The sequence below is a fragment of the Manis javanica genome, chromosome 16 (genome assembly GCF_040802235.1).
Source record: "Manis javanica isolate MJ-LG chromosome 16, MJ_LKY, whole genome shotgun sequence".
Taxonomy (NCBI): domain Eukaryota; kingdom Metazoa; phylum Chordata; class Mammalia; order Pholidota; family Manidae; genus Manis; species Manis javanica.
In genome coordinates, this window is record NC_133171.1 from 44,651,032 (window position 1) to 44,778,417 (window position 127,386).

The 127,386-nt window shown below is 51.6% G+C and overlaps 9 protein-coding genes and 1 long non-coding RNA gene across 28 annotated transcripts; 4 read left to right on the forward strand and 6 right to left on the reverse strand.

Annotated features, from left to right (window-relative positions):
* Positions 1 to 3,355: 3,355 nt before the first annotated feature.
* Positions 3,356 to 9,383, reverse strand: LOC140846897 (uncharacterized). Its single transcript, XR_012126404.1, has 2 exons — positions 9,246 to 9,383; positions 3,356 to 3,726 (listed from the first exon to the last, which is right to left on the reverse strand). It is a non-coding gene; the product is annotated as an uncharacterized lncRNA (long non-coding RNA).
* AARS2 (alanyl-tRNA synthetase 2, mitochondrial) lies at positions 9,252 to 21,989 on the forward strand. Of its 8 annotated transcripts, XM_017676286.3 has the most exons (22): positions 9,252 to 9,533; positions 10,392 to 10,583; positions 11,104 to 11,249; positions 11,469 to 11,636; positions 12,172 to 12,316; positions 14,339 to 14,484; positions 14,704 to 14,812; positions 15,198 to 15,236; positions 15,335 to 15,446; positions 15,864 to 15,997; positions 16,448 to 16,592; positions 16,826 to 16,998; positions 17,128 to 17,241; positions 17,339 to 17,479; positions 18,625 to 18,762; positions 18,848 to 18,957; positions 19,104 to 19,212; positions 19,499 to 19,621; positions 19,849 to 19,959; positions 20,517 to 20,600; positions 20,697 to 20,807; positions 21,251 to 21,989. In XM_017676286.3, exons 1-22 carry the CDS (start codon positions 9,291 to 9,293, stop codon positions 21,413 to 21,415), a joined length of 2,958 nt encoding a protein of 985 aa, XP_017531775.3. In that variant the 5' UTR covers positions 9,252 to 9,290; the 3' UTR covers positions 21,416 to 21,989. The 8 variants fall into 8 exon arrangements, 3 of the variants coding, with proteins under 3 accessions (XP_017531775.3, XP_073081188.1, XP_073081189.1); XR_012126399.1 differs by lacking the exon at positions 21,251 to 21,989 and having other exon boundaries at positions 20,161 to 20,600; positions 20,697 to 20,799; XR_012126400.1 differs by lacking the exon at positions 21,251 to 21,989 and having other exon boundaries at positions 20,171 to 20,600; positions 20,697 to 20,799.
* A 178-nt stretch (positions 21,990 to 22,167) lies between these two features.
* Positions 22,168 to 37,024, forward strand: DRC5 (dynein regulatory complex subunit 5). Of its 4 annotated transcripts, none has more exons than XM_073225089.1 (5): positions 22,168 to 27,138; positions 30,472 to 30,851; positions 31,797 to 32,365; positions 34,410 to 34,952; positions 36,319 to 37,024. In XM_073225089.1, the coding sequence occupies exons 2-5, from the start codon at positions 30,557 to 30,559 to the stop codon at positions 36,526 to 36,528; spliced, it is 1,617 nt and encodes a 538-aa protein (XP_073081190.1). In that variant the 5' UTR covers positions 22,168 to 27,138; positions 30,472 to 30,556; the 3' UTR covers positions 36,529 to 37,024. The 4 variants fall into 4 exon arrangements, with proteins under 4 accessions (XP_073081190.1, XP_073081191.1, XP_017531778.2 ...); XM_073225090.1 differs by having other exon boundaries at positions 34,410 to 34,859; XM_017676289.3 differs by having other exon boundaries at positions 22,168 to 23,627.
* Positions 37,025 to 37,156: 132 nt separating this feature from the next.
* On the reverse strand, positions 37,157 to 45,284 carry TMEM151B (transmembrane protein 151B). 2 transcript variants are annotated; one of them, XM_037014819.2, is made up of 3 exons: positions 44,912 to 45,284; positions 42,324 to 42,764; positions 37,157 to 41,160 (listed from the first exon to the last, which is right to left on the reverse strand). In XM_037014819.2, the coding sequence occupies exons 1-3, from the start codon at positions 45,035 to 45,037 to the stop codon at positions 40,015 to 40,017; spliced, it is 1,713 nt and encodes a 570-aa protein (XP_036870714.2). In that variant the 5' UTR covers positions 45,038 to 45,284; the 3' UTR covers positions 37,157 to 40,014. The 2 variants fall into 2 exon arrangements, with proteins under 2 accessions (XP_036870714.2, XP_036870766.2); XM_037014871.2 differs by having other exon boundaries at positions 37,157 to 41,142; positions 44,912 to 45,270.
* A 4,241-nt stretch (positions 45,285 to 49,525) lies between these two features.
* Positions 49,526 to 56,819, forward strand: NFKBIE (NFKB inhibitor epsilon). Its single transcript, XM_017676293.3, has 6 exons — positions 49,526 to 50,141; positions 52,481 to 52,583; positions 53,289 to 53,511; positions 54,519 to 54,607; positions 54,768 to 55,007; positions 55,793 to 56,819. The coding sequence occupies exons 1-6, from the start codon at positions 49,774 to 49,776 to the stop codon at positions 55,856 to 55,858; spliced, it is 1,089 nt and encodes a 362-aa protein (XP_017531782.1). The 5' UTR covers positions 49,526 to 49,773; the 3' UTR covers positions 55,859 to 56,819.
* Positions 56,820 to 57,496: 677 nt separating this feature from the next.
* SLC35B2 (solute carrier family 35 member B2) lies at positions 57,497 to 60,950 on the forward strand. 3 transcript variants are annotated; one of them, XM_017676276.3, is made up of 4 exons: positions 57,497 to 57,639; positions 58,154 to 58,347; positions 58,538 to 58,692; positions 59,416 to 60,950. In XM_017676276.3, the coding sequence occupies exons 1-4, from the start codon at positions 57,629 to 57,631 to the stop codon at positions 60,349 to 60,351; spliced, it is 1,296 nt and encodes a 431-aa protein (XP_017531765.1). In that variant the 5' UTR covers positions 57,497 to 57,628; the 3' UTR covers positions 60,352 to 60,950. The 3 variants fall into 3 exon arrangements, with proteins under 3 accessions (XP_017531765.1, XP_017531767.1, XP_017531763.1); XM_017676278.3 differs by lacking the exon at positions 57,497 to 57,639 and adding an exon at positions 57,745 to 57,763; XM_017676274.3 differs by lacking the exon at positions 57,497 to 57,639 and having other exon boundaries at positions 57,950 to 58,347.
* A 217-nt stretch (positions 60,951 to 61,167) lies between these two features.
* HSP90AB1 (heat shock protein 90 alpha family class B member 1) lies at positions 61,168 to 66,836 on the reverse strand. The gene is made up of 12 exons (XM_017676273.3): positions 66,697 to 66,836; positions 65,150 to 65,296; positions 64,628 to 64,834; positions 64,384 to 64,543; positions 64,108 to 64,241; positions 63,695 to 64,003; positions 63,128 to 63,293; positions 62,844 to 63,034; positions 62,584 to 62,731; positions 62,189 to 62,457; positions 61,649 to 61,982; positions 61,168 to 61,530 (listed from the first exon to the last, which is right to left on the reverse strand). Exons 2-12 carry the CDS (start codon positions 65,294 to 65,296, stop codon positions 61,421 to 61,423), a joined length of 2,175 nt encoding a protein of 724 aa, XP_017531762.1. The 5' UTR covers positions 66,697 to 66,836; the 3' UTR covers positions 61,168 to 61,420.
* A 9,259-nt stretch (positions 66,837 to 76,095) lies between these two features.
* SLC29A1 (solute carrier family 29 member 1 (Augustine blood group)) lies at positions 76,096 to 88,768 on the reverse strand. 5 transcript variants are annotated; one of them, XM_073224653.1, is made up of 14 exons: positions 88,748 to 88,768; positions 83,644 to 83,750; positions 82,391 to 82,473; positions 80,450 to 80,531; positions 80,132 to 80,334; positions 79,892 to 80,031; positions 79,434 to 79,568; positions 79,246 to 79,343; positions 79,017 to 79,095; positions 78,500 to 78,603; positions 78,147 to 78,255; positions 77,833 to 77,918; positions 77,216 to 77,415; positions 76,096 to 76,828 (listed from the first exon to the last, which is right to left on the reverse strand). In XM_073224653.1, the coding sequence occupies exons 3-14, from the start codon at positions 82,417 to 82,419 to the stop codon at positions 76,717 to 76,719; spliced, it is 1,377 nt and encodes a 458-aa protein (XP_073080754.1). In that variant the 5' UTR covers positions 82,420 to 82,473; positions 83,644 to 83,750; positions 88,748 to 88,768; the 3' UTR covers positions 76,096 to 76,716. The 5 variants fall into 5 exon arrangements, with proteins under 5 accessions (XP_073080754.1, XP_073080755.1, XP_073080757.1 ...); XM_073224654.1 differs by lacking the exon at positions 88,748 to 88,768 and adding an exon at positions 87,898 to 88,078; XM_073224656.1 differs by lacking the exon at positions 88,748 to 88,768 and adding an exon at positions 85,763 to 85,867.
* A 215-nt stretch (positions 88,769 to 88,983) lies between these two features.
* Positions 88,984 to 90,373, reverse strand: MYMX (myomixer, myoblast fusion factor). Of its 2 annotated transcripts, none has more exons than XM_017676261.3 (2): positions 90,229 to 90,373; positions 88,984 to 89,747 (listed from the first exon to the last, which is right to left on the reverse strand). In XM_017676261.3, the coding sequence occupies exon 2, from the start codon at positions 89,732 to 89,734 to the stop codon at positions 89,480 to 89,482; it is 255 nt and encodes an 84-aa protein (XP_017531750.1). In that variant the 5' UTR covers positions 89,735 to 89,747; positions 90,229 to 90,373; the 3' UTR covers positions 88,984 to 89,479. The 2 variants fall into 2 exon arrangements, with proteins under 2 accessions (XP_017531750.1, XP_073080758.1); XM_073224657.1 differs by lacking the exon at positions 90,229 to 90,373 and adding an exon at positions 90,093 to 90,178.
* Positions 90,374 to 109,787: 19,414 nt separating this feature from the next.
* Positions 109,788 to 120,502, reverse strand: CAPN11 (calpain 11). Its single transcript, XM_037010885.2, is given in 21 exon segments — positions 109,788 to 110,124; positions 110,222 to 110,276; positions 110,601 to 110,717; positions 110,810 to 110,870; positions 111,293 to 111,354; positions 111,615 to 111,735; positions 111,841 to 111,860; positions 111,933 to 111,996; positions 112,090 to 112,129; positions 112,421 to 112,632; positions 112,900 to 112,911; positions 114,167 to 114,336; positions 114,527 to 114,687; positions 114,844 to 114,918; positions 115,160 to 115,245; positions 115,349 to 115,435; positions 116,619 to 116,787; positions 116,969 to 117,102; positions 117,859 to 117,973; positions 119,841 to 119,916; positions 120,277 to 120,502. Coding segments are annotated over 21 exon segments (2,094 nt in total). The 3' UTR covers positions 109,788 to 110,093.
* Positions 120,503 to 127,386: the final 6,884 nt, after the last annotated feature.

The window sequence follows — 127,386 nt, forward strand, 5'->3', positions numbered from 1 at the left end:
CGTGGCTTTTGGGTCCAGTCTTGCACTCACCCCGCAATGACATAGGTGGTTATTACCTTGGTCAGAGCTGTTCCAGCAATGGGCTCTGTAGCCAGCAAGGCATGGTACACAGCAGCCAGTTGCTTCTCTGTCAAAGTGTACCAAACCTCTGCTCCTTTCCATAGTTGTGACCAGAATCCAAAAGGTTGGCATGTCTGTTCAAGCTGCTGCCAAAGACCCCATCCATAACCATCTTGGTTACATGAACATCTAGTTCACAGGGCCTTGATGAGTCCATTACATTCAAGGCCTGTACGGCCTTGACTACCTGCTTGGCAGCAGTAAAAGCAGCTGCACACGTCTCATCCCAGTCCCACCTGATGCTCTTCCGTACCAACCAGTATAAGGGCTTCAGAATTTGTGCCAAGTGCAGGATAAACACTCTCTAGTAGCCCAAAAGACCCAAAAACTCTTGTTATACTGCCACAGTGGTAGGGGTGGGGAAAGCCTGGACCTTGTCTATAACTGCTTCAGGAACAACTTCGTTTCATCAGACCAGACAACAGCCCCAGAATTCAGACAAACCAGGTCCCTGAACCTCCTTGGTGCTATTCACAACCCATTCTTTTTCCTGTAGATGTTGCAACAGTCTAGGAAATGCCTTCTAAATCTGAAAGAGAATCAGATGTGAACATAATGTCATTAATGTAGTGATACAATTGCCTCGTCCCCACCATTTCCCCCAAGGTGGGGACTTTGACCCCCTCCTCAGTCGCAAATCAACCCACATTTGGGTCCTCAAGACCTTCAGGGGGCCTTTTGTACTTCTCCTTTCAGTCATGGCCCGTACTTCCCTCCATGCCCTTACTGTTTGAACCTCCCCCAGATTTGCCCAAGTACAAGTAGCCTCATTTATGGGTTGCCCTAGGTGGGGGGCAAGAGTATTCACCAGGGACCCAAAGAGAGATGTGGGAGCTGTATGTAGCACCAGATATCTCATCCCTATAGTGAACACCTCATCAGGTCCCTGGGGGTCCATATTATAGATGATACTTTTCATACCCAATTCCCACAATATCTGTTGGAGCTCTGCATACATTTTCCAACTACTGGGAAAATATGGTAAATCACCCTGATTAGGCCAGACTACCCTGATGGCAGCTGTCAACCATTCCAGGTGTGTCTGATTCCCTGAGGCATGACAGACATTTTGCAACCACTGCCTGAGGGAAGGGTGAGTCTTCAGGGAAGCCATTCTACTCATCTCAGCAACCGATACAACAATGTTTCCACCCCCATATCCCAGGACATAAAAGCCATGTAGGCAGAGATTCCGATGGCCTTTGCCTATACCAGACGCTCATGTCCACCAGCTCATCCTGGGCATAGGAGCGGAGCATGGAGTGCTACACAACCTGGGGAGGGGGCTGCTCCTCCCCCTGAGGAGCCTGTCTTTTGTTTTTATTTTCTTAATTACAGCTGGGTGGGCCTTTAAAACAGGAGAAGATGGTACCCCCTGCAGTGGCCTGGACAGCAGATCTGCCAATGACCCTGCCTCCTCCTCTTCTCCCTTGGGCTTCTCCACCAACGGCTCCTGCCCCACCATTTCCGGGGCTGAAAGCACTACTCTTTCCTCCCCCTCCTCCATGGCCTCCTGCAACAGGGCTTTTCCTGCCGTCTTCCCCCTCCCTGTTGCTAAGGAGTCTTTAGCAGCGTGACCTGTCTTTTCAGTAACGATCTCTTCTTAAATAGCATCCCATAGGCTATGGCCCAGCTCCTCCAAGCGAAGCTGAAGTGTGTCTCTCTCCCGTCTAGGTCCCTCTCTCTCCTGGCTAACCATCTCGATAATTCTCTCTTTCTCCTGTATAACATTTTCCACTATCCCGATGAAAAGAGACCCTACAATGCCAGCCGCTACACAGCCCTGTAAGGTCTCCAAGCAGTCTTCCAACTCACACAGGGCTAATTCTGCAGCTTCCGGTGTTCCCACCCTTCCCCAGTTTTGGGGAAGGGCCCACGCCTCTAGGAGGTACTTTACCCTAGACCAACTCCCCAGTAGGGGTTCCCAAATTGGAAGCCCCACAGCTGGGGGGGATAACAACAGGTGAAGTGGCACCCTCTGCCGCTGTATCCGCTGGGGCCTCCCCACCATCCACAGGAGCAGCCCTCCCAAAGGTCGCCCCCATTATGACAGATTTTGTGTTCAGAGAAATCCTGCCAAATGCCGCCAGATATAAGTCCGGGGAGAGGAAATCCCAGGGCAAAATACCTCTAAAAACCTAAATCAGTCAAAGGTAGAAATAAAGTTTAAAACCCGTTTCTTGCTTACAAACTGCAGTCCAGGGCCATCTCTTCCCTCCTCTGCTCAGGAAGAAACCAGCAAATAAGCCAGCCCTCTCCCTTTAACCTCTCTGGTTCAGACGCGCCCTTGGTTGCGCAGGTAATTACCCACCGACATGGAGATGAACTTCTCCTCCCCTGAGGATATGCAAATGAACCAAAGCCAGGTGAGATATCCTGGAAATGTTACAATTTTACCCACAATGTGTAAGATTCACTTTAGCATGCTAAAAGGCCTAGGGCCTAGGCTTATATGCTGTCTTCCCTCCTGATGAGATGATTTGCAAACTGGGCAACTAATTTGGCATGCAGGCCCAGACATAAACAACATAGTAAAAGGCATGAAAGATTCCACCTTAAAGATAAGACTGCATTTTAATACCCAGAAAGTTAAGAAGCAGGATTCTTAACTTACTCTTTAGCAAACAATACCTCAGCCCACCTTGGGGGCTGGGCAGGCAGCCTTGTTTCCTTTGCTCCCAGACCAAGACCCTGGTATCCCAGGGAGAAATTAGAGCGGTAATTTCTTGTGTTAAGCTTATTTTTAATATTCAGGGACCACTTGACAAGTCCACACCCCTAAGCCTTTTATCCGGTTCCCCAAAATCCTCAACTACCTATAAAACCCCTAGACAACGCACTACTACCGGCTCTCCTGTGGAGCTGTCATCTCACTGTATCGCAATAAAAGCCTCTCCCTGGCTTCCCTACCTTGGGTGTTTGCTAAATTCATTCTTCGACTCTGCAAACAAGAACACAGGCATCAATAGTTCATTCTCTCACAGTGGAATGATGTTTCAAAACCATAAACCAGATTATGTCACTTCCCTGCCTACAATGGTCGAATGGAACATTTTACCTGTAAATATTTATTTTCCCTATCAGTCCTCTAGAAAAGCCTTGAAATAATGACCAGCCCAATGGCATTGTGCATCCCTAGCTGTCCCGGCCCGCGGGACGAACGTGGAGTGTGCCGGAGTAGCCTGCAGAAATGAGACAAGCAAGAGACACAAAGAATGACCAGCAAGACAGGATGTCTGATCAAGCTGGCGAAGTTTATTGTTTACAGGCTCAATTTATACAAGTAGCAAGTAAGGGGTGGGTCAGGAGATAATTGGACCTTAGGTGGCGCTGGCGGGGAGGTGTTTTCACACATCCTCAAGGTCTCCCTATTTTCAGAGTGAGGAGTCTTGGCTCATCTTCAAGGACAAGATATGTTTTTGTGAGCAGATAACTTCCAAGGACTGCACCGGTTGCTCTCAAGCTTGTGCTTTCCCATGCTGCGTTCAGACGTGGGGGAAGGGACATAGCCCCGGCTCCCAACACCTAGCACCCAGTTTGTAGTTTTGAATCTGTACCATTTCCCACTAAACGTAACCAGGACTTCTGAAGAGGCTGATTCGAAGTCTGGGGAAAGAAATGTACAAAATGAGCCAGAAGTATCTTGTCATAACAGAAAGCAAGAAGCCTACCAATGACTACCATGGTTACGTTAAAAGGACTCATAAGCCAAATCAAATTGGTCCCCGGTGACCAAACATGGGACAATTTGAGTTTTAACAGAGATGATAATAATTGCAATGGATTGAAACCGCAAATATGCTGCACCCATGAGTTCATAATGATACTCAAAAACATAAGAAAAGGTCACCTTTAAAGGGTGGGAGGAAACGAATTCATTATCTTAAACACTGATAACTAGAAGAGGAAAATCAAATACTTATCCTGCCTTTTCTACACTAACTGTATGTTAGAAAACAGCATAAAACCTAAATGTGATTTATTCCCACCAGGAGGTTTAAAACATTTTAACGGTAGGGTATTAACAAAGGGCCACGTGGTGGAAGCTGCTCAGGCTGAGAGTGGGGGTGGGACTTGATAAGGGCCTGGCTATACCTGTTTGAGTTTTTTAAAACTACCAATAAGATTAAGACAAAGTAACGGAAAGATATAACTGGCTTAGGCGACGTCCGGGAAAGAATGTGAACCCTGTAGTACTCAGCCAATGAGGAACCAGGGGAGGGACTCGTGCACTAGGAGATAAATTACTGGTGCCAAACTCCTCAGGCGTCCCTGCTCACCAGACACCCGATCTTGCTATATCGTCATTAAAGCCTTGCTCCGCTGTTCTCTTTGTCTCCGTATCCACTTACTGAATATTGACCAGTGAGTGTGTTTCTCACACTGTACCACTGGTAACAAACAATACATTAGAGGAATTGTCTCTGTGCAGAAAGATTCCAACAAGTGAAAAACATGAATTAGAGTGTCACCCTATTGTACCCTCTAGTAAATTAATAGTTATAGGCATCATGTATACGTGGCTGCTAAGATCATAGAAAACACAACCAGACATCAATGTGCCTTCTGGTGAAAGAACACCCTCCCATCTAAAGTCTTGCCAAAAAGATCCAAACCTGTGTCTCGTCAAGATGATTTCTAGATCCAGGTACTAATTTGCATGAAATAGGACAGAGAAAAACACATTGCACGTGAACTGAATCCTGAATTCTCAGTCAGCATAAACTTAAAAGACTGTGGGAAACTCGATAGATCAAACATCCCAGGCTCTGCAATAGACACACTGTAAGGGAAAAAGGGGATTATGACGGAATCTACAGATTAAAAGATTTAAAACGCGTATCAGCAAAGCTTTCTAAAATAACAGACAAGACTATAACATCTAAGGACGTATAAGTGGGTGATAAAACTATAAAGGCACGCAAAGTAGTGATTACTATGGAAGGGTAGTGAGTGGTACCTGTGGAAGGAGGAAGGTCGTTGGGGTGGAGGCAGAGGCCATGGAGTACTAGGGTGGCTACAAAATTCTATTTCTCCACTCGGATGGTGTTACAAAGATGTTTTGCCCACTAATAATTAACTATACATTTGGTTTGGGTGACTTTTCTACACATCTTTCTGAAAATTAAAAAAAAAAAATTTCTTTAAACCTCTAATACAGGGGTTGGCAAACTTTTTCAACGGGCCAGATAGTGTTTCGGACTATCATGTAGGCTCTTGCATAACCATTTAAAAATTCATAAGGACAAATAGGAACCTTGTGACCCTCGAGGGTGCGCTAATCCTTGAATTCCCGATCTCAGGGGGCACCCACGTCTGGAGCCCCACCATCCGCGCCCTGATGTGGGTGCCGGGTTCCCGCGAGCGCAGTTCCCCCCCGCCAGCCCCAACCCCGGTCCGGCGTCTCTTAGCAACAGGAGGACGCCACCGCCACCCTCGCTGGAGCCTAGGGTGCGCGGAGTGGAGCGAGCACGCATGCGCACGACCAGCAAGGAGCCGCCAACCCGCTCCGGGAGAAGAGCAGCGCCGCGGGGTACGCCAGCCCTAGGGCGGGTATCAAGGAAAAGTCTGGGCCCCGACTCTTCCCACTAGTCCTCTGCCATTCTCCTGTCCCTACGTACGGTCTAGTTAACTAGGGAAGCACCAGCATTGCCTGGGAGCCTGCTACAAATACAGAATTTCGACCTCACCCCTGACCTACCGCATCAGTGTCCCGACTTTTTAACGAGATCCCAGGAGATACCTACGTATTAACGTTTGACCAACTTGCTTTCACAATCCAAGAAAGGCAAAGCCATAAATAAATAAATGCGTCAAACTGGGAACACCTCTTACACGCTGAACGTTTAACCTAGACAGTAAAAAACAGCTGTTACGATTTTATAGAAGTTTCCAAAGCTGAGTTCCCTAGCTCAGTAAGGGGGGAAATTCCCTCCTGTCTCTTCTCACTATCAGTCCAGGACAGAATGCATCACTAACCTCAGGGTTCTGCTCTCAGAGCCAATGGGAGAATTAAGAAAGGAGAATTTCCATTCCCACAGTAAGGGTGTAGCTTCTGAAGAATTAGGTGGAAAAGACAGGGCTCAGAGAATGGGTGCCAAGATAAGTTAAACAGCAACAAAAGGGCAATCCCAGACCTACAGAAGGCAGCACCAAAACTCGGCTGCAGGGCTCCCAGAAAACAGAATCCATTTGCATTTTAAACTCCAAAATGAAAATCTTATGAATACTAAAACAGTGGATGAGTGAGTACTACTGAGAGAAGTTCCCAGGTCAGAAACTTCCCAGTCTGATGAGTTCTCTCCATAGCTTTCTATCTTGGGAAACTGCAGACCTTAAGTTTAACTTCCTCATTCGATGACATGGCAAATCAAAACAGACACATCCCAGTCCTATAAAAGCCACTTTGCTTCACCAGGAAGAAAAAAAGAGACTGACTTATCAGAGAACACGAGATATTAAGTTTCATTTAAGAAAAGAAAATGATCATTTTTTAAATGGCAAAGACAAAATAATGAGAGAAAAAGGCTTTCTTCAAACACAAAACAGTTCAAAAAATGCATTTCTAAAAATTCATGTCACATACAACACGGATCAACCTTGAAACATTATGCTAAGTGAAAGAAGTCAGTCACAAAGGACCATATATTGTATGTTTCCATTTATATGAAGTGTTCAGAATAGGCAGATCTATACAGACAGAAGTAGACTAGTGATAGGGTAGGCCTGGGAAGGACAGGAGGTGTGGGGGCTATTAGCTAAAGGGTATGAGGTTTCTTTTGGAGGCAATGAATATGTTCTAAACACGATTATGCTGATGGATGACAACTCTGTGAATGTACTAAAAGCCATTGATTGTAGGCTTTAAATGGGTGAACTGTATAGTATGTGAATTATATTCAACAAAGGTACTTAAAAAAAAAAAAAACAACCATGACTCCACCCAAGATCTGCATTAGTCTAAAAACACTGAGTTTCTACTTAAGGCAAGGATTTCCTGGGCAAAATCTGGAGGAAAAAAGAGTTGATGTTAGTACTGTGTAGAGACCCCAACTAGATTTCTCTTGCAAAACACTCCCATCTCAGTTTGGGGAAGAATTTCAGTCTTATCTCAAGATCACCAATCTCAGAAATTCCCATCTGGCTTAACTTGAAACACTTGAAAAACCAAAACAGGCAAAACACATTTTCAAAACAACACCTTTAATCTACATGGCAAGAAAAGAAACAAAGGACCATAGGATAGATGCTTTGGGCTCTGTCAGAATACAAACTTGAGAATTCACTATCACTATAGAAACTAAAATCCAAAAAAAGACTGGACATTTCCCAAGGAAACTGTGTTTTAAAAGTCCCTAAATAACACAACTCACAAAGAATGTGGCCAAAAGAACCTAGCGGGATGGCTGAGGCTCAGTAAGTGACCGCACTGATCTCAGCTCTGCTGCCCCACGGGGCTTAAACTTTGGCAAATTCTCTTCTCGACCCATTTAATTTCCCAAACCAAGAGCAAAGGGTATCATGCGAAGTCCCATGAGCACTTTGCACCCACAAGGGCTTACATTGGCCTCATGGTCACAGCTGTCACTATGGAGAGAAAGAAGAGGAGGGAAGTAGAACAGGTATCTCTCTTACCCTACAGCAAAACACACGAAACCGGGCAGCATTGGGCGGCTTAGAGAGAGAGAAACCTCTGCAGCTATAGGCCAACAGCTTCCTCCTGCCCTGATGATCTGGATGCCATCTAATCCCCAGACAAATTAAGAGACCAAATGTTATTTAGCAATTAGTAATGGAGCAGATGCTGTTTGCTAGACTCCTGCTCTGAAGGGTCTGTTTCAGTTGTTAAAAACAAAACGGTCATTTCCAATGTCAAACACAAAAGGAACTGGAAAGTGCCTGGCACATAGTAGGTATTCAGTAAATATTTGTTGAGCGCCTCTTGAATGAATGCAGACATTACTCCCCTTGGCACTCTCTGCCTTCCTCCCTAAGCCTGGAAACACACACACACACACACACACACACACACACACACACACACGGCACTCTCTGCCTTCCTCCCTAAGCCTGGAAGCACACACACACACACACACACACACACACACACACACGGCACTCTCTGCCTTCCTCCCTAAGCCTGGAAGCACACGGCACTCTCTGCCTTCCTCCCTAAGCCTGGAAGCACACACACACACACACACACACACACACACACACACACACACACACACACGGCACTCTCTGCCTTCCTCCCTAAGCCTGGAAGCACACACACACACACACACACACACACACACACACACACACACACGGCACTCTCTGCCTTCCTCCCTAAGCCTGGAAGCACACGGCACTCTCTGCCTTCCTCCCTAAGCCTGGAAGCACACACACACACACACACACACACACACACACACGGCACTCTCTGCCTTCCTCCCTAAGCCTGGAAGCACACACACACACACACACACACACACACACACACACACACACACGGCACTCTCTGCCTTCCTCCCTAAGCCTGGAAGCACACGGCACTCTCTGCCTTCCTCCCTAAGCCTGGAAGCACACACACACACACACACACACACACACACACACACACACACACACACACACACACACACGGCACTCTCTGCCTTCCCCTCTAAGCCTGGAAGGACACACACACACACACACACACACACACACACACGGCACTCTCTGCCTTCCTCCCTAAGCCTGGAAACACACACACACACACACACACACAAAAAAAAAAAAAAAAAAAAAAAAAAAAAAAAACTAAATCCAGGCCTGTTCACTGCAACTCCAATTGGAACCTTGCAGAATTCTTAAAACAATTACTGCTACAATATAGATTTCTAGAGGTCAAAGATTTTTGTTACTAATGTATCTTAAGCGCCTAAAACAATGCCTGGCACATAGTAGTCTCTCAATGAATATCTGTTTAATGCAGAATGAATTAAGGGCCTACTATGTGCCACGCTGGGGCGCCCACTCACACAGACTTTCCTCTTTCTGATCACTTCCAGTCAGGCAGCAGAGGCTGCCGTGAGTCCTCCCATCGCTAGGGCCGCTGTCGGAAACGCACAGTTTCCTTCTCACGTCACCTTCCATACCCGAGGTGCCTTTTGACCCCATGAAGTTCGCTGCCCCAAGTAAAGATGGCTGCGTCGGTGGGCGCTGCTGCCGGGCGACTGCGGCGGGTCATCTGCAGGATGCCCCCGGGGCGAGATCCCAGCCGTAGACCGCTCTCATCCGAGCCCCGTCCAGCCCGGGCCACGGCCGTGCGGCAGGCCTTCTTGAGCTTTTTTCGGGATCGCCATGGCCACCGACTAGTGCCGTCCGCTTCCGTGCGGCCCCGCGGCGACCCCAGTTTGCTTTTCGTCAACGCGGGGATGAACCAGGTGGGCTGAGCCAGACAGATTGGGAGCGGAGTTTGTGATTTTTTTTCCAGAGAGAAAAGCGCTGTGGGATTGGGCAAAAGAAGCGAGGGAGGAGCTCATAGCTTTCGGGAAAGACTGCGGTGCGTGGTTGGGCAAGGGAGTGGGGTGTGCAGATTGGGGTTTGGGGAACGCTTGACCTGGGTTGGGACTGAGTTTTAGGCCCAGAAGTGGTGCATGTGGAGTTCTATGGGGGCCGATTGGGGGTGGGGGGGTAGGGGGAAGTTTGGCTTCATTTCTTCATTCTTTAAATAAAAGTAATTCACTCGTTAAATAAGTGATTATTGAGCACATATTTTGTGCTAGCCTATGTTCTGTAAGCTTTTGACTTTGAACACGACTTACCCTTTCAAAGCCTCATTGTTTTCATCTGTAAAATGGGCGTGGAGGGGAATAATAGGTGAACCTAGCTTAGATGCTGTCCAAGATTCCTACTAAATACTGACATTGTGAGGTGTGTCCAGTACCCTGTGGTCTCAGTTTTATACCCTGAATTTACTGGGTGTGGTTCTTAACTGAGTTGGAGGATGCAGCCATTCATTGCCCTGTTTTCAAGCACCAGCATATTCCTCCTCCTTTTATCTTGCCTATTTTACTAGCAGAGGGTCTCTATTTTATGATTTACATACCTTTATTTGCCTCACATACACCAGAGATGAGCACCTCCAGGCTCCCAGGTTGCGCCTTTGGCCAGGACCACACTGTACTCTCACGGACATGGTCAGGCTTCAGTCTGAGCAGCCATCTCTGTTCCCACTCCCCACCTTTCCCCTCTACTGAAGGACTGAGATACCCCTCTTCCCCTTCTTCGTGTGTTTCCAGTTCAAACCAATCTTCTTGGGTACTGTGGATCCAAGAAGCGAGATGGCAGGCTTCCGACGTGTGGCCAACAGCCAGAAGTGTGTGAGGGCTGGAGGACGCCACAGTGACCTAGAGGATGTGGGCCAAGACCTTTCCCATCATACCTTCTTTGAGATGCTTGGCAATTGGGCTTTTGGAGGTGAATACTTTAAGGTGAGTCTCTAGGAAGTCCTGGAATTAACAGAGTCAGTGGTCAGCCAAGAAAAGTCAAGATTAGTCCTGTCTCTCTCTACTCCTAGAGTTTGCTAAGGCAGGGCCTCACACCAGAGCTAAAGTGCTAGATGAGTATGTATAATAGGTGTGTGTGTCACAGCCCTAGTTGGATCATAAAGCTCCCTCAGGGCCAGAACTGTACCTCCTGCCTAATAGCTGGTCAGTAATTGTATGAATAAATAGTCAGACAGTAATGCTGAAATGCAGGAGTTAGAAATTACCCCAGGCTATGATAGAGGATTTCATAGAGAAGGTGGAACTTGAAAGAGTAGGATTTAGAAGAGGGAGGAAGCTTTCTGAGCAGGAAAAAACTCAGAAGCAGAAATGATCATGGCTTATTCTGGAAACACGGTGGGCAGTGAAATTTTGTCTTAAACTCATGTGGCTTGATTGACCCTTCATTGGGGGCCTTCTTCTCACCCATCTTCCTCTTCCCACTTCATGTGGGTTTCCATTGCAGGAGGAAGCTTGCAGCATGGCCTGGGAACTGCTGACTCAGGTCTACGGGGTCCCTGAGGACAGGCTCTGGGTCTCCTACTTTGGTGGTGACCCCAAAGCAGGACTGGGTCCAGACCTAGAGAGTAGGGACATCTGGCTGAGCTTAGGGTAAGTCCACCCCCTGTTATGTGCACTCCTGGAGGCCAAGGGAACTGGGAAATAAAGCCTATCAGCACCAGTCCTCAGAGTCTCAGCATATTCCAGGATATGGTGGGGTCAGCCCTCTTCTTCCTCTTGCTGAGCTTGATGGGGGTGCCGTCATGGCAGAGACGGTCCCAACTTCTGGGTGTGCCTGTCTCCCCACCACCCACCTGTCTTTCTTCCCAGGGTGCCTGCCAGCCGTGTGCTTTCCTTTGGACCACAAGAGAACTTTTGGGAGATGGGGGATACTGGCCCTTGTGGACCCTGTACCGAGATCCACTATGACCTGGCTGGTGGGGTGGGAGCCCCCCAGCTGGTGGAGCTTTGGAATCTGGTCTTCATGCAGTACAACAGGTAATGGGGTGCTGAAACAGGAGAATCCCTGGCTGGAAGTGAAAAAGGTGGCAGTCAGGAGACTTTGACCCATTTCTTATAAAAATAAACACTTCAGTACTGCCTACTATGTGCCAGGCACATTTCTAAACTCTTGTCAGATAATAACTGATTTAGTTCTAATTTTTGCCCATGACAGTTTAAACTAGTCACTGGTGCTCTCTGGCCTCTGCTATTTTATTATATGATGGAGTTGAACTTGATGATCTCTAAGATTTCCTTCCAGCCTTGACAAGTTTCTTTCTAAGGGCAAAGAATTCTGTCCCAGAAAGGAAATGTATGTGTGTAAGCAAGGGCCCCAGAAGGGATTAAGGTGGGGGTAACCCTTTATAGGCACACAGCCATCATGGTCTGTGTTTCAGGATGGGGGAAATGGTACTACCGTCTGGTTCCTCCCACTGTCAACCCCTTTGGACCCCTGCTCATTCCTCACTCCTCCATCTGCTTCATACCTGTAATCCCATGTGGAGCCTCACCTTGCTCACCTTCTTGCCAGAGAAGCAGATAGAAGCCTGCAGCCCCTGCCCCGGAAGCATGTGGACACAGGAATGGGCCTGGAAAGGCTGGTGGCTGTGCTACAAGGCAGATGCTCCACCTACGACACTGACCTCTTCTCCCCACTGCTCAGTGCCATACACCAGGTGAGCCTGCCTCTTCCCTCCCAGAAGTCTGCAGGTTGCCAGTGCTTGCCACTATTACCTTGTGTCTTTTGAGAACTCATATATTCCCACATGTGGGGCAGTGACCAGCCAAGGATACCAGGGTGTCAAACATGAGGCTAGGATTCACATTTATTACCTAACTCCTTACTCTTTCCTTCCTTCATTTATTCAAAAACTAGGTGTTGCGTGCCTACTTGTATTAAGTTCATTGTGCTTGGTACAGGAGATACAACACTAAAAGAGATCATGGAGACCACAATCTGACCAAAAAGGTAGATAAAAAACTAAATGTTTTAACGAAGAAAATAGCAGCTTACAGACTGTGAACAGATAGTAAACATAGGTGATAATAATTAGGAAGGAGGGTAGGTACAGAGGAATCTTAAATGAAGTGTTTGGGGAAGGCTTGCCAAGAAGATGATCTCTGAGCCGAACCGTGGGAGAGGAGGAGTCAGCCACAGGAAGCTCATTCCAGGCAGAGAAGACAGTAGGTGCCAAGGCCCTCAGGCTGGAAAGGAACAAAAAGATGGCCAGCCAGCTAAAGTAGAATCACATGGAATGTATTCAGACAGTCTGTTAGTTAACTTTTCTGTAAAACAAAACTACTTAATACTTTGTAACTTCAACAACCATTTATTTAGCATATGAGTCTGATTTAGCAGTGTAGGCTGGGCTTAGCTTGGTCATTCTCTGGTCTCATATAAGCTCACTCATACATCTGGGGTCAGCTGCTAGGCAGCTCTACTCCTGGGGGCTGGCCAGCTGTCAGCCGGGGGCAGTGGGGTACTGGGCTGTGTGTCTGTCATCCAGCACACTGGCTTGTGTTTGTTCACATCACAGCTTGGCAGGTTCCAAGAAGGAAAGCAGAGCGCATGAGGCCTCTTGAGGCTTAGGCCCAGAGCAGTGTCATTCCCTCCACATTCTGTTGGCCAAAGTAAGTCACAAGGCTAGCGCACATTCAAGGGATGGAGAAGTAGGTGCTATCCCTTGATGGGAAGCAGTCACATTGCAAAATGGCATGCACACAGGAAAGGGAATGGTTATGGCCATTTTTATAGACAATCCTCCACAGAGAGGGAGATAGGAATCAAATCCGTGGGCCCTTAAAATCCAAAGCAGGCCTTTATTCCAAGTGTGGTGAGAAAGGCTGTACGTGGGGAGGGACATGATCTGCTTGACACTTTTCAAAGGCCAGTCCTTTTGCTGTGTGAAGGATAGGCTGAAAGGAAATAAGAGTAGAAGTTGAGAAACCAATTGAGAGGCTATTTAGTAATTCAGGGAAGAGACAATAGGGCATAGCTTAGGCTGGTAGCAGTGCAAGTGGAGAGAAGTAGATTGATTTGCAAAATCTAACGGACGTAGAAGCAAAAGGACCCGCTGTTGGGTTGGATGGGGAGGGAAGTTAAGGCTGGCTCTCAGTTTTTTCCTTGAGTACTGCAGTGAATGGCAGAACTGTTTATTGAGGGGGAAGCTTGGGGACAGATGGCTTTGGGGCTGGATGAATTATGGACTCCGCCTGGGAGCAGCTACATGCACACACAGCCTACCCCCTCGCCCTGCCCCGCATAAAGGCTGTAGAGGCAGGTGTGGGGAATAAGGAGCCCCTGGAGTCCAACATGCCTGGTTTGATTGGCTCCAGATGAGTTCTGTGGCTTTGTGGCACTTAGCTCCTCTGAGCCTCAGTCTCCTCTTCGGGAGCAAGGATAGTAATACCTCCTGGAGTAGGATGTTTTGGGTATTAGATATCGTATCATTCAGTCACCAACCCAGTTCTGATAGAAATTCGGTAAGTGATCATAGCTGTGATCATTGTCGGTGCTAAACATGGGCCTCTTGAAGGCAGGGACTGGCCCCATTCACCTTTGAAGTGTCTCCCACCAGCCCATTCTGAATATAGCCAGCTTTCAGGGTGAGGGTAGGAGCTCTAGGGGAGATGAAAAGCATCCCACCTGGGTCAGGTCAGGCAGAGGCAGCAGCCATGTTCCCTTTCCTACTTTCCAGGGTTGCGGGGCACCCCCTTACTTGGGCCGGGTGGGGGCAGCTGATGAGGGGCGCACAGACACAGCGTACCGCGTGGTGGCCGATCACATCCGTACACTCAGTGTCTGCATTGCCGATGGTGTCTGCCCTGGAATGTCAGGAGCCCCGTGAGTCTGGGAAGGCTATAGAGGGGGCAGGGGCTGCTGGGGGGGTGCAGGGAAAAGGAAGGAAGGAAGTGAAGTGGGTTGGGATGAGATGGCAGGAGAAGCAGGGGAAAGGAGCCGCTTTGGGGTGGGAGCACACACTCTCGTCCTTGTCCTCCTCGCTCCCCATAGTGCTGCACAGGGGATGCTGGGAGTTCATATCTGGACTCTGAACCCCTCTAGGCTGGTTCTTCGTCAGATTCTCCGCCGAGCTGTACGGTTCTCTGCAGAGGTGTTGCGGGCACCCCCTGGCTTCCTAGGCAGCCTGGTGCCTGTAGTGGTGGAGACACTGGTAAGGGCAGAGCTTCCTCACTCCTCTGGACCTCCCAGCGCACTCAAGGAGCCTGCTGCTGAGCCCAGGCAGTAACCCCCGCCTGAGTTCCCCTCTAAATATCCAGCCCACAGTCCTGTCAAAAGGCTTAGAAAGCTGGAATTACTTACAAAAAGCAGGGAACCTTCAGGAAAACTCCTTGCCTGGGCTGCTGAGCCTTTGACCTTAGGACCACCCTCTGCCTATATCCCTTACCCCACAAGAAAATGGATTTCCCGTTTGGGCCCCTCTCCTGCCCATGAGCCCATCTGAGCCTCCAGGGTAGGCGTCCTTAGGGAGGCCCAGGGTAGGGAGGTGGAGAGAGGGCTGCTGCCTTCCCCACCTCAGCCCTTTCCATCGTTTTCAGGGGGACACTTACCCAGAACTACAGAAGAACTCTGCCCAGGTACTGGGTTTGGGTGGGGGAGGGAAGGGCTGACAAGATTGTGGGGAGAGGCTTTCCCTCCATGGAGGCTCAGCTCCACCCGCCCCGCCCTGGTGCAGATAGCCAACCTGGTGTCAGAGGATGAGGCAGCCTTCCTGGCCTGCCTGCAGCGGGGTCGGCGGGTCATCGATCGGACTTTGAGGCACCTGGGGCCTTCGGACATGTTCCCTGGTGAGGGGTGCCTCGCTAATGCTTGAGGGCCTTACTTCAGGCAAGGGAAGGCGCTCTAGGCCAGGCTTGTGCCTCGTAGCCACCCCCTCCTCCTGCTACCCCTTCCCTGTTTTCCGTCTAACACCCAGACCTCTCTGTGGCAGGAACACCACCCTGCTTCTCCCCACTTCCCCAGTACCCGGCTGGCCCTGCCCCTGGTCTCTGCTTTCTAAGGCTGGCTTCATACCTAGAATGAGCTTCCCTTCTGTAAAGTGATGCATGCATGCCAGGGGAGTATCCCAGGCCTACCCAGTGGGGAGGGCCTGTGCTTGGCTACTGTGTGGTTAGGAAAACCCAGGCCCTTGCTTCTCCCTCACCTCATCCCCCTCCCTGTACTGCCCCTCCTTGCTCAACATCCCTTATCTTCTTTCCTCAAAGCCGACGTGGCCTGGTCCCTGTCACTGTCGGGGAATGTGGGGCTCCCCCTGGACCTGTTGGAGCTGATGCTGGAAGAGAAAGGGGTGCAGCTGGACTCTGCTGGGCTGGCACGGCTGGCCCAGGAGGAGGCCCAGGTACAGGCCAGGACATCCCACCTAGGGTTCTGTTGGGACCCTGGAGCCCTTTCCCCAGCCCTGAGTTCTAGAGAAGAACCTGCAGCTTCTGAGGGAAACAGGAGGCTGAGGTGGGGTCTGTCCGCTCATCCCAGGCCCCACCCAGCCCAACAGTAGAGAAAGATCAGTGCAGTGGGCTAAATAGGGAGCAGGATGAAAGAGGCTGGCAGTGTCCTAGAGAGGGACCTGCAGGGGCAGTGGTGGGTGAGGGGGGCCCGAGCCCAAGGCCCTGCATGATGGGTGGTTCACCGGCCAGCCCAGGATCTCTCGCAGCCAGCCAAGCCCAGAGGGCTTATTCCAGTGGGGAATGCAGGGTCCACACAGCCATGTGGCAGAGATAGGTCTTTGCAGAGGCTGACATCCCATTGCACTTTCTGTGCCCCCTTCCGTATTCACGTGCCCATCCTGCAGCATCAGGCACGGCAGGCTGAGCCAGTGCAGGAACAAGGACTGCGGCTTGACATCCATGCGCTGGGGGAGCTGCAACGCCGAGGGGTGCCCCCAACCGATGACAGCCCTAAGTACAACTACTCCCTGCAACCCAGTGGGGGTTATGGTGAGAGCCTGAACTGAGGCGGGTGGCCACAGGCTTGCCTGACCCTAATGGGGAGGGACAGTCAGAGATGGTTGCCACCAGCCCTATGCATTCCCCAGGGTAGCCAACAGGGGTCACAGCAGCCCCCAGCTGGAAGTGACCCCCAGCCACATGCCTGTTGGCTTCAAGTAAGGCACAGACTCACATCTCTTGTCCCAAACCCCAGCACTGATAACCATTCTTCACCCTGGCAGAGTTCCACACCTGTGAGGCCCAGGTGCTCCAGTTGTATACAGAAGATGGATCAGCCGTGGCCTCTGTGGGAGAAGGCCGGCACTGTGGCCTCCTCTTAGACAAAACCAACTTCTACGCTGAACAGGGGGGTCAGGCTTCAGACCGAGGCTACCTGGTACGAGTGGGACAGCAGGTAAGCACCCCCGCCACACGCACACAGAGGCTGACTTCTGCAGCAGGCAGATCTAAGCTGGGAAGGGACCCAAGGGGAAGGAAGGACTTCAAGCAGGCCTTCCAGTCCGTGGCCCCTGCCCTTCCCCAGGACGTGCTATTCCCAGTGGTCCAGGCCCAGGTCTGTGGAGGCTTCATTCTGCATGAGGCAGTGGCCCCTGAGTGCCTGAAGGTGGGGGAGCAGGTACAGCTGCATGTGGATAAGGTAACGGTCCCACTCTGCTGTTTTCATATTCTGTAGCCCCTTAACTCTCCCCACCCCTAACTCTCACCCAGGACCCTGGGTGACAAAAGTGTTTCAGGCCTGGCGTCTGGGCTGCATGGAGAAGCACACAGCCACCCACCTACTAAACTGGGCTCTGCGGCAGGCCCTGGGCCCTGGCACTGAGCAGCGAGGTTCCCATCTCAATCCTGAGCGGCTGCGCCTCGATGTGGCCACCAAGGTGAGCAGCACAGAAAGACAGGATTCAGGGGAGGCAGTCTGGGGGTAAGGGGAGTCTGAAGGCCTGGGCGATCTTTGGTGGCTGTAGTAAGGGGAGTCCAAAGTTACTATGGTATCTTGGGCGGGTGTCTTCCCGACAGGCTCCTCCCACGCCATCGAGGGGTCAGGCTAGACAGTGTGTGGGGCCTCTTGAGCCACCCAGCTTCCTTGTTCATGCTGTCACCCAAGCCATCGTGCTCAAACTGAGCTGCCCTCTCCCTTCTCAGCCACCCTGTCTCCCCTATAGGCTCAAATCCTTCCTTCAGGAAACACTCACTGACTACATCCCAATCCACCTGGTAACTCCTTGCTCGGGCATCTCTCCCATCTTATATTTCTCTTCCTTTGGGCTGTCCCTTGTAAGCTCCCTGAGTACAGAACCCCCATTTTCTGTTTCTTCATTGACTTTTTTTTTTTTGAGAGGGCATCTCTCATATTTATTGATCAAATGGTTGTTAACAACAATAAAATTCTGTATAGGGGGGTCAATGCTCAATGCACAATCATTAATCCATCTCAAGCCTAATTCTCGTCAGTCTCCAGTCTTCTGAAGCATAACGAACAAGTTCTTACATGGTGAACGAATTCTTACATAGTGAATAAATTCTTACATGGTGAACAGTACAAGGGCATTCATCACAGAAACTTTCGGTTTTGATCACACATTATGAACTATAAACAATCAGGTCAAATATGAATATTCGTTTTATTTTTATACTTGATTTATACGTGGATCCCCCATTTCTCCCTTTATTATTATTATTATTTTTATTTTTAATAAAATGCTGAAGTGGTAGGTAGATGCAAGATAAAGGTAGAAAACATAGTTTAGTGCTGTAAGAGGGCAAATGTAGATGATCAGGTGTGTGCCTATGGACTAAGTATTATTCATTGACTTTTAATGCCTAATGAAAGGCTTCAGCTTCCAATAGGCCCAACTCCCAGGTAGCTTTCTAAGGAAAAGAATTAAGTGCTCCATCAAAGTTTATTGAGCACCTGTTATGTGTTACCTGGGGAGAGTTCAGTAAACAATGACTGCTTCTTAATGCTTCAGATACAGTCCAGGTGCTGACTGCCTGTCTGTCCATTTCCCCTCCACCCCACCAGGCTCCAATGACCCCAGAGCAGCTCCGGGCTGTGGAGGGCACTGTGCAGGAGGCCGTGGGGCAGGATAAGGCCGTGTACATGGAGGAGGTGGCCCTGGCACGTACCGCCCATGTCCCGGGGCTGCGCTTTCTGGATGAAGTGAGTTGTGAGAGCCCCCTTGGGAGAGATCGCCTGTCCCCCTGCCACCAGGCCAGTTAACAGACCTATGCCCTCTCCCTGTCAGGTATACCCAGACCCTGTGCGGGTGGTGTCAGTGGGGGTGCCTGTAGCCCAGGCACTGGGCCCAGGCTCCCAAGCTGCGCTGCAGACCTCTGTGGAGCTGTGCTGTGGGACGTGAGTTCCCCCTACCTGCCCTGCTTCTGGGGCCCTGGAACCTCACCCTTCCTTGGTCTTTGGAGCCACCACCCCCTTGTTTGGAACTCAGGCTCTTTTCTCTCCCATCAGCCCTCTGACATCGTCCTTCCTCCCTCTGCCCACAGGCACCTGCTACGCACAGGGACAATAGGGGATATGGTCATCATCGGGGAGCGCCAGCTCACCAAGGGCATCACTCGCCTGCTGGCCATCACTGGGGAGCAGGCCCAGCAGGTCAGCCAGCCAGCAGGCCCAGGAGGCTGCTAGGCATGGATGGGGGCCGGGGGGGCACATTCAGGCTGGGGGGTGCCCAGCAGCAGACCCAGTATTCACACGGTGCTCTGATGTGGCCATCTGTACCAGCTGCTGGCAGCTGGCATCTGTGATGATTATTTGGTGCCTTGATTGGTCCTGATTATTAAATATTTCTCTCTGGACCCCGACCAGCAATGGGTTGAGAGCCCATTTGGGGAGTAAAAGTTAAGCCAAGCAGCTCTGACATCCTTTTCCTTCTTGGCAGGCCCGAGAGCTAGGCCAGAGCCTGGCCCAGGAGGTAGAAGCAGCTGCAGAGCGGCTGAGTCAGGGCAGCTGGGAGCTGGTGGAGGCGCAGCGACTGTCCAAGGACATTGGGCGACTCACTGATGTAAGGGCCACTCCCACCTCTGTTTTCCCTGTTTCCTTCCCCATGCCTTCCCAGACCCATCCAGTCTCTCCCCAGCTTTCCTGTTGGACTCCAGCTTGCCCAGATGTTTGTTGTTTGTCTGCAGGGCTGAATGTGGTAGACGGGCTCGTCTGCTGGCCTTGCTGGGCCCGGCCTCAGAGGCTGTGGCTCAGGGAGGAGCAAGAACGATGTGCTGCTTCTGCCCGTAGGTCTTGGATAACGCCATGATGCCCCAATGGCAGCGGCGAGAGCTTCAGGCCACACTGAAGACAATGCAGCGGCGTGCCAACACTGCCATCCGGAAGCTGGAGATGGGACAGGTAAGAGGAGGTTCAGCTGCACCCCTGGGGGCAGATGCCAGGCACACCCAGCAAGGGTCAGGGACACTCCAGCATGAGCACTAAGAAGCCTCAAGGCCTGGCGTGGGGGTGGGTGGCAGCTCCTCCCTCTCCCGCCAGCTGGTGCCATTACTGAGCCGTTCCCCCACTTCTCTCTCAAACTGTCTCTCCCCTAACTCCCAGTCTGGCTCAGACTCTCCCTCCAGGAAGCAGAACGACCTGATTGGCCATTCAACCTGAATTGTTCCTTGGTGTGGCTCTTTCCTCCCACCCCTGCTTCTCCATCTGTGCTCCGGCCTTCATCCCTTCACCATCAGCGGCCTATCTGTGGGGGCCTGGAGCTATGATGAAAGGGAAGAGTGGAGTGAGGAGTTGAAGAACCCAAAAGGAGCCATTCCAGGCAGAACCCTTGGCAACCTGCTCAAAGCTGAAGGCCTTTGCTGGGGGAGGGGATTTCTGCATTGGGGCTCAGGTCAGAAATGAGGGACCAGTTGCCTCCCAGCCTGACCCTTTTGCTGTCCTTCTTTCCTGCCCAATAGGCTGCACAGAAAACCCAGGAGCTGCTACGGCAGCACTCAGGGGCGCCTCTGATTGTGGACACAGTGTCCACTGAGTCCCTCTCAGTGAGTTGGCATGGAGTCTGAGAAGGGGACATCCTGGCAGGGGGTGGCTGGGAACCCAGGGAGCCGGGGGCTCACCATCTGTGCCCCTTTGCCCAGGTGCTGGTGAAGGTGGTGCGGCAGCTGTGTAAGCAGGCACCCCACACATCCGTGCTCCTCCTCAGCCCCCAGCCCCTGGGGCATGTGTTGTGTGCCTGTCAGGTGGCCCAGGTGAGGAGAGTGGGGGAGCAGCCCCACCCCGCCAACCTCAGTTCAGCTCTCTGATTCCATGCCTTTATTCTCCCAAACAAGGGAACTGGGGCTGGGCAGGGCCATCTGGACAATACCACAGGATGGGAGTGGGGTCATCTCCTTGTCCCTAGCCACTCCGTCACAACGTGTAGCAGAGAAAAGACCATGATTCCCCAGTTACCGCCCCCCACCCCCCACCCGTCCAGTCCAGCCCTTGCAAACAACTAATAGACACTCATCAACCTCCACTCACATTCCTAGCCTAAACCTCTCCTGTTTCCTCACCCGATGCCCCAGCCATGTGCCTGGCCAGGAGCTGGTAGGGGTGCCAGTCGCCCTGACTGCACTCTCGAGGGTACATTAAGTAAATGATGGCAGGGAGAGCTGTTCTGCATCACTGCCCCTTCTGTTTCTGTCCCCAGAGTGCTACAGCAGCCTTCACAGCAGAGGCCTGGGCGCTGGCTGTATGCAGCCACATGGGGGGCAAGGCCTGGGGCTCTCAGGTCGTGGCCCAGGGCACCGGAAATGCTGCTGACCTGGAAGCTGCCCTCAGTACAGCCCGAGCCTATGCCCTCAACCAGCTCTGACCCAGGCCTGCCCAGGGAATGCTGTGGACTAAAGAGACAGGCCAGTGCCAGGAACCCTGAGGAGCCCGCAGAACCTCCCCTGAGGTGGGAACAGAGGACTAGAGTCTGCAGGCCAAGCAACTGAGCCAAAGAGGACTGCCTTGGCCTGGGCCCTGTGTGGACACAAGATTTGGGCTGCAGAAGGCAGAAGGGGACCCAGAGACACAACCCTACTAGGGGGATGTGAAGACATGGGCTCTTCTGGCCGTGACTGCTCATTAAAAAGTATTTCACAGAGGACAGGAAGCTCCAGAAGGCCTTTTAAAAAGAGCAGCCTTTCCCCATCTTGGCAACCTGGCATGGGTGCCCCATCACCCGTCTGACCCCTCACACTGGGCTGAATCCCACCCAGCAGCCACGTCAGAACTGTCTCATCGCCACAAGTGCTCAGACAGGCTGGCTGTACCAGCCTGTTTTGGGCGCCTGCAAAGGCCTCCCTGGCCACCAAGATCCAGAACTGTCATGTGAAAGTCATGACAGCTGGGCAGATCCTCTCTGGTGTCACTTCGTTAACAATGACCTCGTTTTAACGAAGGCCCTAGTGAGTTGTTGGTAAAGAGAATAACGGATAACTGATCAGTTGTTGGGAAAGCGGTGAGAACCAAGGGGACAAAACTCCCTGCCCGGTTGGTTGGGAAACAGGCAGTGAAGAGAGAGAGGAGGGTGTCAGGTGGTGATAAGGTCTGTGAAGAAAGAATGGGACCAGGGACTGGGGGTGGGGGTGGCCTTACTGCGTCACTGAGAGGTGGCATCTGAGGGGAGGGTGTGGGCCACGTGGCTATCTGAGGGAACAGCCAGTGCAAAGGCCCTGAGGGGGAGGTAACCAGGCACAATGAGCTGGGAGAATAGCAGGTGATTGGGTCAGAAGAGCTGGGGCCAGAAAGCCCACTCAAAACGAATTGTCCAGCAGCCGCCCCGAGCCTGAGCTGAAGCTGAACATGGGCAGCTCGGAGCAGGGGGCGGTTGAGAGGTGGAGAGCAGCCCTCCTTCCCTACCACTGTGAATTTGTACAGGACCCAGTCAAAAGCTGGAGCCCCACCTCTGTTCCCAATCTCTGTTGCTGGATGAAGGAAAGGACCTCCAGGGACTCAAGTCAAAGGCTCCCTGGCTACGAAGTTCTAGAACCGTTAAAATTATTAGAGCAGGCCCCACTGGTGTTGTCTCCTGCACAACTACTCACTCTCATTGAGGCACCCCTGGAAGGGCCCAAATCCCGAGTGCCTGGACTCTGCCCACTCGCTCAGGCCTGCAGGGTGGCAGAGCTTTTCTTACCTCGGCATCTTGGCAACTGCATCAGCAGCTACCGTTCAGTGGTGTCACAGAATGCCCAGCCCCTTTTACACGTGGCCATATGAGTTTTGTGCCCCTGATTTATCTGAGCTCCTGAGGTATTAACTTATACAGTGACCAACTAGTAATCTTCAGCAGAGCTGAAATTAAAGCTAAACTCCACATTCTTATGCAACGTCTCCTGAAGGACAGTTTCTTACTAACCAACCCGCGAAAGTTGGCCATTTCTGCCTCTCAAGCTTAGGGCTTAATGAAGGAACTCTGAGGAGGCCTGGAACCTTCTGCCAGGTGGCAGACATCAGCCCTGTTTACATCCTGGAGGAAGGTGGCAGGCGCCTCTGCAGGGATGGGCAGCCCACAGCTCTCCTGTAGGCTTAGATCAACGGGAGGCCTCGGCAGTCCCAGGTGCCCTTTGGCCTTCATCTTCCAGCAAAGGATGACTGCTTGCTGATGTCTTCGTGGACTTCTTTCCACTCACCCCCTCCAGCCCCAGTGCCACACAGAGGTGCCAAGGAGGAACAGCACTGTAGTCTACGAGCCCTGCCCTAGACCCCGACTCCACCTTCCCCCAGAAAAGCCCACCCATTCCTAAACCTACCCCAGAAACAAAGCATGCCACGAGGTTCCCACCCCGCACGGCAGCCCCCCGCAGCACACGAGAAACGTCTGTGCATCAGCCCCAAGTCAAGGCGCGAAGCGACAACCATCTCAGGACAGCGCTGCGAGCTTGCGCAGCCCCCCGCGGAGACCCTGTGCACGCGCAGGCGGTGTCGCTCTCAGGCGCTCGGACCCCGGACCCGCCCCTGACGACACGGGGCGTCCCTAACGACAGCCACGGCGCTGGGGGACTGCGGGAAGGTGAGCGCCCAGGCACCGGGAGCGGGTGAGGCGACCTCCGGGGCTCCTTTCGGGCTGAACTCTCCCTGGCCCCACTCCCGCCCGCAGGGCCCGGAAGCCCCTTCAGCGCCCTCAGTTCGCAGGTGGCTACAGCCCTCGCTCCCACGTGTGGTGGGGAAAGGCGGTCTGGTCTGTACCAACAGGAGGCCGCCAAACCCCCACCCATTTGAGACGGAACCTGTGCCTCCTCACCCTCTACAGCCACTGTCTGCAAACTGCCCCCAGAGGCTTAGGGTCTTCGAGGAAGGGAAGGGGGACAGTGAGGAGGAGGAAAGGGGAGAGTGGGGCATCGGATTGGTCACGGAAGACAAGTCTTGAGCCCCGGAGGCTCCATCCTTCTCAGGAAGTCTGATCCCCGTCCGCAGCTCCTGCAGGCAGCTATCCCTCCTGCAGATCCAGAAGCTTCTGCACCTCCCTCCCTCCCTCTGCAGGGCCGGTTTCGCTTGGTCACCAAGGAGACTCCAGGGTGGCTTCACCCCAGGGGGTTGGGGGAGGGACTCCACTGGCCTTTGGAGCTGAGCTCCTTTGCTGGAGTGTCTGAAGTAAAGGTAGGGATAAGGGGTGGGGAGTGAAGTGGGGCTCCTGGAGTCCTTTGTAAGACAAGTGACCTAAGGGGGCAGAAGTTAGGCCCAGGGGGGTGTTAAGTGTGCTGTTTCACCGTGCCAAAAACCAAATATACTGGTCTTGGGCTCCGTGAGAGAAACATTTTGCCCCTCTTTTGTGATTCCACAAACAGGATTCCCAAATGGGAATTTGGGAGTAACTTGGCCTGAGATAGGGTCTGACATGTGGGCATGAAGAGAAAAGGAGAAATGTAGACAATAGCCCAGGGCCCTGAGAACAGATGCCTGGGAGGGCTCTCCTGCAGGGATCCTGGGACAAGGAGAAGCTGGCTGAGAAGGCAGAGACAGCACAGAGAAGTGGGTGGACAATAGGGGGATATTGGGGGGCAACTGTGTTGGCATCTCATCAAAGCCAAGCCAGCCCAGAGTGTACAGGGGCACAGAGGTGCTCATGAGTCTACAGAGGGCCAAGCACTTCAGCTTTTCAGTTAAGAGGAAGGGAGGTGAGGGCACCTGGGGACCAGGGATGTGACGAACAGGAAGGGAGAGGCCCCCCACCACCTTCAACTTTCCCGTTTGGGCAGGTGGGAAGAGCTGCTGCCCACAGTTTAGATTTAGCTGTGCAGGATGGAGAAGGTCTGAGACCTCAGAGGAGAATGTGCTGGAGATTCAAGCATTGAATCCTAGATCTACGAGAAACATTGACGGAGTGAGCCTCGGGGCAGGAGGGCACAGCTCTGCAGTATGCTCTTGGGTGTCCCTGGAGTCCCAAGCCGAAGGATTTAGGTGACAGTCCAGTTTTGCAGAAGGATCCCATGCTTGGCAGCTGTCTGGCAGGTGGGGGAGCCTGGGCTGTTTAGTCCAGCCCCAAAGACTCACTGATTCTGGAACAATTTAGGAAGCCACCCCAATGTATTCTTTTCCTATGCTTCTGTGTATGGAAGACAGGGAAGGCTTTGGACAGATAACAACTAGACCTGGGCTTCACCATTTACTAACCATGTGACAAATTACTTAAGCTTTCTAAGCTTCTGTTTCCTCATTTGTGAAGCAGGGGTAATAGTGTTATAATAACAGTAACAATCCTCAATCATAAATTCAAGGATTTAGTAAACTTATGTAGATAAAGTTTATCTTCATCATAATATCTAACCCATATCTTGAATGTTAGCTCTGGGCCAGCATTATATGAAATGTTTCACACACATTAGCTCCTTTATTCCTCTGAATCATCTTATCAAGTGGATAACATTAATTACCAGCCCCAGTTTATGGATAAAGAAATGGAGGCTTCTCGGGGTTAAATGACTTGCCCGGGGTCTCAGATGTTAGGGGCAGAGCAGATTTGTATGTTGGAGTTAATTTGTATGCCTCCTGAGTCCTTGGGAAGCTGCTATGCTGCCTCCTGCTGTGCATATGCTATTGAGAGCCCAGAACTCCATAAATTGTAGCTATAGGCAAGGATATGGGTCCCAGAACACTTGTCCACCAGAAACAATCCATCAAATATGAGGACAATTCTGGCCAAACTGGGGCATCCTGCTACTTTAAATTACTTCATGTGTGGGCATGTAAAGAGCAGACCTTAACACCTGACCCTTTGAGTTATGGCCTGCCTGTGATTTCAGGACGCTCATCCTAAGGACACAGAGTGGGGACCTGGGGGAGGAGGATAGGCCTTTCCCCAGGGATTGTGGTCCTGGGCTGGGTTAGGCTGTTGGAGACACAGCAGGTGGAGCCCAACAGGCCCATGAGACAGGCATCAGGAGATGAAAGGTCACTGGGCATGTCCTCACTTTCTCCTTCTGAGGGCAGGGTGTGCCCTTAGATGGTGACACCAGGTTGTGGCACAAGAGGCACCCACTCCCGATGGCCCCAACCTTGTCTCAGGAATGTCAGAGAGTATTCCTGCCCCAGAGAAGGGCTGGAGGCCTTGAACATGCTTCCAGTCTTCAAACTCTGGGATTCTCTGATGGCCCTATCGGTTCCCCCAAGGACAGAAGGCTCTAGAAGGAAAGGTGACTGCTCTGCCACTTCTAGGGCTGCCCTCTATAGGCCCCTGGATTGTCTGGATGCTCCTGGGTCCCTTGGCTAATGGGTATCTACTCATTCCCCCAGACTTCCCAGGAAGGTAGTGGCACTTACTGCCACCCTCAGCTGCAGATTGGTGATGCCCAGGCTTGATCAAGGCCACCCTGTGAGGTAGCTGGAGTTATCTCAGGTCTCCTGCCTTCTAATCCTGCGAGCCCTCCCCACCTTCTGCCCACTCAGTGGTACATTTTTCTTGCCCCTTTCCTAGCTTTGCTTTTTGGATCTGAAACTCATTCACACTGAGGTGTGGATGACTAATAAGAGGGGATATATATATATATATATATAATTTCTGTATGCTTAAACTGTAAGAATATATCACATGACTTCTACATTTTTTAAAAGTTTGCTACTTTAGTGTCAGTGTATATTTCATAATTTACTATGCTTTTATTTTATCTAAAATGAGATGCATTTTAAAAAAAATAGTTCAAAGTTAAAATATGGGTATATAAGCACACACATGAATGTAATATTAAGATTTCATTTCTTTGGGGGGAAGCTGCATTTTAATGTAACTGGGATGAAAACCTTATGTTAGGATCCTGAGATTCCCATAGTAGGGGGCCAAGGCTTGGGTGCTCTCCTAGCCTGGGGAGGCCTTCCTTGACAGGCTCTCTCAGCATAACAGTAGGACCCCTGCTTCCCTAGGGACAGGCTTTCTTCTTTCCAGGTGGAGGGCAGAAAAGTGTGGGGAGGGGACACATCATGTGACTGTGGAAGAGCTGTGCACTATGGCTGGAGGCAAGAGACTACCCTCGGGCCCTGGCTGCAGCCTTCCTAGACGCCAGAGGACCACACTGGATGGCAGATGGCTGCTGGGAAGCTGAAGCTGGGATCCAGGTGGGCAGTGAGTGAGGCCCTCAGCTAAGACTGCAGCACGAAGGGAGAACAGGGGCTGCTGGGGTGGGATGCAGAACTGAGCGGACGCAGCGGTAACCATCTGTGGGGGCCCGAAGGAGAGACGTGATTCCCCAACTTCTGGTTCAGGCACCTGGATGGCCAGGGGAGGGCACCCTGAGTTCTCCTGCGGGGCTGACTGAGTTTGGGGGTGCTGGGAAGCCACGCACCTGAGCCTGGAGCTCAGAGGAGGGGTGAGAGCTGCAGCCACCAGCAGGTGTGAGGCTGGGCGGCCATGGCAGGCCCCTAAGAAATGCAGCATGTGAGGGGTGGGCAGGGTGAGAGGAGCCTGTGATGAAGAGAGAATGATCGGAGAGGCAGAAGGCCAGCCCAGTGAGTGGCCACCGTGCAGTGGCTGAGAAAGGCAGGGGTCAAGCGCACGACCTGCCAGAGGGGCCACACACTTTATATCATCTTTATAACAAACAAGGGGGCAAGGAGTCTGTCTTCCTCATTATCCTTTTAAATATCCTTTGTCTTAATATTTTATCAGTTTTTAAAAATTGACTTAAAATAAACATTTGGAACTAAAATCCTCCTTGGAAGAATCCTCTGTCTGGTAATAACTGGCTTGCCAAAAATATTTTTGTGATATCTATATTTTTAAATAAAAAAGTGGTTAAGTGAAAACTGTCAACTCTGACCTTATTATAAGGTTAAGGGTTCCACCATTTGCCCTAAAAATGACATCAGGCCTGGTTACGGAGGTTTCTGTAAACGTTGGAAGACACCAGGGGCTCTTTTTAAACCAGCCATTCACTCAGAGCCCATGGAGGGGACCTTGGTCGGTGCCTTTCTTCTGAGGAGGCTGCTCCGGCTCAGACCGCCCCAGAACGGATCCTGCAGTGTCACGCCCAGAGGCAGGCTGCAGGCGGCGCTTGGACCAGGCCCTGGGAAACGCTGCTGGGTCCTAAGGCAGTGAGACCACAGCCACCCTGGGCCATAGGGCGCCCTGCCCAGCCCCAGGTGACAGGAGAGGGAACCCTACCAGAACGGTGAGGCCAGGATCCAGGGCAACACCCACAAGTAGCCTGCCCCCTCCATCCCTGGCTACCTTGGGTGTGGCCCACCTAGTGTCCTGTTTGGAGGGAGCCCCAGGAATGCAGATACAGAGCTGGCAGGAGCTGGACTGGCCTGTTGTCTCTTTCCTCCTCCTCTTGCTCAGTCAGCCAGGTCCCTCCATCCTTCTCTCCAGCTGTTAATACCACCTTTCCTACTTTGCCCTTCACATCTCTTTCACCCAAAGACACCATCTCAGGTCAGCACTCAAGAAGCAGGCCTCCAGGGTATCCTCCAGTCAAGACCCCGTCCTTCATAGCCTTCATCCTCCACACACCCCTCTAGAACTCTTTCCAAATATTATCAATAGTAGTGAAATATTATCTCAGAGGAATCTCCACAACAATCTGCACAGGACAATATTATTATCCCATTTTACAGATAAGGAAACAGCAGTTCAGACAGGTTAAGTAACTTAGCCCAGGTCACACAGCAAGTCATTGGCAAAGCCAGAAATGCAAAGTCATCTGGCACCTCTAAGCAGCAGCCCCTCCCTGCCACACCCTCTGAGGGCCATTAGTCAAAAAACATCATCTGGTTATTCCATAATTCTGGACACAAACTGTTGGTGAATTTGCATTTGCTTTCCATAAGTGTGTCACAAATACATAGATATCTTCCTTATAGTGACTCCTCGTGCTCCTCTTCTAACACACACACACACACACACACACACACAGAGAGGCTCTTCCTCCTTGAGATGCCTGGAGGGCCAGGGCGTACCATCTGGTACCTTCCATCTGCCAAGGACACCTTTGCTAGTTCAGAGTGTTTTTCCCACTGGCTACTATACAGTGCATCAAATCAGGGAGCAAATCTCAGGGGAAACTGTCTAGATGTGGAGCTGCGTGTGGAGCAGCCCCATTTCCACCAGTACCGTCAGGGCAGGGGCACATACAGCAAGGGGGCAGGAATGGACAAATGGGGCGGCAGGTCCCCAGCTCCAGCCCCAGATACATCCTCTGTCTTCTATCTTCAGCCCCAGATTTAGCTGCCTCTTTGCCTCCCACGCCTTCCTGCGGCTGTCTGGAGTGCTGGGAGGCTGGGAGAACCAGGAAGAGTGGGATGGGAGATTGAAGGGAGGGGGCTTGGAGCCAGAGCGCTCAGAGGAGAAGAGAATCTGCTGGCGGCCTGGTCAGGGCATGGGTCTGGCCCCCGCTTCTTCCTCTCAGCCTACACGCTCCAAAACAGCTGCCGTTTGCCACATGTGGCTATTGAGCCATCAGATTTTGACAGCTCAGTATGAAAAAAAAAAAAAAAATATATATATATATATATATATATATATATATACACACACACACATATAAAATCTCATTAATAATTCTTCTATTGACTACATATTTAAATTATAATATTTTGGACATACTGGATTAAACAAAATTAATTTCACCTGTTTCTTTACTTTTTTAAGGCGGGTACTAGAAATTTTTAAATAGTATATATGGCTTTTGGTTTGGCAGGCATTATATTATAATACATAATACAATTAAACATATATTATTATATTCCCAGTGGCCAATGCTGTTCTCAACCCCATTCTCCTGGTCAGGCAGTTCTTCTCTGTAAAATACTTAGTGCAGGAAACTGTTTTGAATTAAATTGTTCTTTGCTACACCTCAGTCTTTTGGCAATACACACCCCCACTTTTCACCCTCAGAGGAGCAGTATCCTGTAGGGTTAAGAATATGAAATTGGTAGACTTGAGTTTAAATCCATCTTATTTACAAACTGTGTGACATGAGGCAAGTCAGTTAACCTCTCTGTGCTTCAGTTTCACATCAGAAAAATGGGAACGAGTACCTATCTCAAAAAGGTGTTTGTAAGGATTAAATGGATTAATATGCACAGAGAACTTTTTAAATTAAGAGTGCCCTGCATACAGCAATTGCTTGTAGCTTTGTAACTGTTATTATAAAAAATTGGGGGCTGCTCCATGCTACAATCTCATGTGTCAGAGTATCCTATGCCTCTTTGGGTGCATTATTTTATTCCTGCCTCCCAATCATCTCATTGGCAATGGTTGTCCTCACCTCACAAAGGAGACATCTGAAATTCAAAGAGACCCCTAGCTTGCCCAAGGCCACACACCTAGTCAGTGGAACTTGTACCTGGATCGGCCCTACTCCAGAGATTGACCCTTAAGAACCACTCTGTGCTACCTCTTTTGGTAAATGCCCATCAAAGTAACACTTCTACTCCCTCCTCTTGCTGCAGGTTCCCACCAGCACCAAGAACCTGCCAGTGTCCAGTGTGAGAAACTTCCTGTCACAGGGCCATCACCAAGGGGCCACCTGCTTCTATGTTGCCAGTCCACAACATGCAGGAAACCCTAACACCACCGTCAGTGTCAGCCCCTAGCCAGTCTTCAGTCTTCACCCAGGACTGGGCCTCCACTGTAGGCCAGGCTTCAAGCACAGGCCCACAGCCATCAAAACCCTCATTTATCCCACCCCCGCTGAAGTCAAAGGGCCGGAATTCTGGGGCCAATGTACGTTGGATGCGCAGGATCATCGCTGAGGATGCTGAGTGGTCACTGGCCATCGTGCCTCTCCTCACAGAGCTCTGCATTCAGCACATTGTCAGGAACTTCCAGAGTGAGTCTATCCCTGCCTTGGGCAGGAGGGAGAAGGCCAGGAGTGGGGAATGGTGGGTGAGGATTGCCCAGGGGTGAGACCTCAGAGGTTGGGTGCTGGGACACACAGTCTCCACATTCACACTCAACACTTCCCTTACCCCCAGGACCAGGACAGTTTCTCCTGCTGTCCCCGCTTCCAGGTCTCACCAGACTCCCACCCACACTGTGCCCTCCATGCCTATGCCTGCTCCTCACCCAAACTGTATCTGTCTCCTCCTCCAGAAAGCCCTCCTTGTTTGAGCAGCCTCCCCTCTCCTGGAGTCTTCCATGGCGTGTATAGGTTCTTGGTTTGTTCTGTACTCTATGCTCTGTAGTGTTCATCCTTTTCACAAATTGCCAGCCTCTCTTACCAGACAGGGGGCTGCCCCAGGACAGGACCATCATTTTGTCTAGAGCACCTCTCATGACCTGACCTACAATATATTCGTTTGACTTGCTCATGTCTACCTCTCCTCATAAGAGGGAGTGGCTCCCTCTGTTTTGCTTATTCTTATATCCTCAGCACTTAGTACACTGTCTGGTACATAGTAGGTGCTCAGAATTTTTGTTGTTGTTAAATGAATGAATCAAATCAAATCGGGAACCTCTGAACTCAGCGATTGTCTCCTTCATCAGACTAAGTGGTAACTGAGGCCCACCTGAGATTCTTCCTCAAACTGGGATCTCCCTGAGAAAAGAAGTTAAAATGTCCTACTTCAGAGACACCCCTAAGCCAGGGGCTGCATATTCCCCTCAGAGTGAGCCTTCCTGAGAGTAAAGCTTGTCTCCCCTCTCAGACTCAGGCTTCCTGAGAACAGGGAGGACTTTTTCTTTCCTTGGTGCCCCTAGGCAGGCCCAGCCCAGGGTACCGTGTGTGGCATTCCCAGCACTGTTGACTCCTGCTTTCCCTCCTCTCTTCACAAAGACAACCCTGTCCTGAAGCAGCTGCTCCCAGAGCACCAGCAGAAGGTCCTGAACCACCTGTCCCCTGACCTGCCGCTGGCTGTGACAGCCAACTTGATCGACAGTGAGAACTACTGGCGCCGCTGCTGCACGCAGCGCTGGCCTGTGTGCCATGTGGCCGAGCATGGCGGCAGCTGGAAGCGCATGTTCTTTGAGCGTCACCTGGAGAACCTGTTGAAGCACTTCATCCCAAGCACCACGGCCCCTGCTGTCATCCTCGACCTGCTGCCACTTTGCAGGAACTACGTGCACAGGCTCCGCGTGCATCAGTTCCTTCCTCCCGTGCAGCTCCCATCCCTGCCCAGGAGCAGGGAGCAGACTGACTCAGGCAGTGAGGGAGAGACAGAGGAGCCCGCCATGGACCACTACCAACTGAATGACCTGGTGGCTGGCCTGAGCCATCTGGAGGAGCTGGATCTGGTGTATGGTGTCAAGGACTGTGGCATGAACTTTGAATGGAACTTCTTCCTCTTCACCTACCAAGACTGCCACTCCTTGGCAGCCACCATCAAGGCATGCCACACCCTCAAGGTACCACCCACCCCGAGTCTTCCCCATCTCCATTCTCAGCCTCTTTCTGATTCCCTCTCCCCTCCACTTCCTCCTCTATTCTCCTCTTCTTCCTCCCATCTCCCTCCCTGCACCAAGCTGGGTTTTAGGAATGCAGAGATGAACAAGGCACCACCCTCTCATTCATTAGCCATTTATCCATCCAACAAATAGCTGCACCCCAGGCCCTGTCCTAGGTGCTGAAGATTCAACAATGAACAAAATTTTACCAATTGCACTCTCTGTAGCTAACAGTCTGGTAGGATAAAAGGCACTGATCACCAAGCATATATACGTAAAATTGCAACTGGGGTAGGGTTGCAATAAAATAAGTTGGAATTACAGATACAAAGAGCATAATTTTTTAGTATAAGGATGTCTCAAATACTTTGGTTGGAAGAGGGAGAGCCTGCCAGGAAATCAGAGGAAGAAGAAAGGGCGGACAGGACATTGTGTCCCAGAGCCCAGGGAGGAGTGTGCTTCTCAAAGAGGAGGTGAGTAGCAGTCGGGTGGGATGGAGCTGAGGACTGGATTTAGCACAGGGGAAGGTCACCGAGAGGGAGCTGCAGCATTGGAAGGCCAGAATCCAAGGCCAGACAGGAGTGGTATATGGAGAGGGTGGGAAGTGAGGAAACGGGATGCCTGTGATCAGCTTTTTCAAGAACTTGGCTGTGAAGGGAGCCAAGGGCAAAGCAGTAAGAGATGAGGGGGTTGGGTTTTCTTAGAAAGAAACTTGCATGTGTTTACAATCAATGTAAGGCTTCATCAAACTGCAAGAAAGGCGATGAGTACGGGAAGGAGACACAGGTTCACTGACCAGGGAGGTTCCTGAGAAGGCAGGAGGTGGGTACCTGGGGCTGAAGGGGGGACCTGGGGCTGAGGGGGGGTGGTTGCTCCAGGCAGAAGGGAAAGTGATGTGGTGGGCAGCCATGGGTTTGTGTTTGGTATTAGGAAAATGGGAGGTTCCCATTCAGTGGCTAGGGAGGCAGGAGGAGACTCACCTGCTGAAAGGAGGCTGTACAGTGGCCCCCCTGACATCTGAGGAGGCTGGAGAGGGATGAGAAAAAAGCTGTTGCAGCTTATGAGGGAGTATGTTGTCCAGACAAACAGAGTGAATTGGCACACAGCATTGACGGCCTATTGGTGGCTCCTGTGATATCACCCAGTCCTTCCTATAACATGACATTTTCCATCATGACAGCTGCTTGGGCACAGACATGCAGAAAATAAAGAGTAGGGTTGATCCAGGGCTGGAGCTTTGCCAGCTAGATGCAATGAAAAATTGAGGGGGACAAAAGACTCTAAGCTGGCTAAGAGGGACATAAAGAAAGCACAGGACTGAAGGATAGGGAGAGGGTGGTGAGGCCAGCCACACAGGGTCTCAAGGAAGAGGGAGGCATGGACTGAGCCAGTGAGAAGGAAAGGGGTAGGGGATGCGATCTCCCGTAGCGTCAGTCCTACCATCTTTGATCTTTTCTCTCCATCCTTCCACTTCCTGTTTCTTACCCTTCCCACTTTTCCCCTGCTTCTTACCCTGGCAGTCTCCTTCGAAGAGTTCCTCTCCTTGCCATGGTGGATCTTAGCCAGCTGAGGAGCATGCAGTGAGAGGCTGGGGCATCAAACCTGTATGCAAAACCTGCCTCCATAGCTTAGTCACGGTGTGACTGGACCAATGCTCTATCCACCCTAAGCGTCCGTTTCCTATCTGTGACATACAGAGAACTAGTTCTACCTTACTGGGATACTGAGGATTAGAGATGATGGTTATGAAATGTTCTAGCAGCATGCCCAGCACATAGTAATTTCCCAATAAATGGTAGCTTTTCCCCCCTACTGCCTGCTACCAATTCTGCACTACTCTGCCATGCCGGATAGACCTGCCCCACACGGGAGCCAGCCAGGTGGCCAACACCAGGTGAGCAGAACGTCAGGTTCTGTGTGGCTCCCTCCTTTACCTGCAGAAGGCAGGTAGGCAGGCAGATCATCCCCCACTGCCAGGCTCTGAAGACCTTCTACCTGCCCACAGATCTTCAGGCTGACCCGAAGCAAGGTGGATGACGACAAGGCACGCATCCTAATCCGCAGCCTCCTGGACCACCCTGCCCTCGAGGAACTGGACCTGTCGCACAACCTCATTGGGGACCGCGGTGTGCGTGCTGCTGCCAAGCTGCTGAACCATAGCCGTCTGCGTGTGCTCAACCTGGCCAACAACCAGGTGCGTGCGCCTGGCGCCCAGTCACTGGCTCATGCCCTGGCACACAACACCAACCTCATTTCCCTCAATCTGCGCCTCAACTACATTGAGGATGAGGGTGGCCAAGCACTTGCTCATGCCCTGCAGACCAACAAGTGCCTCACCACGCTGCACCTTGGTGGCAACAAGCTGTCTGAGCCCACTGCCACACTCCTCTCCCAGATGCTTGCTGTCAACACCACGCTCACCAGCATCAACCTGTCCTGCAACCACGTCGGGCTGGTGAGCACTGCTTCTGGGGCAAGCAGGGCCCAGGAGGGGCCCCGGGGCCTTGGAGGTGGAGGTGGAATCCATCTGCCATGGGATAGTCACAGGGTAATTGTTAAGATCACAGATTTTACCTGGTTCTTATCCCAGCTCTGCTATTTAGCACACAGTTACTTAATTTTTTAGGCCTCAATTTCCTCATCTGTAAAATGGGGAAAATAATAGTATATACTAAGGATTCTTACTAGGAGGATTAAATGAATTACACTTATGAGGCAGTTGACCATTACAAGCACGGGGTAGGCCCTTGGCAATTGCTAGTTCTTACTGTTCCTCAGAGTTATATACTACTTAGTGCCCAATATCCATTAGTTTTCCATTAAGCCTCACAGTTATTCTTAACCCCATTTTACAGATGGGAAATTTAGTCTCAGAGATGTTAGTCAGTTGCCCAAGAAATCTATTCAATAGAAAGTGGCAGAGCTGTGACCAAACCCAGGACTGACTGGAAGCCTGGGTCCTTTCCCACAGACAGTGTCTCTCAGATTATCATGACCAAGTCTCAGAGTAGGAAGTGCAATTTGCATCCACACCTGGCAAACACAGACATCAGTATAATTGACATTTACTTTTACTGCTGACATGTGCTGATGTTTTCCTTTATAGTCTACTCTACTTCTTTTTTAAAAAATGCTTCTGTAACCCATTAAGTTGACTTTGCAACTCATTGTTGGGACACAGCCATAGGGCAGCAGCATTTTGCCTCCCAGTATAAAATTATTTCACATTTTATACTGGGCCCGAAGCGGCTGGAGCTGAAAGTAGTGAGGAGGGCCCTCCATGTGCTCTAGCTTAGGGCCCTGTGTCCTCAACCAAACCTCCCCAGAGGACAGCCTTTCTCACACACCTGCTGTCTCCAGAGGGGGTGCTCAAGGCTACAAGTACTGGGAAGCTTAACCTATAAACGGCCTAAACAAGCGGAATATTCATTATGTCCCATGATCAGAAGCTCATGACAGGGAGCTCTGGGGTCGGTAAATTCCTTGGCTCAGTGCCATCCTCTGCTCTGCCCACCCAGCCATGTGGCCATGTCCTCTCTGATGCTCCTCCCTTGTCCTCTCTCCAGAGGGAGGAGAACCTCCCCAGAAACCACTCCCTCCAACCTCCTCCTCATCTCTCATTGGCCAGATCTGTCCCACATGCCCAGGGCTGACCCAGAGGAAAGGAATGGTCATCACTGCCATAGAACCATGTTTTCAAACCACTGGGGCTGAAAAATCAATTTAGTGAATCTTGAATACCGTTTTTCTCATAGAATAGTATAGGATAGAATAAAATAGAAAATGTCAGTGTGCTACACAAATAGGTTAAGTATTGTCCTGTGAATTCTTGTTCCAGTCACATCTCTATATAAACAAGTGTATGAGCCTGGATGGTGATGTAAATGGCCCATTTCCTTGTGCTCCTCTCCCAGGATGGCGGGAAGCAGCTCCTGGAAGGCATGTCAGATAATAGGACCCTCCTGGAGTTTGACTTGCGCCTCTCAGACGTAGCCCGGGAAAGTGAGTACCTCATTGGCCAGGCCCTCTGTGCCAACCGTGAAGCAGCCCGCCAGCAGGCTTTGAATTCCAGCCACTTCATGTCACCAATCATTGCCAAGAGCCCTGAGAACCCTGCGGTATAAGATGGGGGACAGGACTGGGGCAGCAACCAGACCAGGGCCACTGCCCCAGCCCCATCCCTCATTTCATGCCCCTGCCATGCCTGCTGCAGTGTCACACTGGTCCAGGGAAAGGGGTGAGGGGGAGACCACAAATATCCTTGGGGTGTGGATAAAGATGTGAGGAGAGGCAAGGGCCCAGGTGGGGAAAATGGGGTATGAAGGGAGAGGGTATTACCAGACCCCCTGGAGTGACTGATTCTTCCAGAAGTAGGGAAGGCACAGAGGACTGAGTGACTGTGCCTGCCCAGGGGTCCACCCATCTCCCTGACTCCCCTTGCCACCATTTTCCTCTCTCTTGAACAGATTTTTGGCCTCTTTCAAACACACACACACTCTCCTCTCTCTCCCTGTCATCTGGCCACAGCAGAGCTTTGCCTGGTTCTTTGACCTTCACCCCAGACCTGTTACCTGACTCTGCTTAAGTGATCCAGTTCTACAGACCCTGTCATACCCTAATCCTTCCCCCAACCCTGCAACCTGGGAAGGGGGAAAGAGGTGACAGGAGGGGCTCAGACCCAGTGGTCTCCCCAGAGAGCTTCTCATGAAAGGGCAAGATGGTGGGGAAGTGCCATGCTGGGAAAGCAAGTCAGCGAGTCATCCACAACTTTATTGTCCATCAGTTTGATTTGTACAATCTTTGCGCTTGGAAATCCACGACAGAAAGGCCACAGTGTGATGCACCCAATTGACAGAGACCTGTCTTTTCCCCAGCCAGGCCCAGCCCACCCTGCAAGCCCTTATCCCCAGGATACATGAAGCCCTTCACAATTCCTGTCACTCTGTGGCTGCCCACCCTGGGGCCACACCCACAGGAATCACACTAACCCACAGGGCCCTGAGAGGACCTGACTGAGGCATTCAGGCTGAGCCACCTCTCCCGTCCTCCTCGGGCTGAGGAGCCCAGAACCTCCAGCCCTGTGGTGTTTCCACAGTCTGGGTCATGGGCTGCAACCAAAGCTTAGGGGTGCCTGCTATCTGGGGACTCTTTCCAACAAGCAGGCTCTGAGTGGAGCACCAAAGGGGACTTGGGAGTGACTGCACGTGTGTGCCTGTCCGGGCAACCTAGAGTCTGTCTGTGTCTGACACCCTCTGACAGTTCTGGAGTGCGAACGTGTAGGTGTGAGGGTATGTGTGAGTGTGTAAGTGTGTGTGTACATAGCCACAGCTGCTAGCAGAGGTTCTAATTAAAGAAACAAGAACATTCAGCGTGAAGTTTAATTTTAGAGATTAATTAATTTTCTGGTTTTCATTTTCCCTGGCAATCAATAAAGCTATCAAGAAAATAGACCAAAGAATTGGTTTCTCTAAGTCTGTGCATGTGTGGGAGGTGAGGCTGTCTGTGTGAGGAGAGCTAGGCAGAAATGGTCAATCCAGGCAAAAACAAGAGGCCCTCCTCTCCCCTCCTCCCCGCTCAGGCTCTCTCTCAGGAACTCTCCTGAAGGGAAGGAGCTGAGTTCTTCCCTCCCTGGTGAAATAAAGCAGCCAATCTGCCCACACACAAGGACATTATATCCAGGTGCCAGCTGGCCAGGAACTGGGGCCTGAGGCCACACTCCCCCACTCACAGATGTCCATTCAGAGGAAAGAGGGTGCACCAACCGCTAGGCCCCCAAGGAGCACAGACTCAGGGGCCAGGCAGGGTCTGTGTTGTTAGACAGGTGGCCACTGCTGCCCAGAGAGATCTAGTGGGCAGCTGTTTCCTCCTACCCAAGCCTCCCTTTCTCCAGCCTCTTCTCGCTTCCCACTCAGCCATCTCTACATGAAAGTAAAGCTCAATTCCCATGGGCTAGGGGCTGTGGGGGCTCCACAGTCTGTGCCTCCCAATCCCCAGGAGCCAGAGCAGATGTTGCATAGGTGGAGGCCACGCCCTTGGCAGGTGAAGGTCCCCTAGGCTGGAGGCAGAGAGGCTGAAGGAGGGGAAGAAGTAACTCCGATGGCTCAGGAAAAATGAGAAATATCAGAGGTGAGCAATGTCAGGTGGACCAAGGGTTATCCTCTCAAGCTTGAAATGTGAGCTCAGTCCCTAGGTGCTAAGTCTGCTGGGAAAACTTGAGCCAAGGGAGTTGGGAGGGCAGACGGTGTTGGACACAGACATGCACACTGAAGCACATCAGGGGGGAAGTGGTAAGGGAAAGAAAGTGGCATCAGAGCTTTGGGGGAATAGGACGTGGGGCCAGTGCCCTGGGGTGGTGGCAGGATGCCCCTTTGAAGACCCTGGGACACACAGCGTTTGGAGGGCTTCAGCTCACAGGATAGGGAAGGGCAGAGGGGTAGGCAAATTTGGAGAATTCCTGCCTCTGACCCTGCCACCAGAATTATTTCTCCAGCTGGGGCTTGTAATGTCGTCAGCCCTGCAGAGGCAACGTGCAAGGACATCCACTCTCCACTCCTCCCAAGTCTGGGGGGTGCACAGGCTGGCCCCACTGACATCCCACCTTTGGAGGTCCTTTCGCTTTACCTCCACTGCCTTCTACTCTGCAACTCCCACCTGCTTCCAGGACTCCCCTTGTCACCCAGGTCTGTCTCCTGCTCTCCCTTAGCCAACTTTGATGAATGCCCCCTGGGTAGCAGTATACCACCCTCCCAGACCCGTGTTCAGAAGCTGCATTTAGGGAAAGGACTGAGGTACACCACACCCTACATTTTGCCACTGCCATTCCCCTCCCCTCTGGCAGCAGCTCTTCTGAGCCAGGGAGAGGAGGGGAAGAAGTGGAGTGGCGGCTGTGGTGAGCACAGTCCCTCCAGACCAGAACCCCAGGTGCCCGGTGAGATAAACAACAGTAGGGGAGTGACAGAAAGGAAACCCCGACCTCTGGGGCCAATGCCAAGAAGAGGATAGGACATTTCCATGGTTCTACGATGGAGTACCGGCGCTGACATCTGGCCCCGGCCTCAGACCCGGTGAATTCATCAGCTGGTTGGAAGTCAGCCCTGCTCTTCACCAAACCACGGCCCTCTCAGTAGAGAGAGGCCGCAGGGGGGCCGGGCAGTGAAGGAAGGAAAGCCCCCGTTTCCCTTCCTCAGGCCTCAGAACCTCCCCAGCTGCACGGTGAGGGCCTCTCACATGAGATGAGGCCCAACTTGGGTCCCACCGCACAGTCGCCACATTAACAGTCTGAAGATCCTTTGAGAGCCTGGACAGGAGATATCGGGTGTGCGTTAAGAAAGGGGGTGGGGTCCCCTTAGGAACTCAGGGGCGGGACTGGAATTTACAACTTTGCCCGGGTGGAATTCTCCGGAGCTGCCAGCCACCTCCCACCCATCTGTCTATGTACAGGGAAGGCGCGCATCTCGGGTTCCCCCGGGGTCTGTCCCGCACACCCTTACCTCACCCCACCCCACCCTACCCTCGCCTCGGGCACCATCGTGACTGCCCCTGCAGCACGCAGGGGACACCATCCGGCAGGGGCAGGAGGGAGGGGGGCGGGCGGGTCCAGGGGCCAGAGGTCACAGTGAGGTCTCTACGCAGGAGCCGTGGCGGTGCAGCGGCCGATGGCTGTGGCCCAGACACCCCTCCTGCCGGTGCACAATAAGGACTGGGAAGTAGAGGGCGTCGTGGTAAGGCGGCGGCGGCCCGGCCTCCTCCTCGTCGTCGTCCTCGTCGTCCCCCATGCTGGCCTGGCTCGACAGCCGCGTCTGCTCCGTGGGGCAGCTCGCCTCGTTGACGCTCCCGCTCCGGCTGCGCCACAGGCAGCTGCGCCGGGAGCCGTAGAGGCGGCCGAGCGAGAAGCGGCTGCCCGCGCAGCCCGGCCCTCCGCCGGGCCCCGGGCCGGCCCGCGGGCTGGCGCAGATGCTCAGGGCGCTGCGCGAGAAGATAGAGGAGCTGCTGACCGCGCGCTGGCAGTGCTCGCAGCTGCGCCGGTACGGAGCCACGCCCGCGGCGCCCGGGCCGCCCACCCCGCCATAACGGCAGGTGGGCGCGTAGCCGCCCGCCGCGCCCCCTGCGCAGCGCGCCCCCAGCCCTGCCAGGTCCATGAGCACCGCTTCCGAGTAGCTGGGCACGAGCTGCTGATTGGAGCGGATGTGCCACTCGAGCTCCGTGCTGTCCACCGTATTGACCCGCGGCAGGCGGTGTGTGAGCGGGGGCAGCAGCTCGTCGCTGGGGCTCAGGCCGCCGCCCGCGCTGCTTGCCGAACCCGGGCCCTCCAGGCCGAAGAGCTTCTCCACGTGGTAGTGCGCGTAGGCCGTGCGGTACTCGGCCAGCACGCGCAGCGGCCACGACAGCGTGAGCAGCGCCGCGGCCCAGAAGGCCGACGAGCAGGCGTACCACGGCGGCCTGGTTGGGTCTGGGAAGGCCACCATGAACTCGCGGAAGTCCACGTTCTTGAGGTGCATGCCCTCGCGCGCCTCCATGTAGTCGTCCAGGCCCTCGTTCTCCGCGAAGAAGCGCGCGCGCTGGCACAGGTACGCGTTCTCGGCCTCCACGCTGGCGAAGCTGAAGCACTTGGTGAAGCGTAGCCGCGTGGCCGGCGCGCCCTCCAGCCCCACCAGCGCCTTGGACACGTCCCGGACCCCGCAGCGCGCATAGTCGAACTCGGCCTCTGCCACGTGCGTGTTGACGCGCTCATGGTAGACCTGCGGCGCCGGGGAAGGCTGCGGGAGTCGCTTCTGTCTGCTCACCCTCTTCCACCCCATCACTGCTCCTTTTGCCTGGTCAAACCCTAAGCCTGTCCTGGGTTAGATCCTGACTGGAGCCTGGTCGGATCTTATCTGGTTTATAGTGAAACTGAGGCCCTCAGCTTGATCAGTGAGTTAGCGATGAGGACTAGAACTCATCCCTACCTGCGTGCATTCTAATTTTAATTAAGTTCTGCTTCTTCTGGGGGTCAGGCCCTGGCCTAGAACTACCCCTCCAGCTTGCTTGGCCCTTTTGCCACTGACTGTTATCCCATGCTGCCTCCTCATCACAAACAGCCTGCTTTTCTTCCCTTTTACAAGTGTTTCCAAATGGGCTCTCTAGAGGAGCTCCCTGTCCAACACCTTTGTCTTTGGTCTCCCTGGACCCACCTTAGCTTTTACCCAGCCTCCTTCTAGATTCCCGCAGGCCTCAGGCTCTGTTTACCCATCCCAGTACAGAGACAGAAGTCACCCACGTCTAGGAAAATCTCTCCCCGCTCTTCCTTCAGAGCTTTCCTATGTCTAATCATCGTGGGTCCAGGAGGTACTGATTGACACCCCCACACTCTCCATGGCTCCATGGGGCCTCGCCTACCTCCACCTTTTTCCCAGCTGACCCCCACCTCTGGGAGCCTTGGACTTCGGATCCAAGGCCCTGGGTTTGAGTCTAGTGCTACCACTTAGAAGCTAAAGACCTTGGGCAAGTCACTGAGCTTAGGTCTCCTTGCCTGTGAAAGAGAAAACACCTCACTGAACAGGTGAGAGCATGCTGTGAGACTACGTTATGTGAAGCCATCTCCAACCAATAAACACAGAACAGTATAGACCTTGGAGCCAGACTGCCTGGGTTCAAATCCCAGCTGTACCACATACTAACAATTTGACTAATAAAATGAGGTAATAGTTACCTACCTCATAGGGTTGTTACAAGGGTTAAATAAATGATATTTGTAAAGTACTTATAGAACAGCCTGGCCTCTAGATAAGTGTTTGCTACTATTACAGTTTGTTATTGCCTTCCTGTTGCAGTACCCACAAGAGCTCATGCTACCTGTGCTCCTGCCCCTGGGGATATTTAAGCAGGGTCCCAGCATCCCCCTCCCATCTGGACTGGCCTGCACTCCCATCCAGCCCCTCACCTGGGTGGTGGTATAGGCATCTCCATTGCGGTATCGGGTGACCTGGCGGGTGCGGCGGACATAGTGGTAGCTGATGGCCTTCCACCAGATACAGGGTGTGGCCTGCTGCATGCGGCCCACACGCTCCCGCACGCTGCTCACATCAACACGGTGCTGCAGCTCGTGGCGGGCTTGGCAGTGCCAACACTCCACCAGGTAGACGGCATACAGCATGAGCAGGAAGGCCAGGGGGATGTAGACATAGCCGTTGGAGCAGGGGCTGTCGTGGTACATGAGGCTGTTGCCCTGGTATGCGCTGCTGAAGGTGAGGCGGGTCACTGTGGTGACGTGGCACCAGGCGACGGCCCCCAGGCAGCCGTACATGAGCAGTGAGAGCAGCAGGCACTTCCAGTGGGACTCACGGCAAAGGGACTTGGTGAAAGAGGGCTGAATGGGACGCTGCTGCTCAGATGGGCAGGGAATGGGGACGAGATAAGTGGGGCATGAGACACAGTGGCAGGACCCAGCACAGGGATGGATGCAGGAATGGAGGGACAGAGGCCAGTACCAGAGATGAAGACAGAGACAGACAGGGATATGGAGAGAGAAAGTAATGCCGAGATGGGACCCAAGGACCAGAGATAAACACAGAAGTGACCCAGAATGAGCCATGGGGACAGGAAAAGGGCACAGAATGTCAGTATAGGGAAGTTCAGAGAGAGAGAGAGAGAGACACCCCAAGAGGCAGAGTGGGATCAGAGCCAGAGATGGAGAGAGGAGACCCAGGTGGCAACAAAGACACAGATGGATAGGATGGCATCCAAAGAAACAAAAGTCCAAGGACACACAAGATGACAATGAAACAGGAAAAAGTGTGGATGGGGAAGACAGGGGAGGACAGACAGCCATTAGCAAAGGCAGATCCCAGCCCAGACCCCTTCCATGTGTTCCAAGAAAGAGGAGAGGGACCCACTGACATCACCTTCCCAGTTAACAGGTGGGGCCCTCACTTCTTCCAGATTCTTTCAGTCCTAGGTTCTGGAAGAGCCACTCCTCTTGACCTGTCCACTTCCCTGTCCCTCACAATCAGCCTCATGCCTCCTTTAGAGGTATCCCCCAGGCCCCCTGAGAGCCCCGTTCTACACCCTAGCATCCTTCCCTTCCAAGATGGGAGGGAAGGTGCTGGCATCCTTGAGTCAAAGGCACTCCAGGAGGAGATTTCCAGAAGGGCAGAGCCATGTGGCTGGGAAGCGAGGATGTGAGATGGGGACTAGGGGTAGAAAGGAAGACATGTGCAGCCCAGACACTTGTCAAGGAAAAAAAAATTTCTGTACTCTCAAGGGGTTGTTGAAGCACTTCGCACATTCTGTCCCACCATCACCCCAGTGAGTTGTTTATATGTTCTGGGTCCCCTACTAAACTGAGCACGTCTGAGGGCAGGGCCTTGTTCTCTTTGTATCCTAGGTGCCTACCGTGGTGCTGGCACCCAGCAGCCACTTAATAGCTGAGTGTTCAGTTGGATTTCTGGTGGTGGCCTGTGCTTTCCCACTCCTTCCTCCTGCTGTCTAGCTTTAGATCCACACACACAGCCTCCTGCTGAGGTCCTGACCTATTCCTTCAATTCATCAGGCCTGACCTGAAGGCTGCCAGGGGAAGGGAGAAAAGGGAGGACAGGAAGAGCACAGTGACCGGCAGTGGGCCCTGGACGTGGTGTGAAACCAGAGGAAAGGTCTGGAAGTGCAGGTAGGTAGGTGAACTAGGAAATAGCACACAGCATATACACACAAGATTAAGGTACGTGTGCATTTGGGGGAGCCTTGTCGGGGGCTGTGCACGTGTGCCCACCTGGGTGTGTGCTTGTCCCCATAAGAGCACATTTGAAAGGAGCACTACCTGCAAGTCCCTGCCTGCACCTTCTGCCTAGTGCAGTGTGTGTGTGTGTGTGTGTGTGCCTGAGTGTGTGTGCAAGATGGGGGGGGTTGCTCCTGGTACATGCCTCAGTCTCTTTGTCTCTAGGTTCAGAGGACTGAAAAAGTAGGGTCCCGAACTACGGATACACTTATACTAATACTCTGAAGGATCCTTGGGTTCAGGGACCCCAGGGGCGGCATGAATATTGAGAGAGAGAGGTGCACCCTCTCACACACTCTCCCAGGGACCCCAGGAGGGACTGCCTCTGTACACACTTGACCTTCTTAGGGTCCCAGCTTAGGTAACACTTGCGTACCATTTATCCCACGGTCCAGTCTTACCTCTGCAACCCCTACAAGTAGCCCTTCCTGGCCTTCAAGACAGAATACCCCACCGTTAAATGGGTCCCGGCCATCATCCCCACCCCCATCCGCCCGGGGTCCGGGAGGCCCCGCCCCCAGGCCCCTCCTCCTGCTCAGGACCCCCCTAAGCCCCGCCCCCGGCGCGGCCCCTTCCCCGCCACCTCGGACAGCTCTGGCCGCCGGGCGGGGGCAGCGGCGCGGGACTGCGGCTGCAGCGGCCAGCTCGGGGTGCGGGGCGCCGGCCGCGCTGCGGCGGAACGGGCGGGGGCCGCGCGCGGCGGCGGATGGGGGTCAGGCTGCGGCCGCACCCGGGGAAGGGGCGCCGCCGGCTCTCACCTCCTCTCGGGCGGGGCCCTCGTCCGCCGCCGCCGCTGCCGTGGCCCCCCCCGGGCCCCCGGGGCCGCCACCGCCGCCGCCGCCGCCGCCGGCGCTCTCTCCCGCGGCCGAGCCAGGGGGGGACATGGCGTAGAGGGGGGGAGTCGAGTTCAGGGCCTCCCGGGGGGCTGCCGGGGGCCGAGGGCATCCTGCGCGGGCCCTGGGAAGGGGGCGGGAGGGGGCGGGGCCCTCGCTGCACCCCACCCCCCGCCGGGGGGAGGGGGCCTGGAAAGGGCACCGGGGTTGAGGGGCTAGGGGCTGGGGTGGGGTGGCGGGCTGGGGGGCCGGGCCGGAGGGGCCGGGGCCGGGGGCGGGTGTCACCTTGAGGCCCTCGCGGCGCCGCTCCACCTCCCGCCCGCTCCCGCCGCCGCCTTTTGTCTGAGCCGAGCTGGAGCCAGCGTGCCCCCGCTTCCTCCCAGCTCAGGAGCCCCGCCCCCGGCCCCCCCAAACTCCGCCTTCTCCAAGCCTACCTAATAACCACCCCCCAAGAGGAGAAGCAACAGGGGCTCTCGCACCCCTTCCCCATTCCTCGCTCAGCCCACCGAACCCCTCCCCCCCACCATCCGGAGATCTATGCCAAAACTCCCGCTGTTCTCCGTGGAGGGGACAGCAGCGGTTCAACCAACATCCTTCCCCATACCTGGTTTCCGCAAGTTCCTGGGGCTGAGGGTGGGGAGAGGAAATTGAGTCTTGGAAACCTAGAGAAGATGCTTATTCTCAGCTGAGTAGTAAAGGATTGAGTCAGGAGCCAGATTTCAGAGGCCTGACTCAACTGAACAGGGAAAAGACGAACTAGATGTGAGGAAGGACTAACAGAGGGCTCACTGAACCATCTTCCTCCCGTGGAAGAACAGCCCCAGAGAAGCAATGAAGTCTGTACATTTGCCCTACACTGGAGATGAAGAAACCTGAGTTCTAATTCTTCATCCTGGTTCTGCCATTAACCATGAGTTGTGCCACCTCGGGCAAGTGCTTTCCCCTCTTTGATGCTTAATTTCCACATCGGTGCAATGAGGAGGTTGACTGGATAATCTCTAAGGCTCTGACCTGTGAGTGTAGGAGGCAAAGGCAGAGACCACAGGCCAGGCTGAGTGAGTGCAGGTAGCCTACCCCTTCATGCCATCCCCCGACACTGCTCTTCCCTGCATTGCTGAGGACAGGCAGAAAGGAAACTGACGTTCATCCATTCCTGGATGCATCCATTCAAAAAACAGATATTAGGTGCCTACTGTGTACCCCATTCAGAAATGAAACACACAATTCCCTACCCCAATGTATGATTGGGAGGGGCACATGGAAACTAATTATGGTATAATAGGATAAAGGATGTGCCTGATTAATCTGTGTGTGCACAGTCACTGTGGAGTCCTACTGTGTGTCATATACTACATTAGAGTCTTGGACATAAAATAACTCTGTTTCCCCATTTGTCCGCAAAAAACCAAGGCAGAAGAAGGGCGAGTAACTTATTCAAGGTCAATTGCTAGTATTTACCAAGCTAGGTCCTAGCGTCCTAATCTTTCCCATTCAAAAGTCCATGGAGATATTTACGGGTAGTAAGTTAGTTTGAGGCAAAGCCTGGATAGCTGATCTTAGGGGCTAGAGGACAAACACACTGAACTGCTGGGATGGTCCTGCCCCTTCATCTGAAGCAGAAGAGCCAATGCCTCCACCCTCACTTCCTCACTACTATACACACTCCCCCACTCCTGGTCCTGCCTCCATTTTCCTATTCTTCCCTTTCTAGATGACGTTGAAAGTGGCTCTCTATCCCCCTATTGCTTCAGAACTATCAAGGCTGCATGGTCCTCCCAAGTCAATGAGTCCATCCTCCTTGCCCAGAGGAAGGTTGTGGTCCTGAAGAGGCAGGGGTTCTCCTTCACCCCTGAAAGAGAAGGACTCTCACTTGGTGTCTCATCCCAATGTCCCCCACCCATGCTTTTTGGGAAGTCCTGCCTCACAGCTAACTCCAACCCCGCTCTGGTTTCACCCTATTCCACCTAGTTTAGTCTGCACTGCAGACAGAGAACAGAGGTCCTAACTGTGCCCTTTCCTAACCCAGGTAGGAATCTCACACTCCCCATTTAATTGTCATAATTGTCCTCCTGTCCCCCACCTCACTGCCTTCCCTTCCCCACTTCTGGGAGCTTTGCAGGAGAGATAGCCCAACTTCTTTTGGCCAATACCAGAGCTCCCAAGAGATAAAAGACCACCACACATCTTCTTTCAGACACATTACCCTTCTTTGGAAGCCCAGGGAAAAGAGGAATGAAAGGAGGGGGTGTGTAAGGAGTCCGCTGACCGGCTGGTCACCATGGCAACTGGCCCTGTTTCCTGAAGATGAGCCTGGTTGGGGTGGGCCACAAAAGGAAGCAGAAAACACCAGCAGAGAGAGAAGAGGACCAGAGTACCCAGTCTCAGAGGTTGAGGAAATGGGGCTGAGGAAATGAAGTCAGGGCCCTGACCATACTGTAGCCTGAGTCAAAGTCCCCAGGTCATCCTTCCAGATGACACTGCATGGGTCCTCTTCCCCTTCCTGAAGTGTCTCCAAAAGAGCTTCCCGTCAGTGCAAACTGGGTTCTGGAAGCACTAAGTGGCTCAATGCTGACCTCATGTGGCCAGAAAAGGGGCTGCCATACGCCTGTTAACAGTTCAGAGCCAGACAGGAACTGGGTTATGGTAGATTTTTCCTTAAACTTAGTGTCTGTATGAATGAGAGAGGTGGTCACTGCATACTCCGAAGTTCTTGTGTCCTTGCAGAGGGCTCAGATGCTTCAACCCCTAATAACTCATAAAGGAAATAAAGTTTCAATGAAAAATTTTTTAAGTTTTGGATTAGGGACAGAAAAACATGGCTCTGTACTTTCTGAGTGTTTGACCTTGGGCAAGTCAACTCACCTATCTGGGCCTCAGCTTCCCAATTTAAAATATGGATGATAGTGCCAGATTTTGAACCCAAAGAGTCTGGGTCTGGAGTTTATGACTGTACTTTTCCTCCAGGCTTTGAGGATGGGGCAGAAACATGTCAGAAGAAGAAGTTGAGAACATTTGAAATCACAGTGACCCCAAGGGAAAGAGATGCCTCAATTTCCTTGGGCTTTCCCCTCATGGCTTCTCACTGACACATGCTCAGCACACCCTCCCTACTATGGCCCTCCATGGGGACGGAGAGCAGAGGGTCGTCTTCTCCCATCTGCCCTTCACCCTCCCTTCTCTCTTCACTTGACCGCCCCGCACCTCCCCCAGATGATGTACTTCTCTTCTCAGCCCTCTTCCCTTCCCATTTCCAGCTGAAATGGAAATTTCCCTGACCCTCATCCAACTGGGTGTTTAGCTCCACTGCATGCCCTACAGCGCCTTCTTCTCACTCCTGTCTTAGTATAATCATTCTGTTGTAATTGCCAAGAAGCTTTTGAAGGCTGAGACCATGGGACGTTTTTTGGTGGTAGGGAGGTTGGTGGCTGTTGGTTATCACTGTTGGTTTTGCTTCCAGCAGAGAGAACAGTGGCAACATATAGAAGAAGCTGTATACCTGTTTGTCAAATGGATGAATAAAATGAAGTTGCATGGGGAACGGCAGTAGGGAAGCTGGTCAGTAGCTGTGTACACTCACCCCAGTTTCCTTTCCCCAATACTAGCGATGGAAAGGGCGATGTTCCCTTGAGAGTGAACTTCCAAGGACAACGCTGTCCATAGGTCAGTGGCACTAGGGTAGGGGTAAATCATGGGGCATCGGCTGAGAGTGAGGACTTGCTACAATCTCTGTGGGCCCAGGGAAATAAGGGACAGGGGGAAGGAAAGATGTGCCAGCATTGGGTCTGGGATTGCTGCAAAGACTTTGGGGCCTCCTCATCGTGGTCCCACCATGAGGAACTAAATTTCCCTTACTGCTGGGGGTAACCAGATGTAACCACATGAGGCCAGTGTTTCACCCCTTAGAGAAATGAGCACTCTGCTTTTTTAGATAACAAAAAAAAACATGACCACTCTGGTTTTATTAGATAACAGTCTGCCTGAGAAAACCCACTTTTGAAAAACAAATCTTCGTGCCCAATTCTGTGTGATCTGGGAAATTGACACAGGAGACCCCCTATCCAGCACCCAAAGGGAGAACTGCTCCTTTAAAGACAATGGGTGTCCCCTTTCTCTACACAAACCCTTGGGCACTGGTAGATGAGAAAGCAAGAGAAATTGACAGAAATGGGTAGGGGGCAGGAAGCAATTCTTTACCATCCTACCACCTACATGCCCTCCCTGCAAGATGCCCAACTTATGCAGTGATTAATAAATATTCCTTTAGAAACGAATGAATAAATGAATGGGAAAAAAATGAATGAAAAAATAGAGGAAGTGAAGGAAGGAAAGAATGCATGGAATTAATGAATGGGATAAGAAGGAAAAGAAAACAGTGAATGGATGGATGGACGGATGGACGGTTGGATGGGTGAATTAACGCTCGTGTGACTCAGGACCGGGTAACCCCTGACTCGGAGTCAACACAGAGGGCGGGGTAAGGGGGATTCCGTTGGGCGGGGCCTATGTCCGGAAGCGACTGTCGGGGCGGGGCCTGAGGGGCGGGGCGAAAGAGCGCGTCTGACCTGGCAGCCCAGCTGCCAGGAGTATCCTGTACCGTGGACCTTGCTGGCTCCCGGAGTCTCGCCTGCGCTTCTCGCCGACCCATTGGGCCCCTGCAGCCCGGAAAGGAGGCTATTCCGGACCGGGCGCCCGCTCCACAAGGCGAACCTGCAACCCTGAAAGGCGGCGCGGCGGAATCCGGAGCCGGATCCTGCTCTGACCGTGCCCCGCGGGCCGGTGCCGCGGGCATGTCGGAGGCGCGGAAGGGGCCGGACGAGGCGGATGAGAGCCAGTATGACTCGGGTATCGAGTCTCTGCGCTCTTTGCGCTCCCTGCCCGAGCCCACCCCGGCGCCAGCCTCTGGGCTCTCGGATGGCGGCGACTCCCAACCCTGGACCCATCCTCCGGGAACAGCCAAGGGAACACAGGAGAAGGAAGACACGGATGGGGAGCGAGCTGACTCCACCTATGGCTCCTCGTCGCTTACCGAGTCCCTGACCTTGTTGGGGCGCCCTGAGACCGAGGCCCCAGCCCCAAGCTCGTCGCTCCCCTCCACGGGGACTCTGAGCCCTCAACAGCTGGAAGCACTCACTTATATCTCCGAGGACGGAGACACGTGAGTATGGGGTCCAGCCTAAGACAGGACTCCTTCCTTCTAATGCGTACTCCGGGCCTCCCCAGGAGCCGCCACAGGTGGGGCACCCCATCTATGAGGATTTCTCAGGGCAACCGCCCTAGGTTGAACAGTCCCCACTTTTTATTACCCACTCCAAACTGAACTCTCTTCGCACTTGAGTTCTAGCCAGGCCCAGGCCAAAGACCTGGCTGGCATTATCTATCTGCCCTCTCTTTTGGAAATGGGCAGAGCTGGCAGGGCCCTTACCAGGCACCTGGAATGCCAGCTAGCGTCTTGAAAACCTACCTGTATCAAACTCCTAGGAAGAGAAAATTCCCCTGACCAGTCCAGGTATTTTGTTGTTGCTGGGGAAGAGGGCATCCTTGTTTGCTCAGTATCTGAGACTCCCAGCCCCCGACCTCAGAATGCCCTATCTCAAGGAACAAGAGGTGCAAGTTACAGGTTGCCAGTGGGAGTCAGGAGGCTAGGGGTGAGGGGTGCTGCCAGAGTGCAGAGCTGAGGCTGGCTCTCAGGAGGAGGGGGTGAACCAGACTGGGACACTCTTGCCCCAGCAGGCAGACAGGCCGCTGGCTGCCCCAGCTTACTTCCTCCTCTGCTGAGAAAGGGGAAGTGAGGGCTGGAGTCAGCCTTACCAACACCCTCCACCTCCTAAGCCCCCAAGTCCCCCTCACTGTCCTGTCTGTCTGACCCCATTTCTTTACCCTCCCCCCCCACGTGCAGATGGAGTTTGGGGGTGGGGGGACCGCCAAGGGACAGTTGAAAGTAAAAGGCAGTTGTGTGAGACGGGTTGGCCAGTTGAGGCTTTTTAGGAGAGGGGGTGACTGGGCTTTGGGGATAAAAAAACAGAATGGAGAGGGCTGGGCCCCCAGATCAGGGATGGTGGACTGAACAGGGAGGGTATGCTTAGGTATTTGTCCTGACCTGCTTTGCAGAGATGCAAGCATCCTAATCCCAGGTGGCCTGGGACAAAGATAACCTCTGGACCCAGTGCAGGACAGAAGAGCAGCCTCAGGCCTCTTTGTCCTCTGTGTCCAGATCACCAGCCCTCAGTCCCAGAAACAAGATTTGGGGGGCTCCATGCTTAATACCCATGGCTGACCTTTGACCCAGGAAGTGCAGCTTCTAATACTATCCTCCTCTGTTAGCCTCTTAACTCCAGAATTTACCATCTCTATTAGAGACAGGTGTTGTGTCTAAACTCTGGGAGAGGTGGGGGGCAGGGAGGAGAGGTGTCCAGACTCCCTAGGGAATCCCCAGAGAAGAGGGGGCACTTTCTTCCCTCTGAGGTGTCTGGGCTGTGGTACATGGAAGTGGGAAGAGGAAGTGGGAGGAGGAGAGACAGGGAGAGAGGGAGGTGGCTGCAGGAATGTGACCCAGAGAGCAGGCCCTGGCCGAGGGGATTTCCAGAGCGGTTCCTCCCTCTCCCCGTCACTCTCCTGAGCCTCTCCTGCCGCCTGCCGCCAAGCCTGCCCACCTCCTGCCTAAGCAGCCCCCTCCCCAGCCCAGACAGGCCTTTTAGCCAAGATCCTGTCACTAATGCCCCAGTGCAGCCATCCCTGCCTAGACCCTCCAGCTCTGGCTTTCGTTTTCCCCACCTGATGTGGGGAAACCCCAGGACTGGAACTTCCCCTCCAAGCTGCCCCTCCACCCTTAGGTTAAGGCTTTTTGTCCCCCGGCAAACACACATTTTCTGCTCTGCACTGCTCTCTTGGAGGCGCACTCAGCGTGCAGGGCCTCTGGTCAGGCCCCACCCAGTCTGTGCTGTCCGAGATCCTCTTGACCCCCTGTGAAGGGCAGGAGGACAGGATACTGCACTGTCTGCTTGCTCTTCTTCCACAGGCTTCTGTTTCCTCTCCGTTGGAATGGGTAACTCTTGAGTTGCTGTGGTTGGGGGACACCCACTCCTGCCCTTTCTGTCCTCCTGTTGGGGTGGGAGGAGGCGGGGACCTTGGCCCTGGAAACCACCTCGGCACTACCCCACTAGCTTTCAGTTTGGCTTTGAGCTGCAACTGGCCCGCAGGGCCCCAGGGCCAGAGGGGAGAGGGCTGGCTGGACGGGAAGGTCCTTGTCACATCAGCACCTTGCCCACACTCCCTCTCAGCTGAGGTCCTCCTGAAAGCCAGGGATGGGAACTTGTAGCTCCTACCCCCAGGATCCAGGCTTCCCAACCAACCCTCACTTCCTGGCCCAAACTCTCACTTCCTACACCTAGCCTACGGGCAGCTCCTTAGAGCTGGATGTGTTCTGTCTAACCCCAGTGCCCCAGCCCCTTCTCTCTGGCCTGGGACCTGACACCAAACCCTGCCCCTGTCCCCCAGGCTGGTCCACCTGGCGGTGATTCACGAGGCCCCGGCTGTGCTGCTCTATTGCCTGGCTTTGCTGCCCCAGGAGGTCCTGGACATTCAGAACAACCTTTACCAGGTGGGTTAGAAAGGGTGGGCTGTACCCAGGTATCCATATCTACTCTGGCAACCATCCCCAGCAGCCACATGAGCTGGTGGTCACTCAGGAAGCCATATGCAGACACTGGGCTAGAAGCTGAGGATACAGACATGACAAGACATGGTGTCTGCCCACAAAGTGCTCAAGGCTGATCTAGGGGACATATGTCAACATCTAATCACACAGCATGATGATAAGAGTTGTGATGGAGACACATACCAGCTGCTGTGGGATCCAGTATCTGTGGGGAGCAGCCAGGAAAGGCTTAATTCAGGAGGTGACATGTGCATAGAGCCTTAAAGGAGGAGTATTCCAGGTGGAGATTGCCTGGTGCCTCTGTCTTTCCTCCCCTGAACCCTTCCATGTTACCTAGCCCTTGGGAATAACAAAGTCTCCCAGAGATAAGAGGGTAAACCCTGCCTCCATCTGTCCTTTCTCCAGGGGCTAAGGAGAACTGTAAAAAGAGTAAGGAGCCACTTTCCTCATCCTCCCTCCAGAATTGGGGTCCCAAGAACCTCGTGGAGGATGACAGATAAGGGCTTGGTAGTGTTTCCTTGGAAGACCAGAATCAGCTTTCATAAACTGCCATCAGAGAAAGTTCAGGCAGCTGGCAATTCCTGTCACCATCCTAGCATGGTGGGAGCATGCTGCACTGGCCCCGTGACCCTCTCTTTGTGCCTGCAGACAGCACTCCATCTGGCTGTACATCTAGACCAGCCAAGTGCAGTTCGGGCCCTGGTGCTGAAGGGGGCCAGCCGAGAGCTACAGGACCGGCACGGTGACACTGCCCTGCATGTGGCCTGCCAGCGCCAGCACCTGGCTTGTGCCCGCTGCCTCCTGGAGGGGCAGCCAGAGCCAGGCAGAGGTCCAGCTCACTCCCTGGACCTCCAGCTGCAAAACTGGCAAGGTATGGGCAGCTTCAGGGCCAATGGGTGAGGATGGGGAAGGAGATAGAGACCCCACTCTCAGAGAAGGGAGGATTATAGCTTGTCCGTTGATGCACCTCCAGTTTTAAGCACATAGTAGGTACTCCGTACATCTCTATTGAATGAATGAATTTCATATAGAATTTACTTGAGAACCTGCTATATTTTAAACATAGAGCTGAACCTTGCTCTCAAGATACTCAGTTTAGTTGAGGTTAGATTAACTCATTAATTCATTCAGCAAAAATGTACAGAGGGCCTTCTATGTGTCAGGCCCTATTCTAGGAACTGGGCTTGCATCTGTGAACAAAACAGAATGATGGAGACAGACAATAAATATAAGAAGTGAGTTCTAGTGGGTTAAAGGGCAGTAAGAGCTATGGGAAAAGTAGAGCAGAGTGGCAACTAGAATGTGGGGCTTGGGGTGGATGTGATTTTTGAATAGGATGGTCAGGGAAACCATCATGGGGCAGGGACATTAGCGAACAGGCTTAAGGAAGATGAGGGATGGGAATTTGAATCCAATTCTCTAAGTAGGGGGGTGAGCCAGACCAGAAAGAGGTTAGCAAAAAGCCTAGGGGAGCACATGGGAGGAAGTGGCCTCTGGGGAGGGGCTGAGGGCAGGAGATCCTGGAGAGCTCTGAAGAAGGTGGCTCTGGAGGGGCTCAAGGCAGGTAGGGAGAGTTTGAGAGCGAGAAAGAGAGTGGGGAGGGGGAAGGGCAGTGCGTGTTGGGGGAGGGTCACTCAAGCCTGATCCCTGAAGCATGATAGTTTCAATAACATGACTCTGTAATGGTGGAAACTTTGAGTTCCTTTCCCCTTAGACTTTTGAGGGGATTTCTGGATTTGTGTTTTAACAGTCCTGTGATCATAGGCATTGAGTGGGCAGTGGGTCCCTTGGGGCTGAGGGGTAGGGAGGTCCCTGAAGAGAGGGAGAGAGAGAGTTGGTGGAGGCAGATTAGCAGCCCATACCCTCACCCCATCCCAGGTCTGGCCTGTCTCCACATCGCTACCCTGCAGAGGAACCAGCCACTCATGGAACTGCTGCTTCAGAACGGAGCAGACATTGATGTGCAGGTGAGGTGGCCAGTCAGGGTGCTGCCTGTCCCAAGGCTTTCCAACTGGTGCAGCCCCGTCCCCACCCAGCGGTAGCACTCACCTCCTTATACAGGGCCTAGAGGAGGGCCCAGCATGCTTCCCCTTGAGGGCCTTGGCTGACATCCTTATTCTCCTCCAGGAGGGCACAAGTGGGAAGACGGCACTGCACCTGGCCGTGGAGACCCAGGAGCGGGGCCTGGTGCAGTTCTTGCTTCAGGCGGGTGCCCGAGTAGATGCCCGCATGCTCAATGGATGCACACCCCTGCACCTCGCGGCCGGCCGGGGCCTCAGCAGCATCTCGTCCACTCTGTGCGAGGCAGGTGCCGACTCCCTGCTGCGGAACGTGGAGGATGAGACTCCCCAGGACCTGGCTGAGGACGTAAGAGGCATACTCTCAGCTCTGCCCCCCCAGGACTGCCCACACCCACGGCAGAAACAAGCACTGTAGTAGCTGACAGGGCTAAGGTGTTAGGATCCCAGGGTGTGATCCATAACTCTGCCACTCACCAGAGAACTATGGGACCTTGGGCAAGTTTCTTCCTCTCTCTCAGCCTCTTTTCTCAGTTGGTCAGGACCCATGAGCCCAAACTTGGACTCATGCAGGAGCCCTGCAGCTAAAGCAGATCAATGAAGAAGGCAAGGTGAGAGACAGCAGGGTGGTGGGGCCTTTGGGAAACCTGAGCTTCTATGCCCAGGGGTCACTCCACTCAACTTCAGCAAATAGTTGCAGAGGAGGAATGTAGGCCCAGTATTTCCAGGTCTTGGAATTTTTAAAGAGAGATGAAACCTAGATTTTGTGTACAGTCTTTCCCATTTTTAGATGTTCAATATAAAAAAATATTCAGAATGTTTGAGAGTACCCCTCTCTCCCTACCCCTACCCAACCCCCAAGAAAACAGACTCACCCATGGGCTGGAGACCTAAGTACTTCTTACCTCTGATATTCTGGCATTATCTTAGGGAGGGCTTGCCTAAGGCCTCAAGCCTCTGCCTAGCCCAGAGGCACCACTGTTATAGGGATTAGTAGGAAGATCTGTTCCTTGATGTCCTTCAGCTGTCATTTGGTGAGGAGGAAATGGTCCAGTAGGTCTCCCCAGCTCCGTTCCCCACTGCTGCCTTTTTCCCATTGGCCCTGATCTTGCTTCTTTCCATTCTCTTTATCAGCCTCTTGCTCTTTTGCCCTTTGATGACCTGAAGATCTCTGGGAAGCCACTGCTGTGTGCTGACTGAAACCAGGGCAGAGTCTGGGGCCCCAGAGGCTCCACCTCTTCCCACCTGGAAGCTGGAGCAACAGCTGCTGCAGTTTGGGCCCATGCAATGTGCCCTGTGGTGTCCTGGGGACTGCCAAGGCCAGAGCCTGGGGCTAGCACAGTCCTGAGCTGCAAGGAGGCATCGCAAGTGAGAGAGAGCCAGTTTGGAAGGAAGAGCTTCCCAGATGGACAGAGATTCTTGGAAGACCCCCGCCAAAGCCCCAGGTATCCTGGGCGAAGCCTGTTTGCCTCTCTAGAAGATGACAGGGGCTCTTGTTTCTATCTGTGTTGGGTCAGCCAGAAACTGCCAACCAGTAGGAAAACATGGACTTTCCAGAGTAAGGAGAGAAACTGAAATTTGAGCAGTGTGGTCCCTTCTGAAAGGGACCTGACGGGGTCCATCCTATTGCTGTTGAGGATTTTTAAGCACTGTTGTTTAAAAACTTCACACAGAGGGCCCTGAACTGAGCCTTTGGAGAAGTGGAAGTTTCAATAACATGACACTAAAACGGCACAGACTTTAAAAAATGTTCCCCCCAAAGATGTTATGCGTGCATGCATTGGGGATTTTTAGACAGGCTGCCCTGTGACCTTGTAGAGGCAGAGAGAAGGAAACTGTCACTTGAGCATGGTAGGATCTTGTTAGGTAGGGTAGGGGGCTAACAGTCCTCAGGCCTCTATGTCAGCACAGACCCTTGCTCTTTCTGTAGAAATGCAGAGGGATGGAGGAAGAAAAGGAGACATGAGAAGACACAGGTGGGAGGCCTCACCACTGCCCTGAAGGTGCCAAGTATGGACTGAAGGGCTCTCCTATGGAGGGTGACACCAGGGAGCTGTGGCTTTTTATGTGTTTTCTCTCATTCCACACATGTCACAGAGCCCTGTTAGATGAATATGGTCAATATGAATATGGGAGAATAAACCCAGTCTGGCCACTTGGAGCTTATAGTCTAGTGAGTGAGACAGCCATAAAAGTCATAAACATCCAAATAAATATGTTTACATGTTGCAGTGGATACTGTGAAGCAAAGGAGTAGTAGGGAGAACAATGGAGTCTGTTGAGGGCCATACTTTGGACGGTTCGGGAGGCTTCTGAGGAGAGTCAACTATGCCCAGACATACGGATGAGTAAGGGACGCTGGGAGGCATCGTGGGGAAGGCCTCTGGTGTGTTAGAGGAACTGAGAGCAGGCCAGGGGGTTCGGCAGCGGGTCGGTGGTTGGGCGAGGTAGACTGGGATCATGTGCTGAACCTCGGTCATGAATCGCGGGATAGAACGGCTGGCCCAGCTAAAAAAGGAAGGAGACATCTTCCTGTCAGAAAACGGGACGTGACAAGGGGAAGTACTTGAGACGAAGAACCTCAGTGTCCCCTTCTCTAGGTTGGTAGCGGTCACCACTGCCTCCCGGGCTTTGTGAGGGCTAAGGGCGATAACGAAGTAGGGCAGGCACGCAGCTGGGGACTCCCCGCCGCCCGCGCCCCGGGGCAGCCAGCTCCGGGATACCCAGGAGCGTCTCCCGCCGGGCCGCGCGGGGGCGCTGTGGCCCGGCGGCGGCCCGGGACGCTGTGTGGTCGCGGCTGGGGGCGATTGTCGGGGGCGGGGGGTGGAGGCTGCGGGGAGGGAGGTGGCAAGAGCGCGGCACTTCCGCTAGCCGCTCGCTCACTGGCTGCTCCTGGAGGCGGGAGCGGAGGGAGCGCGCGGCCCGGGTACCCGCATTCCCCGGCCCCCTCCGCCCCACGCGGCCCGGACCATGGACGCCAGGTGGGGGACTAGGGGAGCAACGAGCCACGTGACCGAGCCCCGGGCCACGTGACTGCCGCTCTTCGGCACTGGGGGCCGGGTGGGGTCCCAGCAGCCCGGCTCTAGGCCTGCGCTTCGCTGCCCGGTGCCGGCAGGAGTGGGGGCGCAGCGTGGGCTTGTGCTCCTTGCGGGGCTGCGGGCATGTCGGGTGGAGCATCTGGGAAACCCTGGCGCTCCAGGATACTGGAGGACGGGGTGGGGGAAGGGGCGCCGCCTCTGGCCGAAGCAGCGGGCGGGTGCTGGAGGGAACAGAGGGAACCTGTGTGGTCAGAGGGGCGGGTCCGCCCCCGGGAGGCCGGGAGCCCCGCCTGGCCCTGGCCGACCCCCCCTGGAGAGAGAGAGGCTCTTTGTCCGGGCTGGGCTGCAGCTGAGGGCGGTGGAGAGGAGACTGGGCCGTTCCCCAGTGTGGTCCCCTCTGGAAGGCCGAGGGGATGAGGAACTGCGCCGTAATTCCTTCTGTCCCCCGTCCTCGCAGGTGGTGGGCAGTGGTGGTGCTGGCCGTGCTCCCTTCGCTGGGGGCAGGTGGAGAGACCCCCGAAGCCCCTCCAGAGTCATGGACCCGGCTATGGTTCTTCCGCTTTTTGGTGAATGCTGCTGGCTATGCCAGCTTTATGGTACCTGGCTACCTACTGGTGCAGTACTTAAGGCGGAAGAACTACCTGGAGACAGGTGTGTGGGAAAAGGGTGGTTAAGTGTACTAGGTCCGTATTAAGAGTGCTGGCCAGCAGTCTCAACGAGATTTGGCTTGGAAAGGGAGGGAGGGAGGCCAGCAGGCCCAACAGCAGGGCAGGGTGGCTGCACTGGGGGAGATGAGGTGCTAGGGAGAAGATTGGGGCTTAACCTTGTGTGCCTTCTTCAGGCAGGGGTCTCTGCTTCCCCCTGGTGAAAATTTGTGTTTTTGGCAATGAACCCAAGGCCTCAGATGAGGTTCCCCTGGCTCCCAGGACAGAACCGGTAGAGACCACTCCCACTTGGCAGGTCCTGAAGCTACTCTTCTGTGCCACGGGGCTCCAGGTAGGTAGGAAGGCTCTATTTCTCTTCTTCTGTGGGTGCTGGAGGGCTTGGACTCCATGGAGCCTAAGTTTTCACCCTACCAATCCCAACAGTTTGCTGGTTGGTGTGTTATGTGTCCCCACCTCCCATGGGCACACTTTACCACCATCTTAGAGGTGGTTGGAGGAAATGCTGTAACTTTTGTCCGTTCTTTTATCCCCTTCTTTGATTTTTGTTGTGCTTTTATTATACTTCCCCCTGCAATGGTGTCTCATATACTGTAAACCTACTGATAAAAGTTTGGAGAGCCATTCAGCCTTATGCTACTACTGCAGGTGAGAGGGGTGGCTAAGATGCTGTCCTCGTGGTAGTTAGTTTGGAGAGGGCACTACTGATCCACCTCATATACCATGTTGAACTAACAGGTTCCATCTTCTTGCCTCACTAAACTGGTTAAGGATAGGAAAATACTTGGGATGGAGTCAGCTCTAACATAATGGGGAGAGACAGGACCTGGGCAGTCCTAAAGTATTTGTTGTTTGTCGTTTTATTTCATACTTGATTACCTACAAAGAGGATGCAGGCATGGGAAAGGAGAGGAAACTTCTAGTTACTACAAAGGAACCAAAATATATATGCTGTGCTTTAAATGATTTAGACATCAAAGAGGGAGGTTGTTGTGACCCTTTTTTGGCCTTTTCCTTCTCTTGCTTATCTTCTCCTGTCTCCCCCTCCCCAACCCAGGTGTCCTACCTGACCTGGGGAGTGCTGCAGGAAAGAGTGATGACCCGAAGCTATGGGGCCACAGCCACATCGCCAGGTGAGCGATTCACGGACTCGCAGTTCCTGGTGCTGCTGAACCGAGTGCTGGCACTGATTGTGGCCGGCCTCTCTTGCATCCTCTGCAAACAGCCCCGGCATGGGGCACCCATGTACCGGTACTCTTTTGCCAGCCTGTCAAATGTGCTTAGCAGTTGGTGCCAATATGAAGCTCTCAAGTTTGTCAGTTTCCCCACCCAGGTGCTGGCCAAGGCCTCTAAGGTGATTCCTGTCATGCTGATGGGAAAGCTGGTGTCTCGGCGCAGTTATGAACACTGGGAATACCTGACAGCCGGTCTCATCTCCATTGGGGTCAGCATGTTTCTGCTGTCCAGTGGACCAGAGCCCCGAAGCTCCCCGGCCACCACACTCTCAGGCCTCATCCTGTTGGCAGGCTACATTGCCTTCGACAGCTTCACCTCAAACTGGCAGGATGCCCTGTTTGCCTATAAGATGTCATCTGTGCAGATGATGTTTGGGGTCAACCTCTTCTCCTGCCTCTTCACAGTGGGCTCCCTGCTAGAGCAGGGGGCCCTCCTGGAAGGGACACGCTTCATGGGACGACATAGTGAATTTGCTGCACACGCCTTGCTGCTCTCAATCTGCTCGGCATGTGGCCAGCTTTTCATCTTCTACACCATTGGGCAGTTTGGGGCTGCTGTCTTCACTATCATCATGACCCTTCGCCAGGCCTTTGCCATCCTCCTCTCCTGCCTCCTCTATGGCCACACCGTCACTGTGGTGGGGGGACTGGGAGTGGCTGTGGTTTTTGCTGCCCTCCTACTCAGAGTCTATGCCCGGGGCCGGCTAAAGCAAAGGGGGAAGAAGGCTGTGCCTGTCGAGTCCCCTGTGCAGGTTTGAGGGGCCTGAGGGGTGAAATGAAATAGGACCTCTCTATATGGTTTTCCTCTCTTGAACAAAGCTGGGCTGGGTTAAGGGCAAAGTGCAGGTTTTTCTCAGTATCACAAACCAGCTGGTTGGGGGTAGGGAGCCCAGGAGGCAGCCTTTCCCTTTGCCTTAAGTCACTTTCCTTCTAGTAAGCAGTGTTCTGAGCCCCAGGGCAGAGAGACGACTTTCCAGTGTGGAGAGGTTCAGAAGGCAGAGGCATCTCCCAAAGCCCCTCCCCCTCTACCAACTTCTAGTCTTGCCATTACTGTTATGAAGACCTCACCTGCCCTCACCTACCTACAACAGCCCACCCTTTGACTCCCTCCCAGACCTACGGTTCTTACTCTAGTGAGAAAAGCACAAGTGTAGGTCCCAGATGCTGCTTTCCCTGGAGAGTGAAAGCTGGTGCTGTGCCTGGGGAAGGGGATGGCAAAGCCCTGCCCAGCACCCACACCCTTTGCTCCTGGATCCCTAGGCTCTACTCCTTGAGCCAGTTGCAGGTTTTGGTACTTTGGAATTGTAACTTTTTGCTCTTATAATTTTATTTTATTAAATTAAATTGCTGCAATAGGCTTGGTCCTGTGTTTTGACTGACTGAAATACAATTTCAGGAAGGGAATTAATTGATGGGACCTAGTAGTTTTTAGGCTACTCTTGAGTGTCATATGACTTCTAAAACGGCTACATGGTGACTCCCACCTTAGCTTTTGGTGTACTATATGCACCATTAAAGGCAGGTTAAGACAAAAAATAAAGGAACTCAAAAAGGCAGCACTTTACAAGGGACAAAACTGTATAAAAACCACCTTTATTTTGCATACTTTAATTGCCAGAACAAAATAAAAACATCCGCAATACATATCCAAACCTGGTGTCAACTGAACAAAAAGGGATAAGGGTTGAGGCCCTTGCATCCTACCTTAAAACAGAAAAAAACCCACTAGACATCAGCGGAGGGAACCAGTTAGGCCAGGACCAATTCAGACTGCTGGGGAAGCCACAGGGCCACTATACAAGAGAGCACAGGTCTGCAGGGAAACTCCTAATCTACTTCCTCCATGCGAGAGGCATCCTCGTCCCCCTCAAGTGGAGGGATCTCATCAGGGACAGCAGTGCTGGGTTCCTCAGCTATCACTTCATCTTCATCAATGCCTAAAAGGAGAAAACAATGACACAATTTGACCCAGACAAGACAGCATTAAATCACATTTATCTATCCCCTTGAGGCCAGCCCAAGTCCTTGCCACACTCAGGTAACAAGTGTGCTCACCTAGGCCTAATTTGATCATGCGGTAAATGCGGTTTGAGTGAGTCTGGGGGTCCTCCAGTGAGAAGCCAGAAGACAGCAGTGCAGTTTCAAACAGCAGCACCACGAGGTCCTTGACAGCCTTGTCATTCTTGTCTGCCTCTGCCTTCTGCCTAAGTGTCTCAACAATGGGGTGGTCAGGGTTGATCTCCAAGTGCTTTTTGGCCATCATATAGCCCATTGTAGAGTTGTCTCGAAGAGCCTGGGCTTTCATGATCCGCTCCATGTTGGCTGTCCAACCGTAGGTGCTAGTCACAATGCAGCAAGGTGAAGACACAAGCCTATTGGAGATGGTCACCTGTGGACATCACGAAAACCTTACGTCTGTACTAAACCAGATTACCACTTCAAGGCAAAAATGTTATTTTCAATTCTATTCTCAGAAGCAATGCTTAATTAGTCTTTGCTAAAATTTACAGAAATAGCAACCTTAGATCTACCTCGCTGAGTACAAGAGGTAAGGCTCTAAACCAATCAGGCTGCTTGGAACCCACAATTGCCTACCTTCTCAACCTTCTTATCCAAGATCTCTTTCATGAGTTTGCAGAGATTCTCAAATTTGGCCTTGCTCTCCTCCATCTTTTTCTTCTCCTCTTCATCCTCAGGTAGCTCCAAGCCCTCCTTGGTAACTGACACCAGACTCTTCGCATCAAACTCCTTAAGCTGTTGCACACAGTACTCGTCGATAGGTTCTGTCATGTACACTACCTCGAAGCCCCTCTTCCGCACTCTCTCCACAAAAGCAGAGTTGGCAACCTGCTCTTTACTCTCACCTGTAAGGTTATTGCATGTGACTCAAAAGATGGACACCTCATATGGCCAGTTCCCAGGTATTCGTGTCCTCCCCTCCTCCCCACACCTCTAAGGAGAGCTTTAATCAGAGCCAGGCTCCAACGCACCAGTGATGTAATAGATGGACTTCTGGGTCTCCTTCATGCGAGACACATATTCTGAGAGAGAAGTCATCTCATCTCCAGATTGAGAGGTGTGATAGCGCAACAGCTCAGAAAGGCGGCGTCTATTAGTTGAGTCCTCATGGATTCCAAGCTTAGGGGTGAAGAAAAAACAACTTTACTTGGAAATAATGTCACTCTGTTCATGGGCAGGGGAGGAAGAGTCCATGATGACTGATTTATGCATTTGTTGCCACCCCCCCTACCTTTAGGTTTTTAGAGAATGCCTCATAGAATTTCTTATAATTTTCCTTGTCTTCTGCCAGCTCAGAGAAGAGCTCAAGGCATTTCTTAACAATGTTTTTGCGAATGACCTTCAAGATTTTGCTCTGCTGGAGCATTTCTCGGGAGATGTTCAGAGGCAGGTCTTCAGAATCAACCACTCCACGGATGAAGTCTGCAATCAACCAGGGAAGAAAGTGTCAGTTTAAAAAATGCAGAGAACTCAGGACCTGACCCAACCACTCCATCAGACCAAAAGGACACTCACTGAGATACTCTGGGATCAACTCATCACAGCTATCCATAATGAACACACGACGGACATAGAGTTTGATGTTGTTCTTTTTCTTCTTGTTCTCAAAGAGATCAAAAGGAGCCCGACGGGGAATGAAGAGCAATGCCCTGAATTCCAACTGACCTTCTACAGAGAAGTGCTGAAAGAAATTCAAAATAGGCCAACAGTTTATTTCAAGGGTGGCTTTTTACAGCCAATTATCAAACCGGGATGAGGATGTTTCCTAAGCATCAACGATAGAGCAGACACCATAGGTCAACTATTAAGAAAATAAGCTCTAAGACCCAAATGAATCTAGAATGTACAGGCTCAGTATAAATCCTCAGTGTCCATTAGACAACAGTCCAATCAGAGCTCTGGATGCATAAGGCTGCCACAGAAACAAAGTCATTATTTCTCCACTTGGGAAAGGTTCTCAGTAAATGAATTTCTGGCTCCATGACATTCATAGTTCCCAGCTATGGGCAAGTTCCACTTGTCTATTACCACCAACACCATTCTACCCACTCCTACTGAGCCACCCTGCAAAAAGCTCCTCACCTTGACTGCCAAGTGATCTTCCCAATCATTGGTAAGGCTCTTATAGAACTCTCCATATTCCTCCTGGGTGATGTCATCAGGGTTTCTGGTCCAAATGGGCTTGGTCTTGTTTAGTTCTTCCTGATCAATGTATTTCTCCTTAATCTTCTTTGTTTTCTTTTTCTTATCTTTACCACTATCATCCTCCTCATCTGAGCCCACATCTTCAATCTTGGGCTTCTCCTCATCATCCTTATCTTCCTCCTCCTTCTCACCTTTTTCTTCCTCTGCCTCATCATCACTGATTTCTTTCTCTCGTTCCTTCTCCAACTAAACATATCAAAGACAATAGAGTTCAGAACACAAGGGGCAAAGTAAAAAGCCAGGGACAATGCAATTCTCAAGAGATCATATACCATGTTACCAGCTCTTACATATAGTGTGATGGGATAACCTATGAACTGTGAGTGCTTCTTCACCACTTCCTTGACCCGCCTCTCCTCTAAGTACTCTGTTTGGTCTTCTTTAAGGTGGAGGATCACCTTGGTACCCCGGCCTATGGGTTCACCTAGGAAAAAATGAGATGGAACAAAGAAAGATGGAACTAAATGCATGACTTTTGTAAAAATAGCTGTTTTACAGATAAAATGCTCATCCTATTATGTGCTTCCCCAGAATTTTAACTGACACTAACAGGAAAGCCAACTTACCATGGTCAGCACGTACAGTGAAGGAACCACCAGCAGAAGACTCCCAGGCATACTGCTCATCATCATTGTGCTTCGTGATCACCATCACTTTCTCTGCCACCAGGTAGGCAGAATAAAAGCCAACACCAAATTGTCCAATCATGGAGATGTCAGCACCAGCCTGCCAAAAATTTTAAGCCAAAGTTTTGAAAAAATAGAAGGACATCAATAAACATGGCGTGGGCCTAGCTGAAATACCACATACCTGAAGAGCCTCCATAAATGCTTTGGTGCCAGACTTGGCAATGGTACCTAAATTATTTATGAGATCAGCTTTGGTCATGCCAATGCCTGTGTCCACCAGAGTCAAGGTGCGTTCCTGGGGGTTGGGGATGATGTCAATTTTCAGCTCTTTACCACTATCCAACTTGGAAGGGTCTGTCAGGCTCTCATAGCGAATTTTGTCCAAAGCCTTGAAAATACAAATTGCAACTTAATTAGACTTCATCAAATTCCATCTTTTCATCCAAAAGAAGGTGGTTTTTTAAACTCCCAAATAGCTTCAATTCCATTTACCCCCTACCTCCAGGTTCAAGCCTATTTGTTATGATACACTGACAAATTTGTTACAATATCCCATTTATACAGAGCACAACAAACCTCTTTGGAATGGCAGTAACTTTATCCCCTGCAATAGTAGACTCTACAAACTGCCAAACCACCCCCTCTCCCCCTTTTCTGGAGTGGCAAAGCAAGAAACACATACGAAGCCGCCCAGAGCACTCACATCAGAAGCATTACTGATCAGCTCTCGAAGGAATATTTCCTTGTTGGAATAGAAAGTATTGATGATGAGAGACATGAGTTGGGCAATTTCTGCCTGGAAGGCGAAAGTCTCCACCTCCTCCTCTCCATGGTGCACTTCCTCAGGCATCTAAAGAAAAAATGGTGAAGAATTACAAAGGAACGATTGCTCTGTATCAAAGGCTGCTAAACTTCATCCCAATCACCAGCTATTAACAGATTTAGTTCAAACTGCTCTCAACTGGGTACTATCCTTTCCATTAAGACTTTTAAAGCCTTTTCTTGTTAAGACTCTAAACTGCATTCTTAGTAACCAATTTCGGGGGATTTGAAGAGAGAACGTGTTCTTCAAAATGAGATCAAGTTTTCCCTGTAAGGTATCTTCGAGTCAAACTAAGTTGTTAGTGGACGAGCAGCCTGGCAGCCTGTTAGTAAAGCAGAATACTGACACCCCCACCCCACCCCCGCCCCGGTTATCTCTAATGCAAGAGCCCAAAATAATCCACACACAAATTCAAGTGTGAAAATACAGTTCTGTCCCCCTTTCTGGTTAGAGGAACTAAAGCCCCAAAGTGATTAGTTTCATGTTTAATAAGACTTGGAACTGCTCCCCCATTAGATTATCTCCGACATACAATGTGCCCACTACATTACACAGGAGGGGAGAACCCTAGATCGGTGGGACGCCTACCCGAGAGAATATTCACACACACAAAGAACTCATAATGCAAGTAGTACATCCTGACCCTTCAGCACACGTGACTTCAACAGATAGCTACACCAAACACAATTAAGATGGTGGCCTTAGTCCGCAGGGCCCACCCTCGTCACTGCCCGACATTTGCTGGTCAGGGGCACGCAAGGAAGGGCGCCGCTGCCGCGCAGCCTCTTTTCGCCCCAGCATCCGGGTATCAGGGCGGGGCGCCGGTCTCCCGAAGCTTCCAGAACAATCTCAGCTCTCGGATAAGGGCGGGGGAGTAAAGCGCATATGAATCTTCCAGAGCCTGCACCCGCCCCCACCCCCACCCCCACCCAGGGGACCGGGAGCAAGATCTGGAGAAAAAGGAACCACAACGGGCCAGGTAAGACCGAAAGCATCCCCTCACCGAAAAGACCCAAACCAGAATAACTTAAAAAGCGCGCCCTATAGGAGAGGTGACAAAGACAGCCAGCGCGCTGAGTCACGCAGAACGCGCAGACCCTCCGGCTCCCCGTAACTGCGTCCGGAAGTGGAGGGGCAAATATGGCAGCGTCCCGGGCCGGCGCGGCTACCACGTGCAGCTGCTCACTACCCCAACCCCACTCCACGGCCCCTCGTCCGTGGCTAGTAGCCCCACGGGGAAGCTCCTCCACTCACGTACAGAAGGCAAAACAACAAGCTAAATTAGATAAGCTCTTCCCACCCACCTCCAATAAAAGGAATTACCCAAAGGTTCGACCCAACACAAAATCTTAAGCCTCAGAAAAAAAGAGACGAAAACAACTCAAAAGGGCACTGAAGACATAGAAACCTGAAAACAGCAACCTTACCTTAAAGAAGAGCTGCAAACACTACACAATAGGTTTAGCAACGACCGACTTCGAATCTCACACTGGAACAAGGTTGCGCGGGGGTGACTCAAGAGAGCGGCGTTTGGACCCCAGTCGCTATATATACGGCGAAGCACATCCCAGCGGCCCGCCCCAGGATCCCTCCGCCTTAAAGGAGGATGCTTGTCAGCCCCGCACCTGCAGCTGTCCGCCCACCTTGACCTCGTGGTCTGAAATAGGGGAGAGGGCGAAGGACCGGAGCATCCGGCCTCAGTCTGCTCAGCACACGCACTTGTTTTCAAGACGTGACCTTACCAAACTAGAAATGAGGACTGCTCATACGGCATAAGCAGTGGATGTAGGGACATGGATCTTACTTCCCTACAAACGTTTGAGACAGGCGGCTCCACACCCAAGAGTCTGTCTAGAGGGGCACTTGAAAGGGTTGGCAGCGACCAACCACTCTGACCTCTGCTCTCAGGCTCGACCTCCCTCTTGGAATTTGCCCTACACATTCTTACATCCCACCAAGAAGAAAGGGTTTTCCTCCGAGAACGGTGTGGAATTGGAGACCCAACTTAGGATAGCCCGTGGATCCAGGCTCTCGTGGTGTGCGGGGGTAGTCGCCTCGCCGCGGGGCGTGGCTCCAGCTGAGGGAAGGGCGCCGCACTGGGCTGGAGGGAGGACTCTTTAGCCGCACACGCGGCGGAAGGAGCGACGGCGGCTGTACTGCGATTACTTCCAGCAGTTTCCAGACCCGCCCGTGCGGTGCCGCCCCCTCCTCTTTCTTCGAGCTCCGCCCTGCTCGCTGCGGCCCGGGCAGTGCCTTAGCGGCAGCTCCGCCCCGCTACGTTCTTCCAGGTTTCCTTGAGAGAGGCAGGGCTTCACAGTCCTGTTTACTCTAGGAAGCCGCGGGCGGTACCTTGCGCTCCCACCTGCCAGGCCCCGCTAACAGGGCGCTGCTCAGAAGTGCTATGGAACGTAAAGGGAATGCTGAGCGTCCTGTCCTCCATCAGTCACACAGGTTACCGGCTGTCCGTCCCTCTTAACGAACCGTGACTGGTTGCAAAGAACGCTCCCAGAGGGACCCTCCCGGTTCTTTGCAGCTGCCCATGGACTTGCAACGCAGAGACATGCCTCCTCCCTACGGGAGCACATCAGGCCGTTTTTTAATCTGGTTTCCTTGTTGTTGCCCTCTTCCCTTCTTCAGCAGCTACCTAGATCTGGGGGGTGAGGAGGGTCTCTAGGAACGCCTGCAGGGTGGCAGGGACTGTTGGAGGACACGTGAAGACGCTGGCCACCAAACCAGAACCAAGTTATCCCTCTTCGGCTGTGGCGCCGGAGCCTGCCCAGCGAGCTGCAGACCACCATGCCGCGCCTGGCGCTGCCGCGTTTGCGTGCTCTCCAGCTGGCAAGCTGCCCTCGCCTTTCCAAAGCCTCATCTCGGAAGTTTATCGGACCCACAGCCCCTCCAGGAGAGACTGGCCACATTCCCTGCTTTGTGACCTTGTGAGGTGTCCATCAGCTCCCTTCCTGGCCCAATCTGCCCACTCCTGGAATGCTGGGGAGGAGGTCCCTCAGCACCCGCAGCCCTCTCTGACCAACCCTGGTGTCTAGTCTTCCTTCCCTGGTATTTTCTGTGTTCATGTGTTAGATTCCATATAATAAAAGTCCTTAACTTTCTTTTTCCTTGCCTTACATTCCAGACTTCATAACCCCTGTCCCCCGCCCCCCGTAAGAAGCCTGTGGCTGTGAGAAGTAACCAGTGTGGGAAGGAGCATGGGTGCTGCTGCCAGCAAGGCCCAGGACGAAATCTCAAACCCAGAGCATCATCCCTCAACACACCGTCTTTCCCACTGGGCACAAGGGGCCTAGTTAATTAAAAATCTGCTCCCTAACTCAAAAACAGCATCCGCAACATCTCGCTGTCCCGAAAAGAGGTGAAAGTCAGCCAGCACATTTTATGAACTGGGAAAGGAAGGCTTCAGTGAGGACCATATTGTGTGCCAGCTCAGAGCCTTTGTTGCACTAATTCCCTCCCTATTTCAGAAATGGAGCAGGAATGCCGTCTCCCCTCCCAATCCAAAGCAGAGAAAGAATCACTCCTGTGGATCAGAGTCAGGAGGACCAGGCTCCGCGGGTGTTTCCTAATGAGGAAATCTCAACTCTTGCACCAGCACAGAAATTCCATTTTTTCTCTCGAAGCCTTCCAGGACAACAACTCCCATTCATTGGCACTGAGTCCTTGCTGAGCCTAACTGGAGGATGCAGAGATGCATAAACAGAAGAGGGAGCTCTCAGCGCACTGCAGGCTGCCACAGTCCAAGTATCAATCACAGCGGGATGGGAGAAGAGTAAGACTCAAACAGCTTAGCCTGGGAAAGGAGGCAGGCTTAGGCTATGGCTAGCCAGGTCCATGGCACAGTTCTGCTCCCAGGAAAGGGGAAAACATGGCAAGGCGCACGCTGACAGAGGGACCGTTGCCCAGGAACCCCTGGGGGGTGCAGCAAGAGGAGCCGAGGCGGGTAAGTGGTCCTGCAGGCAGGCGTCAGTTCACAGAAGGCCACAAATGCCATGTGAAGTTCTGACCTTGAGTTAGAGTGAGGGAAGCCGCTGAAAGCTATTAAACATGGCTTTAAAAAACCCTGGGTCCCCCAAAGCCTATCTCCAACACCTCTTGGAACACTTGATGTTTCCAAGATACCCTGTATTCCTGACCAGGCTTCCAAGACGCAGCCCAACCTTCTGCTGTTGGAGGTCAGCCAGCTGACAAACTATGGCCTGCAGCTGGTGGGCGTGGTGCTTATTTTTTGGTGGCTTGTGGTAAGAATGGTTTTTATATTTTTTAATTGAAAAAAAATCAAAAGAAATATATTGTAACATGTTAAAAGTACATGAAATTTGAATTTGTGTTGACAAAGTTTTACTGAAACATAGCTCACTCGTTCACCTGCTGCCTTTGGCTGCTTTCACGCTGTAATGGCAGAGTGTGTAGTGTAGCAGAGATCATACAGTTTGCAGTCTAAAATACTTACACTCTTACTTTTACTGTAAAGGTCTGCAGCTGCCTGATCTAGTTAAAGCTAAGTGAGGTCTTGGTGGGTCCACAGAGACTCCTCTGCTGCTCAGACTGGGAGTTCTCCTGGTTGGGCAGCACCCCACTGGCCTTTCAAGGGGATCAGGGAGGCTGCTGAGTGGAGCTTACTTAACTAAGGGGCAATGGAGGAATAAAGTAACCCGGAGCATCAAGGCATGATGGGGTAGTATGACCATGGGGGTAGTAGCTCTGGCTCCTTACAACCCCTGAACAAGCAGCCTCCCAAGCTTAGCACCTGCTAGATGTTTCCTGTCAGTTCTGGTAATTTGCAGTTCTTCAGGGCTTAAATCCCTGAATTCCACAGGGAACACCTGAAGTGACATCCTCACAGGGCCATGGACCTGACATTTAGGTATGTTGGATGCTTGAGCCAACCTGGGCTCCATTTCTTTGTTTCAATTTCCACATTCTGAGGGGACATGAGAAGTCTCTGGCACTTTATTGTTAATTGCATTGTTTTGGGGATGTTACAGCAAGGAGAAATTTTCCTTCACTTTGTTCCCCAAAGAGTTTGAAAAGCAATTGGTTTTTATTGATCCCACAACTTGATAGACTACCTTACTAATTATTTCTGTCAGTTTTTTTGTGTTTTCTAGGTAACACTGTCACCTGAGAATAATGACATTTTCTTTTCTTCCTTTCTAATCTTTGTATCTCTTATTTCTTGTTATGCTGCACCAGGTAGGACCTACAAAACAATGAGTAGAAACAGTGATTCTGGGCTTCCCTGTCTCATTTTTTATCAGAAAAGAAACATTTCTAGCTTTTAATCTTTGAACATAATATTCTTTATATTCCTAACTTGTTAAAAATTTTAATTTGAATAGGTATCAGAATCATTTTTCTGAAGCTATTGAGAATATTATTTTAATTCCCTTAACTTGTATGTTTAACTTGTCATTAGACTTCCTAATATTAAACTTAAATGGCCTCTTTAAAATATTGTGGAACTTACTTAAAAAACTTGCTGAGTCTGTTGTTTTCTGTATGCAAACATTTTAACTAAGGATTCAGTTTTGTTTTTTTTAATGGTAATAGGACTATTTAAGTTTTCTACTTCTTGAGTCAATTCTGTTTAATAATTTTTCTGGATGTTTCTTAAAATCTTTAAATTTTATGGCATACTATTTTCTTTGTCTTTTAAATTTATCTTTGTATATATTTCCTGCTTTATTTCATTTTTTAAATTTCTACCAAATTTTTTTCATTTCTACTTACTTTGGATCTGTTCTGTGTTTTCTATTTTCTTACCTTTAACACTTAGCACATTAAATTTCAGGCTTTCCCCTTTTCAGCATAAGTATTTAAGGCTATAAATTTCTCAAGTACTATTTTAGCTATATCTTACAAGTTTCAATATATACTATTTTTATTATAATTGCTTTGAAGATTTTCTGATTCCCCTATGGTATCTTCTATGATCAATTTTAAAATTTAACATTTTCAAATATTTTTATATTATCTTTTAATTACATTATAGACAATGTGGTACATATGATACTGGCTCTTTGTTTTTCAGACTTCTTTTTTGTAACCTAGGATGTGGTTAATATTTGTTAGTGTTCCATGCATGTTTGAGAAAACTAAACATTATCTAGTTGTTGGATAGAAGTCTAAATATGTTAAATCTGTTAAGTCAAGCAAGTTTATTTTGTTGTTCAAAACAAAGAAACCACTTGGAGACTCCACAGGACATAGTTTAGAGAAGGGAGAGGCTGAAGGTGAGGAGATTTGACAAGGAGAGGGGAGGCATGAAGTATGCCTTTTCTGAGGTAGAATGGTGGCAGCATGAGAGGCTGAGGCTGATGACTGAAGTCATGGGCAAGAGCAAAATCTCTTGGGAGGGTGGTGGGAAGCAGAAATTGTGATCTAAGCCATTTTGGAATTCTAAATTGGGCATCTTTAATAACCTGCTCTATTAAACACAAGGGTGTCTCGACTCTCTAAAGAAATAGTATCAGTGGCCTAAAGAAAGACTACTCAGTGACTGAGTCCTGCCTAGTTGACATTGTCAGCCCAGCCAAAAAAGCTCTGTCCTCCTGCCATCATGCCCACCTGGCATCCCTTTTTGTCTTGGGCATTGTTCAATGTTCCAGGCTCCCTTTGACTAAGAAGGTAAAAGCCCAAGTGAGCTCAGCCCAGAACAGATTACAGGCAGAGGAAGGTGCAGGGGGTGGGTAGCACCACAAACAACCCTGACCTAGTTAACTATTCTGCTGGCCTCCTGTCTTGCCCCAGGCACAAGTCTCTGCTCAACGTGCAGGTGTCAAGTAGGCAGGGAGGAACTCAGTCAGGAGGGACTGAAGGTAGACATCAGGAAGGACTTTGCCTTTGACCTGGTGAGGATGACATGGGAATCCAGGATCCTGAACGCGCTGAAGACAGGGAAGGAAGGTGCAGCCGGCCCTATGGTGCCACAGAAGAAGAAGAAGGAAGAAGAAGAAGAAGAAGAAGAAGAAGAAGAAAGAAGAAGAAAGAAGAAGAAAGAAGAAGAAAGAAGAAGAAAGAAGAGGAGGAGGAGGAGGAGGAGGAGGAGGAGGAGGAGGAGGAGGAGGAGGAGGAGGAGGAGGAGGAGGAGGAGGAGGAGGAGGAGGGAGGGAGGGAGGGAGGGAGAGAGGAGAGAGGAGAGAGAGAGAGAGGGAGAGAGATGGGGAGGAAGACACATCTACCTGGTGCTTTGCAGTTTATGGGTATTTTTCCATCTTTAACTTGTTCGGCCTGTTTTTGAAGTAAGACGGCCAGAGCAGGAGTCAGCACTGGAGACAATGTGTGTAAGGCGGTGAGCAGAGTGGCCCGTGGAAGTACCAATTGTTATTCATTATCTCCGGGGAGTTTCACAACAGGGGGAGGTAGGCAGTGGAAGGGTTTCTCCTCCAGCTTTACAAACGAGAGGCTGCAAGGTGTAAAGCGCCCGGTTCAAGGTTAAAGGAGCAGTGGAATCGGCCTGGGCGACTCCCCCGCGCGCGGGGCTCAGATGCGAAGGGTGATGTCACCCCCTCCCCTCGCGGCGGGACTGAGCAGGACGCCCGCTGCCCGCGTTCCCGCCCCCGCGTCCATCTCCGCTCCCCACTAGCTAGGTGGGGACCCAAGTTGTGGTTTACACTGGGAATGGCTCGAGAAGGGGGAAATTGTTTGGTTCTCGAAGCTTCTGGGGACTGAAGGTTCAAGGGAGGGACCACACTGAGAGGGCAGGGGCTGCGAGCCGCTTAGATGTTGGAGAGGAACCACCACAGTGAGGCTCCTCCTGACTCTTAGCGCCACGCATCTCGAGGATCCACACTTCCTGTACCAGGCTCTCCGGCACAGACTCCATTAATTTCCTTAGCAAGTCCATGTCACCCCCTTTTAAGAACGATTACTGGACCAGAGAGGTTGCGTGACTTGTTCAGGGTCACACAGCTGGTAATTGGAAGGCCCTTAGATTAAATCACAGACTCTAAATGCGAACCAACCCCTACCTCATAGAATGGCGTGGGAGAGGACAACTGTCAGGGGCAGAGGTCGCCACTCTGTGGGGTCTTGCTGACTCATTTAGTACTCTCCCTGCAGTCCCAAGCCAGCTGGCTTATTGACAGGGAGCACCAGGACTGCCAAAACTGTGGAGGACTCTGAGTGAGCACATCCTCTTCCAGAAGCGACCGGCGCAGGAAGCCAGTCCCCCAGAGATGAACTAGAAGAGCCCAGCTAGGCCACCAGCAACTGAAGGGTTGAGGGGGGTTCGCGGGTTCTGCCCATCTGCGGTGCCCATTTCTGCACTCACTGCCAACCTGCCCCAGAACCAGACACGCCTCACTGCCAGCCTGGCTGACCTCCTCAGACTGCTCCTTTTGCCTCCAGACTCGGGTTTCAGGCAGGGCCTGCTGGCCAGAGAGGGCTGTCTCATTAAAGTGACTCTGCATTTCTCTGCTCATCCATTTCGAATCACTATCGTAGTAAATATTCAGAGAACAATTTATTTCCCCAATAATTGGGGGTTTCCTGTCAAGCCCCACCCCATCACGCTGCCCTCACCACATGCTCGACATACTCAGCTCATACACACACATATAAATTATAATTCCTCAGTTATACCTCAGGCTTTGCTTCTATTTTTAAGGATGGCTGCTGGTTTTACTGGGCTCCCAGTTTTTCAAAAGCTTAAAGCCCCAATTCACCATATGAGATTAAACAAGATTAAATTTCTGCTGCAGCACCAGCCACCAGAGGGAGGACAGCAGCTTAATCCAGACTGATGCTTCGGGCAACAACGTTACACAGGTGGTGAGCAAAAGCTACGGCAATGCGGGCATACCCAGCGGATTCTCATATTCAGCCCTTCCCCACCTTACAAGAAAGCGTTGGGGGGAAGTGGTGAGGCCGGATGCGGGAGGCTAGCCTCCCACAGGCCGTGGCCCGCAGAGCGCCCACTTGTGTTCGGGTGACATCGCTGCAGTTTAGCTGGCTGGAGCCCTGGGAGCTATTTTTCTACCCCCACCCTTCCCAGTTTTCAGGTGGGGACACTGAGGTCAGGAGAATGGAAATGAGTGAGACTGCACATTTTTGGGGGTCATTTGCAGTAGAGAACACGTGGAAAATATATTCTGGTTATTTTCTTCAACATCAGTTTAAATACAGAAAGACTCTCATGTTTTCCTCCTTCAAATCATTGTTGGGGCTGAGTGAAACCCCCTTCCCCTCTCTAACCCATGGGCACAGCTGCCGCACAGCTGAAGTCAGGCATGTGAAGACGGGCGAGGACAAGCAGATACACCAAAGCGAATTTTTTGAGTACCTCTAGGAGCCAGGTACAGCATTTATAGCTTAAGGAATGACCTCATGAATAAAATGTAGACCCTAACCTGAAAAACATGAGTCTAGTAGTCAGAGTAAGGTAAGACTGTGATAGACGTAATTCACAGTTACAAAGTTCTGAGGTCTAGAGGGGGAAGGAATTGCATAAAGTCCCTGTTGCTGCTGCTGGTGGACCACAAAATGCTCAAATGTTCCAGCAAGAGACCAGAACATGACTAAATGTACTTTCTGATTATTCTGTGGGCCTGTGTGGAATGGACTGAAGGAGACCTGGGTGGAGTCCTGAAAAGCCAGGCAAGAGGTGCTAAAGGGACCCAGGGAAGAAACACTGGGTCCCTGAGGGCCTGTTGGTGCTGAGGAAGGAGCCCAAACAGGACTCTCAGGTTTGGGTATGGCAGGGAAGTCAGAGGGACTAAGGAGGGAGGAGGAAAAGCACCTCATTGCCAAAGGGCACGGTGAAGACTGGAGAACACTTAGAGACCGATCAAACACCCCTCCCTTCTGAACCTGAGAGAAAAGGACACCTGTTTCCTACCAACTTCAGATGTGACCCTAGTTTGCATGGAAACATACCGGATGCATGGACTCCAGGTTCCTCAAACAACTGATACACTTAGCTACCTCATTTGGACTTCAAAGAGTCTTAGAAATGTGCTAGCAGCCCTTAATGAGGCCTGAAGTCTTCAATTAAGTTAAACTGAGAAGCAAAGACCTGACAGAGGTGCCAACTCTGTAGCAATTTGCAGTCAGGGATTGGTGAGCAGCCTGGGCTGTGCAGGAACACCTTTTGCACTTCCAGAAGTGAGAGATGTGCCCAGGGCCAGGGTCAGTGAGGGGGTGGTCCCCAGAGGCCAGAGCTCTGGTCCCACTTCCTCTCAGTAAGTCATTTTTCAGAGGGGGATCCAGTGGTCTGCCCCCCACCCCCCACCTTTGCACTCCTGCAGTCCCATCCCATCCCATCCCTCCCCAGGCCGCAGTCTGGGAAGGAAAGGGGAGGGCCCGGCTTCAATGAGGACACACAGGCTCCTTGTTCCCCAAGAAGCCTGAGCTTTGGTGTCAGGGCAGAGAGCCAGGTGGGGGAGAACCCTCGTGCTACAACCTCTCCCTGCCCAGAGGTGTGGGAGTGCAACCAGGAGCTGGGGGGGAATCAGCAGTGGGGCTTGGTGGAGGAAGAGCTGGCCAATTTTGCTGAGCTCATTCCTGGAGCTGCGGGGTAAGGAGAGAGTAGAGCAGGTGACAAAAGAAAGGTGGTCTCCATCCCTGTCCTGTGAACAAAGGGATGAAGCCCAAAGAAAATGGCCAGTCTCAGCCAATAGTGTGTGTCCTGGCTTCAGGCCTGTCTCTCCTTTGGGGCCCCAGCAGAGGGCACTGCAGCCCCTCTGGGGCTAAGGGGACTGCCTTCCTACCCCACTTTGGACCCAGGCCCAGATGTGTCATGCTTATTCCCACACTCAGGCTGCCATCCCTCTATCCTCTTCAGGGGAAAGAGTCACAGCTGGAGGACACAGGGAGGCATGGAGAAAAAAAAAGGTTTATTTAATCAGAGAACCTCTGAAGGCACCTGGTTTCTGTTGAGTATAAAAAAGGGCAGTAAAATGATAATTGTATAGGGGGTATGATGGGTAGAAACAATACAAGGGAATCAGGGGATGGCCTCAGAGAGGTGCAGGGAGGAGGCACAGGGGAGAAGGGCAGGAAATAACAGCTCAGACCTTAGAACAGACTGCCCTGGCCCTAGCCACCCCTGGTACAAGCAGATGACTATATACACACATGCATGCATGCGCGCATGTGTGCGCGCGTGCACGCGCGCACACACACACACACACACACACTCTCTCTCTCTCTCTCTCTCTCTCCCCCTCTCCTGCCTTGCTCAAGCAGGGGACAGAGCCAAGTGTGGGAGTGCATGAGCAGATACAGAGACCCCTCCCTTGACTCTGACCCTCAGGCTCACAATGTCCCCACTGTCCATCCACAGAGACTGCTCCTCAGTGCCCGACACCAGGCCCAGCACAGGCTGTGAGCAAGCAGAAGCTGGCCAGAAAAGAAAACCTCCAGACCACCTTTGCCCATCCCTGAGGGAGAAGGAAGGGGCAGGAGCAGGTGGCAGTCATTCTGTCCATCCACGGTCACACAATTGCCCGGAACAGGAAGGAGAAGACAGCCCCCAGTGCCAGGCCCAGAGACAGAAAGAAGGCCATGATGGCTCCAGCTGTCTCCGCCTCAGCCAGCTTCACTTTCCTAGAGAAGGGGGGCAAGGCTACCTTCAGAGGGCGATCTGGGACTGGGCAGGGGAGACTTGCCTGAGCACCTCATTCCACCAACTAACCCACCCCACCCTCCCAACCCGAGCTTGGCTTTCCATCCTGGGGGGACGCGTACCAGGGGCTGTCCTCCACCTCACCCAACAGCCCCCTTCCCACATCTCCACAGAAGCAAGCCACGGCGCCGCCCCACCAGCCCACAACCCACCACTACCCCTTCAGCCTGGCTGCTCCTTCCCTCCTCCCTCAGCCTGAAAAACCTAAGCTCCAGGATTAAGGAATCTCCTTTTGACCTTTCTCTCTCTATCAAATGCACCCACTGGAGCTCTAGACCTTGCCTGATGCCACCACGTTCCCCACTCACTTGGGCCCGAAACACATGCAGATACTGGCGAGGTAGCCATTAGAGAAGGCAAAGGCAGCCATGAAGAAGATGTACCAGGCGTCATGCTCAAAGACCACAGCCAGGTAGCGCCGGGGCTGGACGTTGCAGAGCAGCATCAGGGGAATGAACACCAGCCGGGCCAACACCAGGCTTGGCAGCCAGCGGCTGTCCTTCCCGGGCTGTGGAAACCAGGCAGTGCCTCAGCCCAGGCCAGCCCTCAGGGCGCACGGAGGCCCCCAGGACTCCATCTGGGACCTCCCAGATCTGAACTGAAACCTCAAATCCTAGTTACCCTTAGCGGTACTGACTGGGTGGGGGCATGGTAGAGCCTTCTAGAGTGCTGGAAATGTTCTACATCTTGACCTGGCTAATTACACAGGGGTGTGTTTATGTTTGTGTGTGTGTTGTGTGTATATACCTATATGTATGTTCATTACACTGTACACTTAAGACTTGTATACCCCACTATACTTAGACTGTCTTGGATTTATAAAGAAGCACTGTCCCCTTACTACAGTGCTTTCTTAGTTCCCTCCTGAGTCTCAGATTGGACTCCTCCCTCTCACAGGGACTTGGTGCTCCCTTCTTCCACTTACCCACATGGTGATGGCTGTGAGGCTCCGGCCCAGCCAGTCAAAGATGTTGAAGATTAAGAAACAGGACACAGGAATGAAGTAGTCTCCTGGAAGAGGAATACATTAGGGGACAATTATCAGGTCCAGAGAGACAGAAACAACCCTGAGCTTCACTAGAGCTGTTTCCCCAGCTGTGTAATCAAGATGCATCCAGCCCAGGGCAGGAAACAGTGAAGTCTAGCTGGGGAGATGGCAGCCCAGGCTCCCCTTCTCCCTCCCTCCCAGTTCTGCTCTGGCCCGTCTGTCCCCATTCTGGGAACCCATGATGTCCTCACCCCAGGCGCTGGTGCCTGCAATGCTGGACTTGACCTCAGCAGTCACGGCGGGGAACATCCCAATGGTGACCGTGAAGACAAAGCAGACAGAGAGAGCTGGAACTAAGATCTGGAGGAAAAGGCCCCAGGCCTGTGTCTTCACAGCAGTTGAATATTAAAGAACCAAGACAACACATACGCACGCACACACACACACACACACCCCGCCCCGCCTACCCCCTCAGCAGGGAACACCAGCAGGATGGCCACCAGGCTGCCCATCTCAGAAGGGAAGGGGATGGGCAGTGTGGGGGAGGAGCCGTAAAAGAGAAAGGGGGCAGGAGTACAGGGCAGGACACCCAAGCCTCACGCACATTTTTGAGGATGGCTTGGATAGACTGGCTTTTGTTGGTGGACTGGGAGTTGGGGGCTGAAACTCCGGGCTCCTCTCCTGGTGCTGAACACGTGACAGAAGGATCTTCAAGTTGGGGTGGACAGAGCAACAGATGACACAAACATTCCCCAGAAAGGCTGGTGTTAGTTGGGGGTACATAGCTGTACCCTAACACCTACCCCAGCCCTTCAAATGCCCACAGCATGAGTCCCCAGCATCCATACCTTTCCCAGGAGCCTCAGGTCACATTATGCCCTGTCCAAGAGTTTGAAATTGCTTCCCACGGCCCTCAGGCATTCAAGGTCTTCCCAGATCTCCCCCCATTCAATCTTTCCCAGCCTTTATTTCCTATTGTCCCCCTCACTCCACTGCTGGTCCCTCTGGCCTCTGGCTTATCATTGCCAGCAAATACAGTGCGCTCATTCTTCTGCTCTGTGCTCGTGTGGCCCCTCTGCCCACAGGCCGGCTCCACCCCAGTTTACTCAGGCTATTCAGACCTTTACTAATGAGATCCAACTTGGTCTCTTGCTCCCCAGGCCCTTTGAGCTTGAGCTGTTGGTAGTAGCTGTAGAATTCCTATCAAGTGAGGGAGACAGGGACATGGATTCAGAGGTGGGATCTCCAGAATTTCTGCCTCCCCCAGGTTTTGGCCTCATTTAACACCCTTGGTCTGGAGCCCTGAACCACCCCCCAGACCCCAAACCCTGGCATTCTCCATTTGCTCACCAGCCGGGGCAGGCCCAGGTAACAGATGATGGTCAAAATGATAACCACACAGGCTGTGATAAAATAGCCAAAGGCACTTTCTGATAGTTCTGAACCACCTGGGAGGGAGGGATCGGTGATCAGAGACAGGCCCCACCCGCTTCTCCCCAGCAACCAGAGTGGTAGGCAGATAGATAGTTAAGACTTACTGGCGATGGCACAGATCATGGCCACTGAGGCAAAGAAGCCTGCCAGGCCCTGGCCACTCATGATGGGGGCTGTGTAGGTGGCTGGCAGGAGGCCAGCCAGACCAAAAAGGCTGCCCTGAAGGATGGCACCGAATGCTGGGGGAACAGGGTGAGTGAGCATTAGCAGGGGAGGGAGGACCAGGGTGGGACTCACTTCTGCTGGGGGTAGTCGGGGGCCCATGGGCAGACAGGTCCCTGTAAATCCCACTTTACTCCCACTGAGTCTCGATGCTGGGTGACCCTTCTCTCTGCCCCTACTCTCAGCCCTGGTCCATGTCTGCTCAGTCCTCTGAACTTTGTCCCCAGGATCCCTTTCCTCCAGGGGATGAGTGGGCTTCTCTCTGGCTGACTGTGGGTCTGAAAAGAGGGAGGTTCTGTGGGACAATCCCTGCCCCAGGTCCCCTCCCAGGCCCGCTTACAATTAATGAGAATGATCTTGATCATGGTGATGATGAAGAAGGGCAGAGCATCCATTTGTACCTTCACCAAGATGGCAGTCATCAGGAACACCAGCAGGATGGCCACCAGGCTGCTCAGGATCCGAACAGTCTGGGAGATCCTGCCAGAGAGGCAAGGGCAGCAGAGAGGAGTGGTTTAGCCAGGGCCTCCGGTAGGGAGTACAGGACGCAGGAGGGGTGGGGCTGGGCCTAGGAGCCCACCTCTGATGCAGGAAGGAGTTGAGGCAGGTGAAGACCAGCAGGGGCAGCATGGCACATAAGGTCATGACATTGTTGAAGATGGCACTGAGGGAATTCCGCTCTGGAGTGGGTGCCGTCGGGATGGCCGAGGCCTTGACGTCCTTGTTCAGCTCAGCAGTGACCAAGGACACATTCTGGGACTTGTCCAGGCGGTTTGTGAAATACTGTGGGGTTTGCAGAGGGGCATGCTGAGACGTCTCTCCGTGCCCATGAGTACAGACCCAGGCCCTTACATGCCCAGTGGACAAGCCCCCTGGAGCCCAGTACCCCCAGTCTCACCGCAGTGGCTGTCATGAAAAAGTTCCAGGGGAGCAGTGTCCCCAGGCCCAGCATGAAGAAGATAAGCCAGACAGCTTTGTACCTGAGGATGGAAGAGGAAAGAGGGGCAAGTGATCCACCGTCCCACCCTCCTTCCCAGATCAAACCTGGGGAGGCCCCTTCCTCCCTGACCTTCAGTGCCTCCAGCTGTCCCAGGGCATCTGTGTTTAAGTCCGTGTGCATGTGCCCTCCTAGGGGTGTATGTAGAAGAGGAAGTGTCCTGGGATAGGGAAAAGGACACAGACAAGTCTAGAGGGGGAGGGGACCTGGGACACAGGACTGAAGGGCACAGCTGGCAGGACTTTGGGTCTCAGCCCTGAAGAATCGGGGGACCCTGCAACTTGGGAACACATCTGGAGGTGGTTTTGGAAATCTTGCTGAAGGTAGGGGTTGGACCGGTGAGTGAGAAAGCAAACCGTAAGTGTCTTCCACCCCCACCAGGCAGGCTGGGAATAATTATGCGGTCTAGGCAGGGCTCCACAAAGACGATTCTGAGGTGAAGAAACTCCCAGACCATTCTGGACCTAGTGGGGTAGGAGGGTGGGGTACCTGGGGTGGCTGGGAAATGAGGAAGCTGTTTTTTTCCTGGCCCAGACAGAACCGGCTTTCTAAGTCACGTCACCTAGAGCAGGCCAGGATGTATTGGGCCACTGGACTCCACCTGGGTCCCAGAGTGTAAATAAGCACCGCCCTCGCTTTGGCCGGGGCACAGGGCACCAGCCCAAGCCCTACACCTCAAGGTCTGTCTGGGACAGGCCAGCTTTCCCCCACAGCCCCTCACCCTCCCACCATCGTCTCCAGATGTGTCTGCTATACCCTCCCCTCAGCCAACACCTACTTTCTTCTTCACAGAGATGGCAGGGATGAATCCCAAAGCAGTGAGGAGATAGGTCTGGCCAGATGGGAGGGACTGGATGAGCACCCCGAGTGGGCAGGTCAGAGCCATTACTACTACAGTCCCCCCAACCCCAACAACCTCATATACTCCCTGTTTTGAGAAGGGAGAAGCTTCCAGCCAAGGTCACATGGGATAGAGGGCCAGGGTGAGTGCAACAGGTGGGTGGAGATGGGAGAGGGATTTAGACCTGTCAGAGTGACGAGGTTGGGACTGGGCAGGCAGGCAGCCTGGGAATGGAGGGAACCAACCTGTGGCCCGTACTTACTATGTCTCCTTCAATTCCCTCCCATTCAAATAAACCTCACCTCTATTTTACAGGCAGGAAATGGGCCCAGAGAGACCAAGCTAAGTGCCCAAGGTCCCACAGCCAGAGTTAGCCTAGTTCTGTGGCCTTCGGACAGGGGAGAGGGGATGGGGTCAGCCATCTGAGTTGAAGGCATCTGGACCCCAGACATGGCTTCATCAATGTTCCTGGCTCCTACTCCTCGGAGAGCTTGAATCAAGTTATAGCCTATTGCCCCAAAACACACATGCATGATCGCAGCTGCGAGTCTAACTTGAGGGAATTCATAGCCTTCACGGGTACAGAAGCAAGAGGGAGGTCAGATCAAGGACTAGGGTGGGCCAGGGTCATCTGAGGCAGGAGTCCCAGATCAACCCGGAGGGACAGGATTGTTCTGCCAGATGTGCTCTGGAATGAGAGATATTGCCAAATATTTCCCCGTGGTGGTGGCGGTAAAAGCTGGAAGCTGCTGGCTGGCTGGAGAGCAACAGTGGAAACACTGACAGGCCAGGGAGGGGCTGCCGCCCACCCATCCTGGTTCTCCCCACCAGCACCCAGCCAAGGTATGCATGGCTCCGGTCCTTGATGCAGACCTGAGTCATAGTTACCTGGCTCGAAGGCCAGTCAGCAGGGGCAACTCTAAATTCCAAAGGACATTGCACCAAGCCCATCCAGAGACCCTTCCCACACCCCTGGATCCCCAGTCCAGGTTCCCCAGTACCTGTCCTGAGGCTGGTGACTGGTTGTCATGGTGATGGTGGTCTCAGTTTTGCCTGGCTCAGAGTTTCCTCCCTCTGATGTTTGCTGGGGACAGAAGCAGTATGAGGTCCTGTCTTGGCCCTGCTTCCCCACAGGCCTCTTCAGACTCTTGTGGGGTAGGAAGCAGGCAGGGCAGACAGAGCAGGCAAGCTGAAGGGTCCAGAAGGAACCCCCGCTGGCCCTGCCTCTCAGGACTCCTCAATCGGACCCCTCTGACCAGTCCTGCCAAGGCCCCTGCCTGCTGAGGCTCCACCTGGCTCCCAGCCTGGTCCAGGCCAGTCCACTGCTACCACCACTATTTATATCCAGCAGCCAGAGCATTTTATAAGCTGGGAAACAGGAGGGTGGAGAGCAGGAAGGAAGGAGGAGGAAGCATGATTGAGAGGGAGGGACCAATGGGCCATGGCAGGGAAGAGGATGAGAGGGGTCAGGGGCAGTGATGACAATGGGACTAGAAAGAAACAGGAAAGACTGAAAGGAGATAGAGCAGAAAAGATAAGGGGAAGGGGAGGAGGAAGGGCACAAAACAGATCTGCTGTAGCAGGAGCAGCAGCAACAGGGGGTCTGCCTGAGGCCAGGCCAGAGAGGCCTCCTTCCCCAGGCCCCTCTGCAGGTCTGGCCTCTCTACCCTGGTGCCAGGTAACAGTGGAAGCAGCCTGAGGTCCAGGTTGCTTTCCTGGACTCATGGCTAGAGCAGGCTCTGGAGAGCCTGTGTCCTCCTGGAGGTACCTACACTCCAGCATCTGCTGGGGGCACTTAACTTTCTTTTCCAGCCACTGCCTGGGGGCTTCCTAGTTCCTGGCCAGTTTTCCAGGAAAATACTTCACAACAGGTATGGGGACACAGCTCTTCCTACAATCTAGCCTGGCCACTGGGTCACACCATCCCCCCTCAGTTCCTCTTTAACTCATTCCTAGTTCTCTGTCCTCTTCCCCTTTCTGAGAGCAAACTCAAAGGGAAGACTGGAGGGATGCGGACACAGGTCTGACTGCATAGTCCCCAAGCTCCTAGGCTCCCCCTCAGTGTCCCTCTCCTGCCTCGGGCATATGTAGGTGGAGGCACCCTGGCACCAGTACATAAAAGAGCCTTCCCTTTGGATGCCATGGGAAGCCAGGCAGGCCTGTGCTGGCACATGCCCCATGCGTGGGCCTAGCTCGGGAGCCAGGTCTGCTCTTTCAGGTGAGGACTGGCTTCCCCAAGTGGGCCAGCACTCACCGAATGTCCAGGCTTGCCAGAAGGGTCAGAGCAGAGGGGGTCTGGGCAGTCCCTGGGAGATGGTCCTAGCTCAGGCTCAGGCAGCTGGCCTTGTCCATGTTCTCCTCCTGGGTAAGGGTCCAGAATGAAGAAAGTGACACAGGGCATGTCAGGGGAGAACCCCCTAGGCCTTGCTGTGGTGAGGAATGGCCCCATTCTATGAAGCCTTACACACAACCAGCAAATAAAAATCACCCCTGTAGCTTGGGAGATATGAGACCCAGCTGTATCAGCAGCGTTGCTGAGGGGGTAGAGTAACTCACAGACGCAGTCCAGGTCTCTGACCTGAGACAGACACTGCCAAGAGCCCCTGAGACCTCAGTGGGCTTTTCCACCCTTCTAATAATTCCTCTCAATCCCTCTCTAAGTAAACTCCAGACTCCCCAAAGGCCTTCCTCAGTCCCACAGACAACACACCCCGCGTGGAAGCAGAGGTCTTCTTACATTCACCCTTTCAACAAGTATTCACCCAGGACTTCTGTGCTTGCAGGCACTGTTCTAGGCACTGGGGACAGAGTTGTGAACAACAGTTTTTATACTTTCTAGAGGGATGGGGGCAAGAGGGCTCTACCCTGGGGAGTGGGTGGAGAGGGCTCAGAACTCAGGTTTTCTCTAGGTGGCAGGCAGGGGAACTCCCAGGTTCTCAGCTGAGTGGGTCCTGTGCCCCACACCCCTATCCTCACAGCCAAGATTCCTGGCAGTAAAGAGCAGATGTAGTTTCAACACGGACGGAGGACTGGAGTGCAGAGAATAGGGTATCTCCCCTTCCTGAGTAAAATCTTCCTTAGACTCGGAGAATTCATTATTTCTGCCTCCTCCCACCCCCATCCCAGTCCGTATCATAGTTAAACTCCAAGAGTAGCCCCCCACCCATCCTGACATTCAGGGGGACAGCCTAGGTATAGTGTTCTTGTCTGCCTTTACCCAGAAGCAACCAGGGATTTGATGCCAGCTCAGAGACTCTGGTGTCCTTCTAACCATGCCTTGGCCTGACAAGATGGGGCCCTAAAAGCAGCCACCAAATTGAGCACGTCTCCACCCCCAAGACCCCCAACACCTCTCATGCACCACAGCTTCTAGACACACCCTTGTGGTAGCATCAAATTCTCCATTCCCCAGGATCCCATATGGGGCAGGTCACTACCTGCAGGTACCCTGCCTTGCCCTCACATCCGTAAGCTAGCAATAAATTGTTTCCATTGAACACATGAGGGCTGCTGAGGTTCAGAGAGGTTGAGTCACTTGCCTAAAGTCACAGAGCTGTGGGTTAGCTGGAATTCATTCAAGGTGCAGCATATTCTCGGCTCCTTCTAGGATGGGGAGGCATAAAGGCTACCTTCCAGCTAGCCCTGTACTCTGCACCAGCTAAGTGGGAAATACAAGCTGGGGGCCGAGGTTATCTCCAGCCTGACTTGAAGGTCAGTTCCTATTACACACATGTCCTGGCATGGACTGCTCACACAGGCAAGCAAGTGAGAGGGCCCGTAAGTTACCATGAGGGCAAAGGGGATGAGGGGCTGGGGGTGGGACAGGCCTTCACCCACCACTGCTCTTCCCTGTGCGTGTCTGTCTTTTCTGAGTGAAGGAAGAGTCCTCTCTCTGGGAGTAAATGAGGACGCGCCAGCGAAGAGGAGGCCAGGGACTAGAGCTCGGCCAATAAAAGGCCGGGGTTAAAGAGAGAGCTCTACCTCCCTTCCGCGTGCCCTCATCCCCATTCCCCGCACCCAGCGCAGCTGGAGGCGCGGCGCCTCCCCAGTACCGACAAGATTGATCGAAATTAACCATCTACTCGCCCGCCCGTTGCGGAGGTCAGCAGCGACGGCGGGTTTCAGGCCCAGGAACCAGGCCGCCCACGCCCCGCTCGGGTCCTGGTCCCCGCAGCTACCACCCGCCCCCCACCGGCCCCTGCGCGCCACGTGCTGCGCGGCTCAGCACGCTGTGCGCGGGGGAAGCGAGGGCCCCACCCGGCGTTCCCCCTCCCGGCCGCGCAGTTGCTAGGCCTGGCCTCCCTGCCCTCGTGGCAAGCGCGAAGAGGCGCCTTCCACCCAGGCGGTCCCCGGACCCCAGCCCCGGGCCGCACCTGCTGGGAAAGGGTCCTCCCGCGCTGAGACCTGCGAGCTCTCTCCGCCGCTTCCCGCGGCCGCTGAAGCACATTCAAACCCTCCCTCCGCTGGGCCCGCCCCTCTCCGCGTCCGCGCCCCGCCCCTCCCCTTTCCCCCGCCCACCGCCGCCGCTCCGCCCACCAGCTCAGCAGATTCCGACTAGCAGGAACTCACCGCGTAATCCCCGCGTCCCCCAGGGCTGCCTGGCTCCCTCTTCGCGTTATTTCTGTAGATGGGACCTCTTTGAGCCCTACCACACCACACCTGCTCCATCAAGGAGCAGGGGGCTGGAGGGCACAGAACCCACTGGGTAACTCTAGTCTCCACCTTGGGGCTACGCAAACTCCCACAGAGCTCGTCTGGGTGCTCTGCCAGCGACAAACCTGCTCGGACAGGTCAGGAACGCCCCCATGTCCACGCTTCACCCCAGATGTCCCAAACGCCCTCCCAGGTCACTTTCTTCCACGCTGTGCCTTTTCCAGTGCCACTTTCTTCCCTTCAGATCTGTCCTCTGCCTGCCCCACTCCTCCGTGGGAGCCCTCGGACATAATTAGCATAGCCAATGGCCTGCATGGTGAGTTTAAGGCACACAGACCCACACACAAACACCATACTACCCACTACTTTGACGTGGAGGGGGAATGTGTGGCTATAGGGATGGGGGAGGCGGGCAGGGGATAGACGCACAGCCTGTAGCCCCCTCATGATTCACTCTAAGTACAGAACTTTGGAAAAGTTGAGGCACAGTTGGAGATGGGAAGGGGAAAGTCCTAGAACAGCCTTACATCCCGAGCGAATTCTATTGCCCTGAGACTGAGGCAGAGGTGGAGCCTTGCTGAGCCCCACATCCTCCACCAGCTGAGGAGCGGTCAGTACTTTTTGTACCTCCGAGGGAGGGGTGAGAATTCTCTCCTTGTATCGGTCGTTCAATTTGGGGTAGATTGGTGGCCCTCAGTGCTGGAGACAACCCAAAGGCTGGAGAGGTACTGAGGACAGAAAACCCAATCCAGTCGCACCCCAGCTAACCAAGAGGCCTGTCTTCTTAAAAAAGCCATAGACGCTAATTAAAAATTAGTAGGACTAACACCATAGGGATAAGGCGGAGACACCCTCTCCGCAGAGAATAGACTGAGCCTTAAGGAGAAAGGTAGCTTTTCTGCTTAGGATCGGTGGACTCTCCTCAAGCTAGCCCAGAAGGGACGTTCCCAGCCATCCAGCTGGGACATCCCATGGGAACATGGGGGTGTGCCCCATGGAGACATGACACACCATCACCGCCCAGCCTTACCCCAGCGGCAGGAAGAGGGATTTGGGTGTTGTTTTTCTAGGCACCGGCCCACGGCTTGAGGGCAGCTTCACGTCTGCATCTACGTCCCCCTCACCCCGAGCTCATACCCACTGTGTTTGTCCAGTCTCTGTCTCTTCCTCTCCTGGTACTCCTCTCCCCGCTTTGGCCCCTGTCTCCCCACGTTCATTTCCCATCTCTGGGCCTGTGGGGGTGGCAGGCTTAGTGGTCAGGCAGATCCGCCAGGCATGGCCAGGCTGGTGGCCAGGAGCTGCGGTTGTGTGCAAAGGGGGCTGGGAGTGGAAAGAAACTGGAGGGAAGTGGTGAGGGTCCCAGGCTGGATGGGCGAAGGCTGTTTCCTCTCCCCACCCCCACCGAGGCCCGGCCTGCTCACTGGATGGCAGCTGCCAGGGCTGTTATTTATTGCTGGAGAGAAGCCTGTCTGGCCCTCACCCGGCCTGGGCCCTCAGCCAGCGCCCACGCCCCTGCAGATACACTTCCCTGGCCAGAGATGGCTGCTGGGTGTCAGGGCCCTCTGCTGGACGGCCGCGGAGCCCCAGCTCACTGGGGTTCTTCTAGGGAGGCCCAGTCAGTCCTGTCCGTCACCGCCCAGTCCTCTGGCTGCCCCTCTCCGCGGCCTCCCTCGGGGCCCTAACACAGGAGTGGGGTGGGAAGGGCTGATCCAGCCACACCCCAGCCCCATCATCTCCCCGGCGACCCCTGCTGCCCGCGCACCCGCGGAGGCCCTGGAGGGGGCATCCGGGATTGGAGAGGCAGGACGGAAATTCCCGGCCGGCATGTCCCTGGTCCTCCTCCAGGCCTCCTCACCTCTGGGCCCCCGCGTGGCCCTGGCCCGAAATCAACATCCGCGCCGGATCTGCCCGGTCTCGTCGCCTGGCTGCCACGGGCGATCTCGGAGCCCGACCCGCGCTCCGCCGCCGGCTCTGTTCCGCCCAGCGCCGCCCGCTTCGGTGCGCCGCCGGCAGCAAGGGAGACCGGCGGGAGGGAAGGAGAAGGCCCCAAAAGGACGCCCGTGACCCCGGGGGGGAACGGAGTTAGGAGACTATGGTCTCGAAACCCCTTCATTGCCCCTCCCCCCCACCAAGGTCGCCTTCCCGAGACGGAGGAGCACCTGCACGGGTTTTTGAGGACTCCTGGAGAAGCAAACGTTGGCGAGGGGTGGGAGGCCACGGGGGGTGGGGTGGGAAAGGGGGGGCCACCAGAAAGCCCTACGGGGCTGTGGGACGCACAGCTCGGGCCTCGGTTCTTACCGAGCGCCAAGCTTCCCGCGCCGGCGTGGGGACGAGATGAGGGTACTGAAGGGAACCTGTGTTTATCACTACCTGCCTCTGAACCTTAGAGCCCAACATCCGATGGCGGAGGGAGGGAAGGAGCATTATTGCATGGGAACCTTAAGCAAATTATCCGGAGGCTGGAATACAATAAATCTGCCAACTCTTATTTGACCCCTGAGGAGTCTACCACTGGGGGGTTGGGGAGGAATGATCAGGTGAATTCCTCAGGTATCCCCCCACACCAGATCTCTTTAGGTGCCTGCACTTCTTGCACTGCTTCCCCGGGGGCTGACCAGGGTCCCTTAGCAAACTAATCTCCTCTCCCCAACCCACTAGCTGAGAAGTCTCTGAACGCTGGCTGTCAGGAACATTTTCCTCCTTACCTTGAGCTGGCCAGCTAAACCTTCTCCAAGTCAGACCCAAGACTACTGGGAGGTCACAGTGTGGCATGGTGACTGAAGTTAGACAAGAAAAACAACTTCCAGGAGGTGCGGACAGAGGGACAATGGCATGGGAAGCAAAAGGAAGCTTTAAGTTGTTCCCCACCCCCACCCCCTGGCCAGGTTAGACAGTGTTGCGTCAGAGGGTGGGTGACAAGACGTTCAAGGCGTCCCAAGAATTCAAACCAACAAGGTTTTATTGAGCATCTGCTGCATGCTGGCCTAGGGGCAGGACTGCCTCCCCAGGATCCAAGGTCTTACTATTTTAAATTAAACCCTTAGTTTGGAAGACAGTCTGAATTAGTCTTGTCCCTCTCTGCTAGAGTGTCAGTTGTCCACGGGTTAAATATTGTCCCTCGCTGGACCTCATGTCCCCATTTTCCTGGAGGAGAAAGGGGAGAGTCGTATCTTTCTCCCTTGAGATCAGAGGGGATCAGGAAAGTTACACAGGGAGGGAGGGAGGGGTAATGAGCAGTTTTCTGCTAGAGGCATGACATCCATCCAGTCATTTTTGCTGGGAGTAGGGAGGCATGTCCTGGTCAGACCCCTCTCCTGCTCATCTCCCCACCATGTCTTCTGCCCACTGGGTGGGCTGTGGTCAGTAATGATGCCAGGACTGTGCTACTCCGAAAGAAAGCGTGTCAATGGATATGGCCGCTACTAGGACTTGTGGCCTCATTTTTGGGGGCTTAGTCTCCCCCTCCTCTCCGGGCGCGCCACTCTAGAGGCCTCCTCAGCATCTGGAGGGTGTCTCTGGCTGAGGACGAACAATAGACAGCCCAGCAAAGCCTCTCGCATGTCGTGGGAGCCCAGGCGTTGAGCCAGTCTGCGCAGCAAGGGCAGGAGGTGCTGGCGGGCCAGGCGGGCGGCAGGCAGCAGCAGACGGGCCAGCAGTGTCCTCACCAGCATCGGGAGCAGCGGAACAGGCATGGCGGGTTGGTGACTGTGAAGGCAATGGAGACTAGGCTTGCCCCTTCCCTGCTCCCCCACTCACAGGGCAAAGACTTGGGGTGGACAGGATTCCCCCATATTGCAGTCTTTCAGTTTACACCCTAATGCTCCCCCAGTCCTCCATTCATGGGTCATTTGTGTTTTTCTGAAGCCCTTTCTCTTGGCAAGATAGCTGGGTGGGAGAGTTCTCACCAAAGGGCAGACCCAGCCAAGGCATGCATAAAGCTGGGGCCAGGACCTGCAGAGTGCCTCCAGGGGCCACTCCTGTTCCCTGGACCCTCCCCTCCTGTAGTCACCCCCCTTCTCATGCACACCCTCAGTCTCCCTGCATCCCCACCTCTTCTCCCTCCGTCCAGCAGTTCTCTCCCAGGCAATTCTGTTTTCTTTTGACGGCCCTTGATCCACCCTGACCTGACACTTACTACCCTCCCAAACCCCCACACCCATCCCCACCGATCAGCAGCAGCTCTCACCAGTCAGAACTGCTGCTCAGAATCAGTCTCTGGCTGAATTTGCCTGCAAGGGGCACTGCCTCACTGGACTCTACAGAGCTGCCCCACCCAGCTGAGCCCCACCCAGGAGAGCTTGCTTGGGTGAGGAAGCAATGAACAGACAGCTGTGTTCTGGCACCTGGTACATTGAGGGCAGGAGGCAGCTGGGCTGGAAGAAGTAATTGGAAGGAGCATATGCTGAAATTCTTCCTGCTGGGGACAGACCTCAAATTACACTTTCAAGGGTGTGACCACAGAAATGGCACATTGATTCTTCTGGGCTCCAGTCCCCTCCTCTGTTATCTCAGTAATTGGGAGTATCTGGAAGCAGTAACCAGAATGGAACAATGCATGTAACCCCCTCTGTCCAAACCTCAGAAGCTGTAAGGCTGCAGCCCAGACATACCAGGCATGCTCACTGTGGCTGAGACAGGGAGACTGGGATCTGGGCAGTCCCTTGTGGCTGTCTCCTGGGGGTAGAAGAGCAGGGTCAAGGTCCATCTCATAGCTCGGCCCAGATGGACACAGGTGGGTGGCACTTCCACTCAGGGACAGGAAGAGGGATACCCACTTCAGGACCCTCTTCTCTGTTCCACTCCCCCAAGATTAAACCAAGTTCCATGAAATAGCAAGATACAGGATCAGCCTGGGGGTTTGTTTTTAAATACCTTATTCTCCTACTTCATAAATTGGGTACAATCTCTACCTTGCTGGACTCAGATGAGATAATGGCCATGCAAGTGTTTTGTGAACTTCACTGCCTTGGGAGTGTGATCACTTACATCATCCTAGCACCAGCCTCATTGGCATCATCACCATCTCCAAAACCATCAAAGACCCTGAAGAAAGAAAAATGTCAGAAAGACCTGTCCCACTTCTGCCTGGAGAAAGCAGGGAAGAAGGGCTGGAGTACAGATTACACTCATCATAGTCTTCCTCTCCTTCCTGTTGCTTCCTGAGGAGTTCTGATGGCCATGCGTCACCTCTGGGTCGAGGGCAGGACATATATTGAGTACACACATGTGCCAAGCCTGGGAACTCCTGATCTCACTCAGTTCTTACCACCACTTGGCAGGGAAGCCGTTACTATAACCATTGTACTAATGAAGAAACTGAGGTTCAGAGTGGCTAAGGAACTACACAAAATCACTCAGCAAATAAATGGCCTGATCTTGCCCCAAACCTGCCCCTCCCTCAGGTTTTCCCATCTCTACAACTGCATCTTTCTAGTTACTCTGACCAAAATCTTGGAAGTTATTATTGATGTCTCTCTTCCTATCACAGTTCACTATCCAGAAATTATTCAGAATCTTACGACTTCTCACTGACACCACCATGATTACTCTTGTCTTGAGCATTCATCATCTCTCACCTAAATTACGTAGTAACCTCTTAACTGGTTCCTGCTTCTCTTTTTTACAAAGTGACCAGAATGATCTTTATAAAACATGAATCAGATCCTGTTTTTTCTGCTCAAACTGTCCAATGGCTCCTGTCTCACTCAAAGTTAAAGCCAGAGGCTTTAATTGTGACCTACAAGGCCCTAGATGATCTGACTTCCCCTGGCTTCCTGATTCAACTTCTAGTCCTTGCCTGTCTTACTCTTCCCTAGCCACACTGGCCTTCCTGTGGCTCTTTAACTGTAACAGACATGTTTTTGCCCCAGGGCCTTTGCATCTACTATTGTTCCTGCCTGCAAGGCTCTTTCTCCAGGTGGCTACATGTCTATATTTCTCCCCTCATTCAAGTCTTTGCCTGGTGTTACCATCCATTCAATTTAAAAGCACACCCCTCCCCCCCATCTCCTGCTGCCTCCTTTCCATCTGCTCCTCTGCTTTGTCTCCACAGCAAATCATTGTCTGACATGCCATATACTTTATTTTACTCCCTTCTCTTGTTGATTATCTTCCACCCCTCACCATAATGTAAACTTCATGAGAGTAGGGACTTACATCTAGTTAGTCTGCTGCTGTGGCCCCAGTATTTGGCAATCAACATTTGATGGAAGAATAAATAAATGAAAGTTCTGTGACAGGATCCAAACCCCAGGCCTGCTTGCTCAGAGCCTGTGCTCCTGAGCCCCAGTGCCCCACTGATTCACACACACACACCCAGGATGTGTGTGAGAACCCTGGGGGCCAACGACAGCACGCCACTGGGAGGAGAGGAACTGACCGCACCCGGCCAAAGGCAGGGACAGCCTCAGTGTTCCCTCTGGGAATCTCCAAAATGCGTAATTGCAAGGGAACTATGGAGGCCTGACCAAGCACTGCCCCGATCTGCTAAACCACACCCCACCCCACCCAACCTCAGTTTCCATAGCTGTGGGATCTTCAGCTGTGAGATCCTTGGACCCTGGGCCTGGGGCCAGACTCCTGTCCCATCCCTACCACCTATAAGCAGAGAGAGGGGCTCCAGGGGCCAGGAACACTGGGGTAAGTAAGGGAAACAGGATGTTGTCTCAGGTAACAATGGGGAGCCCCAGAGGGTGTTGGGAAGGGAGCGGGGAGGGGCAGCGGCTGGGTCCAGGGCATGGGTCTAGCCAGGTCTAGTCAGTTTGCTGTCTATCCCCTTCTGGGGTGAACTCCCTCCCCATCTCCTTCCCACCCTCACCTGGGATTAATCTTACCCCCGGCCCTTCAGCCTGCCCCAGCATTTGCTCCAAGTCAGAAAACCAAGGTCTCACAGTCCTTAGGATTTCCTCAACCTTTCCTGGAAAGATAACCATCCTTTCTGGCAAAAAAAGCTGCCACAGGAGCAGTCTCTTCTAATTCCTGATTCAGCTTTGTTTAATGGATCCTGCCTGCACTGACTGGCCCTCTACCCTCCCATACTCTGCTGGCTGGGGAACGGCCAGCAACTTTGAGGAAATTGGCTAAACCTCCTGTTCCTTAAAGTCACTTAAAAAAAAAGTATCTAGGTGCCAACTTGTGAGTTGAAGCCTGTGGGCTGGTCAGTAAGTGACCTCTGGAGTCCTCCTCTCTGGTCCCCTCTGCTGATGCTCAGGCCCAGCCATCCAGAAGCAACCTGGGGACCCCATCACCTCCATCCGTAGGCATCAGTTACTTGGGCCATCCATGCCAGCAACATGCGTTGAGTGTGCACAATGTGCTGGACCTGTGCAAGGTGCCGGGGACACAGGACAGTTACACTAAATGTCAGCAGGGTGACAGATGAGCAGCTGGGTAAACCAAGGACGGGGTGTGAGAACTGTAACCACGCTAACGGGTTCTGGTAAGACCTGGGAGTGCTGGGCCTTCCGCCCCTCACACCCCTTTCTGCTTGTTCCCATCCAGGGGATGGAGGCACTCTGCAGCCTGGCCACTGCCTCTGCCACGTCCTGCAGGGGAGGTGAGGAGTGCTTCTGCGCTTGTGGCTCAGATCTGCTTTACGTGCTGGCTCAGGAGCCTCTCTCTGGATGGCTCTGGATGCCTGAGACGGTGCACAGCACAGCCAGGGGTGGGGATGACTGAAGCCATCTGCTATGCGGCGGCCCCCTTCCCCCATCGGCGATTATAATACCTGCCACTGACAGGATCAACAGATGGGAGAATACTTGGCTCCTAGAAGGTGTCCAGTAAACAAGCTCCCTTCCTTCCATTGTTTTGGGTTTTACCTCCCAGTACACCCTGAACCTGAGGCCAGCCGAGTTGGCCGCTCCTGGAAGGTCTGCCACGAGGCACCCTGATGCTCATGAGCAGCTGCCGACAGGATGCTGGGGCTCAGTTAATGCTTGCAGAATCAATGGAGGCCTAGGTCCCCTTGGGGCCTGGGGCCCTGGCTTGTTACAAGTCACTGTCCTGTTGGCCCTTCGGGGGGACCAGCAGTGGCCTAGAGCCCTTCCCATGTGTTGGAGGTTGAGGCAGTCTGAACCTCCAAGGAGTTTTGAAAAGAGGCCCCTCAAGGACAGTGGGTGCTGAGGGTGTGGGTGCCAAGCAGCATGTTGTGGAGGCTGGCCAGGCTTGGAAGTGCTGGTGGAGAAGGGCAGCGTGCTGGCCCAGAACTGGGAGTTCAGGCCTGTCACCTGTCACAGCACCTCTCTGCCGGTGACAATAGTCACTTATCTACCTGAGTGGGCTGCTGTGAGGACGCTTGGCCTGAATGTGGTGACAACTGAGTGAGTACTTTGTGGGTTGCAGCCCCTCTGGGGTAAGAGATTGTACACTTGAGAGGGATAGTCCCTTACTTATGACCACCATTCCTTTGCACCCTAACTCCAGGCAATGACAGACCCAAGAACAGGGTACTGGGCAGTAGTAGGACATGCCAGACATGCTTGTAAGACACAAAGAAAAGGGGGCAGGGAGTTGGATGTTGCCTGAGAGAGCAACTGGAGCTGACAGGTGGAGCCCTTGTCCCCCAAAACAGTTGCTCTGGTCAGGGAGAAAGAGGCCCAGAGTGCAGCCTGTGTAGAATGCAAGCCACTGTTCCCCTGAAACAACTGTTACCCTTCCCAGACTCAGCTGACAGGACCGGGGATGGGAGGTGTGAGCTCTGTCCGTGCCGGCAAGGCCTCACAGGAACATCGGCTGCTGGGGCAGGACAGCTGCTCCCTGGACAGTGGGAAGGAGGAGCCCCAACCCAGGGGCTGGAGTCGTGGGTAAGGAAGGTCGTGGCTGGCGTACTTGATGTGGGAAGGAAGAGTAACAAAACCCGTAGGAGTAAACCTAACAAAGACTGACCAAGACCCTAAAGGAGAAAACAAACAGTATTTTTCTATAGGGACCAAGAACGAAGACCTAAACATATGGATGGTCAAGGTAATGGTCAGGAAAGTTTTATGTTATAAAGCTATTATATCTCCCCCAGAGTAATCTGGAAATTCAATGCAATTCGATTAAAATCCCAACAGAGTTGGGTTTTTTTCCTTTCTGGAATTGGGTGAGCTGATTGTAAAATTCATATGGAATTAAAAAGGATCAAGACTACCCAAGTCATTCTGAAGATCTGGCCTATCTGTTAGATGGGAATTAAGACTGTGGCAAGAAGAGACACAGTGACTGAAGTACAGACTAGAGAGCTTAGAAACAGACCCAAGAGCATAAGGGTCAGAGGGGGGCATTTCTGGTCTGAGGAGAAGGGACATACAGGGTGGGAAATGAGGCTGGGATAGCTGGCCATACGTGAGGGAGAGAGAGGATTTGATCCTTGGACAGAGCAACTATAAAAATAAATTTCAGTGGCATTGAGGACCTGAATGTGGAGAGTAAAACTACAAAACATAGGAGCTGATCTTTAGGAATTGGGGATAGTAGAGAATCTTTTGTTTTATAGATTTTTACCAACCCTTTTGTTTATGGTAATTTTCAAAATTACACAAAAGTAGAAATAATAGTGTAATGAATCCCCGTGTGTCAATCACTCAGCTTTAGTGATAATTCAAAACATTTCAATTAACAAGACACTGCAGTTGACCCTTGCACAACACTTGGGGTTTAGGGGTGCCAACCCCCCTGCAGTCAAAAATCCATGTATAATTTTTGACTCCCCAGAAACTTAATTTCGAATAGTTTACTCTTGACTGGAAGACTTACTGATAACATAAACAGCTGATTAACACATACATGTTATAATTATTATATACTACATTTTTACAGTAAGCTAAGCTAGAGAAAAGAAAATGTTCCTTCAAATTGTCACGAATCTCAAAAAATTTTCCAATATATTTATTGAAAAAAAAATCCACTTATAAGTGAACCCGTGCAGTTTAAATCTGTGTTGTTCAAGGGTCAAATGTAGAAAGTGAAAGGATAGTCCTTCATAGGGAGAAGACATCTGCTATCTATGTAACTGGAAAAGATTGATATCAAACTTATATAAGGAATTTAGAATCAATAAGAAAACAATAAAAAGCAATAGAAAAATGAACAAAGGATATGAGCAGGTCATTTCCTGAAGAGGAAACATGAGTGGTCTGGATATATATGAAGTTACATTTCCATACCAGCATATGGGGCAGTGCAAACTAGATGCAGGGGAATTACCGTTTTGCACCCCTGCGAAGTGGAAACTCATGGGGTTTCCACTTTAAATCAAAAGCTAGAAATGATTAAGCTTAGTGAGGAAGGCATGTTGAAAGCTGACATAGGCTGAAACCTAGGCCTCTTGCACCAAGTAGTTACCTAAGTTGTGAATGCAAAGTTAAAGCTCTTGAAGGAAATTTAAACTGCTCCTCCAGTAATCACACGAATGATAAGGAAGCAAAACAGCCTTACTGCTTATATGGAGAAAGTTTTAGTGGTCTGCAAAGAATATCAAGCCAGCCACAACATTTTCTTAAGCTAAATCCTAATCCAGAGCAAGGCCCTGACTCTTCAATTCTGTGATGGCTCAGAGAGGTGAGGAAGCTGCAGAAGAAAAGGTTGGTTCATGAGGTTTATGGAAAGAAGTCATCTGTATAACAGGAAAGTGCCAGGGGAAGCAGCAAGTGCTGATGCAGAAGCTGCAGCAAATTATCTAGAAGATCTAGCTAAGATCATTAATGAAGGTGGCTACAGATTTTAAATGTGCATGAAACAGCCCTCTATTGGAAGAAGATGCCATCTAGGCTTTTGATAGCTAGAGAATTCAATGCTAGGCTTCAAAGGACAGGCTGACTCTTGTTAGGGGCTAATGCAGCTGGTGACATTGAGTTGAAGCCAATGTTTATTTACCATTCCAAGAATTCTAAGGCCTTTAAGAATTATGCTAAATCTACTCTGCCTGTGCTCTATAAATGGAACAACAAAGTCTGGAAGACCACACGTCTGTTTACAAGGTTTACTGAATATTTGAAGCCCACTATTGAGACCTAGTGCTCAGAAAAAAGATTCCTGCTCATTGACAATGTACTTGGTCCCCCAAGAGTTCTGATGGAGATGTACCTGAGATTAATGTTTTCATGCCTGCTAACCCAGCATCTATTCCACAGCCACCCATGGATCTAGGAGTAATTTTGACTTTCACATCTTATTATTTAAGAAATACATGTTGTTAGGCTTTACCTGCTATGGATAATGACTCCTTTGATGGATCTGGTCAAGTAAACTGAAAACCTTCTAGAAAAGATTCACCATTCTAGAATCCATTAAGAACATACATGATGCATGGGAAGAGGTCAAAATATCAATAAGGACAAGAGTTTCGAAGAAGTTAATTGCAACTTCATGGAAGACTTTGAGGAGCACCGCAGATGTGGTAGAAACAGTGTAAGAACTAGAATGAGAAGTGGAGCCTGAAGCTGGGACTGAACTGCTGCCATCTCATGATCAAACTTGAACAGACAAGGAGTTGCTTCTTATGGATGAGAAAAGACAGTGGTTTCTTGAGATCATCAGGAATCTACTGATGAAGATGCTGTGAAAATTGTTGAAATGACAGCAAAAGGATTTAGAAAATCACATGAAGTTGAAAGAGAGAGCAGGAGCAGGGTTTGAGAAGATTTGACTCCCATTTTGAAAGAGGTTCCAAATGCATGTCCATCCACTTGGATTCTGAACCCAATTCCAATGTGTGTGTTGGGGCGGGTCCCATGCAGGTCACCAAACAATTTGAGAACACCAGCCAGGTGTCCGAGAATTTCAGCTCAGTTCTGACACTGTCTACCCAAGACAGCACCAGAATCCCCAGGCTAAGGGCTCAGTTCTAAAAGACTCTCACCCTCCACCACCACGCCCTGAAGCCAGTCACAACTCAGGCTGTTCCCTGTGCTTCTGACCAACTGGCTACAGGTTAGAGGTTCCAACACCTCCCACAAGGTTCGATTAATTTGCTAGAACTCACGGATCTCAGGAAAACACTTATGTTTACCCATTTAATAAAGGATACTGTGAAAGAGATAGGTTAACAGCCAGATGAAGAGATACATAGGCCAAGGTCCCAAATACAGGAGAGCTTCTCTCCGCCCTGAGCTTGGGGCCCCACTCAGTGGTACATGGAAGTGTTCTGGTTCCCCAAGTGTGGGAGCTCTCAGAGAAACATGATGCAAAAAGAAATGGCAAGATGCTCTTCTCAGGGGTTGTTGTGGGGGCCTCATCACACAGTCAGGACTGGCTAAGTCACTGGCCATTGGGGGATTCAATCTCCAGCCCCTCCGCCCTCTTCCCTAGCAGGAAGTTGGGGTTTGGGGCTGAAAATTCCCACCCTCTCTAATCACGTGGTTGTCCCCCTGGCAACCAGCCTCTACCCTTGCAGTGGGGTTCAAAAAGTCTCTCATTAACATAACAAAACACCCATTTCACCTTCTGGCTCTGAAGTGTTTTCAGGAACTGTGGAGAAGACCAAAGATACCTGAGAAGCAAGCTTGGTCCTCTGAATCACGAAATGTATATATATCTTAGAAATCATTATATCTCAGCATGCTACAAAGAAATCATAAAAGGAAGAGTCAATTGTTGTGGTCAATAAACTTCTTTGTGGTCTTGCTCTAAGAAATTGCCCCAGCCACCTCAGCCCTCAGCAGCCACCACCCTGATCAGCCGCAGCCATCAGCATGGAGGCAGGACCCTCCACCAGCAAAAAGATCACCTTGCTCAAAGCTCAGAGGAGGGTGAGCATTTTTTAGCAATAAAGTATTTTTTAATTAAGTTTTATACCTTGTTATTATAGACATAATGCTACTGTATGTTCGATAGACTCCAATATAGTATAAACATAACTTTATTATGCACTGGAAACCAAAATTATTGGTTTGACTCACTTTGTTGTGGTTTGACTTCATTGCGGTGGGCGGGAACTGAACCTGTAGTGTCTCCAAGGTGTGCCTATATTGGTCTCCCTAATTCCTGGACCTCCCTGTCTCCCATCTTTTGCCCTCTCTGTCCCTCTCTGCCCTCCCCCACCCCCCGTTTCTGGGCCTCCAGCAGCAAGGGCAGTGTGGCCTGGCAGTTAGGAAGCACGGTGCTGGGAGGAAGCCTCTGGCTTCTAGCTGTCGCCTGGGGGCATCCTCCTTACTGTCCTCAGTCTCTCTGTGGGCACCCATAGTGGCCCCTGTCCACCCTCCCTCCCTTCCCAGCCCCACGGGCTGGAGTTGGTGTTTAGTGCCAGGGTTGAGGCTGGCATCAGGGGAGTGGGAACAGGACAGGCAAAGGAGGGAGGCCAGGGGAAACTACTGACGTGGAAGTGACCTCGTCACGCCACCCCCGTGGCTCTCCAGGGGAGCACGGCCTGCTCCCTGAGCCACAGCCTCAGAAGGACTGCCAGTGCCCATCAAGCCTCCCCTTACTTCTCTTCTCCTGCCCTTTATGAATCCAAGTGGAGACCCCCACCCAGGCTGACCTCTTCCCTCCATCTCCTTGCCCCCGTCTCACTCTTGGTGAGGGAATTCTGAAAATACGAGGGAAGGGCCTGGAAACCTTATCCTAAGAATGCTTAGAGGACCTGGAATGGTGGGTACTGACAGTTGTCAGTAAGTCCATGTTAATTACGACAAAACAGATGCTCTTAAACTTTTCTGTGTTTAATTCAACTAATGGGTATTTATTCTATTGAATCTGATAATACAAATTTCAAGGAACAGAAAATATCGGCATAGATATTTTTAAAGAGCTACATTTTGAACATGTGTCCATTCTTGGGATAGTGTAAGTGGATATTTACATAAAAATCTACCTAGAGAATTACCATTAGAGTTAGAGGGTGATTTTGTGACTGGGTCAATTTTAATTGAAGAAGGCTGCTCTCAGACCAAATAATACTATTATATTAGTAATAATAATAATAATAATAGTATTAGTTAGTTAGAGAGGCAATATCGGGTGGGGGTTAAGCAAATGGGCTCTGAAGCTATGCCGCCCAGGTTCAAAACCCAACTCCTCTACTGCCAGTGTGGAATCTTAGGCAAATGAGTCGCTATCTGCTCTGTGCCTCAATTTACTTTTCTGTGAAATGGTTTGTTAGGATGACAGGCATTAACACTGGAAGCTGTTAGAGTAGTGCCTGGTATACAAGCCATGCTCAATGAATGGCAGCACTCTTTTTTAGAATGTACTCACACCTCATATTCACTTATCATATTGCCATTTACAAAGCATATGACTCATTTGGTCCTTATCATTTTCCAGAGTGTTCTCTTCTCTAGACAGATGACTAAACTGAGGTCAGAGAGGCCCTCAGTGACAGAAGCGGGCAGGGAGACTGCTGAGGTAGAGGAGTCTGACGTCGGACCCAGGAGGTTCCAGTCGCAGCAGGGCCACCTCGGCCCACCAGAAGGCATCCTCAATGGAAAGCTTTAAAGGTTCAAAATGGGCAGTGATTCCATTAGTTTGGAAAGCCATTCATTTCGTTGGTCAACAAACCTATGTTAGTGTTCATATGTGTCGTCAGTAGAAAAGAGTCCTGCTCCCGGGATATGGTCAGGAGAGGAGAGAGAGGAGTAACCAGGAAGTTAAAATACAGAGAGACAAGGACTTTGCCAGGGAGTGCCTGGCACCCTAGGAGTGCAGGGCATCTGGCCAGCATGACGCCTGGGGCCAGGCGGGTGGAGCTCCTTGGAGGAGGCCTCCTGGAGTTGCTTCTGTGCTGAGGCCTGAAGGAGGAGTGGCTGGGGAGAGGGGAGGTCGGGAAGGAGACTTCAAAGAAGGACTTGGGAAAAAGGGAGAGACGGAGGATGTGCTGTGGATAGAGGATGCGCAGAATGGGACAGTCACAGCGAGGCCTGCTGCAGGAAGGGTGACAGTCCAGGCGGGGAAGAGCATGAGCAAAGATGGGAGGCCAAGCAGGTTGCGGTGAACTCGGGAAAGGTGGAGTGTGCGAGGCGTGGCCTGGGAACAATGCTTCAGTTCTTCTTGGCTGGTGCCACTAATAGCTGGAGGGAAACCAGAATCTTTTGGGGGGATGGGTTGATGAACCCAGGTTTCCAACAAGGTAGTTCTGAAGGCCCGATGAGGCAGGGCAGGTGGGCAGGAGTTAAGCTTGGGGGCCAGAGCAGGAGAAATGTGGCCGGGGTTCCAGGAGAGAGAACGAGGCTGTTAGGGTGATGGCAGAAAGGAGTTTCCACGCCATCAGCTCCTCCACTTTACCTGCATAAGGAGGTGATAAGCACAGGTTAAATCCAAGAGGTAGGACAGAGTGGTGATAGACTCCCAAATGGACTCAAAAGAGTAAACTGAAGAAATCTGTATTGTAAATAAATAAACACACAAGCACACACAGGCATTGATAAACAGCAAGTGGTTATCCTGGGAGATGGAGTAAAAAGGTGACTTATTTTCTTCTGGTGCTTTTCTGAATTTTCCATGTTCTAATGAGAATGTGTAACCTCTGAAGTGAGACAAAGTACAAAATATATGTTATTTACACATAAGAGGTGCCTTCAGGATAGAGTCAAATGTCACCAGGAAGACTGAGGAACTAGAGGGCCTTTGGGATATTGCTCTAAGAGGGGGCGGGTGGCCCAAGGGAAGCAGTTCTCCTGGAATGAAGGACCGTGTCTGTGTGGCAGGTATTAAAGACCTAGTGGAAAGATTAATGACAAAGGGAAATACCCAGAACTCCTATGGCAGACAAAGGTTAAATCTTCCTAAAATATAAATAGATCCTGGAATTTTATAAGGAAAAACACAAAAGACAGTATAAAATGGGCAAAGATATTTGCAACAACATGAATGGAACTAGAGGGCATTATGCCAAGTGAAATAAGTCAGATGGAGAAAGACAAATACTGTATGATTTCACTTATATGTGGAATCTAAAAATAATAAAACAAACACAACAGAGAAAGACTTATGAACACAGAGAACAAACTAGGGGTTGCCATAGAGGGGAGGGAAGATGGGCAAAATAGGTGAAGGGGATGAAGAAGTACCAAATTCCAATTATAATAGAAATTAGTCACAGGGATGAAAGTATACCATAGGGAATATAGTCAATCATATTGTAATTTCTTCATGTGTTGACAGATGGTAACTACACATGGTGTTGTGCATTTAGTAATGTATATAATTGTCAAATCACTATGTTGTACATCTGAAACCAGTATGATATTGTACATTAACTATATTTCATTAAAAATACAATTTTTTAAAAATTGGCAAAAAATGGGCAAAGAACATAGGCAGTTCATAGGAAGTGAAATTCAAGCAAAACAATATTTGCTCAGCTTCACTTGCAATAAGAGAAATGCAAATTACAAGGACACTGAGAAATCATTTTTTTCCTCTATCAGATTAGAAATGCAGAAGTTTGACTGCACACTGCATTAATCAAACAGTGGGAAAATAACCCACTCTCTTATATCTCTGGTGGGACTGAAAACTGGCACTACCTTTATGGAGGAGAGTTGAATATTTATTCAAGTCACTGATGTATATACTCTTTAGCTCAATATCCCACTTTTAGAAATTTATCCTATCGAAATATTTGCACTATATAAAATGGCATATGTATAGTGTTATTCATTGTAGCATTATCTGTAACAGTGAAAGATTATAAACAACACTTGATAAAGAACTGATAAATAAATGAGCTTCTCTACAGGAGAATACTATGCAGCTATTAAAAATCACAAAGAAGCTCTCTATATACTAATAGAAAAATGTCTCCAAGGTATATATTTTAATTACTTTTTAAGATAAACTATTTATTTTAGAATTGGTTTAGATTTACAGAAAAATTGTGAAGGTGCTACAGAGAATTCCTGTATAACCTATACCCAATTTCCACTAGAATTAACATCTTCTCTTAATGCAGTATATTTGTTACATTTAAAGAACCAATATTGATAGCTTTGTATTAACTAAAACCCATGCTGTATTCAGATTTCCTTTGTTTTACCTAATGTCCCTTTTCTGTGCCAGAATCCCATCCAGGATGCCACATTACATTTGGTTGTCTGTCTTCTTCGGCTCCTCTTTGCTATGACAGTTTCTCAGACTTTCCTTGGTTTTGATAACCTTGGCAGTTTTGAGGAGTAATGACCAGGCATTTTGTAAAATGTCCTTCAAGTGGGATTTGTCTGATTATTTTTTCATGATTATATTGGGATTTTGGGTAAGGAAACCACAGAGAGAAAATGCCATTCTCATGATGTCACATCAAGGGTACATTCTATCAACATGACTTAATCATTGTTGATGTTGACCTTGATCACCTGCCTGAAATATAGAATAGTATTGCCATGTTTCTCTACCATAAAGTTACTCTTTTCTGCTTTCCATACTGTTCCTTTTGGAAGGAAGTCCCTGTGCAATCCACTCTTAAAGGGTATGATATTATACTCCACTTTTGACATACTCCCTTCATTGTGTTTCTTTTCTTTTCTTTTCTTTTTAGCATTTCCTTACTTTCTAGAACTGCAAGATACTCTGGGCACATCTTCTATAATTCCTTCCCCAGTCCTAGGATCAGACATTTCTCTAACAAGCCTTGGTTCTATTTATTGGAGAATGGTATTAGAAACCAAGCACTGGGCCCTGGGTGTGCTCATTGCTGCAGGAGTATTGTTGCTTTTGGGCCTTCTCTACTGACAGAGTAAGGAAATGCATGTATGTAGACTAACCCCCATGTATATACATATCTATAAACATACTTTATGTAATCATCTGCTCTATATTAAGCTAAACATGAATTCATATTGATATCTCCAAATCTCATCTGTTACTACATGGGTCATTCTAGCCTCTTCCCCTTACTTATCTGTAAGGTTTCCAAGATAGACACATCTTAAGTGAAAAAAGGAGGGTGCAGACTGCTGTGTATAATACCTTTTGTGAATAAAGGGTGGAGATATAAAAATATATATTTGTATTTTCATAAACAAACTCTAGAATCTCCCAAGAGAATGGGAAACATATATATGTTCACACAAAAACTTGTATACAAATGTTCGCAGCAGCATTATTCATAATAGTGGTAGTGATGGTTGCACAATAATGTGAGTGTACTTAATGCTACTGAACTGTATATTTAAAAATGGTTAAGATGGTACATTTTATATTCTATTAAAAAGCACTGTTTTTTAAAAACATAAAACAAAAAAGCTATTGCATTCACTCTGCTCTACCATTTTCCACTCTGCATGTTTTCAGACTCATAAAGCTGTTGCTGTGTGGCATCTAGTCCTGTTGCATGGCATTCCATGGTTTTTCTAGCACATTTCATTTTTAAAAATTGAGATCTAATGGACAATATAACATATTAGTTTTATGTGTTGTGGGTAAAATCACAATGTTTCCAGAATCTCTCACCTGGCCTTAGTCCATCTGCTTATTGATAGGTATTTACAAGGGGGGTGGAAAGGCAAGCACACTGGGAGGAAGAGAAATGGGGTAGCCAGAGCTGCAGCCAGAGAAACGGGCAAGCGGTAGTAGCTGCAGGAGAGGGGCGAATGGAGCCAGGCTTCTGGTAAGCAGTGAATGGGTTCCTTCCACTGTACTTTTTCCCCTTGACTGATTTTGGCTTCACAGGTTTATTCGCCTGGGCTGGGAATACGTGTTCCTCTGGAGCTACTGGTGTGTAACATAATGATTGAATATCTGTACACATTAGCAAATGATCACCTCAATAGATCAAATTATCATATATCACCATGCATAGTTATACTTTTTTTTCCTGTGATGAGAAATGTTAAGATCTATTCTCTTAGCAACTTTCAAATATACAATATGGCATTATTAACAATAGTCACCATGCTGTACATGACATGCCCAGGACTTATTTATTTTGTAACTTGAAGTTGGTACCTTTTGGCCCCCTTCCCCACCTCTGGTAACCACTGATTTGTCTGTGTCCAAGAGTTCAGTTTTGTTTTTTAGGTTCTACATATAAGTGAGGTTGTGCAGTATTTGTCTTTCTCTGTCTGACTTACTTCACTTAGCATAAAGTCCTGATGAGCCCATCCAAGTCATTGCACATAGAAAGATTTCCAGTACATTTTGGATTCCGCCTTCTCAGAGAACAGAGGACAAAGCTATGGACACATTCTGAGGGACAGAAGAAGGCAGTTTGGTGCTCTTCCTTTGATGCAGTCTCCTCTTTGCAGTTTGGGGAGGCTGTGGAGAGGGATCTGGAGGAAACGGGGCAGCAGCTGTGCAGAATGGCAGTTAGTCATCAAAAGATGAAACCTAGATTGCCAGGTGGCCTCAAGTGGGGCCACCCAGTGAGAGCCACGCAGGATGCAGGCAGTGTGGTTTAGTGCCCTTCCCGGTTAACTGTGCTGCTGTGATGAGAGGAAGCTCCCCATATTGAGGACCAGGGGAGAAGAGCAGAAAGTGTGGTTACAGACCCTGAAATGACAGCAACGGTTTAGGGGAAATGTCCTCCCAGGGCATTAGGCAGGGGAAGGAGGCAAGTGAAGTTGAAGTGGGATCATGTCAGAAGGGGCTGCAGAAATGGAAAGGCGACTGGGCAGAGACGGGATTTGGCAGCAGGAGGAGGGAGCAGCTGGGCCCAGCTGTAGCTGGAAGAACTTCTGTTTCAGATTTTGGCTGTGGATGAATGTGATGTGTGCATGTTTGCATATGTATTGGATGCATGTGCTAATTAGATATGTTTATTAAAGGCATGCTAATTTATCTCAGTTCTCAAATACAGGGCAAAACTCTGGAGGTGTCCCTCACATCATAATCTAGGTGAATGATGCCCCTTTTAGTTGTTCAGCATACAAACTGTCTACGGGCTCTGCTGGAATCTAAGCGTGATGATGATTTACCATCTACAGAATGTTCCTGGGTGCCATGGAGCACAGGGCTTCCCTTTCATTATCTCAGTTGTCTCCTCTGAGATAGACACTGTCAGCCCTGTTGAAAAGAAAACTACCAGCCACAAATGGAGTCATTTATGCTAAGGCCTCTCATCGGACTTAGTATCTAAGCTAACTGCAGTGCCAGTTCCCTCAGGAATGTAACCTTTAATCAGTCAACATGGAATTTCTTGGTCAGCACTAGGAAATTTACTGATAGACCTCTTCCTTAGGAGGGTGACTTTGCCTAAAACAATAATAATTTTTTCTGCTCTTTCTCCTCCTAAAACCCTTTTTTTCCCCTACAGCTTGACCAACTTTTTTTTTTCCTTGTCAATTTCATTACAATGAGCTTTCATCAGATCTTTAACCAGGCCATTGTTAAGCCTTCTACCATTTACAGACAGTTATTGTTTTACTCAGATGGTTTTACAAAAGCTTCCTGCAAATGTATTTCATTTTCAGAGAAATTCAGGGAAAGAAATTCAACAGGTACTCTAGAATACAGATTTCTGATAACTTTGAGATCATATAAGGGAACTGTCAAGAACAAAGACTGCCCTTGAATCTCCTTGGAAGGGTCTATACCAGGTTCTCCTCCCTACCTAGAGGGCAGCCAGACTTCAGGGACTTAGACTTTGGATGCACATCTCACAGCTGAAGAAGGCTCTCTCTGACATCTGGTCCTAACCCAGCATGGGAGAGACCTCCAAATCCAATTGGCATGGGAGAGAAGTAGCTGACATCAGGATAGACTACTTCCTCTCAGGTTGCTGGATCAGGACTTCTTACTTTAAACACGAAATCCTTTCATTTTTTTATTCTTTCCCTGGCCTGGAGAGAGAACAGTATCATGAGTGCCTCCCAGGACACCGCTAAGGGGGGCAGAGGGGTAAACGATCCCTTCCAGAGAGCTGGATTTGTCATCAATAATGCCTATCTGCCCATTAACAGTGCCACCTTAGTGGAAGTAGTTTGTGCCCTGACAGGGTTTGTCTCTGTTTATGGTGGGTATCATTCACCTCGGCCTATGAGGACCTCGACAGCTGGCACACAGCTGGGCAATCTAACTGTGTCCCCAACTTTTCGCAAGTGAAATAAGACATCTTATTGGTTGATTCGCCTGGACTTGTATCTCTGAGCTAGAAAAGACCTACCAGGAGGCATTCGTGACTCTGGATTTGCTTCCTTGGCAGAGCAATACTTCCCTGGTTAGGAGTAAATATAAAAAAGAATATGGCCAGAAACCTCTCCTTAACTCTTAAAAAGATATTGAGAGTCTTTTGCTAAGATAATCCCTGCCCAAAAAAGAGCCTTAGATTCTCTGGCCCGAGCTGTTCTTGATAATAAAATAGCCCCTGATTATCTCCTAGCTGAGCAAGGAGGTGTCTGTGCTGTGGCCAACGCCACCTACTGCCCCTGGATTAACACTTCAGGGGCAGTTGAAACTCATAATATCCTTCAGCAAGGCCTTTCTTTGGCCTAATTTATTTTGATTGGTTTTGCTCTTGGGGACCGTGGCTCCAAAGTGCACTCCAAACCTTGGGAATTACCTGCTTACAATAATCATAATAATCTCCGAGGAGTGCTGTATTCTCTCAAATGCTTCAAATGCACGTTCACAGGTGCTACCTACAAATGAATCATCTCCCTAAGACTGGAATGTCAGAAAAAGAAGGAAGAAGATGACTCACTTAGCAATTGTGTACCTGAAGTTGCAACCTGTGAATATCACCGAGATTAAGTAAAAATGTTATGACCTGTGAATACCACGCAAAAGAGCAACGAAAGTGGTGAGAACTACAGAGAGGTAGCTGAGAGCAGTGCTAAGGCCTTATATTTTGATCCCATCTGTCAGTTAAGCTGAGAGTTGTAATCAAAAAGGGAGGAATTGTTAAAAAAAAAAACCACACGCCCAAAATGGAGTCACTTATGTTGAAGCCCCATGTCAGCAAAACAAGGCTTCGTAGATGATGTAATTGCAGTTTAGCCCCTTGGGAATATGATCTCTACCCACTCACCTTGGAACTATCTGGTCAGCACTAGGATATTTGCTGATAGACCCCTGCATTCCCCTAGGAGGGTGACTTTGCCTAAAACAATACATTCTTTGCCAATCATTTCCTTTTGTCCTCTCCCTCTCTGTCTTTAAAACCTTTCTTTTTCTAGAGCATTATGGAGCTCCTTTCTATTTACTAGATGGAATACTGCCCGATTCATGAATTGTTCAATAAAGCCAATTTGACCTTTAACACAGTTGAATTTTTGTTGCTGAAGACCCAATAGCAGATGAGAAAAAGAGGCCTCTGTTAGAGAAGTAAAATAACTTGCCCAAGGCCACCACCGCCTGTCCCCATTCCCCCTGCCCTCCATCCAGAAGCTGGAAGCATCTCATGCCAGGGCAAGAAACAAGAGGTGGGGTGGGCATCTTGCTGTACTCTCCAGAACCAGCTCGGTCTGCCCAGGACTTCTCAAAAGCTCAAAGGATCTGCTAGTTTTCAGGTTTTTCCAAATGATGCCTTTGTCGCCCACCCTCAGGGACCTTTGCTCCTTAGAGATCAGCTCTATGAAAAAAGGTGGCAGAAGATAAGGGTAGAGGACAAAGTCTTCCAAATGCTCCTTAAGGGAGTGTGACTTTCTCTCTCAGAGGAGCCTGCAGAAAGAAGAGGAAGGACAAGTGGGTGGCAGGGCTGGAAATGATTCCTCAGTGGGTGGGGGCTTGGGGTGACAGTGGAGGGAGAAGGCAGCTGACTCGGAGAGGGCAGTTTAGTCTTTGAAATCATGAAGGAGGCAGGGGTCAGGGCTGGGGCAGAGAATCAGTCACAAGATCAAGGAAGCCTGGAGTCCCAGCCGCTCCACTAAACATAAGAGGGGTGGGTGGGCTTAGTGCGAACAGTAGGGAACCTCCGAGCACTGCTGTAAGAGAGCGTGAGACTAGCCCCCCGGGGAGCTGAAAGTGTGCACAGACACAAGAAGGTTTTAGATTCACTTGGGGTTCACAGGTCCCTGATCTAAGAGGATTTGGAGCCTATTTCTATCCAAGAAGCTGAAAAGCTCACAGGCACAGGCCCCAGTGTCCAGGCCAGAGAGACCAGGGGGGCACTCCATGGAGAGATCTGGAAGGATGGACAAGTGCGGCGCTACAGTCTTCTCACTGAAGCACAGGACTGGAGCGGGTTGGGGACAGAGGGTGTCTGAGGCAGAAACGCCAAGGTCAAGGATGGGTGGACTAAGGATCCCTCAATACTCCTTGTGAAGCCAACAGTTGGGCAGGCAGCACGTTTCCAACAAGATTTGAACCTGAACCCTTTAAGGCAAGAATGAACTCACTTCTTGCCGCAGTCCTCACCCCTCCCAGTCTCACACCCAAGAGGGTCAGTTCATTTCTATGACCTGCGGGCTCCTGCAGGTGTTGGATCTTTGATCTCTGAGACACCTGCAGTGCCGCCTTTGGAGACCCAGTTTGAGGGATAAGATGAGAAAAGAGACTAAGGCCTAACTTTGCCAAGCCCTCCCTCCCCCAAGATGCTGCTCCATGGTTCCAAGCTCTGTGCAGTTCACAATGAGGGACTGCTGTGCATTAGCATCCACGGCACATCCCATAAATGCCAACAGTGTCCCTTAGTTTTTGTAACAATCACACACTTCTACATGCTCCCTGGAGGTATCACCCTAACTGAGAGCTCCTAGGGGCCCCCTTTAGTGCTGAGGAAAGTGCCTTCCACCCTTGCCAGTCTTTTCCTGGCATAGAAACACAGGCATAGAAACCAGCGGCATGTGCTGTTTATTAGAACAGCGCCCCGAGTGAGGGAGAGAAGAGAGGCCGTGCCAGGAGGGGTGGTCAGCAGGCAGGGGTCAGCAGGATGGAAAGCGTGGAGAGCCTTCCCAGCCAGCGGACAGTGGGGAAGTGTCACTTAATCTTACTACAATATACTCGGAGAGGGAAAGAAACTGTGGGGTAAATCCAGTCACCAGAAGCCTGGCTGGGGAAAAAGAAAAACCTGAGCTGGGAGGTGGCGGTGGAGGTCCTGCGTCTGGAGGAGGCCTGGTTCTGGGGCCTGGGTGCTGCTACCTGGAGCCCATTCTGTCAGCAGAGACTGAGAAAGAGCAGCAGGGAGAACCCTGCGCCCACGGACCGGGCTGGAAAGGCTGCGAGCCCGAGTGTGTAGGGAGCGGGGCTCCTGCAGCAACCCTACCCGCACATGGTCACCTGCAGCCACTGTGGGGAGGAAAGAGGCAGATCTGAGGACTAGGAGGGGGCGGGATGGCTGGGGGCGGTGGGGAACAGAGGGCTGTGGGGCCATGAGCGGGCTGCTGAAGTTCAGGTTCAAGCAAATATAGCCAGTGTTCTTGGGGTCCATGGTTAGAAAGTATGCTGTTTGGGGGAGGAGGCAAGGGGAGAGGGGTTGAGAGCTGTGGCTGGAGTCTGAAAGACCCACCCCTGACTTAGGAGGATGTCAGAAAGGACAGAAGAAGCTGCTTCCTGCTGCCTCCCTGGACGGCCTCCCAGCCCAGCAGGGAATGGGTAACACCTCATACAGCCCCTGCATGGGCCGGGCGCAGTCCGAGTGCTCCTCATATACTAACTCAGCTGCGCCCTCAAGGGGGCGTGGTTTGGGAGCAGCGCTCCTCACCTGAGTGTATGGGTGAAGTCAGAGGTCCGGGCCCAGGGTGGGGAGTAGGCAGGTGACCGACTCGCTGAACATGGCCTTCAGTCTCAGAAAACAGCTGAAGAAGCTGTTAAAATCCACGATCATGTCCTCCTTTGCATACCTGGCCACCAGCACCCGTGTCACCTTGTTATTCAGCTTGATGCCTGGGAGAGAGGGGGGATAGAGGGGGAGAGTCCAGCCCTCCAGTCCTGCCTCCACTCTCCCTGCCCCCAACCCTCTCCTGCCCCATGGCCACCTGCTTTCTCAATTGCCAAGCACATCTCATAGGAGTCCTGGTCACACTCTTGGAAGATATCCTGAAAGGACCGACAGATGTGGTAGGGCTGTGTGCATGGCTTGGTCATTGAAATAATGACATAGTTCAACAGAGTCGACTCACAACTGCCACCTAAGACCCCGGGGGCTTCTTACCCTGGCCTGCCCCCTGAGCTCCAAATATTCCCATCATCTAGTGACTGCAGGATTCATTTGCCCAGGGCTCTCTGCATGCACCCTTTAAGCTGGCTGGTACCTGGATTATTATGGTTATGAAATGTTTTGACTAGCTAATACACCAACACTTCAACAGATCCTCTCTCTCTCTCTCTAGTGTGTGTGTGTGTGTGTGTGTGTGTGTGTGTGTGTGTGTGTGTGTCAGTCTCCAATTCTACTGTCATCCTTACTAGTCCTCATCTGTCTTGAGGACCTTCCTTTCTCACACCCATAAACTGCCCTTTACCATCCATGTCTTGATTTTTTCCCATAGGATCTGGAACTCCGGAAGCCCCAGCTTGCCAGAAGGTCAAGGATATCAGAGCAAGGGGTGAAGAGGGCATCTCAGGAGCAGGGAAACAGGCTCACTGAAGAGGGCATGAGACCTGTGTGATAATTAAGGTAACAGCCAGAAAAACTGGCATCTTTTGCTAACCCAGAATCTAATCCCCATCAGAAGGAGGGCATGGCTGGCAGGGGAGGAGGCCACTTTAGGTCATGTGTGGGTTCAGGCTCAGGGGAGAGGCCAGAGGTAGGAGAACACTGGACAAGATGGGCCACTGGGCAGGAAGATACATCCATGAGGTTACCCATGCAGTGGCACATATCCAAGCCAAAGCCCTTGGTCTTGAGGCTTTTAACCATGAGGAAGGGAAGGGGCAGGAAGGAGAGGAGTGAGCTGGGCATTGCGTGGGACACAGGAATGGTCAAGGTGGGGCACGAACTGTGGACAAGGGTTGTGAGTGGTGGGGGTGGGAGACTTACAGTTGGAGATCAGCAGTTTTTGTAGCTCATAACGCCTATCTCTTTACCCTAGGAAGGGGGACAGTAAACCCCTGCTCTGGCCCCTTCAGCCCCATCCACATCCTCTCAGCCTCTTATCTCTCCTCCTGCCACTATATGAAACATATGTGTGAATTCTTGGCCTACATCATGCTCTGAGAAGTTCTCCTGGAGGGGAAGGAGTGCGAAAGGGCCCAGTCCAGCAAACTTCACAGCCTCCAGATGTTTCCTCCGATCCCCCAGCCCCAAAGCCTCCCCTACCTCTTGGAGCAGCTCGGCATAGTTGGCATTGTCTAGTTCCCTGGGCAAAAGTGAAGGAAGGCTCAGGGGTTACCAGCAGTCAGGGACACAGGGATTTCAGTGAAGTGGTCAGGAAGAGGTCATGTCATGTACCTGGAGCAATATGCAACAGGCTCTGGGATCTGGGTTCTAGTTCTGACTCTGCTACTAACTGGGATGTCTCTTCATGCCTTAGTTTCCCTGACTGTGAAATAGGGACAGAGCTGGGGAGGACCAGATGACTACTCCCTGAGCATGACATCTTATAGCTCCTGGGCAGGTGGCTTGGAGCAGTGAGGTGGGGCCTCCTCACCAGGACTCGCTGTGCTTCTCTGTGAAGACCAGAAGCAGGAAGTCGGTGTCCCTGAGTGGCTCAAAGGTGGAGGGAATAATGACATATTCCGCTGGAGGTAGCCGGAGCTAGCTGCTCACCTCCCGTGGGTTGGTGAAGATCTCTGAGAAGCCAAAGTCCTGATACCTCATGAAGAAGTTCTTCTTCAAGTGGAAATCTTGGCTATTCTGAAACTGTGTGTGCCCTGGAGGTGGGTGCAGGGCTGGCATAGAAGCATAAGGAGGGACCCCCAAGGTGGAGCCTGCTGGGCACAGGTAAGGGGAGGTATTGCCACCAACTGACCAGGGCTAGATATCACCCACCTGGCAGGGTCCCAGGGGGCTAGAATTCTAACCTAGGGGGCCCCAGAGCCCATCACCAAATTCCACTCCATGCCCATCCACACACAGCCAGAGGTGGGCAGGGTGCCTGCCCTGGATCAAGTCCCATGTCTTCTGTACCTCCTTTGGGATCTGGGAAGGGAAGAGAGAGAAGGGTCAGAACCCTAGGGTGGTGAAGGGGCTTGGGTCACAGAAGCAGGTGGGGTGTCATATGAGTGCGTGTGTGTGCGCACACACACATTGGTGGGTATTAAGGGCACTGGGACACTGGTGGTGGGATGGAGCATGGGCTCTGATAGCTAAAAGTCTTATTGTTGATAATTACTCAGATTTGGACAGCAAAGTACAGTTTACACAAAGTCTTGCCAGGGGAAGATTTTTACCACTGCATGTTAAGGACAGGAAACAGAATCTCCAAGAGATAAGGTAATTTGCCCAAGGTCACACTGCCAAAAATGTGAAAGAGCTGGGATTAAAATCTAGGAGACTGTTCTCCTGAGCATGCGCATGTTTCCATGGGCCGCTTATATCCTGCAGGAAGTCGAAAGGTGATTATTGAAATCGAAGACTGAGCACAAATACATTTGTTAAGAGGCGAATTAAACCAAGAAAAATAAGTTGCTCTTCTGCAAGGATGACCAACACCTTTAATGTGCTGGTGCACAGTAATGTTCTGGATGGGAAGGGGAGGAGAGAATATACCCTTTTCTGGAATGACTGTTTCTAACTTTGGAAATGTCTTAAGGCATGTCTGGTGTCTGAACATGATGAACTCACAGCCAAGGGAGAGGGCAAGCTGGTGTCTGTTTTCATTTGCTATTGAGCCTCCGGAGACTGCACTGTGGTCTGGCATACAGGTGCTACATATATACTTGTTGAATATATAAGGGAATGAACAAATGGTCGTCTATAGGATTCTGCAAAGCTCAGAAGGAAGATACACTTGTCAGGGATTTCTCTTGGCCACTGGAGTCAAGGCTCTTGGCCGGGTGCCTGGGGAAGGCAGGGAGGGGTGGTGGAGAAGTCTTGGAGTGTCTGGGACTCAGGATGAGGCTCTACTTCTGACCCTTGGGTGTGTGAAATAGGGTACATGACCTCTCCTCCGGTTCTCAATCTCCTTCCTCTTCATTAAAGGCATTGCCATTCATAAGGCCTTGGAACAAAGCCCAAAAGGAAGTGCTATCTGAGTGCACTGGATTAAAAAATCTGTGAAAATAAACCTGTCTCAAAGCACAACACATCCCTCAAACAAGAGCCAGGGCTGTGGAGCCTGTTGGATGGAGCGTGTCTCCCTCCCAGGTGGGCAGTGGCCCCAGGGAGGAAGGCTTTGAAGGGGTGAGGCCAGGGGAGGGGGCAAGAGTGGCTGGGGTCCAGCTGGGGTGCCCACCGCATAGATGACGAAGCCGATGGTTTGCAGCTGGGCTCCGTGGGGAGGTGCCCAGCTCCAGTTCTTCTGCGTCAGGGTCACCAGGCAGGTGCAGACAGATTCATCGTCCTTTGGGTCGCCGTCCTCTTTGGGCAGACAGATCCTAAACTGGGGGTTGGTCCAGAATGTGTCTGTGGAGGAAGCAGGTCAGGATGGCTGTGCCCTTCTCAGGTGGATGGGCTTCCCAGCCACATGCCTGCCTCCTAAACATGGCCCTTTGGGATCTGATGGGCCCCTGACCCTGTCGCAGACTCTGACCCCAGTGACCCCGGCCCCCAGTGACCCATTCCTTGCCCCCTTCCCCTGAGTCCCCTCACCCACCCAGGTGGTTCCTGCAGCCCCCTGCAGTGCTGCCCCGCCGCCAGCTGCCCTTGTAGAAGGTGGTGTGTCAACAGCTGGTGTGGTCCCCAGACAGTGCACCAGGCATCAGGTTGCAAATCTCCAGGAGAGTGAAGTTGTCCAGGAAATCTTGGTAGGGCATCCTGTGGTGGAGGGTCTGGTGGTAGAGACTGTCAGCGACACACCCACACCCATAGGCCCCCAGAACCCGCCCATCAAAGGCACAGGTGGGAGGGTGGCAGGGATGATGAAGGGACGGGGTGTGGGGGGAGAAGGGAGTTACCCCAAGTGGCACTGACCAGAACTCTCCGTCCTCCTTCCTATTCAGCAGCTGCTTCTGGATGTCTGGGGACACCTCTTCCCACTCCCTGGTACTGGAGCAGAGTCAGGCAGCAGAACAAGAGCCGCACAGGGTCAGGAGACACCTGTTCCTCCCCAGGAGACTCCTCAGCCCTGAATGCCTGCCGACTGGGGGTTCTGGGTTAGACAGAGAACCTAGAGGGGTGGGGCTCTCCCTGGCATACCAGCCAGTCCCTCTGTGGCATTGCCTGGCCTGTGGGTCTGTCTGCTGTGTGCTCTGCCCATCCAATGAGGGTGCTGGTCAGGGGCACCTACTTGTCACTTCAGGCTCCATTCCACTCATTCCAGCCCCAGGGTTTCTGGACCCAAATCAGTGTTTCTGTCCTGCCCCTGTAGAAGACCTGGGAAGGGAGGGTGTCAAGCCCAGGGCAGAGAGGTTAGGAGTTCTTTTACTCTGTGTCTGGGGCCAGGGGCTGGGCTCTGGCCACGTGTTGTCGGATTCACATCGTAGTGGAGGCCAGTCACTGAGTAAGCGTGACCCTTCACCAGCATCCCCTGGGTCATCGACTCCAACTCACTTTCACTGGTGATCTATAGAACAGAGAGGAAGGAAAGGGTTTCAGGATCCGGTCAGAGCCATGAGAACTTTCTGGGTTCATTTAAAATTAAACTTTGTACTTTCCAATAATTGTGGATTGTCATGCAGTTCTAAGAAATACTACAGAGAGATCCCATGTATCCCGTATCTGGTTTCCCCCAGTGGTAACATCTTGTAAAACTACAATAGTAAGATCAGCATGGTACTACTGATGCAATTCATCCATCCTGCACAGATTTCCCCACTTTTGCTAGTCCTCAATGGTGTGTGTTCTGTGCAATGTTATCACGTGCATAGCTTTGTGTGCCCTCCAGTACAGGACCTTTTCTGGCTCCCCTTACCCCTGCCCTTTTATATTCACACCCACCTCTTCTTACTACCCTCTTCCCTGACCTCTGACCACCACTATTCTACTCTCCATTTTTGAAAATTTTGTCCTTTCAAGACTGTTATATAAATGGGATTTGCACAGTGTGCAGCCTTTTGGGGTTGGCTTTTTTTTCATTCGGTGTAATTTCCTTGAGATTCATCCAAGTTGTAGCATGTATCAATAGTTGATTTCTTTGTATTGCTGGGTATGTGTGCACCATGGTTTAACTATTCGCCTTTTGAATGGCATCTGGGTTCTTTCCAGTTTCTGGCTAATATGACTAAAACTGCTATGAACATTTGTGTGCAGGCTTTTGTGTGGAAGTAAATCTTCATTTCTCTGGGATAAATGCCCAAGAATGCAATTGCTGGGTCATATGATAGCACTCTGGGTTCATTTATTTATTTGAACAAATATTTGTTGGGTGTCCATTGTATGCCAAAAGCCATCCCGAGTCCCAGGATCCAGCAGTGAATGAGACAAATAAGGTCACTGCCCTCATGGAATGTGAAAACTCTCTGGGAAGATAGGCTATGAATAAATATGTAGATAAAACAATTTCAGATTGTGATAAATGCCAATGAGAAAAATCAAAGCAAAGTAAAGACTAAATGCAGGTAGGAGCAGCTAATGTAAATTGGGAGGCAGGGTAGAGTAGCTCAAGAAGGGACACTGGAACTGAAATGTGAATGAGGAGGTATGCAGGTAGCCACACAGGTAGCCATGCAGGTATCTGAAGAAACAACCTTCTAGGTAAAAGCAATAGCAGGTGCAAAGGTTCTGAGGCAGGACTGAGTGTGGCTTACTTCGATGGAGCAGCCCATGAGGGAGGATTGCTGTATCGCCTTCCTAAGCATTCTCAGCACGTTCTGAGGGGGCCTTTAGAGTTGGAGGCTCTGGGTCACACACCCCGTGAAGTCCTCAAAGCCATCTACTCTGTTGTCCCCTGACAGTGCTACATAGGACCTGCTCAGCCTGTGGGCACAAAGAGAGCACTGTTTGGAGTCTGGGATGGAGATGTGACCTTGGACATTAGAGGGAGTGGTGAGGAAAGGGAGGGATACCCTGACATCCCCCTGCCTCTTCTCCTGATTCCAGCTGCTCCCAGAGCTGCCAACTGGCAGGCGTGGAGGCAAGCGTTGGCTTGGGTACTCACTTGGCATACGCTTTCTCCAGCAGGGCACTCCAGAACTCAGTGCACTCGACTGAGTGCACGAACACCAGTTTGCCACGCTTGGTGGGCAGCCGGTCATCCACCACCATGTCCACCCACTGCCCAAACTGCCAAATCTGTGGGCAGCAAGCTGGGCCTCGGAGTGCCTCGGAGCGTCTGGCTGCTCTAGGCCCCCTTCAAGTGCTCGTGGACACGCACACACACGCACACACACACTTCTCCAGTGAGAACTGTTACACGTGCACCTCCTGGTGGCCAGGTTCAGTGACAGGCCCGCATCAGAGAGCCCACTCCCCAGAAAGGCCGCCTAGTGAGTGAGTGGGAGGCAAGGAAAACGAACGTCACCCCAGCCTTAGCTCCCGGTCCCGGCATGGCTTCCGAGGGGAACCCTGCGCACCTTTTGACCTTGGCTGGGCTTTAGGATTTCTAATAAGTCCTGCGATTCTCAAAATGTTTCACAACACGGGGAATTTGTCCACATGTTACTAAATCTACAGAGCAGATTACAAAAATTGTGTAACAGAGACTCTTAATGTCCTACACACACACACACATGTATATATATATACATACACACATATACATGTGTGTGTGTGTGTGTGTACTGAGAGAAAGAGTGAAGGGGAAGAAGAGGCAAAACATAATTACTTTCTTTTGGGCTTTAAAAAAATAGCTTACACGATTTCTTTAGTGAGCAGATATTTCTCTGATAATTAGATAAAACCCCCACCCTAATTAATGTCATATTTCAAAAGAAAAGATAGAAAGTAAACTTCAGAGCAAATACTCATCCATTCTCTTCATCCCTCCCTTCTTCTTTCCTTCCCTCCCTCCCCACCAAACACAACTTTGGTGTTCAAATCACCCTTCACCTAAAAATGGAAGACGCCAGCATAGTTGTTCCTGAAGCTCTGTCCCCTGGGTACCATGCAGTACAGCAGCAGTTTGGGGTGCATGGTAAGGGAGCTGATGGCAGCCAGCAGTGCCCTGGGAAGACAGGCTGGGGCTTGCCCCCTTGAATGCTCTCAGGTATGTATATGGGTCCCAGAATCCAAGACCTAGAGCAGCAGCAACTGGCTCTGTTGTGGCTCCCACCCCAACAGACATGTACCCCCTTGGTCTTCCCACTAAGGAATGTTCAGGAAGGAAGGAAATAGGGAGAAAAAGGGCTGAAGGAACAGGCTCTGGGGGGCAAGCTCCTCTGCCTTTTCTGTTAGAGCCAGGTGCTTTTGTTTGGGGGTTTGGGGAGGAGGTATTTTTGACCTTGGTCTGTTGCTCACTTTGGGTCCCATTTTCTTCAGGAGCCAATTCTCTCCCATCCCTTGAACAAATCCAGTTACCTTCTCCCACAGCACCCCACCTCTGCTCCATGATTACAGTGGTGTGGACCTCAAAACCTCTCTCCTTAAGTCACCCATGTGATGTTGGAGACTCAGGGGGCTTCGTCTGACTCCCACTGGGTCCCTGGGGCCAGGTGTTGATGGGTACAGGGGCCGTGTCCCTGGTCTGAGGTCACGTGGGCCGTTTCTCTCCTGGTTCTCTCAGGCCTCACTGGTGGGGGCCTGTGGGGCAGGGTGGTGTCCCATGTGAGTGTCCTGACACAGAGGGCACAGGAAAGCTGCTGCAATTCCCAATGGCCTCCTGGCTGCCTGAGGTACCCATGGGGGAGGCAAAGGTGGGGAAAGGAAGGTTAAGGACAAAGGTGGGGAAAGGAAGGTTAAGGGGTCCTCCATCACCAAAAGGGTGCCTAACTAGGGAGAAGCCGATTTTCTCCTGAGCCAGTGAGTTGCCTCGGCCCAGGTCCCTTCAGGCGCCTTGGCCTGAGGTCACCTGGGCTTCTGCCCTACCCACGACCTGTCCTTTTCTCTGCCATAAATGAGACACAGCTCCAGAGGAAGCTCACCCTGGTCTTATCCCTAAAGATGCAATGAGGGGTTTGGAGGGAAGCACGGAGCAGGACCAGGCTTAGGGAGGAATGTGCCTTGGGGCTGTTAAGGGAGCACACGGATGAGGGCCTGAGGAAGCCGGGTGCTCTTTACTTGACACCCAAGACTGAGGAAGTTCTGGTACCTGTAGATGCTTGAAAATATATCCACCAGCTCTTTGACAACTCGCCCCTCACAAGGTGGAGCCTAATCACCACCCCTGCCCCCACCCCGCTGGGGGGGTGGGCCAGATATCAGGATTCTAGCAGAGAAAGTGGAGGTTCCTTGTGTGTTCTCCTGAGACTAGGTGGCAAAAGGCAGGATGGCTTCCTCCTTTCTCTCCTCTCTCTTGAGTCCCCCTCTGTAGGGGAAGCCTACCATGTTGTGTGGACACTCAAGCAGTCCTATGGAGAGTCGACGAGGCAAGGGACTGAGGCCTCCTGCCGCATGAACCACCATCCTGGCCACAGATCCTCCGTGAAGTCTTCAGATGACACAGCCCTGCCTGATCTTGGTGTAGCCTCAGCAGAGACCTTGGGGGCCAGGCTCACCGGGCTCTGCTGCTTCCAGATTGCTGACCCACACAAACCGTGAGATGATAGATGTTTACTGTTGCTTTAACTCACTGAGTCTTGGGGCAACTTTTTGTGCAGTCATCAATAACTGATATCCTATCCCTGCTTACTCTCAGAGCAGATGCTAATCAGTGGGGGTAGAATCCAGATTAACGGAGGTGCAGGGAGAACATACCTGACCTTCTCATAACCTCCCCTCAGAAGATGCAGGGAGGGGAAAGAGGAGAGGTTGTCTGAACCCAGGGGTCCCAGTTCCCCAGCCTCAAAAGATACTCTGGCATTGCCCCCACCCAGCCCCCCTGCCTGACTCACACCCGGCCCCCGCCAAGGCGAGACTGCCTTCCTGCTCCCCACTCACCAAGGACCCCCTGGAAGATGTCTGTCGGGATGACCCCATCCACAGTGAACTGAGGATTGCTTGTGATTTGCTGTAGTGAAGGAATAAAGGTTTCAGAGAGCCCAGGACATCCCCTCCCAACCTCCCTCCCACCTTTCCTGGATTGATGCCCACCTCAAAGTTCTAGGGGAAACCATGAAGGTGGGGAGGGGACGGCATGGGACCAGCCTGGCATGGTTGTAAGTTGTGACAGCAAAGGCTGGTGGTGAATGACTTTCCCAAGGGTTATCTGAGAGCATGTGCACAATTGTCCCCAACCATGGGGGAGGTGGAGGCCTAGTGCTAGGGCCCGCATAGGGCAGTGGAGGACTAAAGATTGTCAGAGTGACTGGGGTGTCACCACAACCTCCCAGCCCCTCTGTGAGTCCCTGCCTCCCCTCCCAGTGCCCATGCTGGGCCGCAGCCAGCAGATGTTGTGCACATTTTTGGAGTTGGGGCCCGGTTCCTTGAAGGCCAGCGAACTGGCTTGAGCAGGAAATAAGGCACCCTCAGACAGCTCCCCCTTCCTCAGGCAGGCTGCTCGCAGCTCCTCGAAGCTCTGGTTATTGTAGTTCTGGGCATTGTGGTGTTGGCCCACGCCCTTGGCCTTGAGTCGGCTCTGGCTTATGTGAGCCACCATTCCCTGATGGGTGAAAACTGTCTCTGCTTAATAATAAAAAGACAAATAACCCAATTAAAAAATGGACAAAGGATCTGAATATATATTTTTCCAAAGAAGATAATACAAATGACCAATAATTGCATTAAAAAATGCTCAACATCATTAGTCACCAGACAAATGCAAATAAAGGCTGCAATGACATAACAGTTCAAACCTGCTAGGATGGTTATCATCAAAAAGACTGATAATAATAAAAAGCTTTGGTGAAGATGTGGAGAAATTGGAACCGTCACACACTGCTGGTGGGAATGTAAAAGGGGACAGCCACTTTGGAAATCAGTCTGGTGGCTCCTCAATTAAACTCAGAATGACATACGATCCAGCAATTCTGCCTCTAAGTATATGCTCAAGAGAAATAAAAGTATATGTCCATATAAAACTTTGTACACAGATATTCACAGAAGCGTTATTCATAATAGCCAAAAAGTGGGAAGAAACCCCAAATGTCCATCAGCTGGTGAATGGACAAATAAGATGAAGATTATATGTACAATGGAATATCATTCAGTGATGAATAGGAATGAAGTACTGACGCATGCACGACACGGAAGAATCTTGAAAAAACTATGTCAAGTGAAGTCAGTCATAAAGGACCACATATTGTACTATTCCATTTACGTAAAATATCCCAAATAGGCCAATCTATACAGAAACAGAAGGTAGATTGGTGGTTGCCTGAGGCTTAGGGGGATGGGAATGCTGGAAGTTGAAGGCTAAAGGGTATGGGTTTCTTTTGGGCGATAATAAAAATGTTCTAAAGTTGACTGTGGTGATGGATGAATATACTAAAAATCATTGAATTATACACTTTAAATGGGCAAATTGTATGGTATGTGAAGTATATCTCAATAAAGCTGCTAAAACAAATGACCTCCAGACCATGAAAACAGACACTGCCTTTTGGGGGGAGTGGAAATAATGAAATGCAGAGGACAGGAGGGCAGTGGGGAAGGGGGGCAGCTGTCAGGGAGAAGACAGTTAGGGAACAGCCTTGCAGGTGGGTGGGTGAGTTTAGGAGACAAAGGGTCAGGCATGCTGGCCGAGCCTGAGCCAGCCCTGCAGCCTTGAACCAGGCCACCCTGCTCACACTCCCTCCCCCGGAGGGCCTGCAATCTGTTTACATGGATTCCTGAGTGTGGCCCTCAGCCACCCAGCCACATGGACTACCTGCCCTCAGTGGCCCCGGGGAAGAGCATGAATGGGGAGGAAGAGGAGGTGAGACTGCAGAACCGCAGAACCGAGATGAGCTCTGTATCTGCAGTCCTGCCCGCACAGGCACCCTTCCTCCCTCGTCTCCCACATTCTCCTCTGGCTCTGGAACAGGACAGCTTAGGGGGAGGGGAGGAAGGATGTGGTCTGAGTTAAACAGAGTCCAGTTGGCGCCGGGCTGACGAGGGAGGAATCCAGGGTGAGGAGAAGGTGAGCCGCAGAGAGGGGCAGGAGGGCTGTGGGCTGATCAGGGGTGAGACTGGATGGAGCTCACAGAAGCCAGAGCAGGGGTTCCCAGTTATTCTCCCCACCGGGGGTGATGAGAAGAGTCTGTACAACAGCAGAGCCAGCAGTAGAGCACCTGCTCTGTGCCAGGCACACGAGCCCTGAGAGGCCCGTGTAATAGCCCAGGTCAACAGGAGAGGAAGCGGGGAATCAGAGGTCAAATTGTTTGCCCAAGGTCACAGGGTGAGGGTTGTGTCTGGGACTGTCTGACACAGACCCCAGACCAGGCTTTTGCCCTACACTCCTCCGGAACAGGCCTCTGCTTGGCAGGGAAGCCTTGCAGAGCTGGGACTGACTCCCCGTTGTCATCAACTAAGGGGATCACAGGCATTTACCTGATAACCCTTACTCTTCCCACTATCCCAGTCAAGCAAACCCGTTCTCCTGTCCCATGTCAGTGTCTCCCTAGTCCAGTAATAACCCCTGTTGTTTCCCCTTGTTATCCTGGCAAACCCAAAGCAGGCTGCTGCCCTCCAGCACAGTGCCTTTGCACATAGGCTGCTTTCCTCAGCTGCGTTAGACTGGTCCAGCCTCTGTGCCTCTGCCTGGAATCATTCCTGATCCCACACGCACACCTTGGCCACTGGTTAAACTCCTGCTCGGCCTTCGAGTCCCTGCTCAATGTCACCTCCTGGGTGAAGCCTCCCCTGATGCACCCCCGAGTCTGGGGTTGCCCCAGTGCCTGGCACTTCTCTTGTGTGACACCCATCTGGCTCTGAGTTGACCTGACTGTGAGCAGTCAAGGTGGACAAGCACCTCGTCCACCACCAGGTTTCCTCTGTCTCATGTGGCACCTGCAGGGGCTCGGAAATGCTTTCAGGGATGAGTGAGTGAGTGCCTTGCTTTGCACGGTAGTAAGTTTTCCTCTGTTTTCTCTCTTCTGCCCTGCTCCCCAACTCCCTGTCTCACTGTAGCCCCTGATGTACTACCGATTTTATTTATTATTTGTCTCCCTCACTAGAATGAAAGCTCACAAGGGCAGGGATTTGGCTCTGTTTTGTTTGTTGCTATATCGAGCATATCGAGAACATCAACAAATGTTTTGAGTAACATCCCAAGTGCTCCTAGAAGGGAGGAGGTTTGTGTATCTGTTTCCCCTACAGAAAGGGGGCCCAGTAATGATCCTGTGAAGGGACAGATGGGCATGTGGCTCATCCCTGGGACACACTCCATTCCATTAGGGAGAGCCCCCCTGAAGGGCCTACCCCTGGAGAGATGGTGGGACCTGCAGACTCCAAGCCAACACTGCCCATAGGCCATGCCTGGGCTGGGGAGCAACAAGAACTCAGCTCAGCTCAGGGAAGCGGGAGTATTGGTGCAGACAAGGAGCAAAGGTCCCGGCCACAGCTTAAAAGCCTCTCTGGGGTCCCCTTAGGGGTTCCTGGGGCCTGGAGACTCCTGGGCCCCAGGAAGAGAAGTTCATTGGCTGTACACATTGGAGTGAGTTCGCTGAAGACTTGGGATCCTGTCCTTCGCTTCTTCCACAGAGCCTGTGGCTTGAGATGAGAAGACATGAGGAGCCCTCTCAGTTATACAAGTAATGAACACTCACATAGCATTTACAGAATTGTAACAGTTAACTCACCTATGTGCCTTTTTCTTCTTTTTTTAAATTTCACCAGCAAGAAATGACTTTATTCAGGAATAGTGAAGAATTGCAATCAGGACATGCAAGCTACCGCAAAACCATAGGCAAGTCCATCTATGTACTTTTTCATTGTATCCTTTGAAGGCAGACTGGTAAATGTGTTTCCCGGAACATGAGCTGTCATAAAGTTATAGAACTTGAAGAGGGGCTTGTGAGAGCCCCGATTTATAGCTGGTCGGTGAGTAGCACAGGAGATAACCTAGGGCCTGCCACTGGTTTCAGGAGGGTAGCCTTGTGGGATGGGGCCCTTCACTTGTGGGATCCAATGCTAACTTCAGGTGGACAGTGTCTGGACTTCATGGAATCATAGGACCCCAGCTAGTGCCTGAAGTGTTGGAGAATTGGTGGTTGTGAGCCAAGCCCCCTGCACATTCAGTGTCAGAAGTATTTTGTGCATAAAGAATGCAGGAGTTTTCCTGTTTAAGAGGCATAGATACAACTTGGCCAAAGTCACACAGTTTGGTCAGTGGTTGAACTGGCATTTGAACCTAGAGCCTGTGAAATAAAGAAAAACCAACCACCATGCTGGGGACCACTGAAAGATTTCCAAGGCCTGAATGTTAAAAGTCTTGTTAACTCTGAGAGTCTCAAAACAACTACCCCTGAAAATGTAAACTTTCTAACACTAGCATAACATGTTCATTAAAACCAAGTTAAAAGCTAAACAAAGTAGGTCTTACCACATCAGTTCTCCTTTGCTGTCTGGATTCCTGCTCAAGGACATAAGATAAGCTAGAATGTTTGCCCTTCCCCTTAATGCCCTTTGGTGCCCAGACATAGACTCCAATCCTTTAAGCATTGTACATTTTATGTATGTGGAAAGCATCCCTTTTAAAATTGTCTTTCTTGCCTGTCTTGCCAAGGATATGAAAACTTTTGTATGACTTGGACTTCTTGAAAACATTTCTCCTATCTGTGGGAGTTAAGGTTTCCTGGCTTATAAGTCTATAGCCACCATCAAATACAAACTCCATCTTTATTTCAAGGTGATTTTAATGAATTTGTCATTGACAAGCTTTATCTCTCATCTATTATCTTCTGCTGGCCCCAGGGGTAAAGAGAAGAAGTGGAGTTGACTTTGGGGATCCCGGTGGCCTCCCTCCCCCTTCTGCAATTCCACCACTGCATCTCTTGGATCCTCTGCCACACGCTCAGTGCAGAGCCGGGCACTCAATCCCTGCATTTGACAAACAGGAAATGTTTGTCAAATGACCGTGTTGTAACTCTCCCTCCTGACCTGGGATCCGCCTGTGAGGAGGCGCCAGGGCAGGCGTTTCCTCTATTACTGCCTCTCCTCTTGGGGCTGGGCTCTTCCCGGAACCTTTGCTTTGAGGTCTGTCCAGTCTATACTGTGCAAAGCAGTGGTGTGTCTGCCCCGCTGGATACAAAACGGGTTTCAGGAGTTCCCAGGGGTCTTCAAGAGCCAAGGTGCTCTGTTCAAAACCACTCCTGGCTGCTGCTTAAAGCATGCCCTTTGGGACCCTGCTTGTCAATCGGTACCCACTGGTCCCACTTGGCCCCACTGTCAGTCGGTACCGGTGGTCCTTCCCTGATGGTCAGTCTCCTGAACACTCTGGTTCTTTCCTTCCTCTGCTCATGTTCCGAAGAACTGATTGAGAACTTATGGGGCTTTCAGAGGCAGACCCCAGGCCTTGGTCCCAGGATGTTTCCCTGGTTGCTCAGCCTCTGCAGAAAATGCCAGCCGGTCCTTACCTGGGACTGCCCTCCTCCCTGTCCATTCCCTGCCCCTCAGCCCAGTTCCTGGCCTCATTTGGCTTTCTGGGCTTCACCGTCTGACCTGATGAGGGGCCATTTCACTGCCATACCCACATTTCCAGCCTCAGAACAAGTGATGGGAGCATTTTTGGTTTAACCCAATGAACGTGGAGAAGGCATTTGGTACCATGCTGGCCATTTTGGCCTTAATAATTGTGGGTCACTCCTCCTTTTTGGATGTCAACTTCCTCAGCTGACCAGTAAAGAGTTTGAATGAAGCAAGATGTCCTGCCTTTGGGCTCCCATAACATCCTAAGATTTTTTCACCTTTGTCCTAGCTTCACTGTGTGCAAGGTCTGTTAGCACTGTGTGCCTCAGATTCTCCATCTCTAAACTGGGACAGGGCCTTTCTGAGGCCTCAGTCAGCTCATTGAAAGTGCTAAGAACAGTGCTGGATCTAACGAGTGCTCGGATCTGTCTCTGTCTGGCTTGCCTGCTGGGCCTTGGATGCTAGGAGGCAACCTTGCTCTGCACCGTGTTGCCAGTGCCCAGCTGTAGGCCTAGAACACAGAAGATGCTTGGGGCAGTGTGATGGAGGGATGAAGGGCAAAGCTGCTGTTTGCAGCCTCCAGGGCCTGCGAGCTCCCTGCCTGGAATTCACTGCCAGTTTCTGCTCACCCACGAGCCTGCTGTCTGTTTTCTTAGCCCTCGGTTTGGCCTGGCAGCTCCCCCAAGCCCTGGGCTCTGGGGACTCTACCTGGGAGTGTACATTGCACAGGGCTGAAGATCTGATGTACATGCTAAGGCTGAGGCCCAGGCCTTCATCTCCACTATACTGGGCCCAGCCCTCAGCCCAAGGCCGGCCAAGGGGAAACGCAGGCCCCCAAGCTGTGCTGGCTGTGTGGGTGGCAGCTCTCCGCAGCCTGGGGCTGGACCTCAGGCCCTGTTTGCTTCCTGCCCTCTGCTGGTGCTGGACAATCATGATTGGGCTTTGGTCTGCTGTCCCACTGCTGGTGTTTCTTGTTGACTGCAGGCCTCTGCAGTACCTGTTTCTTCTCCTCTGAGGTGTCTTCTCCCCTCTAGGGCTTTCTTGACTTCCTTGCTTGTTTTCTGGGTCCTGATGGTGGGTGGTCAGTGGTGGGTGGGTGGGACGGTGCTTTAGGGCCTTGGGTTACCTGGTCGTGCTCCTTGATTTTTACTGATGAAGACACAGATCTAGAGGAGAGGTGACTTTCCTGGTTCTGCACGCCAAGTTAGTGACAAAGTCTGGGTCTCCTGGCTCCTGTTGTGTGCAGTACACAGTGTGTGACCACATGGCTCTGTAGGCTTCACGGGGTAGGTTAGAGCAGTCACAGGGCATTTCTTAGAGAAGGTGAATTTGTGTTAGGTCTTAGGAGATGGGTAAGGTTTGACTGCAGGGTGGTGAGGGGCTTTTTGAGGAGAGCCTCAGGCACTCCTGAGGGGAAAGGGAGATGGGCCACAGGCCAGCTCAGGGGGCCTTCCCAGCTTCATCCCAGGCCAGTGACATCTCCAGGAGCCTGGGTCCTCCCCATAAAAGGAGGAAAACCACACCTGCTTTATAAAGGTAATTTTAATGATCAAGTATTAATCACAGTTGACATTTATTAGGTGTTCACCATGTGCCAGGCAGTGGGCCAGGTGAGCACCTGACATGTATCAGCTTGTGTAATCCTTACAGCAAACCCATGCGTGACCCCAGAGCAAGTTGTCTAAGTAAATGTTTTAAAGCACATAATATATAGTCACTTAGCGTAATTCCAGGCACGTAACACCCACTCAATAGTTTGCAGCAACAGTGACAAGAAATTCTAATGACAATATTTGGTCAACTACTGTGGCCCCATTTGCTTGTCTCTCCCCCTCCAGAGCAGCCCACTGAGTCCCCTTCTGGAAGCAGCCCCCCTGGGATCTTTCTCCTCTGGGAAGACTTCTTCCCGGACCAGTGGGAAACGTGGCTTTGCAT

Excerpts from the sequence above, each read along its gene's own strand:
- MYMX (XM_017676261.3), bottom strand. The coding sequence starts at position 89,734 with ATGCCTGTTCCGCTGCTCCCGATGCTGGTGAGGACACTGCTGGCCCGT.
- HSP90AB1 (XM_017676273.3), bottom strand. The coding sequence starts at position 65,296 with ATGCCTGAGGAAGTGCACCATGGAGAGGAGGAGGTGGAGACTTTCGCC. Across the intron at positions 64,004-64,107 it reads GTTATCCCATCACACTATAT|TTGGAGAAGGAACGAGAGAA; the intron begins GTAAGAGCTGGT and ends TGATATGTTTAG. Across the intron at positions 62,458-62,583 it reads GTCCATCTATTACATCACTG|GTGAGAGTAAAGAGCAGGTT; the intron begins GTGCGTTGGAGC and ends ATAACCTTACAG.
- DRC5 (XM_073225089.1), top strand. The coding sequence starts at position 30,557 with ATGTTGCCAGTCCACAACATGCAGGAAACCCTAACACCACCGTCAGTG. Across the intron at positions 30,852-31,796 it reads CATTGTCAGGAACTTCCAGA|ACAACCCTGTCCTGAAGCAG; the intron begins GTGAGTCTATCC and ends CTCTTCACAAAG. Across the intron at positions 34,953-36,318 it reads TGCCATGGGATAGTCACAGG|GATGGCGGGAAGCAGCTCCT; the intron begins GTAATTGTTAAG and ends CTCCTCTCCCAG.
- SLC29A1 (XM_073224653.1), bottom strand. The coding sequence starts at position 82,419 with ATGACAACCAGTCACCAGCCTCAGGACAG. Across the intron at positions 79,344-79,433 it reads CATGATCTGTGCCATCGCCA|GTGGTTCAGAACTATCAGAA; the intron begins GTAAGTCTTAAC and ends CCTCCCTCCCAG. Across the intron at positions 79,096-79,245 it reads ACCTGGGCCTGCCCCGGCTG|GAATTCTACAGCTACTACCA; the intron begins GTGAGCAAATGG and ends CTCACTTGATAG.
- SLC35B2 (XM_017676274.3), top strand. The coding sequence starts at position 58,110 with ATGAGGAACTGCGCCGTAATTCCTTCTGTCCCCCGTCCTCGCAGGTGG. Across the intron at positions 58,348-58,537 it reads GAAGAACTACCTGGAGACAG|GCAGGGGTCTCTGCTTCCCC; the intron begins GTGTGTGGGAAA and ends TGCCTTCTTCAG. Across the intron at positions 58,693-59,415 it reads TCTGTGCCACGGGGCTCCAG|GTGTCCTACCTGACCTGGGG; the intron begins GTAGGTAGGAAG and ends TCCCCAACCCAG.
- NFKBIE (XM_017676293.3), top strand. The coding sequence starts at position 49,774 with ATGTCGGAGGCGCGGAAGGGGCCGGACGAGGCGGATGAGAGCCAGTAT. Across the intron at positions 52,584-53,288 it reads TTCAGAACAACCTTTACCAG|ACAGCACTCCATCTGGCTGT; the intron begins GTGGGTTAGAAA and ends TTGTGCCTGCAG. Across the intron at positions 53,512-54,518 it reads CCAGCTGCAAAACTGGCAAG|GTCTGGCCTGTCTCCACATC; the intron begins GTATGGGCAGCT and ends ACCCCATCCCAG.
- TMEM151B (XM_037014819.2), bottom strand. The coding sequence starts at position 45,037 with ATGTCCCCCCCTGGCTCGGCCGCGGGAGAGAGCGCCGGCGGCGGCGGC. Across the intron at positions 42,765-44,911 it reads AGGGCCCCGCCCGAGAGGAG|CAGCGTCCCATTCAGCCCTC; the intron begins GTGAGAGCCGGC and ends CCATCTGAGCAG. Across the intron at positions 41,161-42,323 it reads ATGCCTATACCACCACCCAG|CCTTCCCCGGCGCCGCAGGT; the intron begins GTGAGGGGCTGG and ends CGACTCCCGCAG.
- AARS2 (XM_017676286.3), top strand. The coding sequence starts at position 9,291 with ATGGCTGCGTCGGTGGGCGCTGCTGCCGGGCGACTGCGGCGGGTCATC. Across the intron at positions 11,637-12,171 it reads GTCTTCATGCAGTACAACAG|AGAAGCAGATAGAAGCCTGC; the intron begins GTAATGGGGTGC and ends CCTTCTTGCCAG. Across the intron at positions 19,622-19,848 it reads ACATTGGGCGACTCACTGAT|GTCTTGGATAACGCCATGAT; the intron begins GTAAGGGCCACT and ends TTCTGCCCGTAG.